The sequence below is a fragment of the Conger conger genome, chromosome 16 (assembly GCF_963514075.1).
Source record: "Conger conger chromosome 16, fConCon1.1, whole genome shotgun sequence".
Classification (NCBI taxonomy): domain Eukaryota; kingdom Metazoa; phylum Chordata; class Actinopteri; order Anguilliformes; family Congridae; genus Conger; species Conger conger.
In genome coordinates this window covers 33307770-33429665 of record NC_083775.1, presented here as the reverse complement: position 1 = coordinate 33429665, position 121896 = coordinate 33307770, and the positions used below count along the sequence as shown (strand labels likewise).

General features: G+C 43.2%; 7 protein-coding genes and 1 pseudogene across 7 annotated transcripts in view; all 8 read left to right on the top strand.

Moving 5' to 3' along the window:
- Window positions 1-10083: 10083 nt before the first annotated feature.
- LOC133114319 (tripartite motif-containing protein 16-like) lies at window positions 10084-14971 on the top strand. The gene is made up of 6 exons (XM_061223606.1): window positions 10084-10674; window positions 12347-12442; window positions 12671-12904; window positions 13061-13220; window positions 13672-13722; window positions 14445-14971. Exons 1-6 carry the CDS (start codon window positions 10084-10086, stop codon window positions 14969-14971), a joined length of 1659 nt encoding a protein of 552 aa, XP_061079590.1.
- Window positions 14972-21504: 6533 nt separating this feature from the next.
- LOC133114317 (E3 ubiquitin/ISG15 ligase TRIM25-like) lies at window positions 21505-26254 on the top strand. The gene is made up of 6 exons (XM_061223604.1): window positions 21505-22095; window positions 23852-23947; window positions 24163-24396; window positions 24545-24695; window positions 25345-25395; window positions 25725-26254. The coding sequence occupies exons 1-6, from the start codon at window positions 21505-21507 to the stop codon at window positions 26252-26254; spliced, it is 1653 nt and encodes a 550-aa protein (XP_061079588.1).
- Window positions 26255-32940: 6686 nt separating this feature from the next.
- LOC133114323 (E3 ubiquitin/ISG15 ligase TRIM25-like) lies at window positions 32941-37545 on the top strand. The gene is made up of 6 exons (XM_061223609.1): window positions 32941-33531; window positions 35048-35143; window positions 35368-35601; window positions 35750-35909; window positions 36525-36575; window positions 36912-37545. The coding sequence occupies exons 1-6, from the start codon at window positions 32941-32943 to the stop codon at window positions 37436-37438; spliced, it is 1659 nt and encodes a 552-aa protein (XP_061079593.1). The 3' UTR covers window positions 37439-37545.
- A 3674-nt stretch (window positions 37546-41219) lies between these two features.
- On the top strand, window positions 41220-42910 carry LOC133114177 (E3 ubiquitin/ISG15 ligase TRIM25-like; annotated as a pseudogene).
- A 13156-nt stretch (window positions 42911-56066) lies between these two features.
- On the top strand, window positions 56067-63928 carry LOC133114320 (E3 ubiquitin/ISG15 ligase TRIM25-like). The gene is made up of 6 exons (XM_061223607.1): window positions 56067-56657; window positions 58491-58586; window positions 58815-59048; window positions 59197-59356; window positions 61647-61676; window positions 62326-63928. The coding sequence occupies exons 1-6, from the start codon at window positions 56067-56069 to the stop codon at window positions 62850-62852; spliced, it is 1638 nt and encodes a 545-aa protein (XP_061079591.1). The 3' UTR covers window positions 62853-63928.
- A 4384-nt stretch (window positions 63929-68312) lies between these two features.
- Window positions 68313-90125, top strand: LOC133114315 (tripartite motif-containing protein 16-like). Its single transcript, XM_061223602.1, has 6 exons — window positions 68313-68919; window positions 86183-86278; window positions 86482-86715; window positions 86860-87019; window positions 87672-87722; window positions 88162-90125. Exons 1-6 carry the CDS (start codon window positions 68329-68331, stop codon window positions 88686-88688), a joined length of 1659 nt encoding a protein of 552 aa, XP_061079586.1. The 5' UTR covers window positions 68313-68328; the 3' UTR covers window positions 88689-90125.
- A 5433-nt stretch (window positions 90126-95558) lies between these two features.
- Window positions 95559-101794, top strand: LOC133114337 (tripartite motif-containing protein 16-like). Its single transcript, XM_061223626.1, has 6 exons — window positions 95559-96188; window positions 98129-98224; window positions 98453-98686; window positions 98844-99003; window positions 99615-99665; window positions 100444-101794. Exons 1-6 carry the CDS (start codon window positions 95598-95600, stop codon window positions 100971-100973), a joined length of 1662 nt encoding a protein of 553 aa, XP_061079610.1. The 5' UTR covers window positions 95559-95597; the 3' UTR covers window positions 100974-101794.
- Window positions 101795-115578: 13784 nt separating this feature from the next.
- The window catches only part of LOC133114176 (uncharacterized), a 15818-nt gene continuing 9500 nt past the window's right edge, over window positions 115579-121896 (top strand). Inside the window, exons 1-6 of the mRNA XM_061223346.1 lie at window positions 115579-116169; window positions 117840-117935; window positions 118164-118397; window positions 118558-118711; window positions 119228-119296; window positions 119631-120146. Coding sequence (XP_061079330.1) covers window positions 115579-116169; window positions 117840-117935; window positions 118164-118397; window positions 118558-118711; window positions 119228-119296; window positions 119631-120146 — 1660 coding nt within the window. The remainder of the gene's footprint in view (window positions 116170-117839; window positions 117936-118163; window positions 118398-118557; window positions 118712-119227; window positions 119297-119630; window positions 120147-121896) is intronic.

The window sequence follows — 121896 nt, the reverse complement described above, 5'->3', positions numbered from 1 at the left end:
CAGACAGATCACATCTCTCTCTTTACAATGCCTACTCTACTCAGCCTCTGCTCACCATACCTTCTGGAACTGTTGGCAGGAAGCCACTCTCTCTATCATGCCATTTCAGAGAAACAAAACTAAACGCTGTCTCTGTCAGTGTGTGCAGTAAAGGGTAACTGTCATATCAGGGCTTGACTCTACTCTGCTCAGCCTCTGCTCACTACACCTCCTGCAACTGTTGGAAGTGTGTCATGTCATGCCGTTTCACAGAAACTAAACTAAATTCAGTCCCTGTCCCTGTGTGTGGATTAAAGTAAGGTTAGTATCTAGGAGGGACTGCTCAGAACCAGAAACATCTTCCCTTCTTTCTCAAAAATATTTGGAGAAACTATACACCATTCTGTTCTGAAACTAAACTCTGTCCATTTGAGCAGTAAAATGTCTCAGGCTGGAGGTCTTATGGATCAAGCCCAGTTGTGCTGTCCAATTTGTCTGGATCTATTGAAGGATCCATATTGGTTTTGAGTCCGTGGGTCATGTGACCTGGAAGCTATTTAAAAAGAAAACGTAATTTTTCAATTGAAAATAATAGCAATTTTAAGGATTGATAGCTCCATTGGTCTGGAGTTAATAGGTCATGTGACCTGGGAGCTATTGAAATATTAACATACTAATGTAAATACTTGAACTCCAGCGGGGATCCAGGAGTTGTGCCCGGATGTTCATGTCCTCCTGATTAGGTATTATTTCATCACTCTGAGCGCTGTTGTTAGAAAGCTCTTAACTTTTTTTTTATTTTTATTGACAAAACTTTTTTTGTAAACTTAAATGTGCAATAAAAGAGCAAACAAAGTGTTGTGCTGCGTTCTCTGCGCTCCTCTTATTCCGAAAAAGTTATTTTTTGCACTGTGGCCCATGATACAGTCCCAGCTGCAGCAGAATGGACAGAGAAACAGGTAAGAATACAATTACAGTGACTGTAGTGACAACCTGCAGACTTATGTATTGTATTTTATGGAATGTGTTGAATGTTTACAAATTACATATTTAAATGTTTTAAACGATGAGAAATGCAGTGATTTCCAGGTTTGAAGTACACAGCAATAAAGCAGTAAACAGGAAGCAGTGGTGGCCTGTAGCATAGTGGTTAAGGTGCACGACTGGGACACAAGGTCAGTGGTTTGATCCCTGGTGTAGCCACAGCTTTGGGCCCTTGAGCAAGGCCCTTCACTCCACATTACTCCCAGGGGGTATTGTCTCCTGCTGAGTCTAATCAATTGTATGTCGCTCTGGATATTCTAAAAATGTCCCACCAATAGGAGACACTGAAAGAGTGCACAACGCAGTTCCACCGCTCCTGATTCCAGTTGTGCATCCAAAGCCTTCGCTCAACTGGGCGAGCTGTAAATATTACATTTAACCCTTGTGCAGTCTCAACATTCTCGATGCACCCCTTGTCTTAAGGGTAAAAAATGATCCACCTTCACTAAACTCCTAAAATAAAGCAGCTAAATTGAATTTAAAACCCCAAATCTATTTTGCATGATGAAAAAGTCTGTAACTCATCACAAACTGCATCATCAAATTTAAAGTTGAAAAAAGATCATATTAGCGGGTCAATTTTGACCTTGAAGAAAACACAAGAGTGAAATATTAAACATTAACACTTCTATAATGTTAAGATCTTTTGACCTCTTTTATGTCTGGGGTTATATTTAGACCAATAGTTCAGATAAACACACAATTATTGTAATAGGAATAGTTTGCCACTTTGGATGTCGCCTTCACATTGTTTCCAAAATTACAAGCCTTTTTTAAATATTTTTCATAAATATGAAAAATCTGTGAGAAACATCTCATTATAGAGCCTAAGGTAAAGTAAGTGAAAGTTGTTTGGGTGCCGGCAGGATCATCCTCAAAAAATCTGAGATAAAAATAAAAATGATTGTATAATTTCTAACATTTTATACAGTTTCAGAGGGTCAAGAGAACACATTTGTATGCAACGTTGGTACAGGATTTAGCATCGCAGTATGTTTACCCTTTAATCCCACCAAATTATAAAGTTTGAAAAATTATCGAGTATCAATATGAAACAAGATTAACTGATTTTTAAGAAATCTCAAATAATAAAGGGTTCAAATTGACCCCAAACATAATAGGAGGGTTAAGTGATAGCCCTTCTCCACTGTCTTACCATCAGTTACTGTTTCAGAGTTATTTGACACACAGGACTTATTAACAAACTGAACGTAATTGTAACTTCACTGGGCTCCATGTTGGTATCTGTACTCTGTGCACTTCAGCACCATACAAGCCGCAGGGACATATAAGCACACAGGTCACATGCAGGACATGTAATGTAAACACTATGGACCGAAGATCAGATTCTACAAACAAGGACACAGTGGTGTTGATGCAATGCACCCCTCAGCTACAAGAGTGAGTGAGAGAGTGAGAGAGACAGACTGGATTTTTATTGATCTACCTAATGTAGTTTAGACTCTCCAGTTAGCCTAACCTGCATGTCTTTGGACTATGGGAGAAAAACAGAGTACGAAGAGAAAATCCATGTGGACAAAAAGAGAACTAAAAACAGAAAGACCATCATCTAGGATTCAAACACAATAACTTGTTGCTGTGGTGGAGGCAATGCTCCACACTGCCTAACTGTGCTGTTCAAACATGCCATAGTCCTGTTTAATTTGGAATATGATAATGTAGTTGAAAACAAGATATACTGTACCTTGTTAACATGTTACATAAAAATAATGTGTCCACAGAAGCAGCTGGGGGCAACACAGAGTAAGTTCCAGCAGAGAATCCAGGAGAGAGAGAAGGAGCTGCAGGATCTCAGGCAGGCTGTGCAGTCAGTCAAGGTGGGTACTGACCAGAGGAGAAGGCCACAGCTGACGATGTTGGAGCTCAGTCAGGGCTCTCCTCCAGTCAGTCAGTGAGGAGCCCAGTGTTGGGCCATGTTCCAGCTCTGTGGGGCACAATCTCACTGGGCCACACCATTCTGGGGTCCCTATAAGGGCTGAGTGTAAGGCATAGTTAAAATGTACAGGCCTTCTCTCTCTGTTTCTCCTAACAGCACTCTGCACAGGCTGCAGTGGACGACAATGAGAGGATCTTTACTGAGATGATCCGCTCCATTGAGAGAAGGTGCTCTGAGGTGAAAGAGCTGATCAGAGATCAAGAGAAGGCTGAAGTGAGTTGGGCTGAAGGATTCCTGGAGCGACTGGAGCAGGAGATTGCTGACCTGAGGAGGAGAGATGCTGAGCTGGAGCAGCTTTCACACACAGAGGACCACATCCATTTCCTCCAGGGAACATCACTGGCTCTCTGACAGTCTGCACTATGTACATTGTACATACTTGGTGATGTGTGTTCCTAATTTACAAGGATTGGCTCCTGGCATCTATACAGCAATATGTAATGAGACTGTTCTCTGTCTGTCTGTCTGTCTGTCTGTAGAGCTGTCAGTCTCTCTGTGCCCCTCCTGGACCTGGAGACTTACCCAGCATCACTGTCAGTCCACATGTGTCTTTTGAGGCTGTGAGGAAATCTGTCTCTGAACTGAAGGAGCAACTGGAGGACATCTGCAAGGGGGAACTGGTCAAAATTCCTCCATCAGGTTGAAAACAAAATATACAGCACTGTGCAGAAGTCTATTAAGTATATATCTTTTTTTCTTTCTTTTTTTCTGTGTGTTAGTGTAAAAGTACACATTTGAGATTTCCAAATATTTATTTTCGAAAAGATTTTATTTTACAGAGACATTTTTGTCTTTAATTTAAAAAACTAACATGTTACTATAAGCAGTTGACTACTTTTTACATAAAAACTTGATCAAGACTGTCTGAGATCAGAAGCAAGGAGCCAACCAAAGCCTGCAGAAGAACTGTGGCAAGTTCTCCAACATGCTTGGAACAACCTCCCTGCTGATTATCTTACAGAACTGCAGGACAGGACAGCGTTGGCTGTCTCAGGGAAGTTATGCAGTTTTAACGCTGAAGGGTGGTCGCAAAAAATATTTATTTGATTCAGTTTTGAACTATTCTGCCAAATGACTAAGACTGCCAGGTGCCTAAGACTTTGGCACAGTCCTGTATTTTAACCAGCTTTCATTCCACACAAAACCAATGAAGTGTATTTTTCTCTCACTCTGTCTCTGCAGTGAAAAACGTCCCTACTGTAGAGCCCAGGACCAGAGAGGATTTCTTACAGTGTGAGTGCTCACTCTGAAACTCTGAGCTGACACACACACACACACACACACACACACACACACTGTCTATTTAATAAGGTATTGCACTTGAAATGTACCCTAAGACAAGTAGAAAAGCATGACTTTCATTACAAAACATTGATCATAACTTCTCCTTTTCCATCATTGTGTATTTCCTCTGACACAATCATGAACACACATGCATACACAGCACTGCCGCCTCACAGCAAGGAGGTCCTGGGTTCGAATCCCCGTCGGCCAGGGCCTCTCTGTGTGGAGTTTGCATGTTCTCCCCATGTTTGCGTGGGTTTCCTCCGGGTACTCCGGTTTCCTTCCACAGTCCAAAGACATGCAGGTTAGGCTGATTGGAGAGTCTAAATTGCCCGTAGGTATGAGTATGTGAGTGAATGGTGTGTGTGCCCTGCGATGAACTGGCGACCTGTCCAGGGTGTATTCCTGCCATTCGCCCAATGTATGCTGGGATAGGCTCCAGCCCCCCTGCGACCCTGTTCAGGATAAGCGGGTTAGGATAATGAATGAATGAATGAATGCTGTATACTGATAGTATTTATGAATAATGAATAATAGACAGACCGTACCTGTCCTCATATTAAATCTAAACCTGCGTCTGTCTGAGGGTAACAGAGTGGTGACCCATGTGAGAGAGATCCAGTCATATCCTGATCATCCAGAGAGATTTGATGGCATGTGTAAAACCCCACGCTAACCCAACGACAGAATTTAGCGAGGGCTGAAGGTATCAGCGTGCTCATACCTTCTGGTGTTGCTGAAATAATACTAATAGGGTTAAAAATTAGTGGCCCCTATGCGGAGAGTCTAGATCAGCCAATAAATAAACCAAGATACAAAGACAGGAGTACCACTTCCACTCTTTACTGGTCCGGGCTGACCAAGAATCTCCACAATAGGGCCAATAGATTCACCTTCGTTTATCTGACTCCATTTTAGAATAATAATTTAGATTAGTTATCCACATTAGGTAGATTTCTTATTGATAATTTTGACTTGATCGCTATAGGAATCCTGTACTGAGATTTACTCTCCAAACAGTCCTCTGCTGATACCGCCGCATGTGACATCGCGCATAATGTGCACGTCTTACAAACTGACTAGCTATCTGTAGTCATTACAGAGGTCGGAGGAATAGCTACTCTCGGGTATATCTGTTTACAGGCTAGGGACCCAAGCAGACCAACCTAGCTACGGCTGTGCTCAACATGAATGAACTACCACGCGGAGGCGAGGGATTTACCATCATAGGTCTACGGGTGCTATACGCCGTGATACAGTAAGTGGAAATAATCATCCTCCCTAGACCAGTTCGAGGGGGTAAACCACGCATTCCCTGTGTAACATTAAGTGTCAGTAAGGAAAACCAAACAGATCAAGTTTTAACAATTTATCTTACCAGGCAGGTTACATACGTAATTACACACTAGTTCCAAATCAAAAAACATTACAATGGAAACCAAGTCTTAAAAGTCATACCTGGTAATAAAAGCTACATACGGGAGTCTGGCTACAGACACCCTGTACGTAGAAATTACGTGCACTGTGTGCACGGGAGGCTGATTGCATTCTCCCAGATTGCTTAGTTTACTGTCCTTAAATCCAAAATCTGGCCTTTGATGTTAACCCTAAAAATGGGTCACCCATCTGTAATTTGGAGCCACGCCTCCCCAGGAAACGCAGGGGGGTTGAGGCACATGGCTTTCACTGGGGCAGAGCTCCACACAGTTTCTCTCTGGTTCCTGGTTGGTTATGATGTCGAGGGTTTGCTGTTGCAGAAATAAAACCATTGCACCATTCGCACTGAAACAATCAGAATAATACCAAACATGAATATTATCTAAACTGACTTTGTCATGAAACATCCAGTGCTGTACACATCATTTAGTGACTGAGGAAGAGGGAGATCTGAGAGGGAGGGACTAAGAAAGGGGGTTCAGGAGAAGGTCAGGGCCTAGCAGGAAGTATTTCCTCCCAACCTCTCTGTGCCGTAAAGAATGTTGCCCCGTCGTAACGAGTTTTAACGGCTGGAGGCCTGAGTCTTCCCCCACAGGCTCCTGCCCGTATGGGTGCGGAGATAGTGGAGGTTAATGGTGCATGCTCCTGGGGTTAAATTACTTTACAGCCACATTTTGCCACAATACCAGAGGAAGCCAGCAAGCTGACCAGCCCTGAGTGATAATGCCAGATGTTAATAATTTCCGCCTTACACACGGCACAAGTCGTGTGTAGAGAGGGTCTGTCTGGACGCTGTTACTGGGAGGCTGAGTGGAGTAGGTGTGGGGTTTGTATAGCTGTGTCATAAAAAAACATCAGCAGAAAAGGACTTGGTCATGAGTGTTGTCTGAGAAATAATAGCCTGTCCTGGAGTTCGTACGCCACTGTCTCCGGGCAGCTCCAGCAGGGTTTTGGGGCAGGGCAGTGGGGAGGGAGCTCCGGCAGTGTTTTGGAACAAAATTATTTTGTTTCTTTGTTGTCAAAAAAATAACTGTTTCAACAGCAGATCTAAAATGTATAGACATCTCAGGACAGGGAAGGCTGTTCTTAGTATGCAGCTCACTACCGCCCTCTGGTGGATATGGTGATAAATGCTCCTGTACATGAGACAAACTGAAACAACCAGGGGTGCTTCTGGGACTCCGGAATCACTGACACATTTGAGTGAGTGTATGACTCACTCAGTCAGGAACATGGTCAGTGAGTTTCTATTTGGCCACACCCACTACAGAGAATGAGGTCACAGAGATACAGGGAGCTGGCTGGCAGTGTTGGATTGACTCACAGATCTTTAAAATAGGTGGATTGGCAGAAGCAGTGGGACAGGTACAGTGTGTTGAAAAAGTAATCCAGATGGTTTAATAATCTTATGCAGAATATGTACTGTATTGATAAATACATTTAAAAAAAAGTTTCTCAGAACAAGGGAGAGTGCACCAAAAACTTTGAAGAGCTCTACACAGCAGCTGACTGGGAGATGCAGGTGGATCACAAGAGGCAACTAAAATGTCTGGCGGAAATGACCAACACAAGCCTCAGTCCAGACATGGTCTGGTCGAGAGGCGTGAAACAGCTCATGGAGCTCACAGTGCCCTGGGAAGAGAGGCCAGCACAGGCACACAAGTGACTCACACCAGCCCCTCACCCTGGAGAGCCAGCAGAAGGAAAGAAGCTTGTGGCTGATGTCACCCAGCAAGCGGAAGTGGTGTCCCATTGGATCTGGCTGAAGAGGGAGGATCCATGGAAGAGCCAAGCAGGGCATTAGTGAGGAGGGGCAGAGCTGATGAGGGGCGGGGCTGAGATGAGGGGAGGAGCTAAGGGGAGGGGCGGGTCCTCTTCACACTTGTTCCTGTGTTTGATCTGCACTTCATTGTACGTCGCTCTGGATAAGAGCATCTGCTAAATGCCTTGTAATGTAATGTAATGTAATCAGATGAGGGCAGAGTTGTGGTTCTGGGATGCTGGTTCTGCCACCAAGCACTCCTGGGGTGTGGTGGGTTAGCGCTGGCATGAAGCACTGAAGAAGGAGACTGGCCACTTGAAAACCAGATGAACCCTATCCAGCTCTGCCCAAGTTGGGGGAGTATTGCCAGGAAGGAGGAGAGAGGAGAGAGGAGAGAGGAGCGATTGTAGTGGCACAAGCTCACAGAATGAACAGGGAAACGGATACCTGAATTATTGGCACCCTTGATAAAAACTATCAATAAAGTCTGCATATAACAAACAACACAGACAATAGCGTATATGCTATGTACAAACTATATACTTTTATTTAGATTTACTCAAAAATACATTTACTCATGTTTCCATGTTTTTTATTACGTAATCTATTTTTTTTCTGAACCTATAGGTGCCAAAATTATTGGCACCCCAAACAATTATTGTTATTTCTGTTATTAGAAGTTATTTCTTGTGGAATTTTCAAAAATCCATTGTGTTTTCTAACCATATCAGAAATTATAGGAAAAGTCTCATGGCTGTCTTGTTAAGCAGGGGTGTTTGCAGAGGGTATTAAACCAATAATTTTTGGCACCTATGGTTTTCAGAAAGAAACGTCATTACTTAATGAAAACATACATAATAAAAAAGATTCTTCTTTTTTATCTAGGGTTCCAATAATTCTGGAGCCCACTGATGGGATTAACTAACAAATTTACACAAGCTGCCCTTTTTTTAAATTATCATTGTTTAATGGTCTTTGTATCTGTCATTAAATCCTTCCATATCAGTGATCAGTACTGTTGTAGGCTTGGCTAATTTCTGCTGATACTGCCACTTTTATGGGGAAAGCTTAATTAACAAAGCGTGTCTGTAATGTTTCTGTATTTGTTCTGTATGTTTTCATGTTTATTCTTGTTTATCATTCATTTCTCATAGTACCTGGTTTATGTTTCCCAGTTTACAGTTCTCTATTGTCCTCCCCTGTTATGTCTACGTCTGAATGTTTATCAGTCTAGTCACTCCCCTGTCTGCGTGCCCCACTATTCGGGTGGTTACGGTAGTTTTCGGGGTTCAACATTTTTTCTAAACTCGCGATTCTTACTTCCTGCTTTTTCTTGATAGTTAAATGTTGTAAAGCACGATTCTTACTAACTACTACTAATCTAGGTTTTGTACAGTACTAATCCGATTAATACACTTACTGTCTGTCTAACTAACTAACTAACAATCACTTTTATTGGGTAGTTTAGAAATATTCACGTAACTAACTCACTAACGCTATCTCTTAGTATTTCTGCACTGTTCTATAACTCCGCCTCCCTATGCTATCCCTGATTACTCGTTTAGTTTCAGCGAAGTGTTCGCACCTGTCTCTAACTATCACTACGTCTTCTAACTATGCAAATGTCTACTCCCTAATCTGGAGCCGTATGTTTTACATGTTTTGTTTCGTGCATCCAGTCGGCGTTTTCGTCTCCCTCCCGTTATTATGTTATTACCCTATTGTGTTTCCCCACCTGTTGTCCATTTGTTTAGCCCACCTTTTCCTCTGCCCCGCCTAGATTGTCACCTTCCCTCTTGTATTTAAACCTCAGTCTCAGTATGCTTCGTTGTCAGAACGTTGATCTTGATAAGTGCCGATTGATTGTAAGCCTTGTTATAGAGATTCTTGAAAGACACCCCTTTGCCTTGACTTCGACTTTGCTTTTGCCCTGCTGTATCTTCGCCCTGTGATTTTCTGGATTTTGACCTTTCGCTTTTCGTTTTTGGCTGTGTACTGGATCTCTTGGCTTGTGACTACTGGACATTAAAACTACTCTTTTGGATTATCCTGTGGTCTGCGTCTGGGTTCCCTGCACCGTACATAACAGTGTCATCACTTAGCCATTTGATAGCAAACTTTTGTGATACTGGTTCAGGCTGGTTGCAGCTGTTGGTTTTGCGAACACAGCTAATGCTAAGAAACCTTGGGTATGTTAAGCTTCCTTCCTTTTCTGTAGAAAGCTCTTAACATTGTTATTTGACAACCACCTTTTTTTGCTATTGACAAAAATGTTTTGTAATCTTAAATGTGCAATAAAAGATCAAACAAAGTGTTGTGCTGTGTTCTCTGAGCTCCTCTGATTACGAAAAAGTTATTTTGTGCACTGTGGCCCATTTCATTGAAGGGCTATTGAAGTCTGAAATCAAACACAAAACTAACTTCACTGCACTTGGGAGATTGTGTGTTTGATGCCTTACTGAAAGTCTGCTCTCTCTACACTCACTGCTCTGCTCAGCCTGGACTCAGTCCAACACCACACCCGCTGTGCGCAGGACCAGGGAATAATTCCCCCTCTCTCTGTCACGCAGTTTCAGAGAAACAGAAACTCAACTCTGTCTCTTTCCGAGTGAGAGGCAGAATGGCTGAGGCCAGTATCTCAGTGGATCGAGACCAGTTCAGCTGTTCACTCTGTCTGGATCTACTGAAGAATCCGGCGACTATTCCCTGTGGACATAGTTACTGTTTGGGCTGTATTAAGGGCTGCTGGAATCAGGATGATCATACTGCTGTCTTCAGCTGTCCCCAGTGCAGAGAGACTTTCTCCCCAAGGCCTGTTTTAAGAAAAAACACCATACTGGCTGATGTGGTGGAGAAACTGAAGAAGACAGGACTCCAAGCTGTTCCTCCTGCTCACTGCTATGCTGGACCTGGAGACGTGGCGTGTGATTCCTGCAATGGGAGAAAGCACAAAGCCGTTAAATCCTGTCTGGTGTGTCTGGCCTCTTTCTGTGAAACTCACCTCCAGCCTCACTATGAATCTCCTGCCTTTAAGAAGCACAAACTGGTCAAAGCCACTGGAAACCTGCAGGAGAAGATCTGCTCTCATCATGACAAACTGCTGGAAGTTTACTGTCGTACCGATCAGCAGTGTATCTGTCTGCTGTGTACGATGGATGATCACAGAGGCCATGATACAGTCTCAGCTGCAGCAGAATGGACAGAGAAACAGGTAAGAATACAATTACAGTGACTGTAGTGACTTAACAATTGTATTTCATGGAATATGTTGAATGCTTACATATTACATTTTTAAATGTTTCTGAAAACTCTGAGTAATGCAGTCAGCTCTGTTGACACTCCTCACATGGCTGGAGCAGCTAGTTCACTCACACTAGTGTAAAGGAGTGATTTGTTGGGAATGGCACCAGGAAAGATGATGGCACAGATATTTCCCTTCTCATTCTAAAAATGTGCCACCACTGGGAGTCACTGAAAGAGTGCACAATATGGTTCCACCGCTCCTGATTCCAGCTGTGCATCCAAAGCCTTCTCTCAACTGGGCTAGCAGAGATCAGTGCAGTAAATATTACATTTAACCCTTGTGTAGTCTTAGCATTTTGTATTTTCCCCTTGTCCTAAGGGTAAAAAATCATCCAATTTCTCTAAACTCTTAAATTAAAGCAGCTTAATTGAATTTAAACCCCCAAATCTATTTTGCATGAAGAAAAAGCCTGTAACACATCACAAACTGCATCATAAAATTTCAAGTTGTGGCGGGTCATTTTTGACCCTGAAGACAACCCAAGAGTGAAATATTAAACATTAACACTCCTTTAATGTTAAGATCTTTTGACCGCTTTTATGTCTGGGGTTAAAATGAGACCAACAGTTGACATCAACACACAATTATTGTAACGGAAATAGTTTGCCACTTTGGTTGTCACGTTCATATTGTTTCCAAAATTTCTAGCCTTTTATCCATAAATATGAAAAATCTGTGGGAAACATCTCATTATAGAGCCTACGGTACAGTAAGTGAAAGTTTGGCATCTGGATGTGAAAGTGCCACCAGAATCTGAGATAAAAATAAAAATGGTTGTATAATTTCTAACATTTGGGGGTATATGTTAATCAGGAGACTATGGGTCAAGAGAAGCCCACACATTTATCTACAACATTGGGACAGGATTTAGCATTGCAGTGTGTTTATCATTTAATCTCACCAAATTGGAAAATCATAGAGTATCAATATGAAATAAGATTAACAGATTTTTAAGAGATGTCAACCAATAAAGGGTTCAAATTGATCCCAGACATAATAGGAGGGTTAAGTGATAGCCCTTCTCCACTGTCTTACCATCAGTTACGGTTGCTGAGTTCATAACTTCACAGGGCTCCATGTATCTGTCTGTTGCCATGCCGACCTTGCCTGAATTACTCTGAGACTTCAGCACCATACAGGGACATATAAGCACACAGGTCACATGCAGGACATGTAATGTAAACACTATGGACCGAAGATCAGATTCTACACACAAGGACACAGTGGCATTGATGCAATGCACCACTCAGCTACATGAGTGAGTGAGAGAGGGAGAGAGACAGACTGGATTTATTTTTATTTATCTACCTAGTGTAGTTTAGACTGTCCACTTAGCCTAACCTGCATGTCTTTGGACTGAGGAAACCGGAGTACAAAGAGAAAATCCATGTGGACAAAAAGGGAACTAAAAACATCATCTAGGATTCAAACACAAATTCTCTAGTGAGGACAAAGCTGCACATTGCATCAGTGTGCTGTTCGAACATGTCATAGTCTTGTTTAATTTGGAAAGTGAAAATTTGAAAACAAGATATACTGTACCTTGTTAACATGTTACATAAAAATAATGTGTCCACAGAAGCAGCTGGGGGTAACACAGAGTAAGTTCCAGCAGAGAATCCAGGAGAGAGAGAAGCAGCTGCAGGATCTGAGGCAGGCTGTGCAGTCAGTCAAGGTGGGTACTGACCAGAGGAGAACACCACAGCTGACTATGTTGGAGCTCAGTCAGGGCTCTCCTCCAGTCAGCCAGTGAGGACCCCAGTGTTGGGCCATGTTCCAGTCCTGTGGGGCCCAATCTCACTGAGCCACACTGTGGGGAACAAGCTCTCTGGGGTCCCTGTAAGGGCTGAGTGTAAGGTCTAGTTAAAATGTACAGGCCTTCTCACTCTGTGTCTCCTAACAGCGCTCTGCACAGGCTGCAGTAGACGACAATGAGAGGATCTTTACTGAGATGATCCGCTCCATTGAGAGAAGGTGCTCTGAGGTGAAAGAGCTGATCAGAGATCAGGAGAAGGCTGAAGTGAGTCGGGCTGAAGGACTCCTGGAGCAACTGGAGCAGGAGATTGCTGAGCTGAGGAGGACAGATGCTGAGCTGGAGCAGCTTTCACACACAGAGGACCACATCCATTTCCTCCAGGTAACATCACTGGCTCTCTGACAGTCCGCACTATGTACATTGTACACACTTGGTGATGTGGGTTCCTAATTTACAAAGATCTGCTCCTGGCATCTGCACAGCAATATGTAATATTGAGACTGTTCTCTGTCTGTCTGTCTGTCTGTCTGTATGTAGAGCTGTCAGTCTCTCTGTGTCCCTCCTGGACCTGGAGACTTACCCAGCATCCCGGTCAGTCCACAAGTGTCTTTTGAGGCTGTGAGGAAATCTGTCTCTGAACTGAAAGAGCGACTGGAGGACATCTGCAAGGGGGAACTTGTCAAAATTTCTCAATCAGGTTGAAAATCTTTATTTTTTTCTGTGTGTATAAAAGATTTCCAAATATTAATTTTCCAAAAGATTTAATTTTACAGAGACATTTTTCTATTTAATTTTAAAAAGTAACATGTTACTGTAAGCAATTGACTACTTTTTACATAAAACTGGCAAGTTCTCCAACATGCTTGGACAACCTCCCTGCTGATTGTCTTATCTAACTGCAGGACAGCGTTGGCTGTCTCAGAGAAGTGATGCAGTTTTAACGCCTGGTCGCAAAAAATATTGATTCACTATTCTGCCAAATTACTGAAATGTAAAGTAAAATGTATAGTACGTTTATTTAGGACCGGTCATTGAATTATTTTGAAAGAATCTTATCTGTACAGAATGTTATACAGATGCCTAAGACTTTTGCTTTTATTCCGCACAAAACCAATGAAGTGCATTTTTCTCTCACTCTGTCTCTGCAGTGAAAAACATCCCTACTGTAGAGCCCAGGACCAGAGAGGATTTCTTACAGTGTGAGTGCTCACTCTGAAACTCTGAGCTGACACACACACAAACACACACACACACACATACTGTCTATTTAATAAGGTATTGCACTTGAAATGTACCCTAAGACAAGTAGAAAAGCATGACACTTTCATTAAAAATATTTAACATAACTTCTCGTATTCCATCATTGTGTATGTCCTCTGATATAATCATGAACACACATGCATACTGTACACACGTGGAGATGGAAAATAAATTAAATCATACTGTACACTGATAGTGTGGCGGCACGGATGGTGCAGTGGGTAGCACTGCCGCCTCACAGCAAGGAGGTCCTGGGTTCGAATCCCCGTCGGCCGGGGCCTCTCTGTGTGGAGTTTGCATGTTCTCCCCGTGTCTGCGTGGGTTTCCTCCGGGAACTCCGGTTTCCTCCCACAGTCCAAAGACATGCAGGTTAGGCTGATTGGAGAGTCTAAATTGCCCGTAGGTATGAGTGTGTGAGTGAATGGTGTGTGTGCCCTGCGATGGACTGGCGACCTGTCCAGGGTGTATTCCTGCCTTTCGCCCAATGTATGCTGGGATAGGCTCCAGCCCCCCTGCGACCCTGTTCAGGATAAGCGGGTTAAGATAATGGATGGATGGATGGATGGATGGATGTACACTGATAGTATGTATGGAGAAAATAATGAATTATAGACAGACCTTATCTGTCCTCATATCAAATCTAAACTTTCTCCTCTATCAGATTCCTGTCAGCTCACACTGGACCCCAATACAGCATATAAATACCTCCATCTGTCTGAGGGGAACAGAGTGGTGACCCATGTGAGAGAGATCCAGTCATATCCCGATCATCCAGAGAGATTTAATTGTAGGCTTCAAGTCCTGTGCAGAGAGGGTCTGTCTGGATGCTGTTACTGGGAGGCTGAGCGGAGTGGGCATGGGGTTTGTATAGCCGTGTCATATAAACACATCAGCAGGAAAGGACTTGGTGATGAGTGTTGTCTGGGATATAATAACTTGTCCTGGAGTTTGTACCCCACTGGCTCCAAATACTTTTTCAGGCACAATAAAGTTAGCACTGAAATCCCTGTTCCCTCCTTCTCCTCCAGAATAGGAGTGTACCTGGATCACAGGGCAGGAACTCTGTCCTTCTACAACGTCTCTGACACAATGACCCTCCTTCACAGAGTCCAGACCACATTCACTCAGCCCCTCTATCCTGGGATTTGGGTTAATTTGGGAAGTTCTGTAAAACTGTGTGATCTTTGATGAGACCAGCTGTAACCAGAGTGAGAGAAAAACACTGCAGGGAGAAAGAGAGGAGAAGTAAATACCTCATAAAAGTTGAGGGTCTGATGAGGGGCATGCCTCTACATCTCTCCCACACTGGGGTCAGAGGAGCACATTTTACACAGTTCTACACCTCTACCACACTGGGGTCAGAGGAGCACATTTTACACAGTTCTGAGCAAAATTGTAAATTGGGAAATTGTACATTATGGGGATTATAATATGATTAAATAGTGAAAAACAGGTGGAACATCTTTTTCTGTCAAAAGGATTACCTGCACTGTCCGTTTAATAAACATGTGAGCTGAATTCTGAACACTCATTAACCCAGTTGACTGCAAGAGCCTTCAATTCAGTCCTCCATCCTGACATGGAGAAAAAGATCAAAATAATGGATCAGAAACTGAAAAGACATAAAGCTGGAATGAGACAGGAAATATGTGGGTGTGGAAAATGGGATTCTCTGCTTTTATTTCTGTTTCTTCCACACAAGACTTATAATGCTTTGTAATAATCACTCTGTTGGCAGAAAGTCATTCTGTAGTTTATGTTCACGTGTCTTTGTACCAATGTGGGGTTGGCTGGCCTGAATGGGAGGGGTTATTGTCTTTACTGTAAGAAGCTGATTTCACTACAAAATGGAAGTGCCTTTAGATTAATCATTAAAATTCAAAAAACATGTATCCTATATATTTTTTGTGCAAGTTATTTCTGATTCTTTATGAAAAATCTTCAATAAAAACGTCATTCACTAAGCCACTGTCTACATGGGTTTTCTATGGTGAAAGAAACTTGCCTACATTTGATATCCTCATGTTTAAATTAGATGGAGGGCTCAAGAGAAGGAGAGTGCTGTTTAAGTATAGCAGGGAAAGAGGGTGAAACAGGAGTGCCAAGCAGCCCTCTGGAGGACCCACAGTGGTAGGCAGTGGGGAGGGGAGCTCCAGCAGGGTTTTGGAACAAAATGATATTGTGTCTTTGTTGTCAAAAAAAATAACTGTGTCAACAGCAGATCTAAAATGTATAGACATCTCAGGACAGGGAAGCCTGTTCTTAGTATGCAGCTCACTGCCACCCTCTGGTGGATATGGTGATAAATGCTCCTGTACATGAGACAAACTGAAACAACCAGGGGTGCTTCTGGGACTCCAGAATCACTGACACATTTGAGTGAGCGTATGACTCACTCAGTCAGGAACATGGTCAGTCAGTTTTTATTTGGCCACACCCACTATAGAGAATGAGGTCACAGAGATACAGGGAGCTGGTTGGCATTGTTGGATTGACTCACAGATCCTTAAAATAGGTGGATTGGCTGAAGTAGTGGGACAGGTACAGTTTGTTGAAAAAGTAATCCAGATGGTTTAATAATCTTATGCAGAATATGTACTGCATTGATAAATACATTTAAAAAAAAGTTTCTCAGAACAAGGGAGAGTGCACCAAAAACTTTGAAGAGCTCTACACAGCAGCTGACTGGGAGATGCAGGTGGATCACAAGAGGCAACTAAAATGTCTGGAGGAAATGACCAACACAAGCCTCAGTCCAGACATGGTCTGGTCGAGAGGCGTGAAACAGCTCATGGAGCTCACAGTGCCCTGGGAAGAGAGGCCAGCACAGGCACACAAGTGACTCACACCAGCCCCTCACCCTGGAGAGCCAGCAGAAGGAAAGAAGCTTGTGGCTGATGTCACCCAGCAAGCGGAAGTGGTGTCCCATTGGATCTGGCTGAAGAGGGAGGATCCATGGAAGAGCCAAGCAGGGCATTAGTGAGGAGGGGCGGGGCTGATGAGGGGCGGGGCTGAGATGAGGGGTGGAGCTAAGAGGAGGGGCGGGTCCTCTTCACACTTGTTCCTGTGTTTGATCTGCACTTCATTGTACGTCGCTCTGGATAAGAGCGTCTGCTAAATGCCTTGTAATGTAATGTAATGTAATGAGATGAGGGCGGAGTTGTGGTTCTGGGATGCTGGTTCTGCCATCAAGCACTCCTGGGGTGTGGTGGGCTAGCGCTGGGATGAAGCACTGAAGAAGGAGACTGGCCACTTGAAAACCAGATGAACCCTATCCAGCTCTGCCCAAGTTGGGGGAGTATTGCCAGGAAGGAGGAAGGAGGAGAGAGGAGCGATTGTAGTGGCACAAGCTCACAGAATGAACAGGGAAACGGATACCTGAATTATTGGCACCCTTGATAAAAACTATACTTTTATTTAGATTTACACAAAAATACATTTACTCATGTTTCCATGTTTTTTTTTACGTAATCTATTTTTTTTCTGAACCTATAGGTGCCAAAATTATTGGCACCCCGAACAATTATTATTATTTCTGTGATTAGAAGTTATTTCTTGTGGAATTTTCAAAAATCCCGCCAAATGTGTTTTCTAACCATATCAGAAATTATAGGAAAAGTGTCATGGCTATCATGTTAAGCACGGGTGTTTACAGAGGGTATTAAACCAATAATGTTGCCACCTATGGTTTTCAGAAAGAAACTTCATGAAAACATACATAATAATATCAAGGGTGCCAATAATTCTGGAGCCCACTGTTGGGATTAACTAACAAATATACACAAGCTGCCCTTTTTTTAATTATAATTGTTTAATGGTCTTTGTATCTGTGATTAAATCTTTCCATATCAGTGATCAGTTCTGTTGTAGGCTTGGCTAATTTTTGCTGATAATGCCACTTTTATGGGGAAAGCTTAATTAACAAAGCGTGTCGTCACTTAGCCATTTGATCGCAAACTTTTGTGATACCGGTTCAGGCTGGTTGCAGTTGTTGGTTTTGCGAACCCAGCTAATGCTAAGAAACCTTGGGTATGTTAAGCTTCCTTTGTAGTACACTCCCCAGAGTTAAACAGTGAGGAGTGTCCACCAAGATATACAACACCTGGAGACAACTTCAGCTTATCATTTCCATGGATTCCTACGGGCACCAGATCATGCACACTGCAGACCACAACAGGAAGGAGTGAATAGGAATAAAACATTTGTATACCTTCTGTGTGGCTCAGAAAAAAAAAGTAATTAGAGAGTAATTCGTTCAGTGCAAAGAAATTTTACAATTTAAACGTACCGTCCAAAATAGCATAAATTTGCCAGGGTAAAGTCATAGTTTGAATTAATGTCAATGGGGAGATTTAGACTTAATAAACTGCAATACCTCTGGTAACCACTGGAGTGTGCTAGCTTCAAGAGAGCTGCATCTCTGCCATGTGAAGATCCTGCAAGGTGATTGGCAGGCACTGTAATCAATGGAGGGCCAGGGAGAAAATCAATCACATTGTTGCTAATTGAATGCCTTTAGCTGTAGCCAATGTTAATTGTTTTTTTCCTTTAAAGTTTTTCTCAATCGCTTTGGCCCATTTCCCACAACATTTATAGCAGCATTTGTTAAACCATTTCATGCATACAGTGAAATGTTATGGTTCACCACCAAAAATGCGTCCCTCACTCGAAATCTTTTTCATTTTCTTTCGAAGAGCATTTGTTCCAGTAACTTCAAATTAGTCTCTCTCCCTTCTGTACAATTTTTCACACTGAAATATGTAAAACACCTCTTGTAAGAGACTGGACAACAATCTCACTTGTTGAGAATCAATTTTACAGTGACAGTGTGCAATACAGTAAACAGAAAACACAACAATGCAGGAGAATCAGTTGTAAATCACCAATACTTCACAGTTTGTGTTTTCTTTGTGAACGTCAAACATGCATTGAAATAGCATGAAGAATGAGCGCCAGTTTTCTCTTCTGAATGTTTGTATAATTGAAGACACTGACCGGCCCACATCATCAACCAGCCCTCTGCCATTGTAAAACTATGGTTGATCACATGGTCCACAATGGTGGCCCTCATTTCACGGGAGACCATGTGCCTCTTCTGGCTCTTCCTCTGTTTTGTGGCCTTCTCCTGACCATACCACAGAAACAAAACTAAACGCTGTCTCTGTCAATGTGTGCAGTAAAGGGTAACTGTCGTATCATGGCTTGACTCTACTCTGCTCAGCCTCTGCTCACTACACCTCCTGCAACTGTTGGACATCTGTCATGTCATGCCGTTTCACAGAAACTAAACTAAACTCAGTCCCTGTCCCTGTGTGTTGATTAAAATAAGGTTAGTATCTAGGCGGGACTGCTCAGAACAGAACCATCTTCCCTTCTTTCTCAAAAATATTTGGAGAAACTATACACCATTCTGTTCTGAAACTAAACTCTGTCCATTTGAGCAGTAAAATGTCACAGGCTGCAGGTCTTATGGATCAAGCCCAGTTGTGCCGTCCAATTTGTCTGGATCTATTGAAGGATCCATATTGGTTTTGAGTCTGTGGGTCATGTGACCTGGAAGCTATTTAAAAAGAAAACATAATTTTTCCATTGAAAATAATAGCAATTTTAAGGATTGATAGTCGAATGAATATGGAGCTCCATTGGTCTGGAGTTAATAGGTCATGTGACCTGGATGCTATTGAAATATTAACATAATAATGTACAAGAGTATTCACAGCGCTTCACTTTTCCCACATTTTGTTATTTTACAGCCATATTCCAAAATGGAATAAATTCTTTTTTTTCCTCAAAATTCTACACACAACACCCCATAATGACAACATGAAAGAAGTTTTTTTGACATTTTTGCAAATTTATAAAAAATAAAAAATAAAAAATAAATCACATGTACATAAGTATTCACAGCCTTTGCTCAATACTTTGTTGATGCACCTTTGGCAGCAATTACAGCCTCACTCTTTTTGAATATGATGCCACAAGCTTGGCACACCTATCTTTGGGCAGTTTCGCCCATTCCTCTTTGCAGCACCTCTCAAGCTCCATCAGGTTGGATGGGGAGCGTCGGTGCACAGCCATTTTCAGATCTCTCCAGAGATGTTCAATCGGATTCAAGTCTGGGCTCTGGCTGGGCCACTCAAGGACAATCACAGAGTTGACCTGAAGCCACTCCTTTGATATCTTGGCTGTGTGCTAAGGGTCGTTGTCCTGCTGAAAGATGAACCGTCACCCCAGTCTGAGGTCAAGAGATGCTGCCACCACCATGCTTCACTGTAGGGATGGTATTGGCCAGGTGATGAGCGGTGCCTGGTTTCCTCCAAACATGACGCCTGGCATTCACACCAAAGAGTTTGATCTTTGTCTCATCAGACCAGAGAATTTTGTTTCTCATGGTCTGAGAGTCCTTCAGGTGGGCTGCCATGTGCCTTTTACTAAGGAGTGGCTTCCGTCAGGCCACTCTACCATACAGGCCTGATTGGTGGATTGCTGCAGAGATAGTTGTCCTTCTGGAAGGTTCTCCACTCTCCACAGAGGAACACTGGAGCTCTGACAGAGTGACGATCGGGTTCTTGGTCACCTCCCTGTCTAAGGCCCTTCTCCCCCGATTGCTCAGTTTAGACGGGCGGCCAGCTCTAGGAAGAGTCCTGGTGGTTCCAAACTTCTTCCATTTACAGATGATGGAGGCCACTGTGCTCATTGGGACCTTCAAAGCAGCAGAAATGTTTCTGTACCCTTCCCCAGATTTGTGCCTCGAGACAATCCTGTCTCGCAGGTCTACAGACAATTCCTTTGACTTCATGCTTGGTTTGTGCTCCGACATGCACTGTCAACTGTGGGACCTTATATAGACAGGTGTGTGCCTTTCCAAATCATGTCCAATCAACTGAATTTACCACAGGTAGACTCCAATTAAGCTGTAGAAACATCTCAAGGTTGATCAGTGGAAACAGGATGCACCTGAGCTCAATTTTGAGCTTCATGGCAAAGGCTGTGAATACATATGTACATGTGATTTCTTAGGTTTTTATTTTTAATAAATTTGCAAAAATTTCAAAATAACTTCTTTCATGTTGTCATTATGGGGTGTTGTGTGTAGAATTTTGAGGAAAAAAATGAATTTATTCCATTTTGGAATAAGGCTGTAACATAACAAAATGTGGGGAAAGTGAAGCGCTGCGAATACTTTCCGGATGCACTGTAAATACTAAAAAATCTAACTTGAACTCCTGGAGGGATACAGGAGTTGTGCCCGGATGTTCATGCCCTCCTGATTAGGTATTATTTCAGCACTCTGGGTGCTGTGGTTAGAAAGCTCTTAACATTGTTATTTGACAACCACCTTTTTTTGTTTTGTAATGTTAAATGTTTTGTAATCTTAAATGTGCAATAAAAGATCAAACAAAGTGCTGTGCTGCGTTCTCTGAGCTCCTCTGATTCCGAAAAAGTTATTTTGTGCACTGTGGCCCGTTTCATTGAAGGGCTATTGAAGTCTGAAAATCGAAAATCAAACACAAAACTAACTTCACTGCACTTGGGAGATTGTGTGTTTGATGACTTACTGAAAGTCTGCTCTCTCTACACTCACTGCTCTGCTCGGCCTGGCCTCAGTCCAACACCACACCCGCTGTGCGCAGGACCAGGGAATAATTCCCCCTCTCTCTGTCACGCAGTTTCAGAGAAAAAGAAACTCAACTCTTGTCTCTTTCCGAATGAGAGGCAGAATGGCTGAGGCCAGTATCTCAGTGGATCAAGACCAGTTCAGCTGTTCAATCTGTCTGGATCTACTGAAGAATCCGGCGACTATTCCCTGTGGACATAGTTACTGTTTGGGCTGTATTAAGGGCTGCTGGAATCAGGATGATCATACTGCTGTCTTCAGCTGTCCCCAGTGCAGAGAGACTTTCTTCCCAAGGCCTGTTTTAAGAAAAAACACCATACTGGCTGATGTGGTGGAGAAACTGAAGAAGACAGGACTCCAAGCTGTTCCTCCTGCTCACTGCTATGCTGGACCTGGAGACGTGGCGTGTGATTCCTGCACTGGGAGAAAGCACAAAGCCATTAAATCCTGTCTGGTGTGTCTGGCCTCTTTCTGTGAAACTCACCTCCAGCCTCACTATAAATCTCTTGCCTTTAAGAAGCACAAACTGGTCAAAGCCACTGGAAACCTGCAGGAGAAGATCTGCTCTCATCATGACAAACTGCTGGAAGTTTATTGTCGTACCGATCAGCAGTGTATCTGTCTGCTGTGTACGATGGATGAACACAGAGGCCATGATACAGTCTCAGCTGCAGCAGAATGGACAGAGAAACAGGTAAGGACTGGAGCTCTGACACATAATTCCAATATAAATTGTATTTTATGGAATATGTTGAATGTTTTTCTGAATTACCTTTTTACATTTTTCTGAAAACTCTGAGTAATGCAGAGATTTTTAGGTTTGAAGTCCACAGTCATAAAGCAGTAAACAGGAAGTTAATCCAAGTCAGCTCTGTTGTCACTCCTCACACAGCTGGAGCAGCTAGTTCACTCACACTAGTGTAAAGGAGTGATTTGTTGGGAATGGCACCAGGAAAGATGATGGCACAGATATTCCCCTTCTCATTCTAAAAATGTGCCACCACTGGGAGTCACTGAAAGAGTGCACAACCTGGTTCCACCGCTCAAGATTCCAGCTGTGCATCCAAAGCCTTCTCTCAACTGGGATAGCAGAGATCAGTGCAGTAAATATTGCATTTAACCCTTGTGTAGTCTAAGCATTCTGTATTTTCCCCTTGTCCTAAGGGTAAAAAATGATCCAACTTCTCTAAACTCTTAAATTAAAGCAGCTTAATTGAATTTAAAACCCCAAATCTATTTTGCATGAAGAAAAATCTTGTAACTCATCACAAACTGCATCATCAAATTTCAAGTTGAAAAAAGATCATTGTGGCGGGTCATTTTTGACCCTGAAGACAACCCAAGAGTGATATATTAAACATTAACACTCCTTTAATGTTAAGATCTTTTGACCGCTTTTATGTCTGGGGTTAAAATGAGACCAACAGTTGAGATAAACACACAATTATTGTAATAGAAATAGTTTGCCACTTTGGTTGTCACGTTCATATTGTTTCCAAAATTGCTAGCCTTTTATCCATAAATATGAAAAATCTGTGAGACACATCTCATTATAGAGCCTACGGTACAGTAAGTGAAAGTTTGGCATCTGCATGTGAAAGTGCCACCAGAATCTGAGATAAAAATAAAAATGGTTGTATAATTTCTAACATTTGGGGGTCTATGTTAGTCAGGAGACTATGGGTCAAGAGAAGCCCACACATTGATATGCAACATTGGGACAGGATTTAGCATCGCAGTATGTTCATCATTTAATCTCACCAAATTGGAAAGTTGAAAAATCATAGAGTATCAATATGAAACAAGATTAACTGATTTTTAAGGGTTCAAATTGATCCCAGACATAATAGGAGGGTTAAGTGACAGCCCTTCTCCACTGTCTGAACATCAGTTACTGTTGCAGAGTTCATAACTTCACTGGGTTCCATGCTGGTATCTGTCTGTTGCCAGGCCGACCTTGCCTGAATTACTCTGTGCACTTCAGCACCATACAAGTTGCAGGGACATATAAGCACACAGGTCACATGCAGGACGTGTAATGTAAACACTATGGACCGAAGATCAGATTCTACACACAAGGACACAGTGGCATTGATGCAATGCACCACTCAGCTACATGAGTGAGTGAGAGAGTGAGAGAGACAGACTGGATTTATTTTTATTTATCTACTTAATGTAGTTTAGACTCCAGTTAGCCTAACCTGCATGTCTTTGGACTGAGAGGAAACCAGAGTACAAAGAGGAAATCCATGTGGACAAAAAGGGAACTAAAAACAGAAAGACCATCATCTCGGATTCAAACACAAATTCTCTAGTGGGGACAAAGCTGCACATTGCATCAGTGTGCTGTTCAAACATATCATTGTCTTGTTTAATTCCGAATGTGAAAATTTTTAAACAGGATATACTGTACCTTGTTAACATGTTACATAAAAATAATGTGTCCACAGAAGCAGCTGGGGGTAACACAGAGTAAGTTCCAGCAGAGAATCCAGGAGAGAGAGAAGGAGCTGCAGGATCTCAGGCAGGCTGTGCAGTCAGTCAAGGTGGGTACTGACCATAGGAGAACACCACAGCTGACTATGTTGGAGCTCAGTCAGGGCTCTCCTCCAGTCAGCCAGTGAGGACCCCAGTGTTGGGCCATGTTCCAGTCCTCTGGGGCCCAATCTCACTGGACCACACCATTCTGGGGTCCCTATAAGGGGTGAGTGTGAGGCCTAGTTAAAATGTACAGGCCTTCTCTCTCTGTGTCTCCTAACAGCGCTCTGCACAGGCTGCAGTGGACGACAATGAGAGGATCTTTACTGAGATGATCCGCTCCATTGAGAGAAGGTGCTCTGAGGTGAAAGAGCTGATCAGAGATCAGGAGAAGGCTGAAGTGAGTCGGGCTGAAGGACTCCTGGAGCGACTGGAGCAAGAGATTGCTGAGCTGAGGAGGAGAGATGCTGAGCTGGAGCAGCTTTCACACACAGAGGACTACATCCATTTCCTCCAGGTAACATCACTGGCTCTCTGACAGTCTGCACTATGTACATTGTACATACTTGGTGATGTGTGTTCCTCATTTACAAAGATTGTCTCCTGGCATCTGCACAGCAATATGTAATATTGAGACTGTTCTCTGTCCGTCTGTCTGTCTGTAGAGCTGTCAGTCTCTCTGTGCCCCTCCTGGACCTGGAGATTTACCCAGCATCACTGTCAGTCCACATTTGTCTTTTGAGGCTGTGAGGAAATCTGTCTCTGAACTGAAAGAGCGACTGGAGGAGGGGGAACTGGTCAAAATTCCTGAATCAGGTTGAAAAAAATTGAATAAGCAAAATATACAGTAGTCTTAGGGCACCCTAGACTTTACTATAGATATCTTATATGTTAATTTATGTTATGTTAATTTTTTTGTGTGTGTTAGTATAAAAGAACACATTTGAGATTTCCAAATAATCATTTTCCAAACAATTTCATTTTAAAGAGACATTTTTGTATTTAATTTTAAAAAGTAACATGTTACTGTAAGCAATTGACTACTTTTTACATAAAAACTTGATCAAGACTGTTTGAGATCAGAAGCAAGGAGCCAATCAAAGTCTGCAGAAGAACTGTGGCAAGTTCTCCAACATGCTTGGAACAACCTCCTTGGTGATTGTCTTATAGAACTGCAGGACAGCATTGGCTGTCTCAGAGAAGTGATGCAGTTTTAACGCCAAAGGGTGGTCGCAAAAAATATTGATTTGATTCAGTTTTGAACTATTCTGCCAAATTACTAAAATGTAATGTTGAATGTATAGTACGTTTATTTAGGACCATTCATTGAATTATTTTGAAAGAATCTTATCTGTACAGAATGTTATACAGGTGCCTAAGACTTTTGCACAGTACTGTATTTTAACCGGCTTTTATTCCACACAAAACCAATGAAGTGCATTTTCGTCTCACTCTGTCTCTGCAGTGAAAAATGTCCCTACTGTAGAGCCCAGGACCAGAGAGGATTTCTTACAGTGTGAGTGCTCACTCTGAAACTCTGAGCTGACACACAGAAACACACACACACACACACACACACACACACAAACGGTCTATTTAATAAGGTATTGCACTTAAAATGTACCCTAAGACAAGTAGAAAAGCATGACACTTTCATTAAAAACATTTATCATAACTTCTCGTATTCCAGCATTGCGTATATCCTCTGAAACAATCATGAACACACATGCATACTGTACACACATGTGGAGAAGGAAAATGAATTAAATCATGCCGTACACTGATAGTATGTATGGAGAAAATAATGAATTATAAACAGACCTTACCTGTCTTCTCCTCTATCAGATTCCTCTCAGCTCACACTGGACCCCAACACAGTGAATCAAAACCTCCGTCTGTCTGAGGGTAACAGAGTGGTGACCTCTGTGAGAGAGATCCAGTCATATCCTGATCATCCAGAGAGATTTGATGGCAGGGCTCAAGTCCTGTGCAGAGAGGGTCTGTCTGGACGCTGTTACTGGGAGGCTGAGTGGAGTGGGTGTGGGGTTTGTATAGCAATGTCATATAAACACATCAGCAGGAAAAAAGGAGAGGGTGTTGACTGTGGTCTGGGATATAATAACCTGTCCTGGAGTTTGGACCCCGCTGGCTCCAAATACTTTTTCAGGCACAATAATGTCAGCACTTTAATCCCTGTTCTCCCCTCCTCCTCCAGAATAGGAGTGTACCTGGATCACAGTGCAGGAACTCTGTCCTTCTACAGCGTCTCTGACACAATATCCCTCCTGCACAGAGTCCAGACCACATTCACTCAGCCCCTCTATCCTGGGTTCTGGGTTTATTTGGGAAGTTCTGTAAAACTGTGTGATCTTTGATGAGACCAGCTGTAACCAGAGTGAGAGAAAAACACTGCAGTGAGAAAGAGAGGAGAAGTAAATACGTCTTAAAAGATTTAGGGTCTGATGAGGGGCACATCTCTACACCTCTACCACACTGGGGTCAGAGGAACACATTTTACACAGTTCTACACCTCAACCACACTGGGGTCAGAGAAGCAGATTTTACAGTACTGGAGAATCTAAGCAGTTTGGGGGGCTCTTGTCTGAGAAAACTGAACACTCATTAACCCAGTGGACTGCAAGAGGCCTTCAATTCAGTCCTCCATCCTGAGAAAAAGATAAAACTATAAATAAGGGATTGGAAACTGATCAGCAATAAAGCTATTTTCATTTCTACTCCTTCCACACAGGACTTAAAATGCTTTGTAATAATCACACTGTTGACAGAAAGTCATTCTGTAGTTTATGTTCACGTGTCTTTGGACCAATGTGGGGCTGGCTGGCCTGAATGGGAGGGGTTATTGTCTTTACTGTAAGAAGCTGATTTCACTACAAAATGGAAGTGCCTTTAGATTAATCATTACAATTCCAAAAACATGTATCCTATATTTTTTTCTCATTCTTCATTAAAATCTTCAATAAAAACTGAATTCATGAAGCCACTGTCTACAGGGGTTTTCTATGGTGAATGGAACTAGCCTACATTTGATTTCCTCATCTTTAAATTTGGTGGAGGGCTCAAGAGAAGGAGAGATTACTGTTTAAGTATAGCAGCGAAAGAGGGCAAAACAGGAGTGCCAAGGAGCCCTCTGGAGGACCCACAGTGGTAGGCAGTGAGGAGGGGAGCTCCAGCAGTGTTTTGGAACAAAATTAAATTTATTTGTGTTGTCAAAAAAATAACTGTGTCAACAGCAGATCTAAAATGTATAGACATCTCAGGACAGAGGCGGCACGGATGGTGCAGTGGGTAGCACTGCCGCCTCACAGCAAGGAGGTCCTGGGTTCGAATCCCCGTCGGCCGGGGCCTCTCTGTGCGGAGTTTGCATGTTCTCCCCGTGTTTGCGTGGGTTTCCTCCGGGTACTCCGGTTTCCTCCCACAGTCCAAAGACATGCAGGTTAGGCTGATTGGAGAGTCTAAATTGCCCATAGGTATGAGTGTGTGAGTGAATGGTGTGTGTGCCCTGCGATGGACTGGCGACCTGTCCAGGGTGTATTCCTGCCTTTCGCCCAATGTATGCTGGGATAGGCTCCAGCCCCCCTGCGACCCTGTTCAGGATAAGCGGGTTAAGATAATGGATGGATGGATGGATCTCAGGACAGGGAAGGCTGTTCTTAGTATGCAGCTCACTGCCGCCCTCTGGTGGATATGTTGATAAATGCTCCTGTACATGAGACAAACTGAAACAACCAGGGGTTCTTCTGGGACTCCAGAATCACTGACACATTTGAGTGAGCGTATGACTCACTCAGTCAGGAACATGGTCAGTCAGTTTTTATTTGGCCACACCCACTATAGAGAATGAGGTCACAGAGATACAGGGAGCTTGTTGGCAGTGTTGGATTGACTCACAGATCTTTAAAATAGGTGGATTGGCTGAAGTAGTGGGACAGGTACAGTGTGTTGAAAAAGTAATCCAGATGGTTTAACAAACTTTGCTTTCATGCAGAATATGTACTGCATTGATAAATGTGTTTTAAAAAAGTTTCTCAGAACAGGGGAGAGGGCACTAAAGACTTTGAAGAGCTCTACACAGCAGCTGACTGGGAGATGCAGGCGGATCACAAGAGGCAACTAAAATGTGTGGAGGAAATGACCAACTCAAGCCTCAGTCCAGACATCGTCTGGTCGAGAAGCGTGAAACAGCTCATGGAGCTCACAGTGCCCTGGGAAGAGAGGCCAGCACAGGCACACGAGTGACTCACACCAGCCCCTCACGCTGGAGAGCCAGCAGAAGGAAAGAAGCTTGTGGCTGATGTCACCCAGCAAGAGGAAGTGGTGTCCCATTGGATCTGGCTGAAGAGGGAGGATCCATGGAAGAGCCAAGCAGGGCATTAGTGAGGAGGGGCGGCGCTGATGAGGGGTGGAGCTAAGAGAAGGGGCGGGTCCTCTTCACACTTGTTCCTGTGTTTGATCTGCACTTCATTGTACGTCGCTCTGGATAAGAGCATCTGCTAAATGTCTTGTAATGTAATGTAATGTAACGAGATGAGGGGCGGAGTTGTGGTTCTAGGATGGATCAAAAAAATCAGCAAAGTCATCAGCAGCGAAGGAGGACTGAGGTGGAGGAGGCGGTGCATTGAGGAGAGAGGAGAAAATAGAGAACAGTTTCCGGGGGTTAGAAGCGGAGTTCTGAATTTGTGTCTGATAGTATTTTGCTTTGTTTGGCAGCAGTGACAGCGGAAGAGAATGCCGCCAGGAGAGACTGGTAAATTGTGAGGTCTGAAGGGTCTCTGGATTTTCACCACTTCCTCTCCGTTGCGCGGAGGCTGGTCCTGGAGGTATGGAGGGTGTCAGATATCCAAGGACTGGGAGGGGATGTGCAAGGTGGCTTTGAGACAGGGGGACAGAGAGAGTCAAAGGCGGAGGAGAGAGATGAAAGGCAGATGCAGAGTCAGTGGGGAGTTTGGAGAAGGATTCGAGAGGGGGGAGTGAGGCGGTGACAGTGGAGGCAAAGGAAGAGGGTGAGAGGGAGTGGAGGTTACGGCGGGCTGAGGAAGTGTGGGTGGGAGGAGGGGGAGGAGGATGGGGAGGAAGAGGGAGGGAGACTGAGATGAAGTGGTGATCAGATGTATGCAGAGGGGTAACCGTGAAATCGGAGCATGAGCAGTTCCTCACAAAGACAAGGTCTAGGACATTGCCCGCCTTGTGGGTTGGAGGAGAGTGTTGCAGGGAGAGGCCGAAGGAGTGGATTAGCGGTAGGAAGGCAGCAGCCTGGGAGGCTTCAAGTTGGATGTTGAAGTCTCCAAGGAGAATCAGTGGGGTGCCATTCTCAGGGAAGGAGCTGGGAAGGGTGTCTAGCTCATCAAGGAAGTTTCCCAGGGGCCGTGGAGGACGATAGATAACTGCAATGAAAAGGTTAGTAGGGTAGGATACTGCAACAGAATAGAATTCAAAAGTGGATATGGACAGGTCAGAGAGGGGGAGAACAGAGAATTTCCATGAGGGGGAAATTAAAAGACCAGTACCACCACCACGGCCGGAAGGCCGGGGAGTGTGCGAGAAGGAGAAGGAGGATGAGAGGGCAGCGGGAGTGGCGGTGTTGTCCAGGTCTCCGTTAGGGCGAGGAATTGTAGGGACTGGAGGAAGGCATGTGGCGAGTGGCAGACTGGCAGATCCATAGTCCCCCTGTGACAGCAAAGTCAGCTGGGGGTAGCTGAGGTTTGAGGGGTTCCGACACCGTGGAGGCCCACGTTGCAGGGGGTGGCTTCGAGGGAGAGAGCAGATTGGGATGGAGTGAAACATAACATCACAAACTGGGACGAAGCGTCGCTTTGACACGCCTATTTAAATCGCCTACAATTGCTCACAAGCAATATGAAATCAAAGCTAATCTACTGACAAATTCCACTGCTATTTAAGACAAACATTCAATCACTCTACAGGTATGCAACCAGTATAAGTGATTAACAGCAATAGAGACAAACAAACTAGCTCAAGCCCTAACCTCTGCTTTTCAAATGAGCAATTTCAAATCAAACGTTACCGCGTCTAGAGGAAAGTCCAGCAAACCTGGTTAAAATTATGCACTTAATGCATATAAAAGATAAAACTTATGAGGAAAGGGAGCAGAACAAGGGACATAAATAGACATTAGCAAAGGATAAGTTCCGTTTTCACACAGAGGGTGACATGTGGAATAGCTTGCCAGGACATGTCGTGGAGGCAGAAACACTGGGGATTTTCAAGAACAGACTTGATAACGTGCTAGAATCATGAAACACGGGACGTGATGGTAAACTGCCTGTTGTGCCAATGGATGGTATTCATATGAGGTTTGCCTTGATGTTGAGAGTGGCGTGGGAGCTGTATCTCAGACATGGGAAGGATGTAAATTTCGGGACACATCCTCAGTAGTGTACCTTTGAATCAGGGGGTGTTTCGGCCTGTCAACACTAGACACCCTCATCAAAGGTGGCCAGCTACAGGGTGATCAAGCCTGAGCTTGTGTCCCATGCCCAATCATGAGAATTGCCTGGTTGTTTAAATGGCGCAGCCCACGGGACTATGCAGGGCAGGGGGCGTCCTCTTCCCTGAGTCAAGCCTAAAGCTGACCGCATACCTTGTTCACTCTCCTCCTGGAGGGTTCTGACCTGGGTTCTCTAGTGGGGGGTGGGGTGGGGGGGGATTAGTGAGCAGGTAATGTTGGTGTTCTTTGAGCCCAGCAAGCCTGATCCATATCCACTGGCTGCTTCTTTCGGCCGCTTCAGAGACTGACCTACTTGTCTGTCGCAGAGCCTGTCCATGGATTCCAAGGTCTTTCAGCAGCCTGATGGTGGAAGAAGCCACAAAACCTCTGCATCCCACTTCAACCGGATAGACTTTCGCATTCCATCCTCGTTGTTGAGCGCCTGCTGCCAGTTCTGTGTAGTGCAGTTTCTTGCGCTCAAAGGCCTCTTCGGTTGAATTCTCCCATGGGACTGTGAGCTCTGTGATGTAAACAGACTTCAGTGAAGGGAACCAGAGTACCAAGTCTGGCCTAAGGGTGGTGGCTGCAATCTCAGGTGGAAAGATCAGTTGCTGGCCTATATCAACTAGCATCTTCCAATCCCGGCCCATGGCTAGCTGTCCAGCTTCTGGTTTGGTAGGGGGATGGTTGGGCTTTTTCTGTCCCTCTCGGATGAATGATGGTGCCGTGATGGAATTGGTTGCTCTCAGGGGCAAGGAGTTGGTGGTATTCCTCTTGCTCTCAAGAGCTGCTGCCAGACTCTTAAGGACCTGGTTGTGCCTCCAGGTGTAGCGGCCATGTGTGAGGCTGGTCTTACAACTGGTCAAGATGTGTTTGAGAGTCGCTGGAGTTGGGCAGAGAGCACAGGTTGGGTCCTCGCTATATCACTGGTGGAGGTTTTTTGGAGATGGGAGCACATCATAGGTAGCTCTGATGATGAAGCTGATGTTGCTTGCCTCCATTTCCCAGAGCTCCCTCCAGCTGAGCTTTCTCCTCTCCAGGCCTTCCCACCTCATCCATTGTCCCTGCTTGGCAAGAGAGACGGCCTTCACGCTTTTTTCAGCCTCCTCCCGACGGCGCACCTCCTCGACCACCATTTTCCTCCTCTCTGATGTTGAGGCCTTACACCAAGTTGGTTTACTTGCTGCAACGCCAAAGCCTTTGGGCAGTAGGTATGCTTTAGTGGTAGGAAAAGGCGAGCATTGCTGGGCTGAATGGCCTGTTTTTGTCATTATCCTATGTTAATGTCTAGACACACTCTTGGTCAATTATATGCATATATTTAAAGCTGTTGATTGTTAATCATTAAGTGGTAACAATACTGTTTTAAGCTGAATGTTGAGACCAGATATTCACGTACCGTAGGTGAAATGCCCCCTTCTAGAAAATAACTCAAATCAAATCTGTTTATAAAACTGTCACACGCTGTAACACACCCCTGGGTGGACTGAAGAGCAGGACCCAGGGAGATATGAATGTTCCGGATTGCACCGTCATTTTATTTTGTAAGGCAGAGCAGGGAGGAGAGCGAGAGCGAGAGCAAAAATAAACGAAACATATTTGCCTGTCCCCCTCACATGTTCTGGGAAAATATAAAAAACAAGAATAAAAAATTGATCAAAATTGATCATAATAAATCGAAACGCTTTCCTCTGGCCTGACACACAGCTCTCTTTCTCATGACGTGACGGTTACCCAGTCTCAGACACCTACTCTGGACAGAAGCACACTTTTAAAATCCTGGACTGGACTGATTTGTAATGCCGTCCAGGGGTGTGCCTACTTAACCAGTAGGTGTGGTCCGCGGATTCCTGTAAACACTTCCTTCTCGTAAACTGAGCCTTGCTACTAAACCATTTTAGCTATTTGAAGTTCAACCTTTTTTTTGTTGCTTTGTTTGCTCAAGAAATGTTTCGCTTGTTTGTTATGTTAACTTTCATTCACCATCAAGACCATTTTATTTGACATAGCGATGCCATATTTTACTGCAACATTGGAATGTGACTCCATTTTAAATAGATCAGTACAGGGGTAAGGGGGGGCGCCCTACAGGGTTCAAATCTCCCACTACCAAAAATCCTTTGGGAAATGCTGATTTTCATTACTATTGCTGTCATTAATTTTCAATCATTAATTTTGGTAAATATATATTCCATAAAATAAGGGTGACGTAAAACCATTTTTCTAGGTTGGTGTTTCTCTCACTTTAAGCACATACCCCTTGAAAGGTGTCTGTGTGGCCCTGCTGTGGCTGAACTCCATCACCAAACCTCCTGCCAGAAACAGGTCAAACTAGACAGATCATATGAGTCTCTGCTCTGCTCAGGCTGGCCTCAGTCCAACACCACACCTCCTGCAATTGTTGGCACTGCCAGCAAGCCGCTCTCTTTGTCATGCTATTTCAGAGAAACTAAACTAAATGCTGTCTCTATCAGTGTGTGCAGTGCAAGGTTACTGTCATAGCGTGGTGGCTCTCCTCAGAACCAGGAAACATTTCCTGTTCTTTCTCATAAAGATTTTGAACTAAAACTAATCTCTGTCCATTTGAGCAGTAAAATGTCACAGCCTACAGGTGTTCTGGATCAAGACCAGTTCAGCTGTTCGATCTGTCTGGATCTACTGAAGAATCCGGTGGCTATTCCCTGTGGACATAGTTACTGTTTGGGCTGTATTAAGGGCTGCTGGGATCAGGATGATCATACCGGCCCCAATAGCTGTCCCCAGTGCAGAGAGACTTTCTTCCCAAGGCCTGTTTTAAGAAAAAACACCATACTGGCTGATGTGGTGGAGAAACTGAAGAAGACAGGACTCCAAGCTGTTCCTCCTGCTCACTGTTATGCTGGACCTGGAGATGTGGCGTGTGATTCCTGCACTGGGAGAAAGCACAAAGCCGTTAAATCCTGTCTGGGGTGTCTGGCCTCTTACTGTGAAACTCACCTCCAGCCTCACTATGAATCTCCTGCCTTTAAGAAGCACAAACTGGTCAAAGCCACTGGAAACCTGCAGGAGAAGATCTGCTCTCATCATGATAAACTGCTGGAAGTTTACTGTCGTACCGATCAGCAGTGTATCTGTCTGCTGTGTACGATGGATGATCACAGAGGGCATGATACAGTCTCAGCTGCAGCAGAATGGACAAAGAAACAGGTAAGGACTGGACTGAAACACAACATTGTTCCGCCACTCCTGATTCCAGCTGTGCATCCAAAGCCTTCTCCCAACTGGGCTAGCAGAGATCAGTGCCGTAAATATTACATTTAACCCTTGTGTAGTCTTATCATTCTGTATCCTCCCCTTGTCCTAAGGGTAAAAATGAGCCGCCTTCACTAAACTCCTAAAATAAAGCAGCTTAATTGAATTTTGCAAGAAAAAAAGCCTTTTGTCATCACAAACTCATCACAAACTTTGTAATTAAATTTCAAGTTGAAAAAATATCTTTGCGGGGGTTTTCTCTGCTGTTAAACATAGTGGCAGGTCATTTTTGACCCTGAAGACAACACAAGGGTTGAATATTAAACATTAACACTCCAATTATGTTTAGATTTTATGACCGTTTTTATGTCTGGGGTCTAACTGAGACCAACAGTTGAGATAAACACACAATTATTGCATAGAAATACTTTGCCACTTTGGTTTTCGCCTTCTTATTGTTTCAGAAATGACTAGCCTTTTATCCATGAATATGAAAAATCTGTGAGAAACATCATATTTTAGAGCCTAAACTACAGTAAGTGAAAGGTTGGCAGCTGTATGGGAAAGTGCCACCAGAATCATCGGCAAAGAAATCTGAGATTACAATAGTTTCTTACATTTTATAATGAATTGTAAAATGGTTGTATAATTCCTTAGATTTTATAGTTTCAGAGGGTCAAGAGAATCCCATGCAACACAATTGTATGCACCGTCGGTACAGGATTTAGCATAGCATTATGTTGTAATCAATATGTAGTATCAATATGAAACAAGATTAACTGATTTTTTTGAGTCAAACAATAAATGGATTCAAATTGACCCAAAACATAATAGGAGGGTTAAGTGATAGCCCTTCTCCACTGTCTTACCATCAGTTACTGAAGCACAGGACTGAAAAAATACAACGTAATCATAACTTCACTGGGTTCCATGTTGGTATCTGTCTGTTGCCAGGCCGACTTTGCCTGAATTACTCTGTGCACTTCTGCACCATACAAGCCACAGGGACATATAAGCACACAGGTCACATGCAGGACATGTAATGTAAACACTATGGACCAAAGATCAGATTCTACACACAAGGACACAGTGGCATTGATGCAATGCAACACTGTGAGTGAGTGAGTGAGAGAGTGAGAGAGACAGACTGGATTTATTTTTATTTATCTACCTAATGTAGTTTAGACTCTCCAGTTAGCCTAACCTGCATGTCTTTGGACTGAGAGGAAACCGGAGTACAAAGAGCAAATCCATGTGGACAAAAAGAGAACTAAAAACAGAAAGACCATCGTCTAGGATTCAAACACGATAACTTTTTGCTGTGGTGGAGGCAATGCTACACACTGCATCACTGTGCTGTTGAAACATGTCATAGTCTTGTTTAATTTGGAATATGATAATGTAGTTGAAAACAAGATATACTGTACCTGTACATGTGTTAACATGTTACATAAAAATAATGTGTCCACAGAAGCAGCTGGGGGCAACACAGAGTAAGTTCCAGCAGAGAATCCAGGAGAGAGTGAAGGAGCTGCAGGATCTGAGGCAGGCTGTGCAGTCAGTCAAGGTGGGTACTGACCAGAGGAGAACACCACAGCTGACTATGTTGGAGCTCAGTCAGGGCTCTCCTCCAGTCAGTCAGTGAGGAGCCCAGTGTTGGGCCATGTTCCAGCCCTGTGGGGCTCAATATGACTGAGCCACACTGTGGGGAACAAGTTCTCTGGGGTATAAGAACTGAGTGTAAGGCATAGTTAAAATGTACAGGCCTTCTCTCTCTGTGTCTCCTAACAGCGCTCTGCACAGGCTGCAGTGGATGACAATGAGAGGATCTTTACTGAGATGATCCGCTCTATTGAGAGAAGGTGCTCTGAGGTGAAAGAGCTGATCAGAGATCAGGAGAAGGCTGAAGTGAGTCAAGCTGAAGGACTCCTGGAGCGACTGGAGCAGGAGATTGCTGAGCTGAGGAGGAGAGATGCTGAGCTGGAGCAGCTTTCACACACAGAGGACCACATCCATTTCCTCCAGGTAACATCACTGGCTCTCTGACAGTCTGCACTATGTACATTGTACATGCTTGGTGATGTGTATTCCTCATTTACAAAGATTGGCTCCTGGCATCTGCACAGCAATATGTAATATTGAGACTGTTCTCTGTCCGTCTGTCTGTCTGTAGCGCTGTCAGTCTCTCTGTGCCCCTCCTGGACCTGGAGTCTTACCCAGCATCACTGTCAGTCCACATGTGTCTTTTGAGGCTGTGAGGAAATCTGTCTTTGAACTGAAAGAGCGACTGAAGGACATATGCAAGGGGGAACTGGTCAAAATTTCTCAATCAGGTTGAAAATACTTTCATGAACAAAATATACAGTACTGTGCAGAAGTCTTAGGCACCCAAGACTTTATTATAGATATGTATAAAAGAACACATTTGAGATTTCCAAAGAATCATTTTCCAAAAGATTTAATTTTACAGAGATATTTTTTGTATTTAATTTTAAAAAGTAACATGTTACTGTAAGCAATTGACTACTTTTTACATAAAAACGTGATCAAGGCTGTCTGAGATCAGAAGCAAGGAGCCAATCAAAGTCTGCATAAGAACTGTGGCAAGTTCTCTAACATGCTTGGAACAACCTCCCTGCTGATTGTCTTATAGAACTGCTGGACAGCGTTGGCTATCTCAGAGAAGTGATGCAGTTTTAACGCCGAAGGGTGCTCACAAAAAACATTGATTTGATTCAGTTTTTAACTATTCTGCCAAATTACTAAAATGCAATGTGAAATGTAGAGTACGTTTATTTAGGACCGTTCATTGAATTATTTTGAAAGAATCTTATCTGTACAGAATTTTATACAGGTGCCTAAGACTCTTGCACAGTACTGTATTTTAACCAGCTTTTATTCCACACAAAACCAATGAAGTGCATTTTTCTCTCACTCTGTCTCTGCAGTGAAAAACGTCCCTACTGCAGAGCCCAGGACCAGAGAGGATTTCTTACAGTGTGAGTGCTCACTCTGAAACTCTGAGCTGACCCACACACACACACACACACACACACACACAGTCTATTTAATAAGGTATTGCACTTGAAATGTTCCCTAAAACAAGTAGAAAGGCATGACACGTTCATTAAAAACATTTATCATAACTTCTCCTATTCCATCATTGTGTATGTCCTCTGACACAATCATGAACACACATGCATACTGCACACGAATGTGGAGATGGAAAATAAATTTAACCATGCTGTACACTGATAGTATGTATGGAGAAAATAATGAATTATAGACAGACCTTACCTGTCCTCTTATTAAATCTAAACTTTCTCCTCTATCAGATTCCTCTCAGCTCACACTGGACCCCAACACAGCGTATAAAAACCTGCGTCTGTCTGAGGGTAACAGAGTGGTGAGCCATGTGAGAGAGATCCAGTCATATCCTGATCATCCAGAGAGATTTGATGGCACGGCACAAGTCCTGTGCAGAGAGGGTCTGTCTGGACGCTGTTACTGGGAGGCTGAGTGGAGTGGGGATTGGGTTTGGATAGCAATGTCATATAAACACATCAGCAGGAAAGAAGGACAGGGTGATGACTGTGGTCTGGGATATAATAACCTGTCCTGGAGTTTGGACCCTGCTGGCTCCAAATACTTTTTCATGCACAATAATGTTTGCACTGAAATCCCTGGTCCCCCCTCCTCCAGAATAGGAGTGTACCTGGATCACAGTGCAGGAACTCTGTCCTTCTACAGTGTCTCTGACACAATGACCCTCCTGCACAGAGTCCAGACCACATTCACTCAGCCCCTCTATCCTGGGTTCTGGGTTTATATGGGAAGTTCTGTAAAACTGTGTGATCTTTGATGAGACCAGCTGTAACCAGAGTGAGAGAAAAACACTGCAGTGAGAAAGAGAGGAGAAGTAAATAAAACATAAAAGATTGAGGGTCTGATGAGGGGCACACCTCTACACCTCTAACACACTGGGATCAGAGAAGCACATTTTACACAGTTCTACTCCTCTACCACACTGGGGTCAGAGGAGCACATTTTACACAGTTCTGAGCAAAATTGTAAATTGGGAAATTGTATATTATGGGGATTATAATATGATTAAAGAGTGAAAAACTGGTGGAACATCTTTTCCTGTCAAAAAGATTACCTGCACAGTCCGTTTAATAAAAATCTGAGCCGAATTCTGATCGCTCATGAACCCAATGGACTGCAAGAGGCCTTCAATTCAGTCCTCCATCCTGACATGGAGAAAAAGATAAAAAATAATGGATTGGAAACTGAACAGAGATAAAGCTGGAATAAGACAGGAAATATGTGGGTGTGGAAAATGGGATTCTCTGCTTTTATTTCTGCTTCTTCCACACAAGACCTATAATGCTTTGTAATAATCACTCTGTTGACAGAAAGTCATTCTGTAGTTTATGTTCACGTGTCTTTGTACCAATGTGGGGTTGGAAGGCCTGAATGGGAGGGGTTATTGTCTTTACTGTAAGAAGCTGATTTCAGGACAAAATGGAAGTGCCTTTAGATTAATCATTACAATTCCAAAAACATGTATCCTATATATTTTTTGTGCAAGTTATTTCTGATTCTTTATAAAAATCTTCAATAAAAACTGAATTCACTCAGCCACTGTCTACGGGGGTTTTCTATGGTGAAAGAAACTTGCCTACATTTCATATCCTATTGTTTAAATTAGATGGAGGGCTCAAGAGAAGGAGAGCGTCTGCTAAATGCCTTGTAATGTAATGTAATGTAATGAGATGAGGGCGGAGTTGTGGTTCTGGGATGCTGGTTCTGCCATCAAGCACTCCTGGGGCGTGGTGGGCTAGCGCTGGGATGAAGCACTGAAGAAGGAGACGGGCCACTTGAAAACCAGATGAACCCTATCCAGCTCTGCCCAAGTTGGGGGAGTATTGCCAGGAAGGAGGAAGGAGGAGAGAGGAGCGATTGTAGTGACACAAGCTCACAGAATGAACAGGGAAACGGATACCTGAATTATTGGCACCCTGGATAAAAACTAACAACAAAGGCTGCGGATAACAAACAACACAGACAATAACCTATATGCTATGTTCAAACTATATACTTTTATTCATATTTACTCAAAAATACATTTACTCATGTTTCCATGTTTTTTCCATTTTTTTTCTGAACCTATAGGTGCCATAATTTTGGCACCTATGGTTTTCAGAAAGAAATGTCATTATTTAATGAAAACAGACATAAATAATAAAGATTCTTCTTTTTCATCAAGGGTGCCAATACTTCTGGAGCCCACTGTTGGGATTAACTAACAAATGTTCACAAGCTGCCCTTTTTAAAATTATAATTCTTTCTTGGTCTGTGTATCTGTCATTAAATCCTTCCATATCAGTGATCAGTACTGTTGTAGGCTTGGCTAATTTCTGCTGATACTGCCACTTTTATGGGGAAAGCTTAATTAACAAAGCATGTCGTCACTCAGCCATTTGATCGCAAACTTTTGTGATACCGGTTCAGGCTGGTTGCAGTTGTTGGTTTTGCTAACCCAACTAATGCTAAGAAACCTTGGGTATGTTAAGCTTCCTTTGTAGTATACTCCCCAGAGTTAAACAGTGAGGAGTGTCCATCGAGATAAACAAGACCTGGAGACAGCTTCAGCTTATCATTTCCATGGATTCCTACAGGCACCAGATCATGCACACTGCATACCACAACAGGAAGGAGTGAATAGGAATGAAACATTTGTATACCTTCTGTGCGGCTCAGAAAAAAAAGAGACATAAGAGAGTAATTAGTGCAGTGCGAAGAAATGTTACAATTTAAACATACTGTTCAAAATAGCATAAATTTGCCAGTGTAAAGTCATAGTTTGAATTAATGTCAATGGGGAGATTTAGGCTTAATAAACTGCAATACCTCTGGTTACCACTGGAGTGTGCTAGCTTCAAGCGAGCTGCATCTCTGCCACGTGAAGGTCCTGCAAGGTGATTGGCAGGCACTGTAATCAATGGAGGGCCAGAGAGAAAATGTATCACATTGCTGCTAATTGAATGCCTTTAGCTGTAGCCAATGTTGTTTGTTTTTTTCCTTACAAGTTTTTCGCAATCGCTTTGGACCATTTCCCACAACATTTATAGGAGCATTTGCCAAAACATTTCATGCATATAGTGAAACAAAATTAAAAGTCCCTTTATCATTGTTTGAAATCAAGACAGTCAAAATGGTTAGAGAAACTGCCATTTTGACAGGGAACATTTTCTTTGGAAGAGCATTTGTTCCAGTAACTTCAAATTAGTCTCTCTTTCTTCAGGATAGTATTTCAGACTGAAATATGTAAAGCACCACTTGTAAGAGACTGGACAACAATCTCACTTGCTGAGAATCAATTTTACAGTAACAGAGTACAATAGAATAAACAGAAAACACAACAATGCAGGGGAATCAGTTGTAAATCACAAATACATCACAATTCATGTTTTCTTTATGAACGTCAAACATGCATTGAATTAGCATGAAGAATGAGCGCCTGTTTTCTCTTCTGAATGTTTGTATAATTGAAGACACCGACCAGCCCACATCATCAACCAGCCCTCTGGCATTGTAAAACCATGGTTGATTACATGGTCCACAATGGTGGCCCTCATTTCACGGGAGACCATGTGCCTCTTCTGGCTCTTCCTCTGTTTTGTGGCCTCCTCCTGACCATACCACCACGCCTCCAAACCTCCCCGCCGAGTCACTCCCCACACCCTCGGAGCAGCGGCCCAATTATGGCTCTCCCTCATCATGGGCCCGCCGTACTTGGATCTTGCAGGACCGGAGTGTGATCCCCAGGCAATGGTGTGCAACTGCATCGAATGACAGAGCGATGCCTTAGTGACTGCAAGCTCAGTGCTGCTACAGTTCCCACTGTCTTTGTACTCTGGCTTGAGTCCATCTCTAAACCTGAGGGATAGAACAGGGATGACCAGACAGATCACATCTCTCTCTTTACAATGCCTACTCTACTCAGCCTCTGCTCACCATACCTTCTGCAACTGTTGGCAGGAAGCCACTCTCTCTATCATGCCGTTTCAGAGAAACAAAACTAAACGCTGTCTCTGTCAGTATGTGCAGTAAAAGGTAACTGTCATATCAGGGCTTGACTCTACTCTGCTCAGCCTCTGCTCACTACACCTCCTGCAACTGTGTGAAGTCACTCTCACTCTCTCTGTCACAGCGTTTCAGAGAAACTAAACTAAACTCAGTCCCTGTCCCTGTGTGTGGATTAAAATAAGGTTAGTATCTAGGCGGGCCTGCTCAGAACCGGAAACATCTTCCCTTCTTTCTCAAAAAGATTTAGAGAAACTATACACCATTCTGAACTGAAACTAAACTCTGTCCATTTGAGCAGTACAATGTCACAGGCTGCAGGTCTTATGGATCAAGCCCAGTTGTGACCAGTTATTTTGTGCACTGTGGCCCGTTTCGTTGAAGGGCGATTGAAGTCTGAAAATCGAAAATCAAACACAAAACTAACTTCACCGCACTTGAGAGCACACCTCCTGCAGCTGTGCGCAGAACCAGGAAATAGTTCCCGCTCTCTCTGTCATGCAGTTTCAGAGAAAAAGAAACTCAACTCTGTCTCTGTCCATGTGAGAGGCAGAATGGCTGAAACCAGTATCTCAGTGGTTCAAGACCAGTTCAGCTGTTCGATCTGTCTGGATCTACTGAAGAATCCAGTGACTATTCCCTGTGGACACAGTTACTGTTTGGGCTGTATTAAGGGCTATTGGAGTCAGGGTGATCATACTGGTGTCTTCAGCTGTCCCCAGTGCAGAGAGACTTTCTTCCCAAGGCCTGTTTTAAGAAAAAACACCATACTGGCTGACGTGGTGGAGAAACTGAAGAAGACAGGACTCCAAGCTGTTCCTCCTGCTCACTGCTATGCTGAACCTGGAGACGTGGCGTGTGATTCCTGCACTGGGAGAAAGCACAAAGCCGTTAAATCCTGTCTGTTGTGTCTGGCCTCTTTCTGTGAAACTCACCTCCAGCCTCACTATGGATCTCCTGCCTTTAAGAAGCACAAACTGGTCAAAGCCACTGGAAACCTGCAGGAGAAGATCTGCTCTCATCATGACAAACTGCTGGAAGTTTACTGTCGTACCGATCAGCAGTGTATCTGTCTGTTGTGTACGATGGATGAACACAGAGGCCATGATACAGTCTCAGCTGCAGCAGAATGGACAGAGAAACAGGTAGGGACTGGAGCTCTTACCCACAATTACAGTGATCGTAGTGACAACCTGCAGACTTATCAATTGTAGTTTATGGAATATGTTGAATGTTTTTATGAATTTCATTTTTAAATGTTCATGAAAACTATGAGAAATGCAGCGATCAGTGCAGTAAATATTACATTTAACCCTTGTGTAGTCTTAACAGTCTGTATTTTCCCCTTGTCCGAAGGGTAAAAAATGATCCAACTTCTCTAAACTCCTAAAATAAAGCAGCTTAATTGAATTAAAAACCCCAAATCTATTTTGCATGAAGAAACAGCCTGTAACTCATCACAAACTGCGTCATCAAATTTCAAGTTGAAAAAAGATCATAGTCGCGGGTCATTTTTGACCCTGAAGAAAACACAAGAGTGAAATATTAAACATTAACACTCCTATAATGTTAGGATCTTTTGACCTCTTTTATGTCTGGGGTTAAATTGAGACCAATAGTTCAGATAAACACACAATTATTGTATTAGAATAGAATAATGAATAATGAATTATAGACAGACCTTACCTGTCCTCATATTAAATCTAAACTTTCTCCTCTATCAGATTCCTGTCAGCTCACACTGGATGCCAACACAGTATATAAAAACCTGCATCTGTTTGAGGGGAACAGAGTGATGACCCATGTGAGAGAGAGCCAGTCATATCCTGATCATCCAGAGAGATTTGATGGCACGACACAAGTCCTGTGTAGAGAGGGTCTGTCTGGACGCTGTTACTGGGAGACTGAGTGGAGTGGGTGTGGGGGTTGTATAGCCGTGTCTTATGAAGACAGCAGAAAAGGACTTGGTCATTAGTGTTGTCTGGGATATAATAACCTGTCCTGGGGTTTGTACCACAATCACTCCAATTACTCTTTCTGGCACAATGAGGTTCACACTGAAATCCCTGTCCCCCCCTCCTCCAGAATAGGAGTGTACCTGGATCACAGGGCAGGAACTCTGTCCTTCTACAGCGTCTCTGACATAATGACCCTCGTGCACAGAGTCCAGACCACATTCACTCAGCCCCTCTATCCTGGGTTCTGGGTTGGTTCTGTGAGTTCTGTAAAACTGTGTGATCTTTGATGAGACCAGCTGTAACCAGAGTGAGAGAAAAACACTGCAGGGAGAAAGAGAGGAGAAGTAAATACGTCATAAAAGGCATGCACCTCATTAGGTCTGATGAGGTGCATACCTCTACAGCTCTACCACACTGGGGTCAGAGGAGCACATTTTACACAGTTCTACACCTCTCCCACACTGGGGTCAGGGGAGCACATTTTACACAGTTCTACACCTCTACCACACTGGGGTCAGAGGAACACATTTTACTCAGTTCTACTGTAAGCCAGTAATAATTAGCATTTGGTCTCATGCGCTGGTCAGCTTGCTGACTTCCCCCTCCTGGAGCATACATTGTTAGCCCCCACCTTTTGGCACACATGCCTGTGGGGGAGAACTAGAGAAGGATTCCTGGAGGAGCCTTCTTGGGCCCCCTGGGGAAACCCCCTTCTCTCACATTCCTTCAGGGTTTGAGCACAGGAATACTGGAGATGGCATAAAGATGTTTCATGATAATCCCAGGTCAGAATGTAGTAATGTTTGGTGTTATTCTGATTGGGTCAGTGCAACTGGTGAAATGGTCTAGTTTTTGTAACAGTCTACCTTTGATATCATAACTATCCAGGAGCCCAGGGGAAACTAGGCAAAAGCTGTCTCTGTAGAAGTAATTTGTTTTAGCCCCCTGACCACTGCCTGGTGGGGGTGGCTCTAAATTCCAGATGGGTGACTCACTTTTAGGGTCAGGAACTAAGGCCTGGATTTTGGGGAAACCAAGCAATCTGGGGTTTTGTCTCCTTTCCTTTCCTTCACCCAAATCAGGTTTATCCATCCATCCATTATCTGAACCCGCTTATCCTGATCAGGGTCGCAGGGGGGCTGGAGCCTATCCCAGCATACATTGGGCGAAAGGCAGGAATACACCCTGGACAGGTCGCCAGTCTATCACAGGGCACACACACCATTCACTCACACACTCACACACTCACACACTCACACCTACGGGCAATTTAGACTCTCCAATCAGCCTAACGTGCATGTCTTTGGACTGTGGGAGGAAACCGGAGTACCCGGAGGAAACCCACGCAGACACGGGGAGAACATGCAAACTCCGCACAGAAAGGCCCTGGCCGACGGGGATTCGAACCCAGGACCTCCTTGCTGTGAGGCGGCAGTGCTACCCACTGCACCATCCGTGCCACCCAAATCAGGTTTATCCAAAATGTATATTACCATGAGAGGCACAAATACATATTTACAGCATAATACAGTTATCATGAAGGGGAAGATGTAGTAGTTTGAGGGGTCAATAAGTCATGGGAACCGTGACCCACCACCAGGCACCTCCGATGGGAAAGGCTCCCACAGTGCCCTCGTTTGGGTACTGCTGTCATTACACTGGTGACTGCTCTCCTAGATTAAATATTCAAAACTGCTATTGAGATCGTAAATAGACCCGGTAAAACCTTGAAAACATTGTCCATGTGATCCTTATATTATTGCATTAAGTCTTATGTAATGATAACAGGGAGTGCATGTAAAATGGATAATCAGGAGGGAGGTTTCATGATAACTGCAACATAATAAAACATAAGGGTAATCTGTTTGGTATGGATGTGATCCAGTAAAATCAAGGAATCGGATGAGATACATTTCATAGCAAATTTAGTTTAATAAACCATAGTTTCAGTAACTCAAGGGAAAACCTACACGTCCTCTCTGAGAATCAACTCATTTTCCCTACTTAACAACCCCCAAGGGTGGGGGTCTAAATTCCAGATTTGACCACCCCTCCAGGTTGATTTATGGCACTGCCACCTGGTTTCAAACGTATGATTTGGTATAAAAGCAAGGGAGACAGACCAATCTGGGAAGATCGTATTCGACTTCCCACATAGCATATTGTACGTGTATGTGTAGCAACGGAAAACCGTAATCGGCTTCCCACACTCTGCATGTTCTACTCTTTGTTTGTGTGTAGCCAACGCAGGCTAGGTATGCTGATTTACTCTATCTCTATTCTTAATTTGTGTATTCTGTAATTGACTATTGGAATTCTAAAGCTAATAACCTACCTGTCTGCGAATAAACTATTTTGTTTGTAACTTGCGTGATCTCCATGACTCTAATTCATCTTGTACCTTTTTCAGCCTAAATTACAACTGAATACTCAGAGGGAAATGGTGACAAAAGATCGACTGATCAGTGGCTTGGTACATTCGTGGTAGTTCTAAGCTGAGAGGCCGTCAAGTTCGGCCCATAAAAGGATTGGTGGTGCATGGCTCTTGTAATTTGGTGCAAAGGGAACCCATGGGCGTTACGACGCTGGTTCCTGTCAAATTAGCTCTAAGGAGCCCATTTAATGCACGCCGACCTGGGCTCACAACTGTCATGGCAGTGTTTTGCATGTATTGTGTTGGCTAGACCCTCAGCCTCTGAGTTCGCCGCCGAACTGAGATTTCAGCAATAAATGCTAATCGTGGGAGCATATATTGAGTAATGGTGGCGCAGGTAAGAGTCAAGTGTAATCACTCCCGAGGTTCGCGTATGTTTCAAACCCAAATTTCTAAATTATATCTTAAATGGAGTCAGATAACGAAGGTAACTGTATTGACGCTACTGTGGAGATTCTTGGTCAGCCCAGACCAGTAAAGAGCGAAAGGCAGAGTGGTACTACTGTCTTTGTAACATGGTTTATCCATTAGATGATCTAGACTCTCCATATAGCGGTCATTATTATTTAACCCTACTAATATTCTTCCAGCAACACCAGAAGGACAAACATGTCAGCCCTCGCTAAATTCCATCATTGGATTAGCGTGGGGTTTTACACTACACCTCTACCACACTGGGGAAGAGGAGCACATTTTACACAGTTCTACACCTCTACCACACTGGGGTCAGAGGAGCACATTTTACACAGTTCTACATCTCTACCACACTGGGGTCAGAGAAGCACAGTTCTGAGCAAAATTGTAAATTGTAAATTGTATGGGATTATAATATGATTAACATATGGAACATATTTTTCTGTCAAAAGGATTACCTGCACAGTCCGTTTAATAAAAATGTGAACTGAATTCTGAACACTCATTAACCCAGTGGACTGCAAGAGGCCTTCAATTCAGTCCTCCATCCTGACATGGACAAAAAGATAAAAATAATGGATTGGAAACTGAAAAGAGATAAAGCTGGAATAAGACAGGAAATATGTGGGTGTGGAAAATGGGATTCTCTGCTTTTACTTCTGCTTCTTCCACACAAAACTTATACTGCTTTGTAATAATCACACTGTTGACTGAAAGTCATTCTGTAGTTTATCTTCACGTGTCTTTGCACCAATGTGGGGCTGGCAGGGCTGAATGGGAGGGGTTATTGTCTTTACTGTAAGCAGCTGATATCAGTACAAAATGGAAGTGCCTTTAAATTAATCATTACAATTCCAAAAACATGTGTCCTATATAATTTTTGTGCAAGTTATTTCTGATTCTTTATGAACAAATCTTCAATAAAAACTGAATTCACTAAGCCACTGCCTACAGGGGTTTTCTATGGTGAAAGAAACGTGCCTACATTTGATATCCTCATGTTTAAATTAGATGGAGGGCTCAAGAGAAGGAGAGTGCTGTTTAAGTATAGCAGGAAAAGAGGGCAAAACAGGAGCACCAAGGAGCCCTCTGGAGGACCCACAGTAGTAGGCAGTGAGGAGGGGAGCTCCACCAGTGTTTTGGAACAAAATTCTATTTATCCATCCATTATCTGAACCCGCTTATCCTGATCAGGGTCGCAGGGGGGCTGGAGCCTATCCCAGCATACATTGGGCGAAAGGCAGGAATACACCCTGGACAGGTCGCCAGTCTATCTCAGGGCACACACACCCATACACTCATACACTCATACACTCATACCCTCATACCCTCATACCCTCATACACTCATACACTCATACCCTCATACCTACGGGCAATTTAGACTTTCCAATCAGCCTAACGTGCATGTCTTTGGACAATGGGAGGAAACCGGAGTACCCGGAGGAAACCCACGCAGACACGGGGAGAACATGCAAACTCCGCACAGAGAGGCCCCGGCCAACGGGGATTCGAACCCAGGACCTCCTTGCTGTGAGGCGGCAGTGCTACCCACTGCACCATCCGTGCCGCCAAAATTCTATTCATAATAATTATAATTATTATAATTATTATAATTATCTGCCAAATGCCAATAATGTAATGTAATTATAAACTGCTTCAACAGCAGATCTAAAATGTGTAGATATCACATGACAAGGAAGGCTGTTCTTAGTATGCAGCTCACTGACGCCCTCTGGTGGATATGGTGATAAATGCATCTGTACATGAGACAAACTGAAACAACCAGGGGTGCTTCTGGGACTCCAGAATCACTGACACATTTGATTGAGCGTATGACTCACTCAGTCAGGAACATGGTCAGTCAGTTTCTATTTGGCCACACCCACGATAGAGAATGAGGTCACAGAGATACAGGGAGCTTGTTGGCAGTGTTGGATTGACTCACAGATCTTTAAAATAGGTGGATTGGCAGAAGTAGTGGGACAGGTAAAGTGTGTTGAAAAAGTAATCCAGATGGTTTAACAAACTCTGTATTTATGCAGAATATGTACTGCATTGATAAATACGTTTTTTAAAAAGTTTCTCAGAACAGGGTAGAATGCAGCAAAGACTTTGAAGAGCTCTACACAGCAGCAGACTGGGAGATGCAGGCGGATCTGGCAGTAAGAGCAGTCGTCTGGCAGTTGGAGGGTTGCCGGTTCAAATCCTACCCTGGGTGTGTCGAAGTGTTCTTACACATTGAAACTCCTTACATCCCACCGCCCGACCACCTGTCCTCTTGACCCCATCCCCTCTCCCCTCCTACAATCTATATCCGATGACATTCTCCCTTTTCTCTCCTCTCTAATCAACACCTCCCTCTCTTCCGGCACCATGCCCTCTTCCCTGAAGAGGGCCAGAGTCACTCCCCTGCTCAAAAAACCTGCTCTTGACCCCTCTGCCCTGAACAACTACCGGCCTGTCTCTCTTCTTCCCTTTATCGCTAAAACTCTGGAATGGGCGGTCTGCTCCCAACTGTCCACTTATCTTCTCCAGAACAATCTCCATGACCCCAACCAGTCTGGCTTAAAGAGTGGCCACTCCACTGAGACTGCCCTGCTCGCGGTCACTGAGGCACTCCACTCTGCTAAAGCCAAATCCCTCTCTTCTGTCCTTATCTTCCTCGACCTGTCGGCCGCCTTCGATACAGTCAATCATGAGATTCTGCTCTTATCGCTGTCTGGGATGGGTGTCACAGGGTCTGCACTCGCTTGGTTTTCCTCCTACCTCTCTGGTCGCTCCTACCAGGTGACTTGGAGGGGCTCAGTCTCCGACCCTCACCCCCTACAAACTGGAGTCCCGCAGGGCTCAGTTCTTGGGCCTCTCCTCTTCTCGCTATACACCATGTCTCTTGGTTCTGTTATCTCTTCCCATGGCTTTTCTTATCATTCTTACGCCCAACTCTTTATTTCCTTCCCCCCCGACACCCAAGTCACCACACAGATCTCTGCCTGCTTGGCTGATATCTCTGCGTGGATGACTTCCCACCACCTGAAGCTCAACCTTGCCAAATCTGAGCTTCTCTACATCCCTGCTAAGTCCTCTCCGTCAATCGACCTCTCACTGACTGTTAAGGACTTTGTAGTTTCCTCCTCCCGTACGGCAAAGAATCTTGGGGTGACTCTTGATAACTGCCTCACCCTGGCTCCACAAGTATCCTCCACTGCCAGAACCTGCAGGTTCTTTCTGTATAATATACGCCGTATCCGTCATCTCCTGACTGAGAGAGCCACCCAGCTCCTAGTCCAGGCGCTCGTCATTTCCCGCCTGGATTACTGCAACTCCCTCCTAGCCGGTCTTCCAGCGTGTGCCATCAAGCCCCTCCAGCTGGTCCAGAATGATGCAGCCCGCCTGATCACCAGTCAGCCCAGGTCGGCTCATGTCACCCCGCTTCTCATTGGCCTCCACTGGCTTCCTATTGCCGCACGCATCCGTTTCAAGGCCCTAGTGTTGGCATTTCAGGCTGCTAAGGGGACTGCCCCACCTTACATACAATCCCTGATCACTCCCTACTCCCCAGCTAGACCACTCTCTGGTCCTGACCACTCACAGCTCTGGTCGCCTTATGGTTCCCTCTCTACGTGCACCTGGCGGTCGAGCTGCACGTTCACGCCTGTTTTCCGTTCTGGTTCCTCAGTGGTGGAATGACTTGCCTACCACTGTCAGAACAGCAGAATCCCTCCCCCTATTTCGACGCAGACTCAAGACCCACCTTTTCAAACTCTACCTTAGTCCTCCCTCCTGATTTCCCCTGCCCCTCCTTTCTGATATCCCTATTCTTGTCTAACCCAAAAAAAAAAAAAAAAAAAAAAGAAATTGCACTTATGATGACGACTATGTTTAATTTGCTCGTTCTGGATGTGATGCTTTGACTTATGGTAGAACCTATGCACTTGTAAATCGCTTTGGATTAAAAGTGTCTGCCAAATTACAAAAATGTAAATGTAAATGTTCTTGAGCAAGACACCTAACCCCCAAATGCTCCTGACAAGCTGGTCAGTGCCTTGCATGGCAGCCAATCGCTGTCGGTGTGTGAGTGTGTGTATGAATGGGTGAATGAGAAGCATCAATTGTACAGCGCTTTGGATAAAGGTGCTATATAAATGCCAACCATCAACCATCTCAAGAGGCAACTAAATAAGTTCAGGAACCATATTGTGTCACTCCATCACTTCCTGTTTCACGAGAGGTGAACAAACATGCAAAATGCCTTTGTCATGCTTTTGGCATTTCAGCCAAAGCCAAAGAACTGTCCATTTGGAAAAGACAGATGGTAATTGACTGTCACAAGTCTGGTAATGGGTAGATCACCATGGAAGCCTGGCACATAGACAGCCCTTACTGAACACAATAAACAAAACCAAGCATGTTGAGTTTGCCAAACATCATTGAAATTATGACTGGAAGAGAGTGCTGTAGTCATATGAGACCAAAATTGAATGAGGAATGATCCACGGAGAATCACCTCATACTGCACCGATACTGTCAAATATGGAGCTGGATCATTGATGATTTGGATATTTTCTGTTGTTAGTTGTCCAGGGGCACTATTTTAGATCAATGGCAAAATGAATTCAACAAAGTACCAAGACATTTTGGCAGAAAATCTGGTTAGAAGCTGGGACATGGTCGTAGGTAGATTGACTGCAGGACAATGACTCGAAACACAATACAAATTTCACACAGAAATGGTTCAGAAAAAACAACATCCATTTTCTGCAATGGCCACCTCAGTCTCCGGACTTAAATCCCATTAAAAACCTGTGGTCAGAATGGAAGAGAGGTCCATAAGCATAAATCCAAGGTTATCAATGATTCTGAAATGTTATTTCTGGTGGAATTGTCAAAAATCCCGCCAAATGTGTTTTCTAACCATATCAGAAATTATAGGAAAAGTCTCATGGCTGTCATGTTCAGCAGGGGTGTTTGCAGAAGGGATTAGACAAGGGGGGGCCAATTTTGGCTCCTATGGTTTTCAGAAAGAAACGTCATTACTTAATGAAAACATACATAATAATAAAGATTCTTCTTTTTTATCAAGGGTGCCAATAATTCTGGAGCCCACTGATGGGATTAACTAACAAATATACACAAGCTAACATTTTTTTAATTTTAATTGTTTAATGGTCGGGCGGCACGGATGGTGCAGTGGGGAGCACTGCCGCCTCACAGCAAGGAGGTCCTGGGTTCGAATCCCTGTCGGCTGAGGCCTCTCTGTGTGGAGTTTGCATGTCCCCCCCCCCCTTGTCTGTGTGGGTTTCCTCCGGGTACTCTGGTTTCCTTCCACAGTCCAAAGACATGCAGGTTAGGCTGATTGGAGAGTCTAAATTGCCCATAGGTATGAGTGTGTGAGCGAATGGTGTGTGTGCCCTGCGATGGACTGGTGACCTGTCCAGGGTGTATTCCTGCCTTTCGCCCAATGTATGCTGGGATAGGCTCCAGCGACCCTGTTCAGGATAAGCGGGTTAAGATAATGGATGGATGGATGGATGTTTAATGGTCTTTGTATTCGTCATTAAATCTTTCGATATCAGTGATCAGTACTGTTGTAGGCTTGGCTAATTTCTGCTGATACTGACACTTTTATGGGGAAAACTTCATTAACAAAGCTTGTCATCACTTAGCCATTTGATCGCAAACTTTTGTGATACCGGTTCAGGCTGGTTGCAGTTGTTGGTTATGTGAATCCAGCTAATGCTAAGAAACCTTGGGTATGTTAAGCTTCCTTTTTGGTATACTCCCCAGAGTTAAACAGTGAGGAGTGTCCATGGAGATATACAAGTCCTGGAGACAGCTTCCGCTTATCATTTCCATGGGTTCCTACGGGCACTAGGTCATGCACACTGCATACCTAAACGGGAAGGAGTGAATAGGAATGAAACATTTGTATACCTTCTGTGCAGCTCAGAAAAAAAAGAGTCATGAGAGACCAATTCGTTCAGTGGAAAGAAATTTTACAATTTAAACATACTGTCCAAAATAGCATAAATTTGCCAGTGTAAAGTCATAGTTTGAATGAATGTCAATGGGGAGATTGAGGCTTAATAAACTGCAATACCTCTGGTAACCCCTGGATTGTACGAGCTTCAAGTGAGCTGCATCTCTGCCATGTGAAGGTCCTGCAAGGTGATTGGCAGGCACTGTAATCAATGGAGGGCCAAAGAGAAAATCACATTGCTGCTTATTGAATGCCTTTAGCTGTAGCCAATGTTATTTGTTTTTTTCAATCGCTTTGGCCCATTTCCCACTACATTTGTAGGAGCATTTGCCAAAACATTTCATGCATACAGTGAAATGGTATGGTTCACCACCAAAAATGCGTCCCTCACTCAAAAACTCATTGTTTCAATTACTCAGTGTGATCAAAATGAAAAGTCCCTTTATCATTGTTTGAAATCAAGACAGTCAAAATGGTTTGAGAAACTGTCATTTTGACAGGGAATATTTTCTTTGGTCGAGCATTTGTTACAGTAACTTCAAATTAGTCTCTCTTTCTTCAGTACAATATTTCAGACTGAAATATGGAAAACACCACTTGTAAGAGACTGGACAACAATCTCACTTGCTGAGAATCAATTTTACAGTTACAGAGTGCAATACAGTAAACAGAAAACACAACAATGCAAAGGAATCATTACATTACATTATTGGCATTTGGCAGACGCTCTTATCCAGAGCGACGTACAACAAAGTGCATAACCAGGGATAAGTTCGCTGAAAGACCCTAGAGGGAAGTACAATTTCAACTGCTACCTGTACAACAAAGATAAGGATGTGAACCTTTTTTTTTTTTTTTTTTTTTTTTGAGAACAAATAAACAAACAAACAGAGCAAAAGTGACCAAAGTGAACTATCCAAACACTGCTTACCTAGCCAACTAAAAATACCGATACACAAAGCACATCACAGAGACAACAATTAAGGTTCACAGGGAGGTAGGGAGGGACGGGGAGAGGTGCTGCTTGAAGAGGTGTGTCTTCAGCTTGCGCTTGAAGGTGGGGAGAGATTCTACAGTTCTGACCTCAACGGGGAGTTTGTTCCACCACCGTGGAGCCAGAACAGACAGTAGTCGTGAGCGTGAGGTGGAGGTTCGGAGAGGGGGAGGTGCCAAGTGGCCTGTGGAGACTGAACGAAGAGGTCTGGCAGGGGTGTAGGGTCTGATGATTTTTTGTAGATAAGCTGGCGAAGACCCTTTAACTGCTTGGAAGGCTAGCACCAATGTTTTGAATTTGATGCGAGCCATGACAGGCAGCCAGTGGAGGGAAGTAAGCAGGGGGGTGACGTGTGAGTATTTGGGAAGGTTGAAGACCAGACGAGCTGCTGCATTCTGGATGAGTTGGAGGGGTCTGATGGCGGACGCTGGGAGGCCAGCCAAGAGGGAATTGCAGTAGTCCAGGCGGGACAGAACCATCGCTTGGACCAGGAGCTGGGTCGAGTAGGGGTAGAGAAAGGGGCGGATTCTCCGTATGTTGTATAGGAAGAACCTGCAAGACCGGGTCACCGCTGCAATGTTCTCGGAAAGGGATAGTCTGCTGTCCATCACCACGCCGAGGTTCCTTGCACTGGGTGACGGCGTGAGTGTGGTATCCCCGAGGGAAATGGAGAGATCCAGATGGGGAGAGGTTTTAGCAGGGATGAATATCATTTCAGTCTTGCCTGGGTTGAGCTTTAGATGGTGGTTGTCCATCCAGCTCTGGATGTCCCTCAGGCAAGCAGAGATACGGGTTGAAACCTGCAAATCAGACGGCGGGAACGAGACAAAGAGTTGGTATCGTCCGCGTAGCAGTGGTAGGATAGCCCATGTGCAGTGATCACAGGGCCAAGGGAGCAAGTGTAAAGAGAAAAAAGAAGCGGGCCTAGGACTGAGCCCTGGGGAACTCCTGTGGCGAGGGGCCGAGGTGTCGATACCGAACCAGCCCAGGCAACCTGGAAGGAGCGACCAGAGAGGTAGGACTCAATCCAGTCCAGGGCTGTGCCACAGATGCCCGTTGCTGACAGGGCAGACAGGAGGATGGAGTGATCCACAGTGTCGAAGGCAGCAGAGAGATCTAGGAGAATGAGGACAGAGGAGAGGGAGGCTGCTCGTGCGGCATGGAGTGACTCACTGACGGAGCCAGACTGATGGGGGTCTAGCAGGTTGTTGTTAGAAAAGAAAGAAGAAAGTTGAGTAGAAGCGGCTCGTTCTATAGTTTTAGAAAGGAAAGGAAGAAGAGATACCGGGCGGTAGTTCTGGATGATGGAGGGATCCAGAGTAGGCTTTTTTAGTTTTTTAGTTGTAAATCACCAATACATCACAGTTCATTTTTTCTTCATGAACGTCAAACATGCATCGACTCTAAACTGAAATAGCATGAATAATGAGCACCTGTTTTCTCTTCTGAATGTTTGTATAATTGAAGACACCGACCGGCCCACATCATCTGCCATGGTTGATTACATGGTCCACAATGGTGGCCCTCATTCCACAGGAGACCATGTGCCTCTTCTGGCTCTTCCTCTGTTTTGTGGCCTTCTCCTGACCATACCACCACGCCTCCAACCCTCCCCGCCGAGTCACTCCCCACACGCTCGGAGCAGCGGCCCAATTATGCCTCTCCCTCATGGGCCCGCCATACTTGGATCTGGCAGGACCGGCGTGTGATCCCCAGGCCATGGTGTGCAACGGCATCGAATGACAGAGCGATGCCTTAGTGACTGCAAGCTCAGTGCTGCTACAGTTCCCACTGTCTTGTACTCTGGCTTGAGTCCATCTCTAAACCTGAGGGATAGAACAGGGATGACCAGACAGATCACATCTCTCTCTTTACAATGCCTACTCTGCTCAGCCTCTGCTGACCACACCTTCTGCAACTGTTTGAAGTCACTCCCACTCTCTCTGTCATGGCGTTTCACAGAAACTAAACTAAACTCAGTCCCTGTCCCTGTGTGTGGATTAAAATAAGGTTAGTATCTAGGCGGGCCTGCTCAGAACCAGAAACATCTTCCCTTCTTTTTTAAAAAGATTTAGAGAAACTATACACCATTCTGTACTTAAAGTAAACTCAATTAATCTTTAGCTGCATTGGTCTGGAGTTAATAGCTCATGTGACCTGGAAGTGACCTGGAAGCTCTTGAAATATTAACATTGGAACTCCCCGGGGATCCAGGGGTTGTGCATGTATGTTCATGTTGTGCTGCGATCTCTGAGCTCCTCTTGATACCAAAGTTATTTTCAGCACTGTGGCCTTGTAATGTTCCTGTTATTCTGTCTGTTAGTTATTTTCGTTATTCTTGTAATTCATGATTTTTCATTATTTCATATCTGGTTATTCATTCATAGTATTGCATCCGTCTCCCCTGTGATGTCTGTTTCTGTATGTTTCCAAGCCCTAGTCACTTCCCTGTCTGCGTGCTGCACTATTCGGGCGGTTTTGGAAGTTTCTGGGTTTCAAAGATTCAACGATTCCTTCTCAGCCTTGCATTTTCTTACTTCCTGCTTTTTCGCCAGTTCAAATTGTAGATAGCACTAATAAATTTATAGCAACTAACATAGATATTGTACCGTACTAATTATATTAACACACTGTCTGCCTAACTAATCAACTAACAGCCACTAGTTTGGGGTGATTCAGATTTAATCATGTAACTAACTTTGATTCTGCTCTGTAACTCCGCCTCTCTATTCTATCACTGATTACTTGCTTTGATTCAATTAAGTGTTCGCACCTGCCTCCCTCTAGCACTACGTCTCCTAACTCTTAGCAATTGTCCGCTCCCTAATCTGGAGCCGTCTGTATTACATGTGGGTCTATGTGTCCAGTTCGCATCTTCGTTTTCCCCTTGTTATTGTATTACTACCCCATTATGTTCCCCACCTGGTGTTTATTTGTTAAGCCCCCCTCACTCCCGTGCCACACCTAGTATGTACTTTCCCCTCATGTATTTAAACCCCAGTCTCTGATAGTAACTTTGTTAGAACGTTGATCATCATTTCAGTGCCAATTCTGTGTAAGCCTGTTATTGATTGAGATTCCTGAGACACACCTTTGCCTGAATCCGAGTTTGCCTTTGCCCTTTTGATTTGTTGTTTTTCCCAGTTTTTGGTTTTGATCTTCGCTTTGTGTTTTCTACTTCCCGCTTGCCTTACCCCTTTTGCATTTCTGCCTTCTGGATTTAGACTTTGGGCTGTTTATTTACCATTCTTTTTGCAACTCGATTTGGCGCAGTGTTTTTGGGATTACCTGGCTTTTGACACTTAGACCTAAATAAATACAATTCTTAATTATCCCATGGTCTGCGCCTGGGTCTCTACGGACATAACAGGCCTGTATTGTTGAACAGCTATTGAAGTCCAAAAGTCGAACGTCAAACACAAAATGAACTTTACCACATTACAGAGTGTGTTTCATTACGTGCTGAAAGTCTGCTCTCTACACTCACTGCTCTGCTCAGCCTGGCCTCAGTCCAACACCACACCTCCTGCAGCTATGCGCAGAACCAGGAAGTAATTCCCCCCCTCTCTGTCACGCAGTTTCAGAGAAACAGAAACTCTGCTCTGTCAGTGTGAGAGGCAGAATGGCTGAGGCCAGTATCTTAGTGGATCAAGACCAGTTCAGCTGTTCGATCTGCCTGGATGTACTGAAGAATCCGGTGGCTATTCCCTGTGGACATAGTTACTGTTTGGGCTGTATTAAGGGCTGCTGGGATCAGGATGATCATACTGGTGTCTTCAGCTGTCCCCAGTGCAGAGAGACTTTCTTCCCAAGGCCTGTTTTAAGAAAAAACACCATACTGGCTGATGTGGTGGAGAAACTGAAGAAGGCAGGACTCCAAGCTGCTGCTCCTGCTCACTGCTATGCTGGACCTGGAGATGTGGTGTGTGATTCCTGCACTGGGAGAAAGTACAAAGCAGTTCAATCCTGTCTGATGTGTCTGGCCTCTTTCTGTGAAACTCACCTCCAGCCTCACTATGAATCTCCTGCATTTAAGAAGCACAAACTGGTCAAAGCCACTGGAAACCTGCAGGAGAAGATCTGCTCTCATCATGACAAACTGCTGGAAGTTTACTGTCGTACCGATCAGCAGTGTATCTGTCTGTTGTGTACGATGGATGAACACAGAGGCCATGATACAGTCTCAGCTGAAGCAGAATGGACAGAGAAACAGGTAAGAACACAATTACACACAATTACAGTGATTGTAGTGACAACTCGCAGACTTATCAATTGTATTTTATGGAATATGTTGAATGCTTACTTATTACATTTTTAAATGTTGAAAACTATGAGAAATGCAGCCACTTCCAGGTTTGAAGTACACAGCAATAAAGCAGTAAACAGGAAGCAGGGGTGGCCTGCAGCGTAGTGGTTAAGGTACACGACTGGGACACGCAGGGTCGGTGGTTCAATCCCTGGTGTAGCCACAATAAGATCCGCACAGCCGTTGGGCCCTTCAGCAAGACCCTTAACCCTGCACTGCTCCCGGGGGGTATTGTCTTCTGCTTAGTCTAATCAACTGTACGTCGCTCTGGATATTCTAAAAATGTCCCGCCACTGGGAGTCACTCAAAGAGTGCAGAACACAGTTCCACCACTCCTGATTCCAGCTGTGCATCCAAAGCCTTCTCTCAATTGGGCTATCAGTGCAGTAAATATTAAATTTAAGTGCTAATACTAATGTAGTCTCAACATTCAGTTTTTTACCCTTGTCCTAAAGGTAAAAAATGATCCACCTTCACTAAACTTCTAAAATAAAGCAGCTTAATTGAATTTAAAACCCCAATTTCTATTTTGCATGAAGAAAAAGCTTGTAACTTATCACAAACTGCGTCACCAAATTTCAAATTGAAAAAAGATCATAGTGGCGGGTCAATTTTGACCCTGAAGAAAAGAGTGAAATATTAAACATTAACACTCCTATAATGTTAAGATCTTTTGACCTCTTATGTCTGGGGTTAAATTAAGACCAACAGTTCAGATCAACACACAATTATTGTAATCGAAATAGTTTGCCACTTTGGTTGTCACCTTCTTATTGATTCCAAAATGACTAGCCTTTTATCCATAAATATGAAAAATCAAATTTTCGACCCGAAGGTACAATAAGTGAAAGTTTGGCATCTGTATGTGAAAGTGCCACCAGAATTATGCACAAAAAATAAAAATGGTTGTATAATTTCTAACATTTGGGGGTCAAGAGAACCCCACACAACACATTTGTATGCAACGTTGGTACAGGATTTAGCATAGCAGTATGTTTACCATTTCATTCCACTAAATTAGAAAGTTTGAAAAATCATAGACTATCAATATGAAACAAGATTAACAGATTTTTAAGAGATGTCAAACAATAAATGGGTTCAAAATGATCCCAGACATAATAGAAGGGTTAAGTGATAGCCTTTCTCCACTGTCTTACCATCAGTTACTGTTGCAGAGTTCATAACTTCACAGGGCTCACACATATTGGTATCTGTCTGTTGCCATGCCGACGTTGCCTGTATTACTCTGTGCACTTCAGCACCATACAAGCCACAGGGACATATAAGCACACAGGTCACATGCAGGACATGTAATGTAAACACTATGGACCAAAGATCAGATTCTGCAAACAAGGACACAGTGGCGTTGATACAATGCACCCCTCAGCTACATGAGTGAGTGAGAGAGTGAGAGACAGACTGGATTTGTACTTTTATTTATCTACCTAATGTAGTTTAGACTCTCCAGTTAGCCTAACCTGCATGTCTTTAGACTGTTGGAGAAAACTGGAGTACGAAGAGGAAATCCATGTGGACAAAAAGAGAACTAAAAACAGAAAGACCGTCATCTAGGATTCAAACACGATAACTTTTTGCTGTGGTGGAGGCAATGCTACACGCTGCATGAGTCTGCTGTTGAAACATGTCGTAGTCCTGTTTAATTTGGAATATGATAATGTAGTTGAAAACAGGATATACTGTACCTTGTTAACATGTTACATAAAAATAATATGTCCACAGAAGCAGCTGGGGGCAACACAGAGTAAGTTCCAGCAGAGAATCCAGGAGAGAGAGAAGGAGCTGCAGGAACTGAGGCAGGCTGTGCAGTCAGTCAAGGTGGGTACTGACCAGAGGAGAACACCACAGCTGACTATGTTGGAGCTCAGTCAGGGCTCTCCTCCAGTCAGCCAGTCAGGAGCCCAGTGGCGGGTCACGTTCCAGCCCTGTGGGGCTCAATCTCACTGAGCCACACTGTGGGGAACAAGCTCTCTGGGGTCCCTGTAAGGGCTGAGTGTAAGGCGTAGTTAAAATGTGCAGGCCTTCTCTCTCTGTGTCTCCTAACAGCGCTCTGCACAGGCTGCAGTGGACGACAATGAGAGGATCTTTACTGAGATGATCCGCTCCATTGAGAGAAGGTGCTCTGAGGTGAAAGAGCTGATCAGAGATCAGGAGAAGGCTGAAGTGAGTCGGGCTGAAGGACTCCTGGAGCGACTGGAGCAGGAGATTGCTGAGCTGAGGAGGAGAGATGCTGGGCTGGAGCAGCTTTCACACACAGAGGACCACATCCATTTCCTCCAGGTAACATCACTGGCTCTCTGACAGTCTGCACTATGTACATTGTACATGCTTTGGGAGGTGTGTTCCTAATTTACAAAGATCAGCTCCTGGTATCTCCACAGCAATATATAATATTGAGACTGTTCTCTGTCTGTCTGTCTGTGTGTAGCACTGTCAGTCTCTCTGTGCCCCCCCTGGACCTGGAGACTTACCCAGCATCACTGTCAGTCCACATGTGTCTTTTGAGGCTGTGAGGAAATCTGTCTCTGAACTGAAAGAGCGACTGGAGGACATCTGCAAGGGGGAACTGGTCAAAATTTCTCAATCAGGTTGAAAAAACTTTCATGAGCAAAATATACAGTACTGTGCAGAAGTCTTAGGCACCCAAGACTTTATTATATATATATACAGTGGTGTGAAAAAGTGTTTGCCCCCTTCCTGATTTCTTATTTTTTTGCATGTTTGTCACACATAAATGTTTCAGATCATCAAACAAATTTCAATATTAGTCAAAGACAACACAAGTAAACACAAAATGCAGTTTTTAAATGAAGGTTTTTATTATTAAGGGAGAAAAAAAATCCAAACCTACATGGCCCTGTGTGAAAAAGTGATTGCCCCCCCTGTTAAAACATAACTTAACTGTGGTTTATCAAACCTGAGTTCAATTTCTCTAGCCACACCCAGGCCTGATTACTGCCACACCTGTTCTCAATCAAGAAATCACTTAAATAGGACCTGCCTGACAAAGTGAAGTAGACCAAATGATCCTCAAAAGCCAGACATCATGCCGAGATCTAAAGAAATTCAGGAACAAATGAGAAAGAAAGATCTATCACTCTGGAAAAGGTTATAAAGCCATTTCTAAAGCTTTGGGACTCCAGCGAACCACAGTGAGAGCCATTATCCACAAATGGCGAAAACATGGAACAGTGGTGAACCTTCCCAGGAGTGGCCGGCCGACCAAAATTACCCCAAGCGCGCAGCGACAACTCATCCGAGAGGTCACAAAAGACCCCACAACAACATCCAAAGAACTGCAGGCCTCACTTGCCTCAGTTAAGGTCAGTGTTCATGACTCCACCATAAGAAAGAGACTGGGCAAAAATGGCCTGCATGGCAGAGTTCCAAGACGAAAACCACTGCTGAGCAAAAAGAACATTAAGGCTTGTCTCAATTTTGCCAGAAAACATCTTGATGATCCCCAAAACTTTTGGGAAAATACTCTGTGGTCTGACGAGACAAAAGTTGAACTTTTTGGAAGGTGTGTGTCCCATTACATCTGGCGTAAAAGTAAAAGCATTTCAGAAAACGAACATCATACCAACAGTAAAATATGGTGGTGGTAGTGTGATGGTCTGGGGCTGTTTTGCTGCTTTAGGACCTGGAAGACTTGCTGTGATAAATGGAACCATGAATTCTGCTGTCTACCAAAAAATCCTGAAGGAGAATGTCCGGCCATCTGTTCGTGACCTCAAGCTGAAACGAACTTGGGTTCTGCAGCAGGACAATGATCCAAAACACACCAGCAAGTCCACCTCTGAATGGCTGAAGAAAAACAAAATGAAGACTTTGGAGTGGCCTAGTCAAAGTCCTGACCTGAATCCTATTGAGATGCTGTGGCATGACCTTAAAAAGGCGGTTCATGCTCGAAAACCCTCCAATGTGGCTGAATTACAACAATTCTGCGCTGTAAGAGACTCATTGCAAGTTATCGCAAACGCTTGATTGCAGTTGTTGCTGCTAAGGGTGGCCCAACCAGTTATTAGGTTTAGGGGGCAATCACTTTTTCACACAGGGCCATGTAGGTTTGGATTTTTTTTTCTCCCTTAATAATAAAAACCTTCACTTAAAAACTGCATTTTGTGTTTACTTGTGTTGTCTTTGACTAATATTTAAATTTGTTTGATGATCTGAAACATTTAAGTGTGACAAACATGCAAAAAAATAAGAAATCAGGAAGGGGGCAAACACTTTTTCACACCACTGTATATATCTTTCTTTTTTTATTTATTGTTTTAATTCGATATTATATATTGTCATAAATCGATATTGTTATAAAGACTTTGATTGTTAAATATTTTTTGTTTGTAAAAGAACACATTTGAGATTTCCAAATATTCATTTTCCAAAAGATTTTATTTTACAGAGACATTTTTGCATTTCATTTAAAAAAGTTACATGTTACTGTAAGCAATTGACTACATAAAAACTTGATCAAGTCTGTCTGAGATCAGAAGCAAGGATCCAACCAAAGTCTGCAGAATAACGGTGGCAAGTTCTCCAACATGCTTGGAACAACCTCCCTGCTGATTGTCTTATAGAACTGCAGGACAGCATTGGCTGTCTCAGAGAAGTGATGCAGTTTTAACGCCAAAGGCTGGTCACAAAAAATATTGATTTGATTCAGTTTTTAACTATTCTGCCAAATGACTAAAATGTCATTTAAAATGCATAGTACGTTTATTTAGGACCGTTCATTGAATTATTTGCACAGTGTTATGCAGGTGCACAGTTTTGCACAGTACTGTATTTTAATCAGCTTTCATTCCACACAAAACCAAAGAAGTGCATTTTTCTCTCACTCTGTCTCTGCAGTGAAAAACGTCCGTACTGTAGAGCCCAGGACCAGAGAGGATTTCTTAAAGTGTGAGTGCTCACTCTGAAACTCTGAGCTGGCCCACACACACACACACACACACACACTGTCTATTTAATAAGGTATTGCACTTGAAATGTACCCTCAAACAAGTAGAAAAGCATGACTCTTTCTTTCTTTTCTTTAACTTATCCTTTTCCATCATTGTGTATTTTCTCTGAAACAATCATGAACACATGTACATACATGTGGAGATGGAAAGTACAGTGGGTAGCACTGCCGCCTCACAGCAAGGAGGTCCTGGGTTTGAATCCCCGTCGGCCGGGACCTCTCTGTGTGGAGTTTGCATGTTCTCCCCGTGTTTGCGTGGGTTTCCGCCAGGTACCCCGGTTTCCTCCCACAGTCCAAAGACATGCAGGTTAGGCTGATTGGAGAGTCAAAATTGCCCAGTGTATGAGTGTGTGAGTGAATGGTGTGTGTGCCCTGCGATGGACTGGCAACCAGTCCAGGGTGTATTCCTGCCTTTCCCCCAATGTATGCTGGGATAGGCTCCAGCCCCCCCGCGACCCTGTTCAGAATAAGCGGGTTCGGATAATGAATGAATGAATGCTGTACACTGATAGTATTTAGGAGAAAATAATGAATTATAGACAGACCTTACCAGTCCTCATATTAAATCTAAACTTTCTCCTCTATCAGATTCCTGTCAGCTCAAACTGGACCCCAACACAGCGTATAAAAACCTGCGTCTGTCTGAGGGGAACAGAGTGGTGACCCATGTGAGAGGGATCCAGTCATATCCTGATCATCCAGAGAGATTTGATGGCACGGCACAAGTCTTGTGCAGAGAGGGTCTGTCTGGACGCTGTTACTGGGAGGCTGAGTTGAGTGGAGATTGGGTTTGTTTAGCCATGTCATATAAACACATCAGCAGGAAAAAAGGACAGGGTCATCAGTGTGGTCTGGGAAATAATAATCTGTCCTGGAGTTTTTACCGCCATCCCTCCAAATATTCTTTCAGGCACAATAAAGTTAACACTGAGATCCCTGTTCCCCCCTCCTCCAGAATAGGAGTGTACCTGGATCACAGGGCAGGAACTCTGTCCTTCTACAGTGTCTCTGATACAATGACCCTCCTGCACAGAGTCCAGACCACATTCACTCAGCCCCTCTATCCTGGGTTCTGGGTTGATTCTGGAAGTTCTATAAAACTGTGTGATCTTTGATGAGACCAGCTGTAACCAGAGTGAGAGAAAAACACTGCAGTGAGAAAGAGAAGAGAAGTAAATAAAACATAAAAGATTGAGGGTCTGATGAGGGGCACACCTCTATACCTCTACCACACTGGGGTCAGAGGAACACATTTTACACAGTTCTACACCTCTACCACACTGGGGTCAGAGGAACACATTTTACACAGTTCTACACCTCTACCACACTGGGGTCAGAGGAGCACATTTTACACAGTTCTACACCTCTACCACACTGGGGTCAGAGGAGCACATTTTTCACAGTTCTACACCTCTACCACACTGGGGTCAGAGGAGCACATTTTTCACAGTTCTACACCTCTACCACACTGGGGTCAGAGGAGCACATTTTACACAGTTCTAAGCAAAATTGTAAATTGGGAAATTGTATATTATGGGGATTATAATATGATTAAATAGTGAAAAACAGGTGGAGCATCTTTTTCTGTCAAAAGGATTACCTGCACAGTCCATTTAATAAACATGTGAACTGAATTCTGAATACTCATTAACCCAGTGGACTGCAAGAGGCCTTCAGTTCAGTCCTCCATCCTGACATGGAGAAAAATATTAAAAAAGTGGATCCGAGGGGCATGCCTCTACACCTCTACCACCCTGGGGTCAGAGGAACACATTTTACACAGTTCTGTACCTCTACCACACTGGGGTCAGAGGAACACATTTTACACAGTTCTGAGAGAATCTAACAAGAATTCTGTGAGCTTAATTCTGAACACTCATTAACCCAGTGGACTGCAAGAGGCTTTCAATTCAGTCCTCCATCCTGACATGGAGAAAAAGATGAAAATAATGTTTCGGAAACTGAACAGAGATAAAGCTAGAATAAGACAGGAAATATGTGGGTGTGGAAAATGGGATTCTCTGCTTTCATTTCTGCTTCTTCCACACAAGACTTATAATAATCACCCTGTTGACAGAAAGTCATTCAGTAGTTTATGTTCACGTGTCTTTGTACCAATGTGGGGTTGGCTGGCCTGAATGGGAGGGGTTATTGTCTTTACTGTAAGAAGCAGATTTCACTACAAAATGGAAGTGCCTTTAGATTAATCATTACAATTCAAATACATGTATCCTATGTATTTTTTGTGCAAGTTATTTCTGATTCTTTATAAAAATCTTCAATAAAAACTGAAATCACTGTCTACGGGGGCTTTCTATGGTGAAATTTGGTGGCGGGCTCAAGAGAAGGAGTATTTAAGTATAGTAGGGAAAGAGGGCCAAACAGGAGCGCCAAGCAGCCCAAAAATGATTTTGTTTCTTTGTCGTCAAAAAAATAACTGTGTCAACAGCAGATCTAAAATGTATAGACATCACACGACAGGGAAGGCTGTTCTTAGTATGCAGCTCACTGCCGCCCTCTGGTGGATATGGTGATAAATGCTCCTGTACATGAGACAAACTGAAACAACCAGGGGTGCCTCTGGGACTCCAGAATCACTGACACATTTGAGTGAGCGTATGACTCACTCAGTCAGGAACATGGTCAGTCAGTTTCTATTTGGCCACTCCCACTATAGAGAGTCACAGAGATACAGGGAGCTGGTTTGGCAGTGGTCAGTGTTGGATTGACTCACAGATCTTTAAAATAGGTCAAATGACTGAAGTAGTGGGACAGGTACAGTTTGTTGAAAAAGTAATCCAGATGGTTTAATAATCTCTGTATTTATGCAGAATGTACTGCATTGATAAATAAATAAATTGATAAAAAAAGTTTCTCAGAACAGGGGAGAGTGCACCAAAGACTTTGAAGAGCTCTACACAGCAGCTGACTGGGAGATGCAGGCGGATGTCAAGAGGTAACTAAAATGTCTGGAGGAAATGACCAACACAAGCCTCAGTCCAGACATCGTCTGGTCGAGAGGCGTGAAACAGCTCATGGAGCTCACAGTGCCCTGGGACGAGAGGCCAGCACAGGCACACGAGTGACTCACACCAGCCCCTCACCCTGGAGAGCCAGCAGAAAGGAAGAAGCTTTCCTTCCTTCCTTTCTGAACCTATAGGTGGCAAAATTATTGGGAACCGTAACAATTATTGTAAATAAGTTCGGGAACCTTATTGTGTCACTCCATCACTTCATGTTTCACTAGTGGTGAACAAACACGCAAAATGCCTTTGTCATGCTTTTGGCATTTCAGCCAAAGCCAAAGAACTGTCCATTTGGAAGAGACTGATGGTAATTGACTGTCACAAGTCTGGTAATGGGGAGATCACCATGGAAGGCTGGCACATAGACAGCCCTGACTGAACACAATAAACAAAACCAAGCATGTTGAGTTTGCCAAACATCATTGAAATTATGACTGGAAGAGAGTGCTATGGTCAGATGAGACCAAAATTTGCATGAGGAATGATGCACGGAGAATCACCTCATACTGCACCGATACTGTCAAATACAGAGCTGGATCATTCACATTTTGGATATTGTCTGTTGCTAGTTGTCAGGGGGCACTATTTCAGATCAATGGCAAAATGAATTCAACAAAGTACCAAGACATTTTGGCAGAAAATCTGGTTAGAAGCTGGGACATGGTCGTAAGTAGATTGACTGCAGGACAATGACTCTAAACATAAGTCAAAATCCACACAGAAATGGTTAAGAAAAAACAACATCCATGTTCTGAAATAGCAATCTCAGTCTCCGGACTTAAATCCTATTAAAAACCTGTGGTCTGAACTGAAGAAAGGATAAGCATAAACCAAAGGATATCAATGATTTTATTTCTGGTGGAATTGTAAAAAATCCATCCAAATGTGTTTTCTAACCATATCAGAAAATATAGGAGAAGTCTCTTGGCTGTCATGTTCAGCAGTGGTGTTTGCAGAGGGTATTAAACCAGGGGTGCCAATAATTTTGGCACCTATGGTTTTCAGAAATGTGTCATTATTTAATGAAAACATAAATAATAATAAAGATTCTTCTTTTCATCAAGGGTGTCAATAATTCTGGAGCCCACTGTTGGGATTAACTAACAAATTTAAACTAGTTGCACTAGTTTTTAAATTATTATAATTGTTTGATGGTCTTTGTATCTGTCATTAAATCTTTCCATATCAGTGATCAGTACTGTTGTAGGCTTGGCTAATTTCTGCTGATACTGCCACTTTTATGGGGAAAGCTTAATTAACAAAGCTTGTCATCACTTAGCCATTTGATCGAAAACTTTTGTGATACCGGTTCAGGCTGGTTGCAATTGTTGGTTTTGCGAACCCAGCTAATGCTAAGAAACCTTGGGTATGTTGTACTATACTCCCCAGAGTTAAACAGTGAGGAGTGTCCATTGGGATATACAAGTCCTGGAGACAGCTTCCGCTTATCATTTCCATGGATTCCTACGGACACCAGATCATGCACACTGCATACCACAACAGGAAGGAGTGAATAGGAATTAAACATTTGTATACCTTCTGTGCGGCTCATAAAAAAAAAGAGACATTAGAGAGCAATTTGTTCAGTGCAAAGAAATTTTACAATTTAAACATACTGTCCAAAATAGCATAAATTTGCCAGGGTAAAGTCATAGTTTGAATTAATGTCAATGGGGAGATTTAGGCTTAATAAACTGCAATACCTCTGGTAACCACTGGAGTGTGCTAGCTTCAAGCGAGCTGCATCTCTGCCATGTGAAGGTCCTGCAAGGTGATTGGCAGGCACTGTAATCAATGGAGGGCCAGGGAGAAAATTAATTACATTGCTGCTAATTGAATGCCTTTAGCTGTAGCCAATGTTAATTGTTTTTCTCCTTTAAAGTTTTTCTCAATCGCTTTGGCACATTTCCCACAACATTTATAGGAGCATTTGCCAAAACATTTCATGCATACAGTGAAATGTTATGGTTCTCCACCAAAAATGCATCCCTCACTCGAAATCTTTAACTCATTGTTTCAATGACTCAGTGTGATCAAAATGAAAAGTCCCTTCATCATTGTTTGAAATCAAGACAGTCAAAATGGTTAGAGAAACTGTCTTTTTGACAGGGACCATCGTCTTTCGAAGAGCATTTGTTCCAGTAACGTCAAATTAGTCTCTCTTTCTTCAGTACAATTTTTCACACTGAAATATGTAAAACACCTCTGGTAAGAGACTGGACAACAATCTCACTTGTTGAGAATCAATCTTACGGTGACAGAGTGCAATACAGTAAACAGAAAACACAACAATGCAGGAGAATCAGTTGTAAATCACCAATACATCACAGTTTGTGTTTTCTTTATGAACGTCAAAGATGCATTGACTGTAAACAGAAATAGCATGAAGAATGAACGCCTGTTTTCTCTTCTGAATGTTTGTATAATTGAAGACACCGACCGGCCCACATCATCAACCAGCCCTCTGCCATTGTAAAACCATGGTTGATTACATGGTCCACAATGGTGGCCCTCATTCCACAGGAGACCATGTGCCTCTTCTGGCTCTTCCTCTGTTTTGTGGCCTTCTCCTGACCACACCACCACGCCTCCAAACCTCCCCTCCGAGTCACTCCCCACACCCTCAGAGCAGCGGCCCAATTATGCCTCTCCCTCATGGGCCCGCCATACTTGGATCTGGCAGGAGTGTGATCCCCAGGCCATGGTGTGCAACTGCATCGAATGACAGAGCGATGCCTTAGTGACTGCAAGCTCAGTGCTGCTACAGTTCCCACTGTCTTTGTACTCTGGCTTGAGTCCATCTCTAAACCTGAGGGATAGAACAGGGATGACCAGACAGATCACATCTCTCTTTACAATGCCTACTCTGCTCAGCCTCTGCTGACTACACCTTCTGCAACTGTTGGCAGGAAGCCATTCTCTCTATCATGCCATTTCAGAGAAACAAAACTAAACGCTGTCCTGTCAGTGTGCACAGTAAAAAGGTTCTGTTGTATTGTTGTATTGTCTGTTGTCTTGACTCTACTCTGCTCAGCCTCTGCTCACTACACTTCCTGCAACTGTTGGAAGTCTGTCATGTCATGCTGTTTCACAGAAACTAAACTAAACTCAGTCCCTGTCCCTGTGTGTGGATTAAAATAAGGTTAGTATCTAGGTGGGACTGCTCAGAACGAGAAACATCTTCCCTTCTTTCTCAAAAAGATTTAGAGAAACTATACACCATTCTGTACAGAAACTAAACTCTGTCCATTTGAGCAGTAAAATGTCACAGGCTGCAGGTCTTATAGATCACGCCCAGTTGTGCTGTCCAATTTGTCTGGATCTATTGAAGGATCCATATTGGTTTTGAGTCCGTGGGCCATGTGACCTGGAAGCTAAAAAAATGAGAGATTGTGTGTTTGATGACTTACTGAAAGTCTGCTCTCTCTACACTCACTGCTCAGCTTGGCCTCAGTCCAACACCACACCTCCTGCAGCTGTGCGCAGAACCAGGAAGTAATTCCCCCTCTCTCTCTGTCACGCAGTTTCAGAGAAACAGAAACTCTCTGTACGTGTGAGAGGCAGAATGGCTGAAGCCAGTATCTCAGTGGATCAAGACCAGTTCAGCTGTTCGATCTGTCTGGATCTACTGAAAAATCCAGCGACTATTCCCTGTGGACACAGTTACTGTTTGGGCTGTATTAAGGGCTGCTGGGATCAGGATGATCATACTGCTGTCTTCAGCTGTCCCCAGTGCAGAGAGACTTTCTTCCCAAGGCCTGTTTTAAGAAAAAACACCATACTGGCTGACGTGGTGGAGAAACTGAAGAAGACAAGACTCCAAGCTGTTCCTCCTGCTCACTGCTGTGCTGGACCTGGTGATGTGGTGTGTGATTCCTGCACTGGGAGAAAGCACAAAGCCGTTAAATCCTGTCTGGTGTGTCTGGCCTCTTACTGTGAAACTCACCTCCGGCCTCACAATGAATCTCCTGCCTTTAAGAAGCACAAACTGGTCAAAGCCACTGGAAACCTGCAGGAGAAGATCTGCTCTCATCATGACAAACTGCTGGAAGTTTACTGTCGTACCGATCAGCAGTGTATCTGTTATCTGTGTACGATGGATGAACACAGAGGCCATGATACAGTCTCAGCTGCAGCAGAATGGACAGAGAAACAGGTAGGGACTGGAGCTCTTATCCACAATTACAGTGATCGTAGTGACAACCTGCAGACTTATCAATTGTAGTTTATGGACTATGTTGAATGTTTTTATGAATCACATTTTTAAATGTTTATGAAAACTATGAGAAATGCACATTACATTTAACTCTTGTGTAGTCTTAACATTCTGTATTTTCCCCTTGTCCTAAGGGTGAAAAATGATCCAACTTCTCTAAACTCCGAAAATAAAGCAGCTTAATTGAATTAAAAATCCCAAATCTATTTTGCAATAAGAAAAAGCCTGTAACTCATCACAAACTGCTTCATCAAATTTCAAGTTGAAAAAGATTATTGTGGCGGGTCATTTTTGACCCTGAAGAAAACACAAGAGTGAAATATTAAATATTAACACTCCTATAATGTTAAGATCTTTTGACCTCTTTTATGTCTGGGGTAAAATTAAGACCAATAGTTCAGATAAACACACAATTATTGTATTAGAAATAGTTTGCCACCTTGGTTGTGTTAGTAAAACAAAGTTTTACCAGGAACCAGTAAGATGACCGTTGTCACAGGAAGAAGCAGATCCGATGTTCGTCATTAGAAAACAGGAAAGTTTATTACAATCAGGAAAATGTTCCAAAGAGCTATGGTGTTTGGGGTGTTTTAAAGGATTACATTTGCCTATATTCAAATATGTCTACAAATCCAAGTGTAACCTCTGATTGGTGGTAAGGAATTGCGCCTATCCCGAGCACCTCGGATTGGGCCATTCAAATCCTTAATGGTTGCGAGGCCTTGCCCCGCTCCCCCCTGGAGTCCAGTGGAAAATCCCCAGAGGGGGAACCTTGAAACTGATAGCGATCATTATCATATGTGAAGTGGTCCAATACACAAATTTGTCTGTCTTCCAACAGTTGCCACGTTCATATTGTTTCCAAAATTACTAGCATTTTATCCATAAATATGAAAAATCCACCAGAATCATCCACAAAAAAATCTGAGATTAAAATAAAAATGGTTGTATAATTTCTAACATTTAGGGGTCAAGAGAACCCCACACAACACATTTGTATGCAACGTTGGTACAGGATTTAGCGTAGCAGTATGTTTACCATTTAATCCCACCAAATTATAAAGTTTGAAAAACCATAGAGTATCAATCTGAAACAAGATCAACTGATTTTTAAGAGATGTCAAACAATAAAGGGTTCAAATTGACCCAAAACATTGAGCCACGGACCCCTTGCCGAGCTCAGACCTCACGTTCCCACGAGCAGTACCTCACCATGAGGTGTCTCGGGGACGAAATCAAGTACTCCGAACGTCCTGGAGCCCTGGTAAGTTCTACTGAACTTCCAGCCCAGTCTCGAAGTGAAGGGTGTGATGCAAATCTGGTAATCGATGTCCTGTATTCAATGTATTTACTCTAAAGACTCTTTGTCACATATGATTATAGTAAGATATATTTTATTATAATCAATCAAAAGAATAGAGTTGTACAGATTACAGTGTACATATCATCTTTTGCAGTTTGCTAATCACATGCAAGTTACATATACCCCTCTTAGCTCTTTCTAAATTACCTTTCCACCACGATGTTTAAAAATCAAGGTACACCCCTCCAATATCCATCCTCTTTGGCCTTAGCCTTATCCTATAGCTCCCCCTTCTTGACGTTTAAAAAGAAACTATTCCTATAATATTATATTTATCTAAATATGATAATTTCTCTACATTTTTCTACTTTATATAGTATCCTAATAAGAAATAAAAGATATATAAAAGTAAACTTATAATATGTTACTTTTCCTACTTCTACAAGTAATATAGATTATAATTACCACTCCAGCTTGGTTATAATTGTTCTGCGTGGATCTTTCTTCACCAGCTCGTAGATATCTTCTGAAGCCAAATTCTGGGATCCTGCTCTAAGGTCTAAAAACTTATCCCTTATATATCTTTTTTGTATACAAAAGTGTACCTTTTTTGATAAGAAATGTCCCCATTATGTCAAGCGGGAAGACATTTATCTTTTATATAACTTGTTTTTCAATGACCATATTAATTATTTCTGTTTTTCCAATTGTCATTTTCTCATACCTCCAAAGAACCGTCCCCAATATTTTATTTCATGGGCCCCTCTGGTTTGGGAATTTCCCCCATTTTAATATATGAGTGGAAAAACACTAGCCCTTATGTTGTTTTTAATGAACCTATTCATCACTGGTGTCTGTGTCAGTTTCATAATCTTTCCTTGACTTCCTCCAAACTTTGATTTCATGTAAGCCAGACGTTAAAGCCTGCCACCATCCCAACACCCTCTTTAGGTGCCCCTTTTTGTGGCGCCTTAAGGGGTCTACAAAGGTCATCCAGCTAATAGGTGAGTGTAATTCATCATTCAACTCCTCTATAGTCAGTCCTTTAAATCTATTCGATAAATTATTTGTGTTATCCTCAGAGAGGCCCGTGAAGCCTCTTAATTTTCTCTCGGTATTGACGTCCATGCCATTTTCCTTATCTCTTTTACATTTTTCAATCTCCTCCTGCTCTTTGATTTCCCAATTATTTTCATTGTCTTTCTCATCCTGTTTTTTTAACCAGGCCTCGTGCTCCTCCCCTGTAGGAGCCAGCCCACACGTGTCAACCAAGTATGTTATCACATCTATCGTCTCCTTGAATGCAAAACTCCCTGGGTCCCCAATTTTCCGTTCTGCGTGTTCAGCCCCTTCCATGGTCATGCTAGAACACATTCTACGCATGGCCTCAGTCAGGCCTTTAGCCTTGCTCTCTAAAACCCTGAATCTAAGTCCTCTGACTTCAGACTCCTCAGTATCCATATACGGTTGTACATTTATTTTATACCATATACTTTTCCTCTTACGGGAGCTTTTACTCCTACCCCATTGGCGTGTGCGAGGGGTTAACAATGCATTCCTGCTTAACCCATCTTCTGTCAATCTCTCATCAGGAGGGCCTAGGGCCGGGTCCTCGACACCCCCTTCAACCCCTCGCACTAAGCCAATCCTAGCCTGTAAGTGCTTCTCAATTAACTCACATAGCTTTATCATCCAGGGATCAAATGGTAAGGAGTACCAAGTACTGACTGGGCTCCCATCTGTCAGTCTTTGTGTAACAATATCTAACATGGGTCCCCCTTTTGTTTTAATTATCGACACTCTTTTTCTCGTAAGCAACATAAAATCGCACAATATTTGTCCAGGTACTCTAGTTTTTTCTCCTAACACCCCCATGTCCACAAAGTCATACAGCCACTCCTCAATAGTGGCTTCATATCCAAAGTCCTGTCCATTCCTGAGCGTTGTCTTCAGGTTGAAGCAGACGCATTCCAGGCATCCCCGCATGCCTCCTCGCAGCGTGAAATGGGCAATGTCTCTCACATCCTCAAAGCAGATGATGCACCGACTCCTTGGGATCTTTCCTCCTTCAGGTTCAGGGATACAGCGTGTAATCTGGAAACTGTTCCTTCCATCGAGGAAGGCTTGTTGTTCCAGGAAAGCCTTTCTGTACACATCACCACCTCCTGTCCTTGGTTGGTACTTCTCCTTCAGAGGTATACCCCAAACTGTCTTTAAAAATAAAATAATATATAGATAATACAAACCCCTTCCCCACATAGTTCTCCCCGTTCGAGTGTTTTTACAGCTGTCGAGAGGGTACTTTTTTCCTCTTGATTATATATTTAGTTTGTTGTTTCCCTTCAAGGTCTTCGTAGATATACGGAAATATATTTCTGCGTATTGTCACAATATCTTGTTTTTCCTCATTATAAGGATAGAATTTAATCATGCTGATACATGTTATGGGTGTGAATAATCCCTCTGACAATGGGTAATTTGGAATGTCTGTATATACAGTCATTGTATTCTCTAAAATTTCAAATTTTCCTCTGTGATTGTCTAGGTTGATAATATTGATGCATTCATTCTTGTTCAAGATAAAGCATGGGGTGCAGAGACTACCGTATAGGCCCCTGGCCCCCCTCCTAAACCTCACGGTTTTCTCACAGTTCAGACAGGAATCTAGTGGGGGGTATTTGAGGTTGCAGGTGTTAAATAACCTTTTCTTATCTCCAAAAGCAAACAAAGTATTCACTATATGATTACGATACCCTCCTAATTCTATGGGATTTCTGGGTGTATCTGTTTCATTTGCGAACCCCTCTTTTAGGGCTGTCACTGGGAATTGTGATTCACTGGCTTCCACTTGTTCTTTTTCCACAATCCATTTCCCGGTTTTATTCTGTAAGAGATCAAATACAATTTTTCTTTATTTTATATTATTTTTCCATCCTACCTCTACTAGAATATATAAGTTTTTCCATGCGCTTTTGATTATCTATATTCCCTAGGAACTTAATTCTTTTATATATTTACACGGTTTCGATTAGGCCCGGTGAATAATTTAGGGGTTTATTATTATTATTACTTTTTTTATGGATATACACTACAAGATTTCTCTTTTCCTTGTGAGAATGGTTATTTATTAACCAGCAGGATTTTTCCCAATCAATCTTAAACGTCCAACGGATCAAGTTACATCTCTGTTGGATGCATAGATTTATGTATACGGTTTGCTGGTTTGGTGAAGGAGGCCATGCAACTATTCTTACACGGGACATCTCTCTTTGGAGTTCATTTTTGAATTTGTAACTTCAGTGTGCGGATTCCTGTGAATCCCCTTCTTTGTTTGGAGGCCCTAGGCCTCAGGTGTCAATTTTGATTTTTAAGTCCACAAGATATATAAATCATTCTTTGGGCTCCTACCCCTACATTTTGGATTCACAAGTATTTGCATTTCCATGGACATACAACTGAGGACTGTTATTATTTGTGACCCATCGAACACAAGCATGATCAGGTATAGCATTTATATTATTTCTTAATACCTGCCTATTAAAAAAATTAGACTTTAGATATCCCATAGCCAATGCATGTTGTGTTAATACTAGCCATTTAGTAAATTTGTAATTCCATATTTGTATTCATAAGGTGCCTGTTATTGACAAAAAATCAAATCTCATTCAGCATTCAAATTACATTTTGTTATCTTTGTCTGAAATCTTGTCCCGAAATCCGCATTCCAAATAAAACCATATTTTGATTTTAGAATTCAATTAACAATTCTTACTCCTAATGAGTTTAATTACTGTTACTATGTTACCAAGATTCAAATCAAGAGCTCGGAGGAGGGAACTCACCATGGATAGAGCTAACGGTATTGCTTCACCGTTATCCCGCACTCCCAGATTTCCTTCCCCTGATACATTCCCGATTAGGCTCATGGTTTCATAGGAACTGTTCCAAGTTGCCATTATTCCAATATGCTTGCCTCAGTTGTTTTTCTGCTGTGACCTGTGTCTCTGACTGTTCCAGGCTTTATACCTTATCTGTTTGTGTTTTGGGTAGCCATTTTGGTTTTTTAGGTCAGTATCCTTCACCCCTCTATCTTTTCCTTATGTCTATCTTAGGCCTCCCTTAACAGTTAGTGATTTCTTGCTGGGGTCGTCGGGTCAAGATTTCAGCAAAAGTACGCTGATGCTCATGCTCTTGTTTTTGAGACTCGAGCTTGTGATATGCATACTGTTGTCTATGACGCCTGCACCTTAAGCATACAAAAATGACATATATTATTCCTATGATTAATATTCCAACTCCTATAACCCATACCCAGGGCCCAAACAGGGATTTAATAGTGTCCCATCCCCAGGACATGATATTAGAGGTGGTTTCTTTAAACATATTTACTCCATTATTCACTCCTTGTTTAACTCCTGTCCAGATTGCTCTGATCACATTAGAGACCCCTCCTCTCCCTATAAAAATACGTTTACTTGTATTGCTATAAAGAGTTAAGTTTCTCATCCACTTATATCCTTCGTATACATGTCCTGCATTAATCATCTCCTTCCAAGCTTTCCATACCAGACGCAAGTCGTCTCGAAGGTCACAAGCTGGCTGTTGCCATATTAACTCTTTTCCTCTCTTACAGGTGTTATCTGGGGTTATGACCCCCATATTTTTAAGTAGGGCCCCAGAAGTCTGATTTACTATATACAACCTTTTCCCAAATTTGTCATTAAAATATATTAGTTGAGGCTTAGCTCCATGTTCTTGCTTCCCTGTGTAATTAGTTCTGAGCGGTGGCACGAAGTGGTCAGGGACATAATTTTTAAAATAGTCCTGGTTTTGTGCATTATTCCCTATATCTCCAGCATAGGCCTCCCACCAACCACTCATTAACGTATAATGAATCCATTCTTCCTTGTAATCTGTTTTAGGATCTTTTCCTTTCATAACTTTGTTCCAGTACCAACTTATCCAATTCCTAAGTTGTTCTTCTACGGGCCTATATCTGAAGGTTACGTATTCATCATCTTCCCAGGTGCATGCCATTGTCATTACACCCTTTTTAATGTCGTTTTTAGAGATAGATTTTTCCCTTATATCTTTTTCGTCTTCTATATATACTGATATTGCATACTGTCTCATTTCTTCTATCATCTCCCTTTCTTTCTGAAGTATCTTCTCTACTATTTCTCGAGAAGGTATTACTGTCTTAATCAATAACGATGGCATTGCTTGGATTGTATCAGCAGCCCAAATGCCCTTTCGAAATTTATCTTGACTCCAATAGGCTAATGTACACAGTAAAGTTCTATTCTGATATACATATGTATTTGTCCACCCTAGTTCCTTTTGCATCTTTATTGATTTATCTATTTTGGGATATTGTTGCGGGTCCCCTATATATAGACTAGTGAGTAGTGGTGTTGTGGGTCCCCATATTATTCCTCGTTGTTCTAATTGTGACCATCGAAGTCCAGTGTAACTCGGTAACCCTTTCCTTATAAGCAAGGGGTATCTAAGCTCACATCTCCTTGCCTTTTGAGTATTTTTTGTCGGGACCTCCCGCTTTACTTTATGCCCCAATGAGCTTGGATAATATCGAGTTTGCCTGCCTCTTGAACATTTCTGTTTCCCGTCTGTGTTGATACAGCTGACATCGCATTCTATCATACTGGATTTCCGACCTCCTTGAGTCAAATAGTGACAGCATGTTTCGTTTTTCATTTCCTGACCGCAATTTTCAGTACTATTTTCACTTCCTGGTGATGTCATGTTGTATTCACACCAGATCACATTTATTTCCTTAGTAACGCATGTGTATTGGTAAGGGACTCTATATTTCATTATATAATTTCCTAATCCTATTCCTACTACAAAAATTATTAACCCTAGTATTGCTAACCCTTTCTTTTCCCGATTTTGTCCCTTCTTCAAAGACTTACTGCGCAGGATTTGTTGATTTTTCTTTTGATTTCGGATTTTCATGTACTCTGTCAGCATTTCCTGATCGGAAACACCCGCTGAAGCACGACATTCTCGGCCTCCTTGTGCGTCGTTGCTGAGAAGCATCTCTAGGTCCTCCATTGTTCGGGTTATTTCTCAGTGGTATTGTAGTAGCAAAATCGTGGACGTCCTTGTACTCTGGCTCGGGGTCTGGAACTACAGGTTCAGCTGCTTTTCCGTCAGCGTCTGTAGACAGGGGTTCCACTGAGTGCCTAGCTGAAACAGAGTATACACCTTCGCCAACCCCAACTCTGGTGGTGACTGTTATGGTTAGTGTGTAAAGAGGCCCTGTGGCCTCGTCTTTATCATCAGAATGGTTGCGGCGAGGGTTTATCCGCCCTGTGGCTCCCCTCCGAGATTCCTCAACCACAATTGTTTCTCTCACTTGCCCTTTATCATCAATTAGGCCTTCTGCGCACACAATTAATTGTCTTCTCACCCCTTTTAATATCCCTTCTACAGGGAAAGCATGTAACCTGAAGTATGCCACTTGCCCTACTTTTTGTGCTCTAGCTTTGAACTTTCTCATTAATAAATCTGTATCACTGCTGTACCATGCTCTGGTTTTATGATCCCCAAAAGGTATGTCTAGTATTTCAGCATCTTCTGGTGGGTACAGACAATTTTTAACTTCCTCTTTATAATCTGTTAATCTCCATACTACTCTTCCTTCTCTATTTATGGCTTTTCGCCTAAACCTCATAGGTCTGGTATCTGTCTCTCCCCTTCGGTTAACCATCAGCAGCCAGGTGGGCCCATAGTTGTATGTCTGTTCAATAACATTTCTTAGTTGGTCGTCTCTTTGTCTACCCATAATGGGCTGGGCATATGTTGACTTTTCCTGACCTTTGGAGGTCTCATTTTTATCATAGGGGATTAATGCATGAGTGAGGCCCGCTGCTACAGCTGATCCCTCGAAAGTGAGTTCCCTACACTCATTACATGTCACAAGTTCCCCTTCTGCTGTTTCAAGGCAGCTACATTTTTTCCTAGGCTGCCCCCCCTTCTCAGGCCCCTCTATTTCTCTGGCCATGAGAAAAGTGGTATTTGTCGCAATGCTAATCCTGCACTGTCCACAGACCACTAATCTGTGCATCATTACTACTGGAGAATGCCCTGTCTGGGTTGTCATTCCCCATAGGGCGTCCCCTGGTAACCCCTCTATTTTTGGGGGTACTCTTGCCCCACCAGGTCCCTGATATCCTGGCCTTAATTCATTACATGAACACATGATGCAACAGCCTGGTCCTTTAATTTCTTCCAGCACTGGACAAGGTTTTATTAATTTCTGGCCCCCATGTTGTGCCAGGTCATGACCTTTTCTAGCTGTTAAAACTCTAAATGTTCCCTCTGTCTGTCTGACCACCTTGACCCAGACTTTAGGGAACAAGCTTTTAGGCAGTAAATATTTCTGTGATCCTATCTCCATTATATTTTCTTACACTGTGCTACTGAGGTTATTCCTCCCTTTTTCAATTCTACCGTGTTTTTATCTAACACTTTCTCTACCCTATCTATAGGTCCAAACCTCACCTTTACAGGGACACCTGGTTGTGGGCCTTGATTTCTAGTTCTGACTTGATCTCCTACCTGTAAGGGGCACAGAGGAGCGGTATTCACTACTGGTCTCCCTGTTTCTCTGGTTTCATATTCCCTTTGGAACATTTTATAAAAGGCCGTGCCCCCCCCCGTAGTGTCATAGTCATTTATCTGCTCATGTAATTTTATGAGGTTCTGATCCCAATCCTTGCTATTACAAGTTTTAGCTATTAATCTCTTCACTGTTTGTATCTTCCTCTCTACTATCCCATTTGCTTGGGGATGATAGGGTGGGGAAAATATTCTTTCTATATTGTTTTTGATACACCATTTATTGATAAGGGTATTCTTGAAATGTGCTCCATTGTCTGATCTAATTTCTTTAGGTTTTCCTATTGCCATTACTGTGCTTTCTAGCTTGGCTAGAATCTGTCTCCCCGTACCTTGCCGCAGAGGATGGACCAGGGTGTACCCAGTGCACGAATCAACTATTATCAGCAAGTATCGGTGCCCCCCTGTGGATCGTACTACAGGACCGGCCACGTCCATGCAAATACTTCCCCAGGGTACTCCCGACCTTATAGTTAATCCAGCACTCCACAGGCCGTGTGGTGTATTAATCATCTGGCATTGTGAGCAGTTCTTAACTACTCCCTTCACTACCTCTTTCAGCTTGGGTATATGTAACCTATTCTGTTCCAACTGGTTCTTAATTACATTATAAGAGAAATGTCCATTCTCTTCATGTATTTTCCGAACCATCGCCTCTCCCTCTGTCGGAGGCACGACTTGTTTAATCCCTACTATGGGCCATTCTTTTTTAGGTAATATAAGCAGGTTAACTTGAGCACCCTCTCCCTTTCTTGCAAGCTCATCAACTTCTCTGTTTCCCTGCTCCTCCCACATCTGTCCTGATGTATGTGCTTTGACATGTATGACCTCTATGTCTAAATCTTTTCTTAGTTCAAAAAATTCTTTCCACAGTGATTCGTGTTTGACATCTTTTCGTCTCATATTAGTCCATCCACAAATTGCCCATATATCTAGATCGACCTCGATCGTGGTCTGTACATATTTACTGTCTGTACACAATCGCAATTTCTTATGCCCCATCTGTACAGCTGCTTTTACTCCAGCAACGGCTGCTGCTACTTCAGCTTTTTGTGCAGTTCCTATCACAGAAAAAGCTTTCCTACTGAGTTCCTCTGTATCTCTTTTAATTATATATGCTGCTCGTGCCTGATCACTCATTTGTTTAGTCTTACTTCCATCTGAAAATATAGTAATCTGTTTTCCCTCTAATTGAGGATATCGAGGAATCATTTCTTGATCCTCTATATACAGTTCGGGTAATTCTTCTGTCTCATATTCCCAATCTGCGTTTAACAACATTGCAGACCAGGCATCCCATCTGGAGTTATAAGCTCGGGCAGTTTCAATGTCCTTTTTCATAATTCCTTTTATTGCGGGTAACGAGGTAACTATTACCGTCTTAGCTCCTTGAGCTATATTCATTATTTCGAGTTGATATCTTCTCATAAGAGTTAGTATCTTTTCTTCTGCAGTATATTTCATTTCTGTAGGTGAGAAGGCAGTAGTGTAATACGAAATGATCTCGCCTCCATCATTTGCTAGTATTACAGACCCTATTTTTATCCCTGCTCTCAGCTCTACTCTGAGTTTTAATGTGGGATCTCTAGCCACGGTGATTTTGGCTTGATTGATACCTTTGACCAGTCTCTCTAAATTTTCCTGATCCTGTGCCTTCCATTCAAATGGATCTCGCTGTAGCACTTTGTAAATGGGTTGAGCTCGTGCTTGATAATCAGGGACATGCCCTCTCACATAGTTACATAATCCTAGAATTTGTTGCAACTGTCGTTTACTTTTGGGTTGTGCAATTTGACTAATTTTATTTTTGAAACTTTCCGCTAGGGCTCGTCCCTCCTCTATTTCAAATCCCAAATAATTGACTTTATTTCGCCCTATTTGACTTTTCTTTAGGGATACTAGTAACCCATGTTCCTTCAATCGTTTGAGAATTTTCGCAATTGCTGCCACCGAAATTCCCACTTCCTGCTAAGGTTGTGGCTACTATTCCCCCATCTCCAATTGTCTCTGAAGCCCGTATTAATCTCATATAGTAACTGTACAACAGTGCCTTCGATCTAGTAGGGTGTTGCCCATAAGGGGGCACATGACTCAAAATTGCAGTTATATTTGGACCTAATTGAGCGGGATGTACATCTGCTGCTTGGGAGATTATTACCTTACGCGCCGTATCCTGTTGAGCCAACAGTAATCTACGTTCATACCATCCTCCCCTTTGATCATGCCCATCTAATATTCTACTAATTGCCCATGACACACCTGCTCCAGCACTCTGGCCAAGGTTGCATGGATCTGCTAAGTGCAGCGGCCAAGGAAAAGGCCTCTGCACTTCATGGAACAGTGATTCCACCGCTCCGAAATATATTTCTATATGGGGGTCTGGCATCTCACTGACAGCCATTTTCCCACCTATTTATAAATTGATATTTATACTATTACTTTATTAGAATCTACTGTCCTATACAGTTTTCTAATATTGTAACTTATTCTAAATTACTTCGATTCCTTTTGAGTTCGAGTATTTACGGTTTCACTACTTAGGTGCCTATCACCTTTCTCTTCAGTGCCAGTAATCAACTCGAGACCCTCGAGTAGGAATCCACTCGGACAATGCCTCAATAGGCCGTGAGCAATTCTCTGCTGCTCGAGCCCCACGTTGGGCGCCAAAATTGTCGTGAGCCACGGACCCCTTGCCGAGCTCAGACCTCACGTTCCCACGAGCAGTATCTCACCATGAGGTGTCTCGGGGACGAAATCAAGTACTCCGAACGTCCTGGAGCCCTGGTAAGTTCTACTGAACTTCCAGCCCAGTCTCGAAGTGAAGGGTGTGATGCAAATCTGGTAATCGATGTCCTGTATTCAATGTATTTACTCTAAAGACTCTTTGTCACATATGATTATAGTAAGATATATTTTATTATAATCAATCAAAAGAATAGAGTTGTACAGATTACAGTGTACATATCATCTTTTGCAGTTTGCTAATCACATGCAAGTTACATATACCCCTCTTAGCTCTTTCTAAATTACCTTTCCACCACGATGTTTAAAAATCAAGGTACACCCCTCCAATATCCATCCTCTTTGGCCTTAGCCTTATCCTATAGCTCCCCCTTCTTGACGTTTAAAAAGAAACTATTCCTATAATATTATATTTATCTAAATATGATAATTTCTCTACATTTTTCTACTTTATATAGTATCCTAATAAGAAATAAAAGATATATAAAAGTAAACTTATAATATGTTACTTTTCCTACTTCTACAAGTAATATAGATTATAATTACCACTCCAGCTTGGTTATAATTGTTCTGCGTGGATCTTTCTTCACCAGCTCGTAGATATCTTCTGAAGCCAAATTCTGGGAACCTGCTCTAAGGTCTAAAAACTTATCCCTTATATATCTTTTTTGTATACAAAAGTGTACCTTTTTTGATAAGAAATGTCCCCATTATGTCAAGCGGGAAGACATTTATCTTTTATATAACTTGTTTTTCAATGACCATATTAATTATTTCTGTTTTTCCAATTGTCATTTTCTCATACCTCCAAAGAACCGTCCCCAATATTTTATTTCATGGGCCCCTCTGGTTTGGGAATTTCCCCCATTTTAATATATGAGTGGAAAAACACTAGCCCTTATGTTGTTTTTAATGAACCTATTCATCACTGGTGTCTGTGTCAGTTTCATAATCTTTCCTTGACTTCCTCCAAACTTTGATTTCATGTAAGCCAGACGTTAAAGCCTGCCACCATCCCAACACCCTCTTTAGGTGCCCCTTTTTGTGGCGCCTTAAGGGGTCTACAAAGGTCATCCAGCTAATAGGTGAGTGTAATTCATCATTCAACTCCTCTATAGTCAGTCCTTTAAATCTATTCGATAAATTATTTGTGTTATCCTCAGAGAGGCCCGTGAAGCCTCTTAATTTTCTCTCGGTATTGACGTCCATGCCATTTTCCTTATCTCTTTTACATTTTTCAATCTCCTCCTGCTCTTTGATTTCCCAATTATTTTCATTGTCTTTCTCATCCTGTTTTTTTAACCAGGCCTCGTGCTCCTCCCCTGTAGGAGCCAGCCCACACGTGTCAACCAAGTACCTGGACACCTGGGCCCCGATAATTAATTACATCACATAGGGTGGGGGGCTCGGCGGGGTACCCCTCCCTGGCCTCCGGGCTTGGGCTCCTTGTGGGCTCTCCGGCTGGGGCCTGGGGCGCTTGTCCCCGGGGGGCCGGGTGCCCGGCCCTCTGGGGGTGGCGTGGGGGGGGTCGGTGGTCTTGGGGGCACTGTCCTCTTGGGCGGTGGGGTGGGGGCTTGGGGAGGGTGGGGTGGGATGTGGCCGGGGGGCCTTGGGGCCCATCTCGCCCTTGTGGCCGGCTGTGGTGCCCGTGTTGGCTCCTGGGGGCGTGGCTGCCCGCTTGCGGTGGGGCTGCGCTTGTCGGGTCCAGCCCCTGGGCGGGGTGGGGCGGTGCTCGCTGCGGTGCCTGGGGGGGGGGCACCCTGGGCCCTGCGGTGGTGGGGGTGCGGGGGGTGGTGAGGGGTGTGTGGGGGGGGCGGTTGGGTGGGGGGCTGCGCATGGCCGGTGTCCTCCTCCCACCCCGGGCCGCCCTGGCCGCTCCTCCCTTTCGTACTATGTTCACATGTCACTAGGGTTTTGGGGGGACGGTGAGGAGGGGGGATAGGTTCGGGGCGGCTTCGTCCTGTTTGCCGGACCCTGCCTTGTTGCGCCCCCCCCCCCCCCCCCCAAAAATGCTCCATAGACATCCACACAGCCCACAACTCACACAATCACACATACACACTACACGCTCACACCTAGCGCCCACATTGGGGGAGGAGCGGTGGGGGCCGGTGGGGGGGGCTGGTGGGTGCCGGCGGTGGGCGTCCCCGCGCTCCCTGGGCCCCCCCCCCTCGCCCTCGCCCCCCCGCTCCCGGCCCTGCCCGCCTCTGCGGGGCCTGGGGTTTTGCCGTCCGGGCACCGTGGTGGGTGCCGCCTCGCCCGCCTGGGGGCCGGGGCTCGGGTGGGCACTGTCGCGGCGCGTGTGGGGGGGCCCGGCTTGTTGTGGTTGGGGTGGGCCGGGCCCTGGGGGGGCCCCGCGCCCCGGGGGGTGGTGTTTCCGTCTGCCTGCCTGGGGGCGGGGGCCCCGGGACCCGGCCGGGGTGTGCGCGGGGGCTCGATGCTTGGGGGCCACTGGTTGGCGGGGCCAGCCGCGCCCTGTCGCGCCCCTCACGTCCACCAACGTTCCACAGGAAGTGACAAACCTGCTCACGCCCACTTACATGCGCGTATACACACATACCACTTTAGTGAATATTTGGTTCATCTTGATGCTAACCTCTTCTCTTGTTACAGCCAAGTCTTCAGTGTTGTAGTTGTCTTTGTACTGTCTTGAACGTATGTCTTGTTATGTTTGGTGTCTCTCCCCATCACTTGTGTCCCCCTCCCTTCCCCTCTCCTATGCCACTCCCCCCCCACCCCCCCCCCGCCCCCTCCCCCTCCGGCCCCCCTCAATCTGCGGCGTGGGGGAGTAGAGCAGTAACAGCCTACTCAGGGAAGAAGACGAAGACGAAGACTCGCTACTCCACCCCACCCCCCCCCCCCCATCTCATATCCCATCCCCATTTGCCTAAATAAAGTATGAAATAAGCAACAGGGGGAACATCTGACACCTCTGGAAGAATACAAGGGTACTAATACTCCCCTGTTATAGATCAAACTGGCCCCAAAACACACGGCACCCAGATCAATCATACTGCTTGCCCAAGATACCGGGGACACAAAAAAACAAAAAAATTTACAGTTTTTTACAATCGTTTTCACACTTGTCTCAACACCATGTCCACTTTTTCAAAACTCTTCACACAGTGTGCTTTTGAAACACACACCTGAGCAAATCAGTTAACCATTGGTGCAAAAGGCACTTCAACCACCAAAACACTTAATATTTCACCCAAAAGTGACTCATGCTGCCATAACTATAGCACATGCTTTCTCCCATAAGACTACTTTTTCACTCAATGTTCAATGAACTACAAAACACAAACAACTTGGAGCATTGCTAAATACATATATTATGTGTTTCCCTTTCCTCTATTTTTGCATCCACAAATATTTCAAGCCAAGCAGCTAAAGAAACTTCTGATCTGTTGGTTTGCCTCTCACAATAGATGTCATGACTGAGTGTGGTAAATTTACAGTAAACTGTAAATGAATGAATGTTTTACTATATTGGAAACCCAGAATAACATATAATTTTAATTTAATTTAATTCAATAATTTTTACTGTGTAATGTAAAACAATATATGATAAAGAAACAAATCACAAAAGCAACAGTATTCTTCAGAGGGTTTACAGTATTTTGACATTTGTTCTCACAGTGCAATATATTGTAATTCAGAAAAGAAAAATACAATACAATCAATTACTCAAAATACATTACAATCAATAACAAATACATACCAAAAAGCAATATTTTCACTATATACAGTAATTTGCACATATATTGTCTGCCTATCAGTATCAGAAGTCTACTGTTGGCCTGGCCCATCCATCCTGTCCTCTGCATTTGGCCATAGATTTTCATCAACATCACTCCAAATGTTATCTCTTTCTATACACCGAGGAAAACATCTCTTTGTGTGGCTTTTCCAGCCCTGGATGTGTTCCACTGTTATGTCCATACACCCAGCCGGCATTGCATCTGGAAGTGACTTTTCATGTGGGTGGTGGTCCTACACCTTCACATATATTGGTATCTGAGTACCTTGACACCCTCAGAGTTCCTGTCAAAGGGGACAGTGTACAACCGTTTCATCCTGATCTGATGTTTCTGTAGCACTCTTGAAATGGTTGTAGTGCTTACACTGTCAGTGTTTGGAAATATGTTGTTGTCTGCGATTATGTTGTTCCATATTTCTCTTAGCCTGATGCTGTTGTTGACAATGACCATCCCGACTATTGTATCCCCCTGTTGAGGCATAAACATTTTTCCCCTTCCCCCTGTGTGACTGTGTGAGGTAACCGCTGGGTCCTGTAGTGTGTCACAGACAAATGTGCACTGATACATCTGCTTTTTCTGGAGACTTTTCAAATCACAGTACTGCTGTAATATACACATCAATTGAGCTCCTTCAGTCAGAATGCTGCAAATACTGTATAGTACCTGTTGGTTTGCCTGAAAATCCTCACTATTGAAGCCACTGTGGATCTAGGCAAGTTTGGTTGAACCCTCAACCTGCTTCCCTCAGGGACAGACCATGATTTACCAATGACTGTGGCTCTGATTTCATCAGACACAACTGTTCTTGCTCTTCCGCAACGTATTCTTCCTCTGCCTCTGGCTGCATCCATTTTCCCCACCAAGGCTAAAGAATTCAAATGCCAATCCAAAGATGGCCCCTTTTGTGTATGTGGTAACAGGGCACAAACAACAAACACCTGGGCAGGTTGTTCACTGAAATGACAGCCAGGTGTTTCAGCAGTACATATACAGCAGTAATAGCGGAAAAATCTCTTCAGTAACAACTACATCTATATTTACCCTATATACGTGCACATTTCAATGCAAGTATGATCACTTTTGCACAGATGGTAACAAGGCTGCAAACAAAAAAATTGAATAAACTGAATAAACTTTCTGCTCAAATCAGAATGATCTGTCTTACGTATTTCAAGCATATAGTTTCATTTTTCTGCCAAAATGCAGCATATTTCCTTCCACAATGATCAGAATTTTATTGGGTTTTGAACTGAAAGTTAACTGTTTTGAACAGAGTATCTAAATGTCTGCAAAATTTGCTGTATTTGGACAAACTTTTGCTGGTAGTGAACATTGACTGAGAGAGGTATTCATGAAGTGGTGATTGAATGCCTTTAGTATGAAAGCAATGCAAAAATATCCACAGTTTAGTTCACATAGTCTAATGATATGGTGAATGTGTTAAGTGTTTTGAAAAAGTGGACATGGTATTGAGACAAGTGTGAAAATGATTGTAAAAAACTGTAAATAAAAAAAATAAAAATAAAAAAATAAAAAAAACAAAAAAAACAAAAAGAGAACTAAAAACAGAAAGACCATCATCTAGGATTCAAACACAATAACTTGTTGCCGTGGTGGAGGCAATGCTACACACTGCATCACTGTGCTGTTCAAAAATGTCATAGTCCTGTTTAATTCGGAACATGATAATGTAGTTGAAAACAGGATATACTGTACCTTGTTAACATGTTACATAAAAATAATGTGTCCACAGAAGCAGCTGGGGGTAACACAGAGTAAGTTCCAGCAGAGAATCCAGGAGAGAGAGAAGGAGCTGCAGGATCTGAGGCAGGCTGTGCAGTCAGTCAAGGTGGGTACTGACCAGAGGAGAACACCACAGCTGACTATGTTGGAGCTCAGTCAGGGCTCTCCTCCAGTCAGCCAGTGAGGAGCCCAGTGTTGGGCCATGTTCTAGTCCTGCGGGGCTCAATTTCACTGGCTGTCTGGGGTCCCAGTAAGATTGTAAGTCCTAGTTAAATTGTTCAGCCCTTCTCTCTCTGTGTCTCCTAACAGCGCTCTGCACAGGCTGTAGTGGACGACAATGAGAGGATCTTTACTGAGATGATCCGCTCCATTGAGAGAAGGTGCTCTGAGGTGAAAGAGCTGATCAGAGATCAGGAGAAGGCTGAAGTGAGTCGGGCTGAAGGACTCCTGGAGCGACTGGAGCAGGAGATTGCTGAGCTGAGGAGGAGAGATGTTGAGCTGGAGCAGCTTTCACACACAGAGGACCACATCCATTTCCTCCAGGTAACATCACTGGCTCTCTGACAGTCTGCACTATGTACATTGTACATACTTGGTGATGTGCGTTCCTAATTTATAAAGATTGGCTCCTGGCATCTGCACAGCAATATGTAATATTGAGACTGTTATCTGTCTGTCTGTCTGTAGAGCTGTGAGTCTCTCTGTGCCCCTCCTGGACCTGCAGACTTACCCAGCATCACTGACAGTCCACATTTGTCTTTTGAGGCTGTGAGGAAATCTGTCTCTGAACTGAAGGAGCGACTGGAGGACATCTGCAAGGGGGAACTGGTCAAAATTTCTCAATCAGGTTGAAAAAACTTTCATGAGCAAAATATACAGTCCTGTGTGGGAGCATAAGGCACCCTAGACTTTATTATATATATCATTTTTTATATATATTTATTATATATTTTTTTTTTTTCTTTCTGTGTGTTAGTATAAAAGAGCACATTTTAGATCATTTCCAAATATTCATTTTCCAAAAGATTTAATTTTACAGAGACATTTTTGTAATTAATTTTAAAAGGCAACATATTACTGTAAGCAATTGACTACTTTTTACATAAAAACTTGATCAAGACTGTTTGAGATCAGAAGCAAGGAGCCAACCAAAGTCTGCAGAAGAACTGTGGAAAGTTCTCCAACATGCTTGGAACAACCTCCCTGCTGATTGTCCTATAGAACTGCAGGACAGCGTTGGCTGTCTCAGAGTGATACAGTTTTACTTTGCAGGGTGGTCGCAAAAAACATTGATTTGATTCAGTTTTTAACTATTCAGCCTAATTAATAAAATTTAATGTAAAATGTATAGTACATTTATTTAGGACCGTTTAATTATTTTGAAAGAATCTTATCTGTACAGAATGTTATACACAGTTTTGCACAGTACTGTATTTTAACCAGCTTTCATTCCACACAAAACCAATGAAGTGCATTTTTCTCTCACTCTGTCTCTGCAGTGAAAAACGTCCCTACTGTAGAGCCCAGGACCAGAGAGGATTTCTTACAGTGTGAGTGCTCACTCTGAAACTCTGAGCTGGCCCACACACACACAGACACACACTCACACTCACACACACACTCACACACACACACACACACACACACACACACACAAAAAAAACACAAACACACACACACACACACGCACACACACACACACACACACATACAATGTCTTTTTAATCAGGTATTGTGCTTAAAATGTACCCTAAAACAAGTAAAAATGCATGACACTTTCATTCAAACCATTTATCATAACTTCTCCTATTCAATCATTGTGCATTTCCTCTAAAACAATCATGAACACACATGCATACTGTACACACATGTGGAGATGTAAAATAAATTAAATCATGCTGTACACTGATAGTATGTATGGAGAAAATAATGAATTATAGACAGACCTTACCTGTCCTCATATTCAATCTAAACTTTCTCCTCTATCAGATTCCTGTCAGCTCACACTGGACCCCAACACAGCGTATAAAAACCTGCGTCTGTCTGAGGGTAACAGAGTGGTGACCTGTGTGAGAAAGATCCAGTCATATCCTGATCATCCAGAGAGATTTAATGGCACGGCACAAGTCCTGTGCAGAGAGGGTCTGTCTGGACGCTGTTACTGGGAGGCTGAGTGGAGTGGGTGTGGGGTTTGTATAGCCGTGTCATATAAACACATCAGCAGGAAAGAAGGACATGGTGATAACTGTGGTCTGGGATATAATAACCTGTCCTGGAGTTTGTACCCCACTCACTCCAAATACTTTTTCATGCACAATAATGTTAACACTGTAATCCCTGTTCCCCCCTCCTCCAGAATAGGAGTGTACCTGGATCACAGGGCAGGAAGTCTGTCCTTCTACAGCGTCTCTGACACAATATCCCTCCTTCACAGAGTCCAGACCACATTCACTCAGCCCCTCTATCCTGGGTACTGGGTTAATTTAGATAATTCTGTAAAACTGTGTGATCTTTGATGAGACCACCCTTGGACAGGAACTCTGAGGGTGTCAAGGTACTCAGATACCAATATATGTGAAGGTGTAGGACCACCACCCACATGAAAAGTCACTTCCAGATGCAATGCCGGCTGGGTGTATGGACATAACAGTGGAACACATCCAGGGCTGGAAAAGCCACACAAAGAGATGTTTTCCTCGGTGTATAGAAAGAGATAACATTTGGAGTGAAGGTGATGAAAATCTATGGCCAAATGCAGAGGACAGGATGGATGGGCCAGGCCAACAGTAGACTTCTGATACTGATAGGCAGACAATATATGTGCGAATTACTGTATATAGTGAAAATATTGCTTTTTGGTATGTATTTGTTATTGATTGTAATGTATTTTGAGTAATTGATTGTATTGTATTTTTCTTTTCTGAATTACAGTATATTGCACTGTGAGAACAAATGTCAAAATACTGTAAACCCTCTGAAGAATACTGTTGCTTTTGTGATTTGTTTCTTTATCATATATTGTTTTACATTACACAGTAAAAATTGTTATTCTGGGTTTCCAATATAGTAAAACATTCATTCATTTACAGTTTACTGTAAATTTACCACACTTAGTCATGACATCTATTGTGAGAGGCAAACCAACAGATCAGAAGTTTCTTTAGCTGCTTGGCTTGAAATATTTGTGGATGCAAAAATAGAGGAAAGGGAAACACATAATATATGTATTTAGCAATGCTCCAAGTTGTTTGTGTTTTGTAGTTCATTGAACATTGAGTGAAAAAGTAGTCTTATGGAAGAAAGCATGTGCTATAGTTATGGCAGCATGAGTCACTTTTGGGTGAAATATTAAGTGTTTTGGTGGTTGAAGTGCCTTTTGCACCAAAGGTTAACTGATTTGCTCAGGTGTGTGTTTCAAAAGCACACTGTGTGAAGAGTTTTGAAAAAGTGGACATGGTATTGAGACAAGTGTGAAAACGATTGTAAAAAACTGTAATAATAATGTAAACTGAATTCTGAACACTTATTAACCCAGTGGACTGCAAGAGACTTTCGATTCTGTCCTCCATCCTGACAAAATATAAAAAATAATGGCTCAGAAACTGAACAGAGATAAAGCTGGAATAAGACAGGAAATATGTGGGTGTGGAAAATGGGATTCTCTGCTTTTATTTCTGCTTCTTCCACACAAGACTTATAATGCTTTGTAATAATCACACTGTTGACAGAAAGTCATTCTGTAGTTTATCTTCACGTGTCTTTGTACCAATGTGGGGTTGGCTGGCCTGCATGGGAGGGGTTATTGTCTTTACTGTAAGAAGCTGATTTCAGTACAAAATGGAAGTGCCTTTAAATTAATCATTACAATTCGAAAAACATGTATCCTATATATTTTTTGTGCAAGTTATTTCTGATTCTTTATAAAAATCTTCAATAAAAACTGAATTCACTAAGCCACTGTCTACAGGGGTTTTCTATGGTGAAAGAAACTTGCTTTCATTTAATAACCTCATGTTTAAATTTGGTGGAGGGCTCAAGAGAAGGAGAGTACTGTTTAAGTATAGCAGGGAAAGAGGGCAAAACAGGAGCGCCAAGCAGCAGAGGACCCACAGCGGTAGGCAGTGAGGAGGGGAGCCCCAGCAGGGTTTTGGGGCAGGGCAGTGAGGAGGGGAGCTCCAGCAGGGTTGTGGGGCAGGGCAGTGAGGAGGGGAGCTCCGGCAGTGTTTTGGAACAAAATTATATTGTTTCTTTGTTATCAAAAAAAAGAACTGTCAACAGCAGATCTAAAACGTATAGACATCACACGACAGGGAAGGCTGTTCTTAGTATGCAGCTCACTGTCGCCCTCTGGTGGATATGCTGATAAATGCTCCTGTACATGAGACAAACTGTCACAACCAGGGGTGCTTCTGGGACTCCAGAATCACTGACACATTTGAGTGAGCGTATGACTCACTCAGTCAGGAACATGGTCAGTCAGTTTCTATTTCGCCACTCCCACTATAGAGAATGAGGTCACAGAGATACAGGGAGCTGGTTGGCAGGGGTCAATGTTGGACTGATTCACAGATCTTTAAAATAGGTGGATTGAGTGTAAGTATATATGCATTCATGCAGAATGCACTGCATTGATAAATATGTTTTTTTTTGTTTTTTTAAGTTTCTCAGAACAGGGGAGAATGCAGCAAAGACTTTGAAGAGCTCTACACAGCAGCTGACTGGGAGATGCAGGCAGATCACAAGAGGCAACTGAAATGTGTGGAGGAAATGACCAACTCAAGCCTCAGTGCAGACATGGTCTGGTCACGAGGCGTGAAACATTTACATTTTAGTAATTTGGCAGATGCTTTTAGTCCAAAGCGACTTAAGTGCATAGATTCTTTCACAAGTCAAAGCATCACATCCATCATTTGGAAAATACACATGAAATGCTGCTCTAAACATCATCTCATAATGCACTGTTACTGTCAAATATAGAGCTGGATCATTGATGTTTTGGAGATTTTTTGTTGCCAATTGTCCAGGGGCACTATTTTAGATCAATGGCAAAATTCAACAAAGTAGCAAGACATTTTGGCAGAAAATCTGGTTGTCTCGGCTCGGAAGCTGGGACATGGTCGTAGGTAGATTGACTGCAGGACAATGACTCTAAACATAAGTCAAAATCCACACAGAAATGGTTCAGAAAAAACAACATCCATTTTCTGCAATGGCCATCTCAGTCTCCAAACTTAAATCCCATTAAAAACCTGTGGTCAGAATCGGAGAGGTCCATAACCGTAAACCCAAGGTTATCAATGATTCTGAAAAGTTATTTATTACATTATTGGCATTTGGCAGACGCTCTTATCCAGAGCGACGTACAACAAAGTGCATACCCATAACCAGGGGTAAGTGCGCTGAAAGACCCTAGAGGGAAGTACAATTTCAATTGCTACCCGTTAAAAAAAGATAAGGACCAGGGCCTATTTTTTTTTATTATTTTTTTTTATCAACAAATAAAACAAAGCAAAAGTGACCAAACTTAACTATCCAAATACTGCTTACCTAGTGAGACGGGTGCGTGGGGGTTGGACCCAAAATGCATGACTCAGAAACAATAGTTAGATAAAGTCCCGTCAGGGCTTTATTCGGGACGAATCCCAGGAGCGTAGTCAAAACAAGCAAAGTCCATACACTTAGATCCAGCCAAACAAACAATAAACAAACAAAAAGCACGGTGCCGAGGGAAGAGGCGAACTCGTCGGTAGACGTGCAGGGAGGTCCGGTAGCAGAAGAGCTGTCAGCGGGGCAGAAGTACAGGCGGACGGCAGGCAGGGTCGTAGTCAAGGGCGATGCAGAAATCGAAACCATAAAACAATCAGCGAGGCAAAGGTACAAAAACGGTAGGCGAGGACGTGGTCAAAAACAAACGATGGTCAACGAAACAGAAATCAATAGTCAATGGTCGGCAAAAAGGCTTGGATCTTAACATGTAACCTATGATGGTAATGCTCAAGCGTTGCTTTGACGTACAAGAGGCAGACAATTTCGCAACAAACAGTAGCGCGACTGGGCTATAAATGCAGGTGTAGACAGGTGTAGACAATTAGTTAGAGCGCAGCAAGGAAATGGAAAACAGGTGCGACGGATGACAAGTTTAACAAGGTAATTAGTAATCGTTAGTAATAAACCTATCCTGTCCTAGCATTAGTAAATTAGTAAATGACATGCACGAGAAACGTAAGGTAACATGAACACATGATTAGTTTGTTAGTTCTACCCAATCCTGATCTAGCGTTAGTAGTTTTAGTAAATAGACAAAATAGAAACAATTAGGGTGTGAATGACAGAAAGAGAGAGAGAAAGGCGGAACGCAAGGTTTGCGGAAAGACATGTAAAAGCGTATGTTTAACCAATGACCAGTCTACGTAACAATAAACATAAATCAAAACATAACACTAAAAGAACTGAGACGATAACCACTCAACATAACAAGGTAAAAATAATCGAAACATAACTAGACATGACAAGAAAATAAATCGTAACAAGAAACAAACTAAAAAACATGACAAACCTAGACTAACATAAAACATGATAAGACAATTAGTGACTAAGACAAAATGAATAAACATAAAACATGGCAAAACAGACCTGAAACGTGACACCGAGCCAACTAAAAATACCGAAACACTACGTAAATCACAAAGACAACAATTAAGGTTCACAGGGAGGTAGGGAGGGATGGGGAGAGGTGCGGCTTGTGGAGGCTGAACGAAGAGGTCTGGCAGGGGTGTAGGGTCTGATGATTTTTTGTAGGTAAGCTGGGGAAGACCCCTTAACTGCTTGGAAGGCTAGCACCAATGTTTTGAATTTGATGCGAGCCATGACAGGCAGCCAGTGGAGGGAAGTAAGCAGGGGGGTGACGTGTAAGTATTTGGGAAGGTTGAAGACCAGACGAGCTGCTGCATTCTGCATAAGTTGGAGGGGTCTGATGGCGGACGCTGGGAGGCCAGCCAAGAGGGAATTGCAGTAGTCCAGGCAGGACAGAACCATCGCTTGGACCAGGAGCTGGGTCGAGTAGGGGGTGAGAAAGGGGCGGATTCTCCGTATGTTGTATAGGATGAACCTGCATGACCGGGTCACCGCCGCAATGGAATTGTCAAAAATCCCTCCAAATGTGTTTTCTAACCATATCAGAAAATATAGGAAAAGTCTCATGGCATGTTCGGCAGGGGTGTTTGCAGAAAGTATTAAACCCAGGGGGGCCAATTTTGGCAATCTTTAGCTGTAGCCAATGTTATTTGTTTTTTCCTTTAAAGTTTTTCTCAATCACTTTGGCCCATTTCCCAGAACATTTATAGAAGCATTTGCCAAAACATTTCATGCATGAAGTGAAACGTTATGGTTCATCACCAAAAGTGCGTCCCTCACTCGAAATCTTTAACTCATTGTTTCAATTACTCAGTGTCATCAAAATGAAAAGTCCCTTTATCATTGTTTGAAATCAAGACAGTCAAAATGGTTAGAGAAACTGTCATTTTGACAGGGAACATTTTCTTTGGAAGAGCTTTTGTTACAGTGACTTCAAATTAGTCTCTCTTTCTTCAGTACAATATTTAAGACTGAAATATGTAAAACACCACTTGTAAGAGACTGGACAAAAATCTCACTTGCTGAGAATCAATTTTACAGTAACTGAGTACAATATAGTAAACAGAAAACACAACAATGCAGGGGAATCAGTTGTAAATCACCAATACATCACAGTTTGTGTTTTCTTTATGAATGTCAAACATGCATTGACTGTAAACTGAAATAGCATGAAGAATGAGCGCCTGTTTTCTCTTCTGAATGTTTGTATAATTGAAGACACCAACCGGCCCACATCATAAACCAGCCCTCTGCCATTGTAAAACCATGGTTGAACACATGGTCCACAATGGTGGCCCTCATTTCAAGGGAGACCATGTGCCTCTTCTGGCTCTTCCTCTGTTTTGTGGCCACGCCTCCAAACCTCCCCTCCGAGTCGCTCCCCACACCCTCGGAGCAGCGGCCCAATTATGCCTCTCCCTCATGGGCCCGCCATACTTGGATCTGGCAGGACCGGAGTGTGATCCCCAGGCCATGGTGTGCAACTGCATCGAAAGACAGAGCGATGCCTTAGTGACTGCAAGCTCAGTGCTGCTACAGTTCCCACTGTCTTTGTACTCTGGCTTGAGTCCATCACTAAACCTGAGGGATAGAACAGGGATGACCAGACAGATCACATCTCTCTCTTTACAATGCCTACTCTGCTCAGCCTCTGCTCACCACACCTTCTGGAACTGTTGGCAGGAAGCCACTCTCTCTACCATGCCATTTCAGAGAAACTAAACTAAACGCTGTCTCTGTCAGTGTGCACAGTAAAAAGTTCTGTTGTATCAGGGCTTGACTCTACTCTGCTCAGCCTCTGCTCACTACACCTCCTGCAACTGTTGGCACATCCAGGAAGTCACTCTCACTCTCTCTGTCATGCTGTTTCAGAGAAACTAAACTAAACTCAGTCCCTGTCCCTGTGTGTGGATTAAAATGAGGTTAGTATCTAGGCGGGCCTGCGCAGAACCAGAAACATCTTCCCTTCTTCCTCAAAAAGATTTAGAGAAACTATACACCATTCTGTACTGAAACTAAACTCTGTCCATTTGAGCAGTGAAATGTCACAGGCTGCAGGTCTTATGGATCAAGCCCAGTTGTGCTGTCCAATTTGTCTGGATCTATTGAAGGATCCATGAGTCCGTGGGTCATGTGACCTGGAAGCTATTTAAAAAGAAAACATAATTTTTCCATTGAAAATAATATCAATTTTAAGGATTGATAGTAGAATGAATATGGAGCTGCATTGGTCTGGAGTTAATAGATCATGTGTCCTCGAAGGTATTGAAATAATAACATAATAATGTACATACCTTCGTGGATCCAGGAGTTCTGCCCGGATTTTCATGTCCTTCGGATCACCAAGATATTATTTCAGCACTCTGAGCGCTGTGGTTAGAAAGCTCTCAACATTTTTATTTGACAACCACCTTTTTTTGCTGTTGACAAAAATGTTTTGTAATCTTAAATGTGCAATAAAAGATCAAACAAAGTGTTGTGCTGTGTTCTCTGAGCTCCTCTGATTACGAAAAAAAATATTTTGAGCACTGTGGCCCGTTTCATTGAAGGGCTATTGAAGTCTGAAAATCGAAAATCAAACACAAAACTAACTTTACCCCACTAGAGAGATTGTGTGTTTGATGACTTACTGAAAATCTGCTCTCTCTACACTCACTGCTCAGCCTGGCCTCAGACCAACACCACACCTCCTGTAGCTGTGCGCAGAACCAGGAAGTAATTCCCCCTTTCTCTGTCACGCAGTTTCAGAGAAACAGAAACTCAACTCTGTCTCTGTCCGTGTGAGAGGCAGAATGGCTGAGGCCAGTATCTCAGTGGATCAAGACCAGTTCAGCTGTTCAATCTGTCTGGATCTACTGAAGAATCCGGTGGCTATTCCCTGTGGACACAGTTACTGTTTGGGCTGTATTAAGGACTACTGGGATCAGGATGATCATACTGGTGTCTTCAGCTGTCCCCAGTGCAGAGAGACTTTCTTCCCAAGGCCTGTTTTGAGAAAAAACACCATACTGGCTGACGTGGTGGAGAAACTGAAGAAGACAGGACTCCAAGCTGTTCCTCCTGCTCACTGCTATGCTGGACCTGGAGATGTGGTGTGTGATTTCTGCACTGGGAGAAAGCACATAGCCGTTAAATCCTGTCTGGTGTGTCTGGCCTCTTTCTGTGAAACTCACCTCCAGCCTCACTATGAATCTCCTGCCTTTAAGAAGCACAAACTGGTCAAAGCCACTGGAAACCTGCAGGAGAAGATCTGCACTTATCATGACAAACTGTTAGAGATTTACTGTCGTACCGATCAGCAGTGTATCTGTCTGCTGTGTACGATGGATGAACACAGAGGCCATGATACAGTCTCAGCTGCAGCAGAATGGACAGAGAAACAGGTAGGGACTGGAGCTCTGACACATAATTACAGTGATTGGAGTGACAACCTGCATACTTATCAATTGTATTTCATGGAATATGTTGAATGTTTACATATTACAGGTTTGAAGTACACAGCAATAAAGCAGTAAACAGGAAGCAAAGGTGGCCTGTAGCATAGTGGTTAAGGTACACGACTGGGACATGCAAGGTCGGTGGTTCGATCCCTGGTGTAGCCACAATAAGATCCGCACAGCTGTTGGGCCCTTGATCAAGGCCCTTCACTCCACATTACTCCCAGGGGATATTGTCTCCTGCTTAGTCTAATCAATTGTACGTCGCTCTGGATATCCTAAAAATGTCCCACCAATAGGAGTCACTGAAAGAGTGCACAACACAGTTCCAACACTCCTGATTCCAGCTGTGCATCCAAAGCCTTCTCTCAACTGGGCGAGCAGTAAATATTACATTTAACCCTTGTGCAGTCTCAACATTCTCGATGCACCCCTTGTCTTAAGGGTACAAAATGATCCACCTTCACTCAACTCCTAAAATAAAGCCACAAAATTGAATTTAAAACCCCAAATCTATTTTGAATGAAGAAAAAGCCTGTAACTCATCACAAACTGCATCATCAAATTTAAAGTTGAAAAAAGATCATATTGGCGGGTCAATTTTGACCCTGAAGAAAACACAAGAGTGAAATATTAAACATTGACACTCCTATAATGTTAAGATCTTTTGACCTCTTATGTCTGGGGTTGAGAATGTGAAATTGAGACCAATAGTTCAGATAAACACACAATCATTGTAATAGGAATAGTTTGCCACTTTGGTTGTCGCCTTCACATTGTTTCCAAAATTACAAGCCTTTTTAAAATATTTTTCATAAATATGAAAAATCTATGAGAAACATCTCATTATAGAGCCTAAGGTAAAGTAAGTGAAAGTTGTCAGCTCCTTCCCTGAGGATGGCACCCCACTGATTCTCCTTGGAGACTTCAACATCCACCTTGAAGCCTCCCAGGCTGCTGCCTTCCTACCACTAATCCACTCCTTCGGCCTCTCCCTGCAACACTCTCCTCCAACCCACAAGGTGGGCAATGTGAACCCTTACTGTTGCAGAGTTATTTGACACACAGGACTTATAAAAAACTGAACGTAACTGTAACTTCACTGGGCTCCATGTTGGTATCTGTACTCTGTGCACTTCAGCACCATACAAGCCGCAGGGACATATAAGCACACAGGTCACATGCAGGACATGTAATGTAAACACTATGGACCGAAGATCAGATTCTACAAACAAGGACACAGTGGCATTGATGCAATGCACCCCTCAGCTACAAGAGTGAGTGAGAGAGTGAGAGAGACAGACTGGATTTATTTTTCTTTATCTACCTAATGTAGTTTAGACTCTCCTGTTAGCCTAACCTCCATGTCTTTGGACTGTGGGGGAAAAACAGAGTACAAAGAGGAAATCCATTTGGGCAAAAAGAGAACTAAAAACAGAAAGGCCATCATCTAGGATTCAAACACGATAACTTGTTGGTGTGGTAAAGGCAATGCTACACACAGTAAATGGTAAATGGTTGGAATTAATATCATGCCTTTATCCAAAGCGCTGTAAAATTGATGCTTCTCATCCACCCATTCATACACACACTCACACACTGACGGCGATTGACTGCCATGCAAGGCGCCGAACAGATAGTCAGGAGCATTTGGGGGGTTAGGTGTCTTGCTCAGGGACACTTTGACACAGCCCAGGCGGGGGATCGAACCGGCAACCCTCCGACTGCCAGATGACTGCTCTTACTGCCTGAGCCACGGCGCCCCCCGCATCAATGAGCTTTTGAAACATGTCATAGTCCTGTTTAATTTGGAATATGATGATGTAGTTGAAAACAGGATATACTGTACCTTGTTAACATGTTACATAAAAATAATGTGTCCACAGAAGCAGCTGGGGGTAACACAGAGTAAGTTCCAGCAGAGAATCCAGGAGAGAGAGAAGGAGCTGCAGGATCTGAGGCAGGCTGTGCAGTCACTCAAGGTGGGTACTGACCAGAGGAGAACACCACAGCTGACTATGTTGGAGCTCAGTCAGGGCTCTCCTCCAGTCAGTCAATGAGGAGCCCAGTGTTGGGCCATGTTCCAGCCCTGTGGGGCCCAATCTCACTGAGCCACACTGTGGGGAACAAGCTCTCTGGGGTCCCTATAAGGGCTGAGTGTAAGGCATAGTTAAAATGTACAGGTCTTCTCTCTCTGTGTCTCCTAACAGCGCTCTGCACAGGCTGCAGTGGACGACAATGAGAGGATCTTTTCTGAGATGATCCGCTCCATTGAGAGAAGGTGCTCTGAGGTGAAAGAGCTGATCAGAGATCAGGAGAAGGCTGAAGTCAGTCGGGCTGAAGGACTCCTGGAGCGACTGGAGCAGGAGATTGCTGAGCTGAGGAGGAGAGATGCTGAGCTGGAGCAGCTTTCACACACAGAGGACCACATACATTTCCTCCAGGTAACATCACTGGCTCTCTGACAGTCTGCACTATGTACATTGTACATGCTTGGTGATGTGTGTTCCTAATTTACAAAGATCAGCTCCTGGTATCTGCACAGCAATATGTAATGAGACTGTTCTCTGTCTGTCTGTCTGTCTGTCTGTCTGTCTGTAGAGCTGTCAGTCTCTCTGTGCCCCTCCTGGACCTGCAGACTTACCCAGCATCACTGTCAGTCCACATGTGTCTTTTGAGGCTGTGAGGAAATCTGTCTCTGAACTGAAAGAGCGACTGGAGGATATCTGCAAGGGGGAACTGGTCAAAGTTTCTCAATCAGGTTGAAAAAACTTTAATGAGCAAAATATACAGTACTGTGCAGAAGCCTTAGGCACCCAAGACTTTTTTTTTCTTTTCTTTTTTTCTGTGTGCTAGTATAAAAGAACACATTTGAGATTTCCAAATATTTATTTTCCAAAAGATTTCATTTTACAGAGACATTTTAGTATTTAATTTAAAAAAGTAACATGTTACTGTAAGCAATTGACTACTTTTTACCTAAAAACTGAGATCAGAAGCAAGGAGCCAACCAAAGCCTGCAGAAGAACAGAAGTTCTCCAACATGCTTGGAACAACCTCCCTGCTGATTGTCTTATAGAACTGCAGGACAGTGTTGGCTATCTCAGAGAAGTGATGCAGTTTTAACGCCGAAGGGTGGTCGCAAAAAATATTGATTTGATTCAGTTTTTAACTATTCTGCCAAATTACTGAAATGTAATGTAAAATGTATAGTACGTTTATTTAGGACCGTTCATTGAATTATTTTGAAAGAATCTTATCTGGACAGTGTTATACAGGTGCCTTAGACTGTTGCACAGTACTGTATTTTAACCAGCTTTCATTCCACACAAAACCAATGAAGTGCATTTTTCTCTCACTCTGTCTCTGCAGTGAAAAACGTCCCTACTGTAGAGCCCAGGACCAGAGAGGATTTCTTACAGTGTGAGTGCTCACTCTGAAACTCTGAGCTGACACACAGAAACACACACACACACACACACACACACACTCACAAACTCACACACACACACACTCACACACTCACACACACACACACACACACACACACACACACTCACACACTCACACACACACACTGTCTATTTAATAAGGTATTACACTTGAAATGTACCCTAAAACAAGTATTTTCATTACAAAATATTTATCATAACTTCTCCTATTCCATCATTGTGTATGTCCTCTGAAACAATCATGAACACACATGCATACTGTACACACATGTGGAGATGGAAAATAAATTAAATCATGCTGTACACTTGGCGGCACGGATGGTGCAGTGGGTAGCACTGCTGCCTCACAGCAAGGAGGTCCTGGGTTCGAATCCCTGTTGGCCGGGGCCTCTCTGTGTGGAGTTTGCATGTTCTCCCCGTGTTTGTGTGGGTTTCCTCCGGGTACTCTGGTTTCCTCCCACAGTCCAAAGACATGCAGGTTAGACTGATTGGAGAGTCTAAATTGCCCAGAGGTGTGAGTGAATGGTGTGTGTGCCCCGTGATGGACTGGTGACCTGTCCAGGGTGTATTCCTGCCTTTCGCCCAATGTATGCTGGGATAGGCTCCAGCCCCCCTGTGACCCTTTTCAGGCTAAGCGGGTTAGGATAATGAATGAATGAATGCTGTACACTGATAGTATGGAGAAAATAATGACTTATAGACAGACCTTACCTGTCCTCATATTAAATCTAAACTTTCTCCTCTATCAGATTCCTGTCAGCTCACACTGGACCCCAACACAGCGTATAAAAACCTGCGTCTGTCAGAGGGGAACAGAGTGGTGACCCATGTGAGAGGGATCCAGTCATATCCTGATCATCCAGAGAGATTTGATGGCACGGCACAAGTCCTGTGCAGAGAGGGTCTGTCTGGACGCTGTTACTGGGAGACTGAGTGGAGTGGGGATTGGGTTTGTTTAGCCATGTCATATAAACACATCAGCAGGAAAGAAGGACAGGGTCATCAGTGTGGTCTGGGAAATAATAACCTGTCCTGGAGTTTTTACCGCGCTCTCTCCAGTTACTTTTTCAGGCACAATAAAGTTAGCACTGATATCCCTGTCCCCCCCTCCTCCTCCAGAATAGGAGTGTACCTGGATCACAGGGCAGGAACTCTGTCCTTCTACAGCGTCTCTGACACAATATCCCTCCTGCACAGAGTCCAGACCACATTCACTCAGCCCCTCTATCCTGGGTACTGGGTTAGTTTGGGAAGTTCTGTAAAACTGTGTGATCTTTGATGAGACCAGCTGTAACCAGAGTGAGAGAAAAACACTGCAGGGAGAAAGGGAGGAGAAGTAAATAAAACATAAAAGATGAAAGTTGAGGGTCTGATGAGGGGCACACCTCTACACCTCTACCACACTGGGGTCAGAGGAGCACATTTTACACAGTTCTACACCTCTACCACACTGGGGTCAGAGGAGCACATTTTACACACCTCTACACCTCTACCACACTGGGGTCAGAGGAGCACATTTTACACAGTTCTGAGCAAAATTGTAAATTGGGAAATTGTACATTATGGGGATTATAATATGATTAAATCGTGAAAAACAGATGGAACATCTTTTTCTGTCAAAAGGATTACCTGCACTGTCCGTTTAATAAAAATGTGAGCTGAATTCTGAACACTCATTAACCCAGTTGACTGCAAGAGGCCTTCAGTTCAGTCCTCCATCCTGACATGGAGAAAAAGATCAAAATAATGGATTGGAAACTGAACAGAGATAAAGCTGGAATAAGACAGGAAATATGTGGGTGTGGAAAATGCTTTTATTTCTGCTTCTTCCACACAAGACTTATAACGCTTTGTAATAATTACTCTGTTGACAGAAAGTCATTCTGTAGTTTATGTTCACGTGTCTTTGTACCAATGTGGGGTTGGCTGGCCAGAATGGGAGGGGTTATTGTCTTTACTGTAAGAAGCTGATTTCACTACAAAATGGAACTGCCTTTAAATGAATCATTACAATTCAAAAAACATGTATCCTATATATTTTTTGTGCAAGTTATTTCTGATTCTTTATGAAAAATCTTCAATAAAAACTTAATTCACTAAGCCACTGTCTACAGGGGTTTTCTATGGTGAAAGAAACTTACATTTGATATCCTCATGTTTAAATTAGGTGGAGGGCTCAAGAGAAGGAGAGTACTGTTTAAGTATAGCAGGGAAAGAGGGCAAAACAGGAGTGCCAAGCAGCCCTCTGGAGGACCCACAGCGGTAGGCAGTGAGGAGGGGAGCTCCAGCAGGGTTTTGGAACAAAATTATATTGTTTCTTTGTTGTCAAAAAAAATAACTGTGTCAACAGCAGATCTAAAATGTATAGACATCACAGGACAGGGAAGGCTGTTCTTAGTATGCAGCTCACTGCCACCCTCTGCTGGATATGGTGATAAATGCTCCTGTACATGAGACAAACTGAAACAACCAGGGGTGCTTCTGGGACTCCAGAATCACTGACACATTTGAGTGAGCATATGACTCACTCAGTCAGGAACATGGTCAGTCAGTTTCTATTTGGCCACACCCACTATAGAGAATGAGGTCACAGAGATACAGGGAGCTTGTTGGCAGTGTTGGATTGACTCAAAGATCTTTAAAATAGGTGCATTGGCTGAAGTAGTGGGACAGGTACGGTTTGTTGAAAAAGTAATCCAGATGGTTTAATAATCTCTGTATTCAGTAAGTTTCTCAGAACAAGGGAGAGTGCACCAAAAACTTTGAAGAGCTCTACACAGCAGCTGACTGGGAGATGCTGGTGGATCTCAAGAGGTAACTAAAATGTGTGGAGGAAATGACCAACACAAGCCTCAGTCCAGACATGGTCTGGTCGAGAGGCGTGAAACAGCTCATGGAGCTCACAGTGCCCTGGGAAGAGAGGCCAGCACAGGCACACGAGTGACTCACACCAGCCCCTCACCCTGGAGAGCCAGCAGAAGGGAAGAAGCTTTCCTTCCTTCCTTTCTGAACCTATAGGTGGCAAAATTATTGGGAACCGTCACAATTATTGTAAATAAGTTCGGGAACCTTATTGTGTCACTCCATCACTTCATGTTTCACTAGTGGTGAACAAACATGCAAAATGCCTTTGTCATGCTTTTGGCATTTCAGCCAAAGCCAAACTGTCCATTTGGAAGAGACAGATGGTAATTGACTGTCACAAGTCTGGTAATGGGTACATCACCATGGAAGGCTGGCACATAGACAGCCCTTACTGAACACAATAAACAAAACCAAACATGTTGAGAATCACCTTATACTGCACTGATACTGTCAAATATAGAGCTGGATCATTCACATTTTGGGTATTGTCTGTTGCTAGTTGTCAGGGGGCACTATTTCAGATGGCAAAATGAATTCAACAAAGTACCAAGACATTTTGGCAGAAAATCTGGTTAGAAGCTGGGGCATGGTCGTAGGTAGATTGACTGCAGGACAATGACTCTAAACATATGTCAAAATCCACACAGAAATGGTGAAGAAAAAACAACATCCATGTTCTGAAATAGCAATCTCAGTCTCCGGACTTAAATCCTATTAAAAACCTGTGATCTGAACTGAAGAAAGGATAAGCATAAACCAAAGGATATCAATGATTTTATTTCTGGTGGAATTGTAAAAAATCCATCCAAATGTGTTTTCTAACCATATCAGAAAATATAGGAGAAGTCTCATGGCTGTCATGTTCAGCAGTGGTGTTTGCAGAGGGTATTAAACCAGGGGTGCCAATAATTTTGGCACCTATGGTTTTCAGAAATGTGTCATTATTTAATGAAAACATAAATAATAATAAAGATTCTTCTTTTCATCAAGGGTGTCAATAATTCTGGAGCCCACTGTTGGGATTAACTAACAAATTTACACTAGTTGCCTTTTTTAAAAATTATTATAATTGTTTGATGGTCTTTGTGTCTGTCATTAAATCTTTCCATATCAGTGATCAGTACTGTTGTAGGCTTGGCTAATTTCTGCTGATACTGCCACTTTTATGGGGAAAGCTTAATTAACAAAGCTTGTCATCACTTAGCCATTTGATCGAAAACTTTTGTGATACCGGTTCAGGCTGGTTGCAGTTGTTGGTTTTGCGAACCCAGCTAATGCTAAGAAACCTTGGGTATGTTGTAGTATACTCCCCAGAGTTAAACAGTGAGGAGTGTCCATTGAGATATACAAGTCCTGGAGACAGCTTCCACTTATCATTTTCATGGATTCCTACGGGCACCAGATCATGCACACTGCATACCACAACAGGAAGGAGTGAATAGGAATTAAACATTTGTATACCTTCTGTGCGGCTCATAAAAAAAAGAGACATTAGAGAGCAATTTGTTCAGTGCAAAGAAATTTTACAATTTAAACATACTGTCCAAAATAGCATAAATTTGCCAGGGTAAAGTCATAGTTTGAATTAATGTCAATGGGGAGATTTAGGCTTAGTAAACTGCAATACCTCTGGTAACCACTGGAGTGTGCTAGCTTCAAGCGAGCTGCATCTCTGCCATGTGAAGGTCCTGCAAGGTGATTGGCAGGCACTGTAATCAATGCAGGGCCAGGGAGAAAATTAATTACATTGCTGCTAATTGAATGCCTTTAGCTGTAGCCAATGTTAATTGTTTTTTTCCTTTAAAGTTTTTCTCAATCGCGTTGGCACATTTCCCACAACATTTATAGGAGCATTTGCCAAAACATTTCATGCATACAGTGAAATGTTATGGTTCTCCACCAAAAATGCATCCCTCACTCGAAATCTTTAACTCATTGTTTCAATGACTCAGTGTGATCAAAGTGAAAAGTCCCTTTATCATTGTTTGAAATCAAGACAGTCAAAATGGTTAGAGAAACTGTCTTTTTGACAGGGAACATTGTCTTTCGAAGAGCATTTGTTCCAGTAACTTAAAATTAGTCTCTCTTTCTTCAGTACAATTTTTCACACTGAAATATGTAAAACACCTCGGTAAGAGACTGGACAACAATCTCACTTGTTGAGAATCAATCTCACGGTGACAGAGTGCAATACAGTAAACAGAAAACACAACAATGCAGGAGAATCAGTTGTAAATCACCAATACATCACAGTTTGTGTTTTCTTTATGAACGTCAAACATGCATTGAAATAGCATGCAGAATGAGCGCCTGTTTTCTCTTCTGAATGTTTGTATAATTGAAGACACCGACCGGCCCACATCATCAACCAGCCCTCTGGCATTGTAAAACTATGGTTGATCACATGGTCCACAATGGTGGCCCTCATTTCACGGGAGACCATGTGCCTCTTCTGGCTCTTCCTCTGTTTTGTGGCCTTCTCCTGACCATACCAACACGCCTCCAAACCTCCCTGCCGAGTCGCTCCCCACACCCTCGGAGCAGCGGCCCAATTATGCCTCTCCCTCATGGGCCCGCCATACTTGGATCTGGCAGGACCGGAGTGTGATCCCCAGGCCATGGTGTGCAACTGCATCGAATGACAGAGCGATGCCTTAGTGACTGCAAGCTCAGTGCTGCTACAGTTCCCACTGTCTTTGTACTCTGGCTTGAGTCCATCTCTAAACCTGAGGGATAGAACAGGGATGACCAGACAGATCACATCTCTCTCTTTACAATGCCTACTCTACTCAGCCTCTGCTCACCATACCTTCTGGAACTGTTGGCAGGAAGCCACTCTCTCTATCATGCCATTTCAGAGAAACAAAACTAAACGCTGTCTCTGTCAGTGTGTGCAGTAAAGGGTAACTGTCATATCAGGGCTTGACTCTACTCTGCTCAGCCTCTGCTCACTACACCTCCTGCAACTGTTGGAAGTGTGTCATGTCATGCCGTTTCACAGAAACTAAACTAAATTCAGTCCCTGTCCCTGTGTGTGGATTAAAGTAAGGTTAGTATCTAGGAGGGACTGCTCAGAACCAGAAACATCTTCCCTTCTTTCTCAAAAATATTTGGAGAAACTATACACCATTCTGTTCTGAAACTAAACTCTGTCCATTTGAGCAGTAAAATGTCTCAGGCTGGAGGTCTTATGGATCAAGCCCAGTTGTGCTGTCCAATTTGTCTGGATCTATTGAAGGATCCATATTGGTTTTGAGTCCGTGGGTCATGTGACCTGGAAGCTATTTAAAAAGAAAACGTAATTTTTCAATTGAAAATAATAGCAATTTTAAGGATTGATAGCTCCATTGGTCTGGAGTTAATAGGTCATGTGACCTGGGAGCTATTGAAATATTAACATACTAATGTAAATACTTGAACTCCAGCGGGGATCCAGGAGTTGTGCCCGGATGTTCATGTCCTCCTGATTAGGTATTATTTCATCACTCTGAGCGCTGTTGTTAGAAAGCTCTTAACTTTTTTTTTATTTTTATTGACAAAACTTTTTTTGTAAACTTAAATGTGCAATAAAAGAGCAAACAAAGTGTTGTGCTGCGTTCTCTGCGCTCCTCTTATTCCGAAAAAGTTATTTTTTGCACTGTGGCCCATGATACAGTCCCAGCTGCAGCAGAATGGACAGAGAAACAGGTAAGAACACAATTACACACAATTACAGTGATTGTAGTGACAACCTGCAGACTTATCAATTGTATTTTATGGAATGTGTTGAATGTTTACAAATTACATATTTAAATGTTTTAATCGATGAGAAATGCAGTGATTTCCAGGTTTGAAGTACACAGCAATAAAGCAGTAAACAGGAAGCAGTGGCGGCCTGTAGCATAGTGGTTAAGGTGCACGACTGGGACACACAAGGTCAGTGGTTTGATCCCTGGTGTAGCCACAGCTTTGGGCCCTTGAGCAAGGCCCTTCACTCCACATTACTCCCAGGGGGTATTGTCTCCTGCTGAGTCTAATCAATTGTATGTCGCTCTGGATATTCTAAAAATGTCCCACCAATAGGAGACACTGAAAGAGTGCACAACGCAGTTCCACCGCTCCTGATTCCAGTTGTGCATCCAAAGCCTTCGCTCAACTGGGCGAGCTGTAAATATTACATTTAACCCTTGTGCAGTCTCAACATTCTCGATGCACCCCTTGTCTTAAGGGTAAAAAATGATCCACCTTCACTAAACTCCTAAAATAAAGCAGCTAAATTGAATTTAAAACCCCAAATCTATTTTGCATGATGAAAAAGTCTGTAACTCATCACAAACTGCATCATCAAATTTAAAGTTGAAAAAAGATCATATTAGCGGGTCAATTTTGACCTTGAAGAAAACACAAGAGTAAAATATTAAACATTAACACTTCTATAATGTTAAGATCTTTTGACCTCTTTTATGTCTGGGGTTATATTTAGACCAATAGTTCAGATAAACACACAATTATTGTAATAGGAATAGTTTGCCACTTTGGATGTCGCCTTCACATTGTTTCCAAAATTACAAGCCTTTTATCCATAAATATGAAAAATCTGTGAGAAACATCTCATTATAGAGCCTAAGGTAAAGTAAGTGAAAGTTGTATGGGTGCCGGCAGGATCATCCTCAAAAAATCTGAGATAAAAATAAAAATGATTGTATAATTTCTAACATTTTATACAGTTTCAGAGGGTCAAGAGAACACATTTGTATGCAACGTTGGTACAGGATTTAGCATCGCAGTATGTTTACCCTTTAATCCCACCAAATTATAAAGTTTGAAAAATTATCGAGTATCAATATGAAACAAGATTAACTGATTTTTAAGAAATCTCAAATAATAAAGGGTTCAAATTGACCCCAAACATAATAGGAGGGTTAAGTGATAGCCCTTCTCCACTGTCTTACCATCAGTTACTGTTTCAGAGTTATTTGACACACAGGACTTATAACAAACTGAACGTAATTGTAACTTCACTGGGCTCCATGTTGGTATCTGTACTCTGTGCACTTCAGCACCATACAAGCCGCAGGGACATATAAGCACACAGGTCACATGCAGGACATGTAATGTAAACACTATGGACCGAAGATCAGATTCTACAAACAAGGACACAGTGGTGTTGATGCAGTGCACCCCTCAGCTACAGGAGTGAGTGGGAGAGTGAGAGAGACAGACTGGATTTATTTTTCTTTATCTACCTAATGTAGTTTAGACTCTCCAGTTAGCCTAACCTGCATGTCTTTGGACTATGGGAGAAAAACAGAGTACGAAGAGAAAATCCTTGTGGACAAAAAGAGAACTAAAAACAGAAAGACCATCATCTAGGATTCAAACACAATAACTTGTTGCTGTGGTGGAGGCAATGCTACACACTGCCTAACTGTGCTGTTCAAACATGCCATAGTCCTGTTTAATTTGGAATATGATAATGTAGTTGAAAACAAGATATACTGTACCTTGTTAACATGTTACATAAAAATAATGTGTCCACAGAAGCAGCTGGGGGTAACACAGAGTAAGTTCCAGCAGAGAATCCAGGAGAGAGAGAAGGAGCTGCAGGATCTGAGGCAGGCTGTGCAGTCAGTCAAGGTGGGTACTGACCAGAGGAGAACACCACAGCTGACTATGTTGGAGCTCAGTCAGGGCTCTCCTCCAGTCAGCCAGTGAGGAGCCCAGTGTTGGCCATGTTCCAGCCCTGTGGGGCCCAATCTCACTGAGCCACACTGTGGGGAACAAGCTCTCTGGGGTCCCTATAAGGGCTGAGTGTGAGGCCTAGTTAAAATGTACAGGCCTTCTCTCTCTGTTTCTCCTAACAGCGCTCTGCACAGGCTGCAGTGGACGACAATGAGAGGATCTTTACTGAGATGATCCGCTCCATTGAGAGAAGGTGCTCTGAGGTGAAAGAGCTGATCAGAGATCAAGAGAAGGCTGAAGTGAGTTGGGCTGAAGGACTCCTGGAGCGACTGGAGCAGGAGATTGCTGAGCTGAGAAGGAGAGATGCTGAGCTGGAGCAGCTTTCACACACAGAGGACCACATCCATTTCCTCCAGGGAACATCACTGGCTCTCTGACAGTCTGCACTATGTACATTGTACATACTTGGTGATGTGTGTTCCTAATTTACAAGGATTGGCTCCTGGCATCTATACAGCAATATGTAATGAGACTGTTCTCTGTCTGTCTGTCTGTCTGTAGAGCTGTCAGTCTCTCTGTGCCCCTCCTGGACCTGGAGACTTACCCAGCATCACTGTCAGTCCACATGTGTCTTTTGAGGCTGTGAGGAAATCTGTCTCTGAACTGCAGGAGCAACTGGAGGACATCTGCAAGGGGGAACTGGTCAAAATTCCTCCATCAGGTTGAAAAAACTTTCATGAGCAAAATATACAGCACTGTGCAGAAGTCTATTAAGTATATATCTTTTTTTTCTTTCTTTTTTTCTGTGTGTTAGTGTAAAAGTACACATTTGAGATTTCCAAATATTTATTTTCGAAAAGATTTTATTTTACAGAGACATTTTTGTATTTAATTTAAAAAACTAACATGTTACTATAAGCAGTTGACTACTTTTTACATAAAAACTTGATCAAGACTGTCTGAGATCAGAAGCAAGGAGCCAACCAAAGCCTGCAGAAGAACTGTGGCAAGTTCTCCAACATGCTTGGAACAACCTCCCTGCTGATTATCTTACAGAACTGCAGGACAGGACAGCGTTGGCTGTCTCAGGGAAGTTATGCAGTTTTAACGCTGAAGGGTGGTCGCAAAAAATATTTATTTGATTCAGTTTTGAACTATTCTGCCAAATGACTAAGACTGCCAGGTGCCTAAGACTTTGGCACAGTCCTGTATTTTAACCAGCTTTCATTCCACACAAAACCAATGAAGTGCATTTTTCTCTCACTCTGTCTCTGCAGTGAAAAACGTCCCTACTGTAGAGCCCAGGACCAGAGAGGATTTCTTACAGTGTGAGTGCTCACTCTGAAACTCTGAGCTGACACACACACACACACACACACACACACACACACACTGTCTATTTAATAAGGTATTGCACTTGAAATGTACCCTAAGACAAGTAGAAAAGCATGACTTTCATTACAAAACATTGATCATAACTTCTCCTTTTCCATCATTGTGTATTTCCTCTGACACAATCATGAACACACATGCATACACAGCACTGCCGCCTCACAGCAAGGAGGTTCTCGGTTCGAATCCCCGTCGGCCAGGGCCTCTCTGTGTGGAGTTTGCATGTTCTCCCCATGTTTGCGTGGGTTTCCTCCGGGTACTCCGGTTTCCTTCCACAGTCCAAAGACATGCAGGTTAGGCTGATTGGAGAGTCTAAATTGCCCGTAGGTATGAGTATGTGAGTGAATGGTGTGTGTGCCCTGCGATGAACTGGCGACCTGTCCAGGGTGTATTCCTGCCATTCGCCCAATGTATGCTGGGATAGACTCCAGCCCCCCTGTGACCCTGTTCAGGATAAGCGGGTTAGGATAATGAATGAATGAATGAATGCTGTATACTGATAGTATTTATGAATAATGAATAATAGACAGACCTTACCTGTCCTCATATTAAATCTAAACCTGCGTCTGTCTGAGGGTAACAGAGTGGTGACCCATGTGAGAGAGATATCCTGATCATCCAGAGAGATTTGATGGCATGTGTAAAACCCCACGCTAACCCAACGACAGAATTTAGCGAGGGCTGAAGGTATCAGCGTGCTCGTACCTTCTGGTGTTGCTGAAATAATACTAATAGGGTTAAAATTTTGTGGCCCCTATGCGGAGAGTCTAGATCAGCCAATAAATAAACCAAGATACAAAGACAGGAGTACCACTTCCACTCTTTACTGGTCCGGGCTGACCAAGAATCTCCACAATAGGGCCAATAGATTCACCTTCGTTTATCTGACTCCATTTTAGAATAATAATTTAGATTAGTTATCCACATTAGGTAGATTTCTTATTGATAATTTTGACTTGATCGCTATAGGAATCCTGTACTGAGATTTACTCTCCAAACAGTCCTCTGCTGGTACCGCCGCATGTGACATCGCACGTCACATGTGCACGTCTCACAAACTGACTAGCTATCTGTAGTCATTACAGAGGTCGGAGGAATAGCTACTCTCGGGTATATCTGTTTACAGGCTAGGGACCCAAGCAGACCAACCTAGCTACGGCTGTGCTCAACATGAATGAACTACCACGCGGAGGCGAGGGATTTACCATCATAGGTCTACGGGTGCTATACGCCGTGATACAGTAAGTGGAAATAATCATCCTCCCGAGACCAGTTTGAGGGGGTAAACCACGCATTCCCTGTGTAACATTAAGTGTCAGTAAGGAAAACCAAACAGATCAAGTTTTAACAATTTATCTTACCAGGCAGGTTACATACGTAATTACACACTAGTTCCAAATCAAAAAACATTACAATGGAAACCAAGTCTTAAAAGTCATACCTGGTAATAAAAGCTACATACGGGAGTCTGGCTACAGACACCCTGTACGTAGAAATTACGTGCACTGTGTGCACGGGAGGCTGATTGCATTCTCCCAGATTGCTTAGTTTACTGTCCTTAAATCCAAAATCTGGCCTTTGATGTTAACCCTAAAAATGGGTCACCCATCTGTAATTTGGAGCCACGCCTCCCCAGGAAACGCAGGGGGGTTGAGGCACATGGCTTTCACTGGGGCAGAGCTCCACACAGTTTCTCTCTGGTTCCTGGTTGGTTATGATGTCCAGGGTTTGCTGTTGCAGAAATAAAACCATTGCACCATTCGCACTGAAACAATCAGAATAATACCAAACATGAATATTATCTAAACTGACTTTGTCATGAAACATCCAGTGCTGTACACATCATTTAGTGACTGAGGAAGAGGGAGATCTGAGAGGGAGGGACTAAGAAAGGGGGTTCAGGAGAAGGTCAGGGCCTAGCAGGAAGTATTTCCTCCCAACCTCTCTGTGCCGTAAAGAATGTTGCCCCGTCGTAACGAGTTTTAACGGCTGGAGGCCTGAGTCTTCCCCCACAGGCTCCTGCCCGTATGGGTGCGGAGATAGTGGAGGTTAATGGTGCATGCTCCTGGGGTTAAATTACTTTACAGCCACATTTTGCCACAATACCAGAGGAAGCCAGCAAGCTGACCAGCCCTGAGTGATAATGCCAGATGTTAATAATTTCCGCCTTACACACGGCACAAGTCGTGTGTAGAGAGGGTCTGTCTGGACGCTGTTACTGGGAGGCTGAGTGGAGTAGGTGAGGGGTTTGTATAGCTGTGTCATAAAAAAACATCAGCAGAAAAGGACTTGGTCATGAGTGTTGTCTGGGAAATAATAGCCTGTCCTGGAGTTCGTACGCCACTGTCTCCGGGCAGCTCCAGCAGGGTTTTGGGGCAGGGCAGTGGGGAGGGAGCTCCGGCAGTGTTTTGGAACAAAATTATTTTGTTTCTTTGTTGTCAAAAAAATAACTGTTTCAACAGCAGATCTAAAATGTATAGACATCTCAGGACAGGGAAGCCTGTTCTTAGTATGCAGCTCACTACCGCCCTCTGGTGGATATGGTGATAAATGCTCCTGTACATGAGACAAACTGAAACAACCAGGGGTGCTTCTGGGACTCCGGAATCACTGACACATTTGAGTGAGTGTATGACTCACTCAGTCAGGAACATGGTCAGTGAGTTTCTATTTGGCCACACCCACTACAGAGAATGAGGTCACAGAGATACAGGGAGCTGGCTGGCAGTGTTGGATTGACTCACAGATCTTTAAAATAGGTGGATTGGCAGAAGCAGTGGGACAGGTACAGTGTGTTGAAAAAGTAATCCAGATGGTTTAATAATCTTATGCAGAATATGTACTGTATTGATAAATACATTTAAAAAAAAGTTTCTCAGAACAAGGGAGAGTGCACCAAAAACTTTGAAGAGCTCTACACAGCAGCTGACTGGGAGATGCAGGTGGATCACAAGAGGCAACTAAAATGTCTGGCGGAAATGACCAACACAAGCCTCAGTCCAGACATGGTCTGGTCGAGAGGCGTGAAACAGCTCATGGAGCTCACAGTGCCCTGGGAAGAGAGGCCAGCACAGGCACACGAGTGACTCACACCAGCCCCTCACCCTGGAGAGCCAGCAGAAGGGAAGAAGCTTGTGGCTGATGTCACCCAGCAAGAGGAAGTGGTGTCCCATTGGATCTGGCTGAAGAGGGAGGATCCATGGAAGAGCCAAGCAGGGCATTAGTGAGGAGGGGCAGAGCTGATGAGGGGCGGGGCTGAGATGAGGGGAGGAGCTAAGGGGAGGGGCGGGTCCTCTTCACACTTGTTCCTGTGTTTGATCTGCACTTCATTGTACGTCGGATAAGAGCGTCTGGATAAGAGCATCTGCTAAATGCCTTGTAATGTAATGTAATGTAATCAGATGAGGGGCGGAGCTAAGATGAGGGGAGGAGCTAAGAGAAGAGGCGGGTCCTCTTCACACTTGTTCCTGTGTTTGATCTGCACTTCATTGTACGTCGCTCTGGATAAGAGCGTCTGCTAAATGCCTTGTAATGTAATGTAATGTAATGAGATGAGGGCAGAGTTGTGGTTCTGGGATGCTGGTTCTGCCATCAAGCACTCCTGGGGCGTGGTGGGTTAGCGCTGGCATGAAGCACTGAAGAAGGAGACTGGCCACTTGAAAACCAGATGAACCCTATCCAGCTCTGCCCAAGTTGGGGGAGTATTGCCAGGAAGGAGGAGAGAGGAGAGAGGAGAGAGGAGCGATTGTAGTGGCACAAGCTCACAGAATGAACAGGGAAACGGATACCTGAATTATTGGCACCCTTGATAAAAACTATCAATAAAGTCTGCATATAACAAACAACACAGACAATAGCGTATATGCTATGTACAAACTATATACTTTTATTTAGATTTACTCAAAAATACATTTACTCATGTTTCCATGTTTTTTATTACGTAATCTATTTTTTTTCTGAACCTATAGGTGCCAAAATTATTGGCACCCCAAACAATTATTGTTATTTCTGTTATTAGAAGTTATTTCTTGTGGAATTTTCAAAAATCCATTGTGTTTTCTAACCATATCAGAAATTATAGGAAAAGTCTCATGGCTGTCTTGTTAAGCAGGGGTGTTTGCAGAGGGTATTAAACCAATAATTTTTGGCACCTATGGTTTTCAGAAAGAAACGTCATTACTTAATGAAAACATACATAATAAAAAAGATTCTTCTTTTTTATCTAGGGTTCCAATAATTCTGGAGCCCACTGATGGGATTAACTAACAAATTTACACAAGCTGCCCTTTTTTTAAATTATCATTGTTTAATGGTCTTTGTATCTGTCATTAAATCCTTCCATATCAGTGATCAGTACTGTTGTAGGCTTGGCTAATTTCTGCTGATACTGCCACTTTTATGGGGAAAGCTTAATTAACAAAGCGTGTCTGTAATGTTTCTGTATTTGTTCTGTATGTTTTCATGTTTATTCTTGTTTATCATTCATTTCTCATAGTACCTGGTTTATGTTTTCCCATTACAGTTCTCTATTGTCCTCCCCTGTTATGTCTACGTCTGAATGTTTATCAGTCTAGTCACTCCCCTGTCTGCGTGCCCCACTATTCGGGTGGTTACGGTAGTTTTCGGGGTTCAACATTTTTTCTAAACTCGCGATTCTTACTTCCTGCTTTTTCTTGATAGTTAAATGTTGTAAAGCACGATTCTTACTAACTACTACTAATCTAGGTTTTGTACAGTACTAATCCGATTAATACACTTACTGTCTGTCTAACTAACTAACTAACAATCACTTTTATTGGGTAGTTTAGAAATATTCACGTAACTAACTCACTAACGCTATCTCTTAGTATTTCTGCACTGTTCTATAACTCCGCCTCCCTATGCTATCCCTGATTACTCGGTTAGTTTCAGCGAAGTGTTCGCACCTGTCTCTAACTATCACTACGTCTTCTAACTATGCAAATGTCTACTCCCTAATCTGGAGCCGTATGTTTTACATGTTTTGTTTCGTGCATCCAGTCGGCGTTTTCGTCTCCCTCCCGTTATTATGTTATTACCCTATTGTGTTTCCCCACCTGTTGTCCATTTGTTTAGCCCACCTTTTCCTCTGCCCCGCCTAGATTGTCACCTTCCCTCTTGTATTTAAACCTCAGTCTCAGTATGCTTCGTTGTCAGAACGTTGATCTTGATAAGTGCCGATTGATTGTAAGCCTTGTTATAGAGATTCTTGAAAGACACCCCTTTGCCTTGACTTCGACTTTGACTTTGCTTTTGCCCTGCTGTATCTTCGCCCTGTGATTTTCTGGATTTTGACCTTTCGCTTTTCGTTTTTGGCTGTGTACTGGATCTCTTGGCTTGTGACTACTGGACATTAAAACTACTCTTTTGGATTATCCTGTGGTCTGCGTCTGGGTTCCCTGCACCGTACATAACAGTGTCATCACTTAGCCATTTGATAGCAAACTTTTGTGATACTGGTTCAGGCTGGTTGCAGCTGTTGGTTTTGCGAACACAGCTAATGCTAAGAAACCTTGGGTATGTTAAGCTTCCTTCCTTTTCTGTAGAAAGCTCTTAACATTGTTATTTGACAACCACCTTTTTTTGCTATTGACAAAAAGGTTTTGTAATCTTAAATGTGCGATAAAAGATCAAACAAAGTGTTGTGCTGTGTTCTCTGAGCTCCTCTGATTACGAAAAAGTTATTTTGTGCACTGTGGCCCATTTCATTGAAAGGCTATTGAAGTCTGAAATCAAACACAAAACTAACTTCACTGCACTTGGGAGATTGTGTGTTTGATGGCTTACTGAAAGTCTGCTCTCTCTACACTCACTGCTCTGCTCAGCCTGGACTCAGTCCAACACCACACCCGCTGTGCGCAGGACCAGGGAATAATTCCCCCTCTCTCTGTCACGCAGTTTCAGAGAAACAGAAACTCAACTCTGTCTCTTTCCGAGTGAGAGGCAGAATGGCTGAGGCCAGTATCTCAGTGGATCGAGACCAGTTCAGCTGTTCACTCTGTCTGGATCTACTGAAGAATCCGGCGACTATTCCCTGTGGACATAGTTACTGTTTGGGCTGTATTAAGGGCTGCTGGAATCAGGATGATCATACTGCTGTCTTCAGCTGTCCCCAGTGCAGAGAGACTTTCTCCCCAAGGCCTGTTTTAAGAAAAAACACCATACTGGCTGATGTGGTGGAGAAACTGAAGAAGACAGGACTCCAAGCTGTTCCTCCTGCTCACTGCTATGCTGGACCTGGAGACGTGGCGTGTGATTCCTGCAATGGGAGAAAGCACAAAGCCATTAAATCCTGTCTGGTGTGTCTGGCCTCTTTCTGTGAAACTCACCTCCAGCCTCACTATGAATCTCCTGCCTTTAAGAAGCACAAACTGGTCAAAGCCACTGGAAACCTGCAGGAGAAGATCTGCTCTCATCATGACAAACTGCTGGAAGTTTACTGTCGTACCGATCGGCAGTGTATCTGTCTGCTGTGTACGATGGATGATCACAGAGGCCATGATACAGTCTCAGCTGCAGCAGAATGGACAGAGAAACAGGTAAGAATACAATTACAGTGACTGTAGTGACTTAACAATTGTATTTCATGGAATATGTTGAATGCTTACATATTACATTTTTAAATGTTTCTGAAAACTCTGAGTAATGCAGTCAGCTCTGTTGACACTCCTCACATGGCTGGAGCAGCTAGTTCACTCACACTAGTGTAAAGGAGTGATTTGTTGGGAATGGCACCAGGAAAGATGATGGCACAGATATTCCACTTCTCATTCTAAAAATGTGCCACCACTGGGAGTCACTGAAAGAGTGCACAACATGGTTCCACCGCTCCTGATTCCAGCTGTGCATCCAAAGCCTTCTCTCAACTGGGCTAGCAGAGATCAGTGCAGTAAATATTACATTTAACCCTTGTGTAGTCTTAACATTCTGTATTTTCCCCTTGTCCTAAGGGTAAAAAATCATCCAATTTCTCTAAACTCTTAAATTAAAGCAGCTTAATTGAATTTAAAACCCCAAATCTATTTTGCATGAAGAAAAAGCCTGTAACACATCACAAACTGCATCATAAAATTTCAAGTTGTGGCGGGTCATTTTTGACCCTGAAGACAACCCAAGAGTGAAATATTAAACATTAACACTCCTTTAATGTTAAGATCTTTTGACCGCTTTTATGTCTGGGGTTAAAATGAGACCAACAGTTGACATCAACACACAATTATTGTAACGGAAATAGTTTGCCACTTTGGTTGTCACGTTCATATTGTTTCCAAAATTTCTAGCCTTTTATCCATAAATATGAAAAATCTGTGGGAAACATCTCATTATAGAGCCTACGGTACAGTAAGTGAAAGTTTGGCATCTGGATGTGAAAGTGCCACCAGAATCTGAGATAAAAATAAAAATGGTTGTATAATTTCTAACATTTGGGGGTATATGTTAATCAGGAGACTATGGGTCAAGAGAAGCCCACACATTTATCTACAACATTGGGACAGGATTTAGCATTGCAGTGTGTTTATCATTTAATCTCACCAAATTGGAAAATCATAGAGTATCAATATGAAACAAGATTAACAGATTTTTAAGAGATGTCAACCAATAAAGGGTTCAAATTGATCCCAGACATAATAGGAGGGTTAAGTGATAGCCCTTCTCCACTGTCTTACCATCAGTTACGGTTGCTGAGTTCATAACTTCACAGGGCTCCATGTATCTGTCTGTTGCCATGCCGACCTTGCCTGAATTACTCAGACTTCAGCACCATACAGGGACATATAAGCACACAGGTCACATGCAGGACATGTAATGTAAACACTATGGACTGAAGATCAGATTCTACACACAAGGACACAGTGGCATTGATGCAATGCACCACTCAGCTACATGAGTGAGTGAGAGAGGGAGAGAGACAGACTGGATTTATTTTTATTTATCTACCTAGTGTAGTTTAGACTGTCCACTTAGCCTAACCTGCATGTCTTTGGACTGAGGAAACCGGAGTACAAAGAGAAAATCCATGTGGACAAAAAGGGGACTAAAAACATCATCTAGGATTCAAACACAAATTCTCTAGTGAGGACAAAGCTGCACATTGCATCAGTGTGCTGTTCGAACATGTCATAGTCTTGTTTAATTTGGAATGTGAAAATTTGAAAACAAGATATACTGTACCTTGTTAACATGTTACATAAAAATAATGTGTCCACAGAAGCAGCTGGGGGTAACACAGAGTAAGTTCCAGCAGAGAATCCAGGAGAGAGAGAAGGAGCTGCAGGATCTGAGGCAGGCTGTGCAGTCAGTCAAGGTGGGTACTGACCAGAGGAGAACACCACAGCTGACTATGTTGGAGCTCAGTCAGGGCTCTCCTCCAGTCAGCCAGTGAGGACCCCAGTGTTGGGCCATGTTCCAGTCCTGTGGGGCCCAATCTCACTGAGCCACACTGTGGGGAACAAGCTCTCTGGGGTCCCTGTAAGAGCTGAGTGTAAGGTCTAGTTAAAATGTACAGGCCTTCTCACTCTGTGTCTCCTAACAGCGCTCTGCACAGGCTGCAGTGGACGACAATGAGAGGATCTTTACTGAGATGATCCGCTCCATTGAGAGAAGGTGCTCTGAGGTGAAAGAGCTGATCAGAGATCAGGAGAAGGCTGAAGTGAGTCGGGCTGAAGGACTCCTGGAGCAACTGGAGCAGGAGATTGCTGAGCTGAGGAGGAGAGATGCTGAGCTGGAGCAGCTTTCACACACAGAGGACCACATCCATTTCCTCCAGGTAACATCACTGGCTCTCTGACAGTCCGCACTATGTACATTGTACACACTTGGTGATGTGTGTTCCTAATTTACAAAGATCTGCTCCTGGCATCTGCACAGCAATATGTAATATTGAGACTGTTCTCTGTCTGTCTGTCTGTCTGTCTGTCTGTATGTAGAGCTGTCAGTCTCTCTGTGTCCCTCCTGGACCTGGAGACTTACCCAGCATCCCGGTCAGTCCACAAGTGTCTTTTGAGGCTGTGAGGAAATCTGTCTCTGAACTGAAAGAGCGACTGGAGGACATCTGCAAGGGGGAACTTGTCAAAATTTCTCAATCAGGTTGAAAATACTTTCATGAGCAAAATATACAGTACTGTGCAGAAGTCTTAGGCACCCAAGACTTTATTATATATATATATATATATCTTTATTTTTTTCTGTGTGTATAAAAGATTTCCAAATATAAATTTTCCAAAAGATTTAATTTTACAGAGACATTTTTCTATTTAATTTTAAAAAGTAACATGTTACTGTAAGCAATTGACTACTTTTTACATAAAACTGGCAAGTTCTCCAACATGCTTGGACAACCTCCCTGCTGATTGTCTTATCTAACTGCAGGACAGCGTTGGCTGTCTCAGAGAAGTGATGCAGTTTTAACGCCTGGTCGCAAAAAATATTGATTCACTATTCTGCCAAATTACTCAAATGTAATGTAAAATGTATAGTACGTTTATTTAGGACCGGTCATTGAATTATTTTGAAAGAATCTTATCTGTACAGAATGTTATACAGATGCCTAAGACTTTTGCTTTTATTCCGCACAAAACCAATGAAGTGCATTTTTCTCTCACTCTGTCTCTGCAGTGAAAAACATCCCTACTGTAGAGCCCAGGACCAGAGAGGATTTCTTACAGTGTGAGTGCTCACTCTGAAACTCTGAGCTGACACACACACAAACACACACACACACACATACTGTCTATTTAATAAGGTATTGCACTTGAAATGTACCCTAAGACAAGTAGAAAAGCATGACACTTTCATTAAAAACATTTAACATAACTTCTCGTATTCCATCATTGTGTATGTCCTCTGATACAATCATGAACACACATGCATACTGTACACACGTGGAGATGGAAAATAAATTAAATCATACTGTACACTGATAGTATGTATGGAGAAAATAATGAATTATAGACAGACCTTATCTGTCCTCATATCAAATCTAAACTTTCTCCTCTATCAGATTCCTGTCAGCTCACACTGGACCCCAATACAGCATATAAATACCTCCATCTGTCTGAGGGGAACAGAGTGGTGACCCATGTGAGAGAGATCCAGTCATATCCCGATCATCCAGAGAGATTTAATTGTAGGCTTCAAGTCCTGTGCAGAGAGGGTCTGTCTGGATGCTGTTACTGGGAGGCTGAGCGGAGTGGGCATGGGGTTTGTATAGCCGTGTCATATAAACACATCAGCAGGAAAGGACTTGGTGATGAGTGTTGTCTGGGATATAATAACTTGTCCTGGAGTTTGTACCCCACTGGCTCCAAATACTTTTTCAGGCACAATAAAGTTAGCACTGAAATCCCTGTTCCCTCCTTCTCCTCCAGAATAGGAGTGTACCTGGATCACAGGGCAGGAACTCTGTCCTTCTACAACGTCTCTGACACAATGACCCTCCTTCACAGAGTCCAGACCACATTCACTCAGCCCCTCTATCCTGGGATTTGGGTTAATTTGGGAAGTTCTGTAAAACTGTGTGATCTTTGATGAGACCAGCTGTAACCAGAGTGAGAGAAAAACACTGCAGGGAGAAAGAGAGGAGAAGTAAATACCTCATAAAAGTTGAGGGTCTGATGAGGGGCATGCCTCTACATCTCTCCCACACTGGGGTCAGAGGAGCACATTTTACACAGTTCTACACCTCTACCACACTGGGGTCAGAGGAGCACATTTTACACAGTTCTGAGCAAAATTGTAAATTGGGAAATTGTACATTATGGGGATTATAATATGATTAAATAGTGAAAAACAGGTGGAACATCTTTTTCTGTCAAAAGGATTACCTGCACTGTCCGTTTAATAAACATGTGAGCTGAATTCTGAACACTCATTAACCCAGTTGACTGCAAGAGCCTTCAATTCAGTCCTCCATCCTGACATGGAGAAAAAGATCAAAATAATGGATCAGAAACTGAAAAGACATAAAGCTGGAATGAGACAGGAAATATGTGGGTGTGGAAAATGGGATTCTCTGCTTTTATTTCTGTTTCTTCCACACAAGACTTATAATGCTTTGTAATAATCACTCTGTTGGCAGAAAGTCATTCTGTAGTTTATGTTCACGTGTCTTTGTACCAATGTGGGGTTGGCTGGCCTGAATGGGAGGGGTTATTGTCTTTACTGTAAGAAGCTGATTTCACTACAAAATGGAAGTGCCTTTAGATTAATCATTAAAATTCAAAAAACATGTATCCTATATATTTTTTGTGCAAGTTATTTCTGATTCTTTATGAAAAATCTTCAATAAAAACGTCATTCACTAAGCCACTGTCTACATGGGTTTTCTATGGTGAAAGAAACTTGCCTACATTTGATATCCTCATGTTTAAATTAGATGGAGGGCTCAAGAGAAGGAGAGTGCTGTTTAAGTATAGCTGGGAAAGAGGGTGAAACAGGAGTGCCAAGCAGCCCTCTGGAGGACCCACAGCGGTAGGCAGTGAGGAGGGGAGCTCCAGCAGTGTTTTGGGGCAGGGCAGTGGGGAGGGGAGCTGAGGCAGGGTTTTGGAACAAAATCACATTGTTTCTTTGTTGTCAAAAAAAATAACTGTGTCAACAGCAGATCTAAAATGTATAGACATCTCAGGACAGGGAAGCCTGTTCTTAGTATGCAGCTCACTGCCACCCTCTGGTGGATATGGTGATAAATGCTCCTGTACATGAGACAAACTGAAACAACCAGGGGTGCTTCTGGGACTCCAGAATCACTGACACATTTGAGTGAGCGTATGACTCACTCAGTCAGGAACATGGTCAGTCAGTTTTTATTTGGCCACACCCACTATAGAGAATGAGGTCACAGAGATACAGGGAGCTGGTTGGCATTGTTGGATTGACTTAAAATAGGTGGATTGGCTGAAGTAGTGGGACAGGTACAGTTTGTTGAAAAAGTAATCCAGATGGTTTAATAATCTTATGCAGAATATGTACTGCATTGATAAATACATTTTAAAAAAAGTTTCTCAGAACAAGGGAGAGTGCACCAAAAACTTTGAAGAGCTCTACACAGCAGCTGACTGGGAGATGCAGGTGGATCACAAGAGGCAACTAAAATGTCTGGAGGAAATGACCAACACAAGCCTCAGTCCAGACATGGTCTGGTCGAGAGGCGTGAAACAGCTCATGGAGCTCACAGTGCCCTGGGAAGAGAGGCCAGCACAGGCACACATTTACATTTACATTTTAGTCATTTGGCAGACGCTTTTAATCCAAAGCGACTTACAAGTGCA

Coding starts and splice junctions, on each gene's coding strand:
- LOC133114319 (XM_061223606.1), top strand. CDS start 10,084: ATGGCTGAGGCCAGTATCTCAGTGGATCGAGACCAGTTCAGCTGTTCA. Junction 10,675..12,346: donor CAGAATGGACAGAGAAACAG/GTAAGAATACAA, acceptor ATGTGTCCACAG/AAGCAGCTGGGGGTAACACA. Junction 12,905..13,060: donor ACCACATCCATTTCCTCCAG/GTAACATCACTG, acceptor GTCTGTATGTAG/AGCTGTCAGTCTCTCTGTGT.
- LOC133114317 (XM_061223604.1), top strand. CDS start 21,505: ATGGCTGAGGCCAGTATCTCAGTGGATCAAGACCAGTTCAGCTGTTCA. Junction 22,096..23,851: donor CAGAATGGACAGAGAAACAG/GTAAGGACTGGA, acceptor ATGTGTCCACAG/AAGCAGCTGGGGGTAACACA. Junction 24,397..24,544: donor ACTACATCCATTTCCTCCAG/GTAACATCACTG, acceptor GTCTGTCTGTAG/AGCTGTCAGTCTCTCTGTGC.
- LOC133114323 (XM_061223609.1), top strand. CDS start 32,941: ATGTCACAGCCTACAGGTGTTCTGGATCAAGACCAGTTCAGCTGTTCG. Junction 35,602..35,749: donor ACCACATCCATTTCCTCCAG/GTAACATCACTG, acceptor GTCTGTCTGTAG/CGCTGTCAGTCTCTCTGTGC. Junction 35,910..36,524: donor GGTCAAAATTTCTCAATCAG/GTTGAAAATACT, acceptor CTGTCTCTGCAG/TGAAAAACGTCCCTACTGCA.
- LOC133114320 (XM_061223607.1), top strand. CDS start 56,067: ATGGCTGAGGCCAGTATCTTAGTGGATCAAGACCAGTTCAGCTGTTCG. Junction 56,658..58,490: donor CAGAATGGACAGAGAAACAG/GTAAGAACACAA, acceptor ATATGTCCACAG/AAGCAGCTGGGGGCAACACA. Junction 59,049..59,196: donor ACCACATCCATTTCCTCCAG/GTAACATCACTG, acceptor GTCTGTGTGTAG/CACTGTCAGTCTCTCTGTGC.
- LOC133114315 (XM_061223602.1), top strand. CDS start 68,329: ATGGCTGAAGCCAGTATCTCAGTGGATCAAGACCAGTTCAGCTGTTCG. Junction 86,716..86,859: donor ACCACATCCATTTCCTCCAG/GTAACATCACTG, acceptor GTCTGTCTGTAG/AGCTGTGAGTCTCTCTGTGC. Junction 87,020..87,671: donor GGTCAAAATTTCTCAATCAG/GTTGAAAAAACT, acceptor CTGTCTCTGCAG/TGAAAAACGTCCCTACTGTA.
- LOC133114337 (XM_061223626.1), top strand. CDS start 95,598: ATGGCTGAGGCCAGTATCTCAGTGGATCAAGACCAGTTCAGCTGTTCA. Junction 99,004..99,614: donor GGTCAAAGTTTCTCAATCAG/GTTGAAAAAACT, acceptor CTGTCTCTGCAG/TGAAAAACGTCCCTACTGTA. Junction 99,666..100,443: donor CAGAGAGGATTTCTTACAGT/GTGAGTGCTCAC, acceptor CTCCTCTATCAG/ATTCCTGTCAGCTCACACTG.